Source organism: Delphinus delphis, chromosome 15, assembly GCF_949987515.2.
Source record: "Delphinus delphis chromosome 15, mDelDel1.2, whole genome shotgun sequence".
In the NCBI taxonomy this organism is placed as follows: Eukaryota; Metazoa; Chordata; class Mammalia; order Artiodactyla; family Delphinidae; genus Delphinus; species Delphinus delphis.
Genome location: NC_082697.1, coordinates 25,954,163 through 26,089,858, shown reverse-complemented (window position 1 = coordinate 26,089,858; position 135,696 = coordinate 25,954,163). Strand labels below are relative to the sequence as shown.

General features: G+C 45.8%; 4 protein-coding genes across 5 annotated transcripts; 2 read left to right on the top strand and 2 right to left on the bottom strand.

The window, feature by feature from the left end:
* Positions 1 to 18,353: 18,353 nt before the first annotated feature.
* Positions 18,354 to 20,064, bottom strand: LOC132438554 (putative testis-specific Y-encoded-like protein 3). The gene has a single exon (XM_060032784.1). The coding sequence runs from the start codon at positions 19,949 to 19,951 to the stop codon at positions 18,887 to 18,889; it is 1,065 nt and encodes a 354-aa protein (XP_059888767.1). The 5' UTR covers positions 19,952 to 20,064; the 3' UTR covers positions 18,354 to 18,886.
* Positions 20,065 to 25,998: 5,934 nt separating this feature from the next.
* Positions 25,999 to 36,153, bottom strand: PLAGL2 (PLAG1 like zinc finger 2). Its single transcript, XM_060032783.1, has 3 exons — positions 36,021 to 36,153; positions 30,425 to 30,797; positions 25,999 to 27,277 (listed from the first exon to the last, which is right to left on the bottom strand). Exons 2-3 carry the CDS (start codon positions 30,682 to 30,684, stop codon positions 26,047 to 26,049), a joined length of 1,491 nt encoding a protein of 496 aa, XP_059888766.1. The 5' UTR covers positions 30,685 to 30,797; positions 36,021 to 36,153; the 3' UTR covers positions 25,999 to 26,046.
* Positions 36,154 to 36,264: 111 nt separating this feature from the next.
* Positions 36,265 to 61,380, top strand: POFUT1 (protein O-fucosyltransferase 1). The gene is made up of 7 exons (XM_060031069.1): positions 36,265 to 36,454; positions 38,109 to 38,230; positions 41,658 to 41,840; positions 42,997 to 43,109; positions 52,383 to 52,575; positions 54,030 to 54,272; positions 57,062 to 61,380. The coding sequence occupies exons 1-7, from the start codon at positions 36,322 to 36,324 to the stop codon at positions 57,248 to 57,250; spliced, it is 1,176 nt and encodes a 391-aa protein (XP_059887052.1). The 5' UTR covers positions 36,265 to 36,321; the 3' UTR covers positions 57,251 to 61,380.
* Positions 61,381 to 85,810: 24,430 nt separating this feature from the next.
* On the top strand, positions 85,811 to 123,960 carry KIF3B (kinesin family member 3B). Of its 2 annotated transcripts, XM_060031067.1 has the most exons (11): positions 85,818 to 85,899; positions 86,798 to 86,943; positions 87,097 to 87,220; positions 106,558 to 108,027; positions 111,210 to 111,311; positions 111,527 to 111,649; positions 111,758 to 111,876; positions 116,153 to 116,266; positions 116,957 to 117,062; positions 119,377 to 119,555; positions 120,118 to 123,960. In XM_060031067.1, the coding sequence occupies exons 4-11, from the start codon at positions 106,624 to 106,626 to the stop codon at positions 120,212 to 120,214; spliced, it is 2,244 nt and encodes a 747-aa protein (XP_059887050.1). In that variant the 5' UTR covers positions 85,818 to 85,899; positions 86,798 to 86,943; positions 87,097 to 87,220; positions 106,558 to 106,623; the 3' UTR covers positions 120,215 to 123,960. The 2 variants fall into 2 exon arrangements, with proteins under 2 accessions (XP_059887051.1, XP_059887050.1); XM_060031068.1 differs by lacking the exons at positions 86,798 to 86,943; positions 87,097 to 87,220 and having other exon boundaries at positions 85,811 to 85,899.
* The last annotated feature ends 11,736 nt before the right edge of the window (positions 123,961 to 135,696 follow it).

Sequence of the window (135,696 nt, the reverse complement as noted above, 5' to 3'; positions counted from 1 at the left end):
CATACCCCAAGTGTACTGGATACTGTGAATTTCAGCCCACCAGAGTCACGTGGAATGGGTGATGAGGAAAGAACAGTTAACCACAGTAGGGTATGCACAGCAAACAAAAACAACATTTGCCTGTTAGACCCACCCACTCCAGCGCCAAACCTCAGTGAGAAAGGTGCTGGTTGCCATTCATGGGATACTTCCTGTGTTCCAGACACTGTTACAAACACTTTCCATGTGTTAGGCCATTTAATCTTGAATACGATCCTCTGAAGCATGTTCCATTATTTAATTTAAAAATTTAATTTCCGTTATTTAATTTTGAAAGAGTCCAATGATCAATTCGTTCTTTCCTCCCTTTTACGGAGGAGGTAACAGGCACCAGTAGTTCAGGTAGCCTGCTGTGGGGGGGTCCCATGGCAAGTGAGTGCTGGAGTAGTACTCAACTGAAGCAGCCAGACTCCAAGGCCTGTTCTTCCAACCACTACTATAGCTGCTTTTTTAAAAGAATGTGTATTAAAAAAAAAATGTATTTATGTTTATATTTTTAATGTAAATTATAATTGATAGAAACTACACCATTTGATATGTTCTGGGGTGTGTGTGTGTGTGTGTGTGTGTGTGTGTGTGTGTGTGTACAATTTATTTATTTTATGGCTGTGCCGTGTAGCATGTGGAATCTTAGTTCCCCAACCAGAGGTCAAACCCGCAACCCCTGCAGTGGAAGGGTGGAGTCTTAACCGCTGGACCACCAGGGAAGTCCCATGTTTTGACATATTTATATGTCATGAAACCATCACCACAATCAAGATAGTGAACATATTCATCGACCCAAGTTTCTTCATGTCCTTTGTAATCCTGGCCTCCAGCCTCTCACCATTCCTGTTTTCTGTCACTACAGATTAGTTTACCTTTCCTAGGGCTTTATATAAATGAAATCATATGTATGCTTTTTTTGTCTTTTTTCATTCAGCGTAACTATTTTGAGATTAATCCACATTGTTATGTATATCAGTAGTTCATTCCTCTATATTTCAGAGTATATGAAATCCCATTGTATGGCTATACCATAATTTGTTTATCTACTTATCTATTGACAGACATTTGTGTCTCAAGTTTTTGTCTATCACAAAGAAAATTGCTGTGGGCTTCCCTGGTGGCGCAGTGGTTGAGAGTCCGTCTGCCGATGCAGGGGACACGGGTTCGTGCCCCGGTCTGGGAAGATCCCACATGCCGCGGAGTGGCTGGGCCCGTGAGCCATGGCCGTTGAGCCTGCGCGTCCGGAGCCTGTGCTCCGCAACGGGAGACGCCACAACAGTGAGAGGCCCGCGTAACGCAAAAAAAAAAAAAATTGCTGTGGATAAGTGAAGCAGTGAAATGGCTGGATCTTATGATAGTGGGAACGTTTAAGCTAAACTGCCAAGCTGTTTTCCCAGGTGATTGTATCTATAATTTCACATTCCCATCAGCAGTATATAAGAGTTCCAGTTGCTCCACGTTCTGACATTTCCTGTGGTTAATCTTTTTAATTTCAGCCATTCTAACAGGTGCAAAATAATGTCTCACTGTGATTTCCATTTACATATCCCTAGTGACAACTTTTATTGAGCATCTTTTCATGGGCTTATCTGTCATCCATATATCTTCTTTGATGAAGTGTCTGTTCAAATCCTTTGCCCATTTTTTAATGAGTTGTTTGTTTTTTGAAATTAAGTTTTGAGAGTTCTTTATGGATTCTGCATACAAGTCCTTTGTCAGATATATGCTTTGCAAAGATTTTCTCCCAGTTTGTGGCTTGTGTTTTCCTTCTCTTAGTAGTGTCTTTTAAAGAGCAGAAATTTTTAATTTTGAAAAAGTCCAATTATCAATTCGTTCTTTCATGGATTGGGGTTAGGGTGTCATATCTAAGACATCTTTGCCTAACTCAAGGTTACAGTGATTTTTCTCCTATGTTTTCTTTAAGAAGTTTCATAGTTTTAGGTTTTGTGTTTAGATCTATGATCCTTTTTGAGGCAATTTTAGTATAGGTGAAACATATGGATCTAAGTTGTTTTTTGTTTTTTTTTTTTTTACCATTTCTTGAAAAGCTTATCTTTTCTCTTTGTGTCTTTGACAAAAATCAGTTGCCCACCTGTGTGTGGATTTATTTCTGGAATTTCCATTCTGTTCCATTGTTCTGTCCATTTTTATGCCAATGCCACACTTTTTATTACTGTAGCTTTATAATAATTCTTAGAATCAGGTGTTGTTAGCCCTCCAATTTTGTTCTTTTTCAGCATTTCGAGGCCCTTTGATTTCCATATGAATTTTTAAATCATCTTGTCAATTTCCACAAAAGCACCTGCTGTAATTTCTTTTTTAAAAAAATGATTTATTTATTTAGACTGCGCTGGGTCTTAGCTGCAGCTCACAGGATCTTTGTTTAGTTGCAGCATGCAGACTCTTAGCTGCAGCACACATGCAGGATCTAGTTCCCTGACCAGGGATCAAACCCGGACCCCCTGTATTGGGAGCTCGGAGTCTTACCCACTGGACCACCAGGGAAGTCCATGCTTGCTGTAATTTCAATTGAGATTCTGTTAAATCTATAGATCAATTTGGGAAGAATTGACATCTTAATGTTGAGTCTTCTGACCTGTGAACAACTTATATCTCTCTGTTTAATTTCTCTCAACCATATTTTGCAGTCGTCAATGTATAGGTCTTTCACAGCTTTTTGTCAGATTTATTCCTAAGTACTTCATACTTTTGATGCCATTAAAAATGGTGTTTTTTAATTTCCAAGTTTTTCATTGCTAGCAATAGAAATATAATTGTTTTGTTTTTGTTTTTTTTGGCTGCACTGGGTCTTTGTTGCTGCGCACGGGTTTCTCTAGTTGTGGCAAGCAGGGACTACTCTTTGTTGTGGTGCGCGGGCTTCTCATTATGGTGGCTTCTCTTGTGGAGCATGGGCTCTAGGCGCGCGGGCTCAGTAGTTGTGCCTCGCGGGCTCTAGAGCGCAGGCTCAGTAGTTGTGTCGCACGGGCTTAGTTGCTCTGCAGCATGTGGGATCTTCCCGGACCAGGGCTCAAACCCGTGTCCCCTGCATTGTCAGGCGGATTCTTAACCACTGTGCCAGCAGGGAAGCCCCACAACTGAGTTTTATATATTGATCTTATATCCTAAAACCTTGCTAAATTCACATATTAGTTCTAGTAGCTGTTTTTTTGGGGGGGGTTGTTTGTTTTGTTTTTTTTGTCTTTTGTATATTCCTTCAGAATTCTACATAGATGATCATGTTGTCTTGCACCGGCCACAGCCTCAAATACAGTGGTGAATGGTGCGAGTGGACATCTCTCTTTAATTTGCTCTCTTCTGGTTTCTTAAGGTGGAAGCTGAGGTCATTTATTTGAGGTCTTTTTTTTTTTTCTAAAATAGGTGTTCATAAATTTCTTCCTAAATACTGCTTTAGCAAGATCCCAGAAATACTGATATGTTGTGTGTTCATTGTCATTCAGTCCAAGATACTTTCTAATTTCCATTTGATTACTTGTTTGATTCATGGTTATTTAGAAGTATGTTATTTAGTGTCCAAATATTGGGGGATTTTTTTCAAGGATATTTCTATTATTGATTTCTAATTTAATTCTATTGTGGACAGAGACAATAATGGGCAGAGACTTTATATGACTTGAATTCTTTTGAATTTATTGAGACTTGTTTTATGGCCCCAAATATGGTCTGTCTTGGTAAATATTCCATGTACACTTGAAAAGAATGAGTATTCAGCTGTTTTTGAGTGGAGTGTTATAAAAATGTCAATTAGGTCAGGTTGGTTGATAGTGTTTTTCAAGTCTATGATGTGCTTGCCTATTTTCTGCCTGCTTGTTTTACCAGTGATTGAGAGAGGAGTATTGAAATCTCTAACTGTAATTGTAGATTTGTATATTTCTCCTTGCAGTTCTGTTTTTGCTATATGTATTTTGAAACTCTGTTAGGTTCATGTTGTTCTTTGGATGAATTTATCCCCAGAAATCTACTTTGGTATTAATACAGCCAATCCCACTTTCTTTTAACTAATGTTAGCACAGTATGTCTTTTTCCATTCTTTTACTTTTAGCCTATTTATATTTTTATATTTAAAGTGTGTTTCTTATAGGCAGCATATAGTTTGGTTTTGCTTTTTATCCAGCCTTACAATCTCTGCTTTTTAATTGGAGTGTTTAAATCGTTTACATTTAATATGATTCTTTCTTTCTTTCATCTTTTCTTTCTCTTTCTTTCTTGCTCGCTTACTTGCTTGCTGCGTTGGGTCTTTTTTGCTGCACACAGGCTTTCTCTAGTTGTGGCAAACAGGGGCTACTCTTTGTTGAGGTGCACGGGCTTCTCATTGCGATGGCTTCTCTTGTTGTGGAACACAGGCTCTAGGTGTGTGGGCTTCAGGAGTTGTGGCACACGGGCTCAGTAGTTGTGGAGCAACTGTGTAGAGCACAGGCTCAGGGTTGTGACACATGGGCTTCGTTGCTCTGCGGCATGTGGATTCTTCCCAGACTAGGGCTCGAACCTGTGTCCCCTCCACTGGCAGGCAGATTCTTAACCACTGCACCACCAGGGAAGTCCCTAATACGATTCTTGATTTGGCTAAGTTGAAGCCCTTCATCTTGCCATTTGTTTTCTATTTTCCCCATTTGTTGTATCCTTTTTCCCTCTTTTTCTGCCTTCTTTTGGACAAATTAAGTATGCTTTGCATTTTAATTTCCTTCATGGGCTTATTGACTGTAACTTTTTCTGGATATTTCAGTAATTACTTTAGGGTTTCTGGTGTATATCTTTAACTTGTCACGGTCTACCTTCAAGTGATATTATACCACTTCACATACAGTATAAGAACCATACAATAGTATACTTCCATTTCTCCATTACCAGCCTTTATATTTCGATTGTCACTCCTTTTTTACTTTTACATATGTTATAAACCCCACAATATACTGTTGCTATTTTTATTTAAACAGTTGTCTTTTTTTTTTAACAGTTGTCTTTTGAGAGCTTAAGTAATAAGAAAAAATCTTACATATGCACCCAGGTAGTTATTATTTCCAGTGGTCTTCATTCCTTTGTGTAGACACAAATTTCCATCTGCCTAAAAGACATCCTTTAATATCCTTTAATATTTCTTGTAGTGAGGATCTGCTGATGATGAATTCTTTCAGCTTTTTTTTTTTTTTCACCACATGGCATGCAGGACCTTAGTTCCCCAACCAAGGATCAAGCCTGTGCCCCCTGCAATGGAAGCATGGAGTCTTAACCACTAGACCCCCAGGGAAGTCCCCTTTCAGTTTTTGTATGTCCAAAATATTTCAGTTTTAGCTTTGTGATTGAAAGATATTTTTGCTGGTATAGAATTCTAGGTTGACAAATTTTTTTGTTTCCTAGTACTTTAAAGATGTTAGTCTACTCTCTTACTGCTTGCGTTGCTTCCAACAACAGAGCTGATATCCTTCTCTTTGTCCCCCGTATGTAACAAGTCTTTTCTCTATGACTGCTTTTACTATGTCAGTGGTTTTTGAGCTATTTGATTATGGATGCCTTGGTATAGTTTTCTTCATATTTCTTATGTTTAGGGTACATTGAGCTTCTTAGAACTGTGCGTTTATTGTTTTCAGTAAGATTGGAAAGTTTTTAGGTCACTGTTTCTTCAAATATTTTTTCTCCCCCCCAACTTTCCTCTGTGATTCTGATTACCCATAGGTTAGACTACTTGAAGTTGTTTCACCACTGATGTCCCATCCACTGATGCTCATTTCATTAATTCTTTTTTCTGTGTTTCACTTTGGATAGTTTCTATTACTGTTCCTTTAAATTCACTAATCTTGTACCATGTCTACTCTGCCACTAATCCAGTGGTTTTCATCTCAGACATCGTCTTTTTCACCTCTAGCAATTTGATTTAGGTCTTTTCTTTTTATATATTTCTACCTAACTTTTTATTGTGTAAAGTATACATAAAATTTACCACTTTAACTGTTTTAAAGTGTACAATTCAGAAGCATTAAGTAGACTCACAAATTGTGCAACATAATTTGTGCAACAAATGTGTGGTCACCAGCCATCTCCAGAACTTTTTCATCATCCCAAACTGAAACTCTGTTTATGCATTAAACACTGGCTCCCCGTTCTTTTCTCCCCCCAGCCCCTGGTAACCACTATTCTACTTTCTGCCTCTATGAACTTGACTACTCTGGTGGGATCAGGACATATTTGTCCTTTTGTGTCTGGCTTATTTTACTTACTATGTCTTCAAGGTTCATTCACATTGTAGCATCTGTCAGAATTTCACTCCTTTAAGGTTTAATATCCCATTGTATGTATATACTACATTTTGCTTATCCATTAACCCACCAGTGGACATTTGGGTTGTTTTTACCTTTGGGCTATTGTGGATAATGCTGTTGTAGACACTGGTGTACAAATATCTGTTCAAGTCCCTGCTTTCAGTTATTTTGGGTCTATACCTAGGAGTGGAATTGCTGGATCTTATGGTAATTTTATGTTTAATTTTTTTGAGAAGCCACCATCCTGTTATCCACAGTGGCTGTATCATTTACATTCCCACCAGCTATGCATGAAAATTTCAGTTTCTTTACATTCTCACCAATAGTTGTTATTTTCTGTTTTTTGAAAATACCCATCCTGGGACTTCCCTGGTAGTGCAGTGGTTAAGAGTCCGCCTGCCAATGCAGGGGACACGGGTTCGAGCCCTGGTCCGGGAAGATCCCACATGCCGCGGAGCAACTAAGCCCGTGCGCCACAACTACTGAGCCTGCGCTCTAGAGCCCGCGAGCCAGAACTACTGAGCCCGCATGCCACAACTACTGAAGCCCACGCACCTAGAGCCCATGCTCTGCAACAAGCCACCACGATGAGAAGTCCACGCACTGCAACAAAGAGTAGCCCCCACTTGCTGCAACTAGAGAAAGCCTGCGCACAGCAACGAAGACCCAATGCAACCAAAAATCAATAAATAAATTTGTTTTAAAAAAAGAAAATACCCATCAATCCTAGTGAATGTGAAGTGGTATCTTGTGTTTTTGATTTGCATTTACCTAATAATTAGTGATGTTGAGCATCTTTTCAGTGCTTATTGGCTATTTGTATATCTTCTTTGGAGAAATGTCTATTTAGGTCCTTACCCATTTTTTAAAATTTAAAAAAAAAAATTTATATATATATACACTACCAAACGTAAGGTAGATAGCTAGTGGGAAGCAGCCGCATAGCACAGGGAGATCAGCTTGGTGGTTTGTGACCGCCTGGAGGGGTGGGATAGGGAGGGTGGGAGGGAGGGAGACGCAAGAAGGAAGAGATATGGGAACATATGTATATGTATAACTGATTCACTTTGTTATAAAGCAGAAACTAACACACCATTGTAAAGCAATTATACTCCAATAAAGATGTAAAAAAAAATCTATTCCTAGGTATTTTATTATATTTGATGCAGTTGTAAATGGGATTGTTTTCTTAATTTCTCCTTGTGATTTTTTGCTATTAGTGTATAGACACACAGCAGATTTTTGTATTATTGTATTATTTGTATTGTGATTATATCCTGCAACTTTACTGAATTCATTGATTAGTTCTAACAGTTTTTTGTGGAATCTTTAGGGTTTTTTATGTAGAATATCATTTGATCTGCAAATAAAAAATTTTTTTATTATTTTAAAATATTTATTTATTTTGGCTGCACCAGGTCTAGTTGTGGCTTGTGTTAGGTTAGGGTTACTCTGAACCTGTGTCCCCTGGATTCGGCAGGTGGATTCTTAACCACTGCGCCAGGAGGGAAGCCTCTATCTGCTCATTTGAACATCTGTTTCAGTTGTGGGTTGGTTTTCATTGCTTATTTTCCTCATTGTGGATCATATTGCCTGCCACTTTATAGGCTTGACGGGCTTTGACTGAATGCCAGACGTTGTGAGTTTCACCTTGTTGGGGGCTGGATATTTTTGTAATCCTGTAAATCCTCTTGAGCTTCATTCTGGGACAGTTAAGTTACTTGGAAACAGTTTAATCCTTTTGGGTCTTACTCATAGATTGTTTAGGCAATTTCAGAGCAGTGCTTTTTCTAGGGCTAATTATTGGCCACTATCGAGGCAAGACCTTTCTGAGTATTCTTCTGTATATACCATGACATTCTCCCCAGTGCCATGGCTGGTGGGAATAGACACTATTCCCCACTCATGTGAGCACTAAGGACTATTCCCTTTCATTCTTCCTGTTGGTTCTTTACTTGGCCTCAGGTAGTTTCCTCGCACACTTGTGCTGATCAGTATGCTAATGAATACTTCAGGGGACCCTATGCAGAGCTCCAGGGGTTTCTCCTTGCACAGCTCTCTCTGGCTCTCTGTATTCTCTCTGAGAACTCTCTCTCTCTCTCTCTCTCTCTCTCTCTCTCTCACTCATCTCCCCTCCCCTTCTCTCCCCCTTTTTCTTTTTACCTTTTAATCCCCTTTACCCATTTCTCCCACCCCCTGCACCTCTGGCAACCACCAATCTGTTCTCTGTATCTATGAGTTTGTTTTTACTTGTTTTTCTTTTTTTAGATTCCACCTACAAGAGAGATCATATGGTATTTGTCTTTCTTTGACTTATTTCACTTAGCATAATGTCCTCAGTGTCCAACCATATTGTTGCAAATGGTGATTTCATTTTTTATGGCTGGATAATATTCCATTGTGTATATATACCACAATTTCTTCATCTCTTCATCCATCGATGGACACTTAGGTTGTTTCCGTATCTTGGCTATTGTAAATAATGCTGCAGGGAACATAGGGGTGCATCTTTTTGAGTTAGTGTTTTCATCTTCTTTAGATAAATACCCAGAAGTAGAACTGCTGGATCATATGGTAGTTCTATTTTTCATTTTTTGAGGAACATCCATATTGTTTTCCACAGTGGCCGCACCAATTTACGTTCCTACCAACAGTGCACAAAGTTTCCCTTTTCTCCACATCCTCACCAATATTTCTTGTCTTTTTGATAATAGCCATTCTAACAGGTGTGAAGTGATATCTCATTGTGGTTTTTGACTTGCATATTCCTGATGATTAATGATATTGAGCATCTTTTCATGTACCTGTTGGCCACCTGTTTGTCTTCTTTGGCAAAATGTCCGTTCAGATCTTTTGCCCATTTCTGAACCCTTGTTACATTGGTCTCCAGACTCTCGGCACCATCTCAGGGAGGGCACTCGGCTCTACTTCAGTCCCCCTCCTTATGCTGCAGCCTGAAAACTCTCTCAAGGAAGTGAGCTAGGCAGTCATAGAACTTACCTCACTTGTTTCCCATCTGTCTGGGATTACTGTCCTTTATTGATCAATGTCCAAAGCCTTGAAAACCACTGTTTCATATATGTAGTTTTTCTGGTAGTTGCAGGTGGGAGGATAAATCTTACCTGTTATTTCATCTTGGCTAAAAACAGAAGTCTCTGCTGCTCCCTTTTTTAACCTGTAAGATCACGGGGTCTCTGAAGGGCTGTGTGAGTCCTGTTACATGAAAGGGTCACTCATGGTAGCTGCTTAATCGGTTACTCCCTCCTCACCCATGGATGGTGAGTCTAAAGGGCCTAATTCCTGGCAATCTAAGCTTGGCAGTGACTTGGCTGCACCTAAGAATGCTCTAGGCCGAGAAACTGTGCGATTGAACGTGTGCTAGCCGAGAAGTCTGCGCCCTCTAACCCTGAGGGCCACTGCAGGGTGAAAGTGCTATCTAGGGCCCCACAGGAGAGCTGAATTATAACCGCAGCTCCTAGAGATGACAGTCTTAACCACCCCACTGGACGCTGTGGACAGACACCCAGTTTACCCCTGATGTTTGGTCCAAGCAAGTCACAGTACCATGTTCCCCCTCACCGATAACTGATTCAAGAGCAGACCTGTTACCCAGTTCTAGCCGATTAGATGCGGAACCCAGAAAGTCTAAAGTGGCTTCTGGGAAAGTTTTCTTCCATTTTAAGCAAGTCATGGGAAGACACAATCTGCCTTCTCTGGAGTTGCCATATCCCGAAGTTACCCTTGGAACTACTGCTACCATCTTGGTACCAACCCGAGAATGGAACCAACAGGAAGGATGGCAGATCAGAGAAGAAGGCCCAAGTCTTTGCAGACATCATTGAGCTGCTGATTCAAACAGCCCCAAAGCCCACCTGACCTCTGGATGTTCACGTAAGGGGAAAAAATTCTCTTGTTTAAGTCAATTAGAGTTTCTGTTAGATGCAACCAAAAGCATTGTCACTGAACTGGCCACCTGGAGGGCTGCAGGCTTATGGGGAGGGGGAGACACCTGAAGGGACTTTTTCCTCCCGCTAAAGAATTTCCAAGTTTTCCTTTAGGTGAGAAACTCGGGCTGAGAGCCATGAAAGGATGTGTCCAAGGCCACACAGTGGGGAATCAAGAGCATGCCGGCCTATCAGCCTTCCGGCTAGTGCCTGCTCCACCCCAGCCCCTGCCCTTGAGGTCGAGTCAGCTGTGATGGTGGGGCCTGTGAGGTGGGAGCCTCGAAGTTCACTGGCCCAAGTTAGCGTTTAGTTCTCCTGCTAAGCAAAGGCAAGCGGATATCAGACATACTTGCATCTCTGTGCTGAAATCATGTCCTTGGGAGAAAATATCAAAGTCCCCCAAGCTGTAATCAGGGCGGTTATAGGTAACAACTAATTGCTATAGTTTCTAGACAGATTCATTCTGATTGAAAAGAACTTGTCCAAAGTTCCTTCCCAGGACAACGGAACAGGGCAGACCTCTGAGAGCATAGGCTCGTGTCTGTCACACCAGAGCAGGAAGACCCTCCTCGCCCTGAACTCCTTCCTCCACCCTTGGAGCATGTGTAAGCCAGGCGGCCATATCTCTGTAGGAGGGACCAGGAATGGGCCCAGAGACATCACCTCAACTCCAGAGAGTGCCTGGAAAATGGCTGCCTTCGGGCCATACAGAGCTCCTATCGTTAGAGATCGTCTTCCCCTTGCCCACCTGTGAGAGCTTCCTGAACCTCGAGCGTGTGAAGCATTCATTCCTCAAAGAGTTCCTGAGCCCCCAGCTGTGCCAGGTGCTACTCTAGGTGAGGGGTATTCAGCAGTGAATAAGACAAAGTCCCCATGAGTGCAGAGGAAACGGCAGATCAATAAATCAATATGCAATCTAACGTAAGGGGTTGTCAGCGCTATAACAAAATCCAAATCAGAGAACCGGGAGGAGGACTGTCAGGGTGTTTTTCGGAAAGGGTGGTCAAAAACGGCCTCCCTCAGGAGGTGAAACTGTAACAGATGAGCTGAGAAACCTTAATGAATCAAGGAGTCGGACGTGCAGATATCAGGAGAAGAAGGTTCCAGGTGAGGGAAGCGCAAGCAAAGGTTTGAGCCAGGTTTGAAGACTAACAGGAGTTGGTGTCACTGGAAAGCGATCTGGAGGGAGAGGTGGAGGAGATGAGGTTGGAGAGGTGATAAGGTCAGATCTTGAGGGTCTTGCAGGCCACGAGGAGCACGTTGGCTTTCCCTCTTGTGTGCGATTGGAGCCGTTGGAGGGTTTGGAGCAGAGGAAAGACATGACCCGACGTAGGTTTAAAGAACCACTCTGGCTGCTGTATCCGTGTGATCTCCCTGTACACAGTAGGTGTTCACTAAACGTCAGGGGTTATTATCACTGTTTTCAGGCTCTTGAGCTCACTGAGAGCAGAAACCTGAATAGAGTCATCTTGCGCCCCCAACATCCGGTACGGAGGACGCTAAGATGCGTGGATAAACAAATGACTCAGGACCCGAATAAATGAGCAAGCAGGAGTGGGTTCCGAGGACGAGACTCAGGCCCCAGAAGAGCGCCAAGACCCACGGTTGCCAAGGCCCCCCACCGAGGCCAGTCACGGCATGAAGGAGGTGTGCTGTTGGCCACGCAGCAGGAAGATCAAGTGAGCACCTGTCTGGGTAAGCACCACTGTCAAAGGCCTAAGGACGTGTAGGATGCAGCTGGGCCCCAATTTGGGCTGCAGGAGCCAAAGTGCACCTGCCAAACACCAGGCGCAGGGCAGGCAAACCACATGGGGCACTGGCTTCCAGAATCGCCAGGCCGCCTCCACTTCAGGCTCGCCCTGAATCCCCTGGGAGCATCTGGGACAGCACAAAAGAGAACCCCAGAGGGTGCAGCCCAGCCAGGCACTGGTGTGCCAATTTTGGGTTCTCAGTCTACTTGGGAGGTGGCAGAGATTGTGGTGGGCTAGGGCAATCATGGAGGGCTTCCTGGAAGAGCTGCAGCCTGGATAGATGGACAAGATTCAAACTGAAGGTACTGGAGAGCGGGAGTTGCAGACACTGACCCCTGCCTTGCCTCCAGCTGCCCCATGAGCTCTCCCACCTCTGAACCACATCTGATAGCCCTCCCCACTATCTACAGGACAATGCTTTGGCTTTGCATTCAGAGGTCCTGTTTCCAGAAAATGGCCTGAACCTACCCATCTAGGCTTGCCTCTTCCAAGCGGCCACACGCAGGGCACATGTTGTGCCCTAAACACATCATGCATTTTCTATCCCAGCGCCTCTGGTCACACTGTTTGCTCTGTCAGGAATTTCCTTTTTCAGGCCCAATTTCTAAACTACCGCCCATTTTTCAAAGCCCAGCTCCAGTGTCCTGGCTTCAGAGAAGTCTCTACCCTCTGATCCCACATCATACACAGCTGGGAAGAGCTGTATGCCAAGCTGGACTTAGCTGGGTTCTGTCTCTTTGGGGTGACTGTTATGTACCAGTTAGGCCTCTTGTCCTGGTGTAATTATTAGTAGTGTCCCTTTCACTCCCAGATGTGTTCTAGCTAAGGACAAATTACATGGTCACCCTTCATTGTCCCCACACTTCTCTGCCCAACTGAAATCCTTTGGGCAGCAACCACGTTGGCAGGGCAGAGCACGATACTCTGACACATTTGGCTAAAGTCATTCATTTCACACAAGTAATTTTTGAGGTGCACGTGGGGCAAAGCAGCAGACTGAGAGGTCCCTGTCCTCCTGACACACGTTAGATGGGAGAGGAAAAGAAGAAAACGAAGATCACTTCAGAGTTACAAGTGCCATGGAGGCAATCAGGAAGAGAAGGGGAGAAGCAATGCCGAGGGGCAGAGAATGACTTTAGACAGGCTGGGCAGGAAGGGCCTCGGGAGAAGCGTTTGGGGCCAGAAAAGCAAGTACGAAACCCCTGAGGTTGGAATGTGCTTAGTGTGTTTAATGAGCAGCTTAGAGGCAAGCATGGGGGAAGCGAAGGAAGATCGAGGGGAGATGTTGGCAGGGACCAGAAAATGCTGGAATCTGTCAGCCACAATAAGGAATTAGGATTTTTTTTTCTGTCAATGGAGGGTTTTGGATGGGGGAGTAACATGATCTGAGGTTTTTTTTTCCCCCAGACCGAAAAGTTTTTATTTTTTCTTCAAGCAATAGAAGACAAAGTGCCATGAATCCTCTTCTGATTGGACAAAGCCACCTTATGACTGTTTCTCTGTCTAGAAGCAGTGATGTCAGTTACAGCGATGTCATTACAACACTGCCACTGGGACACAGGTCATCAAGACCATCAGAGTTACAGATTTCTTTTCGGAGGTTATCCTCACAGAATATGGTAACAATTTCTAGTCTTAAGTCCTACAAAACCACCTTATTCAAACTACTTCTAAGTTCAGGGTTATATTAACAGCCACAACAACTTAATAACAATCACGAATAGCCACATAGGTTTCCAAATGGTGTAGAAAAATTACACTGATATTCTTGGTAAATGTTCTCAGCTCAAAGCAACAAGCAGGACTGGACAGCTCAATTTCCCCAGTGGATGGAAATGCAGAAGGGGATGCATCGGGGCTGACTTAAAAGCAGCGAAATGAGGGACTTCCCTGGTGGCCCAGTGGTTAAGACTCCATGCTTCCACTGCAGGGGGCATGGGTTCGATCCCTGGTTGGAGAACTAAGATCCTGCATACCGCATGACCAAAACAAAACAAAACAAAACAAAAACAAACAAACAAAGCAGTGAAATGTAAAACAGAGCATAAACTTTCTACATACCCAAAGTCATACCTGGATTGAGGGAACCTCTAAAATTGTAGTGTTCTGTTATGCGTTCTTCTAATTTAAAGAGATGTCACCAGAAAACTACTAGAGCTAATCAATGAATTTGGTAAAGTTGCAGGATACAAAATTAATACACAGAAATCTCTTGCATTCCTGTACACTAACAATGAAAGGGCAGAAAGAGAAATTAAGGAAACAATCCCATTTACCACTGCAACAAAAAGAATAAAATACCTAGGAATAAACCTACCTAAGGAGGCAAAAGACCTGTATGCAGAGAACTATAAGACACTCTTGAAAGAAATCAAAGAAGACACAAACAGATGGAAAGATATACCATGTTCTTGGATTGGAAAAATCAATACTGTGAAAACGACTCTACTACCCAAAGCAAACTACAGATTCAGTGCAATCCCTATCAAATTACCAATGTCATCTTTCACAGAATTAGTACAAAGCCCAGAGACAGGGGCTCCCCTGGTGGTGCTGCAGTTAAGAATCTGCCTGCCAATGCAGGGGACACGGGTTCGAGCCCTGGTCTGGGAAGATCCCACATGCCACGGAGCAACTAAGCCCGTGTGCCACAACTACTGAGCCTGCACTCTAGAGCCCACGAGCCACAACTACTGAGCCCACGTGCCACAACTACTGAAGCCCACGCGCCTAGAGCCTGTGTTCCGCAACAAGAGAAGCCACCACAATGAGAAGCCCACGCACCGCAACAAAGACTAGCCCCCACTCACCGCAACTAAAAGAAAGCCCGCACACAGCAATGAGGACTCAATGCAGCCAAAACTAAAAATTAATTAATTAATTAAAAAAAAAGAAAGCCCAGAGATAAACCCACACACCTATGGTCACCTAATCTATGACAAAGGAAGCAAAAATATACAATGGAGAAAAGACAGCCTCTTCTGTCTTTATAAGTGGTGCTGGGAAAACTGGAGAGCTACATGTAAAAAAATGAAATTAGAACACTCCCTAACACCATACTCAAAAATAAACTCAAAATGGGTTAAAGACCTAAATGTAAGGCCAGACACTATCAAACTCTTAGAGGAAAACATAGGCAGAACACTCTTTGACATAAATCACAGCAACATCTTTTTTGAGCCACCTCCTAGAGTAATGAAAATTAAAACAAAAATAAACAAATGGGACCTAGTGAAACTTAAAAGCTTTTGCACAGCAAAGGAAACCAAAAACAAGACGAAAAGACAACCCTCAGAATGGGAGAAAATATTTGCAAACGAAGCAACTGACAAAGGATTAAACTCCAAAATATGCAAGTAGCTCAACATCAAAAAAGCAAACAACCCAATCAAAAAATGGGCAGAAGACCTAACAAACACATGAAAAGATGCTCAACATCACTAATTATTAGAGAAATGCAAATCAAAACTACAATGAGGTATCACCTCACACCGGTCAGAACAGCCATCATCAAAAAACCTACAAACAGGGCTTCGCTGGTGGCACAGTGGTTAAGAATCCACCTGCCAGTGCAGGGGACACAGGTTCCAGCCCTGGTCTGGGAAGATCCCACATGCCACAGAGCAACTAAGCCCATGCTCCGCAACAAGAGAAGCCACTGCAATGAGAAGCCCGCCCACCACAACAAAGAGTAGCCCCCGCTCGCTGCAACTAGAGAAAGCCTGCACATAGCAACGAAGACCCAATGCAGCCAAAAATTAATTAATTAACATTTATTTTAAAAAACCTACAAACAATAAATGCTGGAGAGGGTGTGGAGAAAAGGGAACCCTCATACACTGTTGGCAGGAATGTAAATTGATACAGCCACTATGGAGAACAGTATGGAGGTTCCTTAAAGAACTAAAAATAGAACTACTATATGACCCAACAATCCTACCACTGGGCATATACCCAGAGAAAACCATAATTCAGAAAAACACATGCATCCCAATATTCACTGAATATTTACAATAGCCAGGGCATGGAAGCAACCTAAATGTCTATCAACAGAGGAATGGATAAAGATGTGGTACATATATACAATGGAATATTACTCAGCCATAAAAAGGAATAAAAATGGATCATTTGTAGAGTCATGGATGGACCTAGAGAGTGTTATACAGAGTAAAGTAAGTCAGAAAGGGAAAAGCAAATATCGTATAATAACACATATATGTGGAATCTAGAAAAATGGTATAGATGATCTTATCTGCAAAGCAGAAATAGAGACACAGACGTAGAGAACAAACGTATGGATACCAAGGGGGAAAGGGGTGGGGTGGGAGGAATTGGGAGACTGGGATTGGCACATATACATTATTGATACTATGTATAAAATAGACAACTGATGGGGACATACAGTATAGCACAGGGAACTCTTACCTAATGCACTGTGGTAACCTAAATGGGAGGGAAGTCCAAAAGGGAGGGGATATCTGTATGTGTATGGCTGATTCATTTTGTTGTGCAGTGGAGGCTAACACAACATTGTAAAGCAACCATACTCCAATAAAAATTAATTAAAAAAAAATCTACACGCAGACGTAGAGAATGGACTTGAGGACACGGGGAGTGGGAATGGTAAGCTGGGACGAAGTGAGAGAGTGGCATGGACATACATATCCCACTAGATAGCTAGTGGGAAGCAGCTGCATAGCACAGGGAGATCAGCCTGGTGCTTTGTGACCACCTAGAGGGGTGGGATAGGGAGGGTGGGAGGGAGGCACAAGAGGGAGGGGATATGGGGATATACGTGTATGTATAGCTGATTCACTTTGTTATAAAGCAGAAACTAACACACCATTTGTAAAGCAATTATACTGCAATAAAGATGTTAAAAAAAACTACAAATTTCCTCAATAGGGTTGACCATCAAAATTTTTAGAAACTGGAATAATCAAATAAAAATAAATTTAAAAAAATTAAAGGAAAAAAGTATTAAAAAATTAAAAGATCAGTTGGTGAATCAAAAAAGTTAAGAAGATTCGGGGGCTCCCCTCCCTGCACCTTGCAGGCCCTCCTCCATCCCTGTCTTCCCAGCTGGCTCCAACTTCTCTTGCACGCCCCTGCCGAGAGCAGCCCCCCCTTTATTTTGTGTTAAGGTCTCCCCAGGTCCTCGGGAGCAGAAGAGAAGCCCTTCCATGGGAAGGGACCTGGGTATGGTCATTCCCCCAAAATGAGATGGAGACAGCCCAAAAAAACTGTCTTAGGGGGTCTCAGGAGTGGGGCACGGCTAAGCTCCTGTACTAACAGGATCCCATGAGGGTTTGGACCCGGCGAAAGGAGAAGAAAGTAGAGTTGGAGCTAAAGTTAGTCTCCAAGAACACAGCACGAAACAAAACAGTGTGCTATCCCTGCGGGCCCGGAGCTCCTGGTGTCTCTGCTCAGGGGCCCTGTGCTGTCCCCCGTTGCTGAGGGGGACAGGGCACTGGAGCAGAGGGGGCAAAGAGAGCTCCGCCAAGCTAGAGGACAACCCTCCCTCTCTGGAGACAATCGGAGAGGCAAATTCAACAAGAAAGCCTGTCTCCTCAGCTGTTTGTAAAAAACCTTGCTTCTTCAGTTATTTTGTTTCTGAGCTATCACTTTAAAGAAAATAAAAACAAACATGTGAGATCTCGGCAGGTGGAGAAAGGCCTCACGACCAGAAACACCCCCTCTCCAGCACCCCCAAGCTGGCCGCCTAAAAACAAGTGGAGACAGGGGAGTTGGGTTCTGTGTGAGTCCAGTGACTGGAGCTCAGGAAGGTAGGCTTCTGGAAGGGACTCCATTACTGCCCCTGCCTTAAGTGCATGCCCAGATATGCCAGCGTGGCAGAGTTCCTGGGGTTTGGGGAGCTCTTGTGCATTGGCAGGTGGCCCACCTGGGTTCACAGGCAGTTCTTGAGGTCCTTATAGACCTGCGAGCAGGCAACAAGGTCGCTGGCAACCTGGGTGAAACTCATGAGAAGGGCGATGACCAGACACAGGTAGGACACAGACCTTCAAAAGTCAGTAGCAGGTCGGGAGGTAGGACCAACACAGGGGTAAGAAGAGCAGTGTGATCACAAAGAATGCACTGCCCACTGCTTCATGTCCTTGACCTCACCCCATGCCCATTCTGCTAGATGCCCAACAGTCCATTAGCCTGGCCTGTGGTCCTGAGGTCCTGGAATGTCCAAGTCTGGCTGACCAAATGCACCCACTTCCTCTTGGGTGACAAGACTCAGCTTGCCACAGACAGGTGTGGGGTCAGCATAAGTATGAAGCCTGGCATGCTGTGGCCTTGAAGGAGTAGGCCTCAAAGAGGCACTGGTCCTCCTAGTGATGACCTGTGGGTGCCCTTGTAAAAAATGGGTGGTGGGGCTTCCCTGGTGGTGCAGTGGTTGAGAGTCCGCCTGTTGATGCAGGGGACGCGGGTTCGTGCCCCAGTCCAGGAAGATCCCACATGCTGCGGAGCGGCTGGGTCTGTGAGCCATGGCCACTGAGCCTGCGTGTCCGGAGCCTGTGTTCCGCAACGGGAGAGGCCACAACAGTGAGAGGCCCGCGTACCGCAAAAAAAAAAAAAAAATGGGTGGAAGGCCATGATCAAAGACAGGTCCAGGGCCATGAAGATGACGGTAGTACCTGTCCACAGCGCTGGGTGCTTGGGTAGACACTGTGGCATGTGACAGTCATGTGATGCATGGAGCCTACATGGAAACAGAAGAGCGTGGCCATGAAGGCCACAATCTCGGAGCTGAGTCCACTGAAGTCCAAAGGGGTCAGAGTACATGGAACAGAAAGCAGACAGCAGAGTGCCATGGCTGGCCTAAGCCCAGGTCCCCAGGAGGCAGAAAGGAGTCTTGTGTAGGGGCCAGGTCCCAGGGCAGGACTTAGCCAGACTGGAACCCATAGGGCCTAGGAGGGGCCTCTGTGGGCCACCTTGCTAGGCCTTGCCTGGCTCTGTGGGGCCTATCCCAGAGCAGGTAGTACTGCAGGGGGTTGGGCCACAGGTCCTCTTTAATAATCTGGGCAACCCTGTCGGCCTCCGGGAGGCTGTGCTTTGAGAACCAGCTGAAGAAGCTGTGGATGGTGTTCCGGTTCCTGTGTACCAGAGTTGGAGGTTCCTGGCCCCAGTGCCAGCAAATGCGACTTGCAATTGACACCACCCGGCCTAAGGATCTGCACTCATACTTCTTCACTATCACCTTGTTCCGGAAGTAGGGGTTGCTCCAAAAACTGAACTTGAACTTGCAGCCCGTCCTGGCGTGCCTGTGCTCCCTCACTTCCAAATTCATCAGGTAGCAGAGCATGTCTTCGCCTCGGGGGCTGATCATGGCTGACAGCTGCGGGTGGTTCAGGAAGGTGGTGACCCAGAAGCCAGGAATATTCTGGATGATGAAGCTCCTTCGGGCTAGGTGCAACCGGTGCATGCGCCCAAACCTGCGCTCCAGCCGCAGGTAGGCCCTGCCTGCCTGGGCACTCACGGCCTCCAGCTCCCACTGGATGGCTTCCAGCGGGTCCACAACTGGGCCACCACAGTTCAGGGGCCCCGGGCCTTGCTGCGCCTCCGCTCCCACCTCCAGCTTCTCCCCCCGCACCAGCTTCTCGGCCACCTCCATCTCCTCTCCCACAGGCTGCTTCCCCACCTCCCGTTCCGCCTCCTCCATGAAGATGGCGCCCTCCCCAGTCGTCACTTCCTCTGCCTTCCCGCCGGCTCCAGCCCGAGCCTCCCACCCTTCTGCGCCACAGGTTTCTGGGCCCCCGTCCCCGAAAAGGCCGTTTTCTGGGCTCAGGCCAGTGGCCGCGGAGGCCGCTTCCCGGCCCCCCGGGGAAGGTAGGATGGTCCCTGGGCGGGCTGCGGGGTCGGGATACCCGCGTCCCCCAGCCTCTTGGGCCCCAGACGCGGTGACCGGGCGCGCGGCGGTTTCCAGGCCCCCCGCACCCTCGTCCGCCATCACCTGCGGGAGCCTCTGGCCTGGAGGGGCTCGGGGCGCGCGGGCGATACTGCGGGTTCAGCGAGAGGGGCGGCTGGATGGCTGGCAGCGACCCCAGCGGGACCGCGGGTAGTAGGCAGGGAGGCCCGATTTTCTCCTACGGGGCTCGCCCCGCCCCTTGCGCCCCGACGCTTTTACGGATGTGATTCGCAAGGGTTCCCCGGCTGTCTTGGGACTAGGCGCCTGGTGGAGTGGCAGGGGGCTGCCCGGTGGGGATGCGACTGCGGGCGCCCAGACAGAACTGGGAGTCGGCGGTGGAAATGGGGTGAAGTGCAGGGGTGTACCAAGCAGCGAGCAGCTCTGAGCAGGCGCCCAGGATCAGGCCCAACCCCAGAGCCACCACGCCAGGCAATTACTGTTCCCCGCATCTGCAGTGGACAGGTGGGAGTCGGCTGATGCCCACACTCGACTGTGGCTTTGGGGCAGCTTTCACAGGATAAATTACTCAGGCATATGCAGAGGACCCAAGAGGTATCCTTTGCAGAGGCTGACTAGACTGAAACTTGCATAGTAATTGTCAGGCACACAGAGGTGCTCAAAATATTTGTGGGGAAAGGCAGAAACAAGGTCTGAGTAGAAGGATCTAAGGGCGAGGGAAGATCCCAAATGCTGCCAACCAGGAAGCAAGTGGGCCTCTGCCTGGTTTCCCTGAACGAGCTGGATCTTCCTGGGCTGACAGGCTGAAGGGTGGACATGGCGTCACCTCGTCCTAGGCCTAGGGGCTACCCCTTTCTCTGCTCCAGACATTTCACAAATGTGAACTCTAGTCTGAAGTGCAGGGTCTGTGCACAGATAGTAAGAGCCTGGATGGACCAGCCCCCGCAGCCCTGATCCTGCAAGTGCACCTGCACTCCTGTGATCTCAGCTCCCAAACTTGTGGCCCATGGAGGTCAATACACCCAATACCCCACCCGCTCACCTGGAAGTCCTTGCCACCTCCTCCAGAAGGCCTTCAGCTTCCTCCCATCCAATGGAAAAGATAGCTTTGAGCCCCCAGACCCACTCCTGGGTATGCATCCCCTAGAGGGCAAGGTGGATTCTCTTGGGGCCCTAGCAGGGATCCAACCCACTGGGGTGGACAGTTAGTCAAGTAAACAGAAGGCCAAAGAGATGAACAGCCAGCCCACTGCCTTTGTACATAAAGCACCTGTTACACACATTAACACTTAACGTCCCATAAATTCTTGGGCTGGTCTCTGCAGTGATTTGCACTGCTTGGCTATGAACACTGGCTCCAGACCCCAGAAAGGCAAGCTCAGTCTGAGCCCTGGACAGGAGGATCTCAGTACAAAGGATGGGGCCCGGAATAGTGATGACTATCTTCACTGGAGACTGGCCAAGCAACATCAGGTGAAGCCATAATGGCCTTTCAAGAGTCTGTCTGAACCAAATGGGTAGGCACGAGTGTGGTCAAGGTTAGGTCCTAGCTCTGTCACTTACCAGCTGTGCGCCTTGGGCAATGGATGACATTTTTTTCTTGGACAACCAGCATCCATTCCTCATCCTAACAGTACCCCAAATTTCCTTTGAGAAACTACTCCAACCCTTGTCTCAGCCTTGTCATCACTGGCCTATAGTGACTGGTTTTGGGATGGCACACAATGCCATCATGGCCAATGAGACAGGAGACGCTTACGTGAATAAAGGACTCCTCTCTCCCAGAAAGGGTCCCTCTCCATTTGTGGTCAGCACTGTGCGAAAATGACTGGAATTATGGCAGCATTCTTCTACATAAAGGGACAAACCATTTTGAAGGGCTGGAGGATGAAGTCACAACTGCACAAGATAGGGCAAACACAGGAATGCTAAGGCCAACCATGTTTGAGCTGCTGGATCAATATTAACCTCAAGACTGCACTTCATCTGGCATTTTCAGTGACATGAAATTTCACCATTTAAGCCAATTTGGTTTTTCTGACTCTTGCACCCAAAAATATTAAGTGGTGGCATGATGCCACTTACCTCAAAGATCTTTAATATCAAAGTGCAAAGTTTGTAGGTGCTAATGTGAAAGGTTGTTACTGTCTGCCCTATACTCATCATCCCCTTGGATGCTAAAGATGTCTGGATTCCAGTTCTTCTTCAAGCTCTCTCCTACCCCTTCCCAATCAAACAGGTTCACAACTTCCAAACACATCATTCAGAAGTTTTTAATAAACAACTTCATTATAAAAACTTTTTTTGAAAATGTAATTCTGCAAAACATTGAAAAATCTACTTTAACAAAGATAGGCCCTGTGCATTTTCTAATGGCACTTATATTTTACAATTAAAAACCTTGTTTTATATAAAGCCAAAAATACTCCAAGAGGTTATTCACTGTGTTTACAAAGTGCTAGAAGGTTTTGTCTTGTATTTTTCTCTCTTTAAATAATCTGGCGTTCCGAAAGAGTGGCTCCAAAGCCTTGACCACTGGGAAGGAGGGAGGGAGGTGTATGAGAAGTGGTGTTTCAGGAGTGCTAGTGCCAAACAGTAGGAGGTGGAGAGGTGCACTATGGGGAGAACCCGCTAAGGAAGGAAGCTCACACCGGAAGAAACTGAACTGGAATGCTTCTTCCAAACCCCTCCATAGAGGCACTAGATTATGATGGTGGATCCTTCTCCTGTCACACCAGTACACCCCTTTCCCTCGCCACAGACCCTACTCTCCAGTGGTGAGGTTACAGCCAATTCCTTCCACAGCAGGTTCAGAGTTCCAGGAGAGGCCAGGGTGGGGTCCCAGAGGAATCTGGACTTTTCTGGCCAACACCTGCCTAAGGCAAAGTTTCTTATTACATAAATATCCTTGTTAAAAAGCAAAATATTGATCCTGTACAATATAAACTGTTAAAAAAAATCGTGCTTAAAAACAGCTCCTAGATAAAGAGGAGGTGGAGAGAGGGTGGAGAAAACAGCTACCAAAAAGAAGGGGGGTGGGGACTTAAAGGGCTACTAGGGGAAAGTTTAGGGCAGTGAGAGAATTTCAACTTAGGACAATATCTACGAGCAAAAGAAGTAATCACACCTGCTTCCCAGATTTCCATTAACAAAATGCCATTGTAAAAGGGTGAGGGAAAAAACCTCATTGTTATTCCTTTCCCTACCTCTCACATCTCTAAGATGTGCACAGATCCTCTGAGCTGACACAACTGGGCATGCTATCCCCTGGCCCCCAGGACTGCACTCAACCCTGACCAGCTACTGTGCAGAGGGGGAGTTGCCTGCCACTGTTCAAGGCAGCTCATGCTGACAGAGGTTGGAGGTGGTGGGGGAAGGGAACATCACCCCTTTTCCTGGTCCCCGTTTGGTCTCTGCCAACATGCCGTGGCTCCTGTCCTGGGCAGAAACCCCTAGGCTCTCATGGCCTCAGTAAGGGTACTGAAGTGGGTTTGGTACTGAGTAGGATAAAGCTATTCTTATCCTTTGAACAACCAGGCCAATATGGACTGTTTTCTTTTTTTAAATTTTGGGGAGGTTTAAGAAATGGCTGGGTGTCTATGGTCCAAAAAAAAAAAAAAAGGTGAAGGCAAATGTTCCTCTGCACCAGCAAAGTTCACAGTGATAGGAAAATTCCTTGTGGGTGGGAAGGGCATTGAAGGAAGAAGAAAAGAGGAACAGGACGGAAGGAAGAAGTGAGGGGAGGAGGGGCAAGGCCCCAGTTACAAGGTTTTAAATAGTTGCTTTGCCTGTCCTATGAGTTTCCCAGCATCACTAATGGGGGAGAGTATTCAAGGAAGGGACAGGAAAGAGCAAAGAGGAGGCGACTCTTCTAACAGCCCAAGACTTTATATTCTGTGGCCAGAGGCCCATTTGCCTCTGTAAACGAAAGATGCAGGGAAGGTGGCAGGGAGGGGTGAGGGTTGCTGGGTCTAGTGATGAAGATCAGAGACGACAAGGAGAATGGCAGCAGAGTCCTGTTTGGATCCTCACATACCATTTCCTATACACGAGTCCCAATAACATGCACAGCATGCAGGAGGTGGCTGCGTACCAAGGGGACGCTTTTAAAAGTAAACCTTAATTAGTCCCTGGGACTCACTGAAACTAATTTTTAGAAGCAAATCACCTACTCTGATTCTAATCTTGCCAGACACCTTTATATCTGGTTTTGTCTTTTTTTTAAAAGGTATCCCAAACTAGCCTGCCTAAATTAAAACATGCTTATTCACTCCACATTGCTTCCAATCAAGGGCCAGGGAGCTACATTATAAGGCTTTCACCTCAAAGGAAGAGTACTGGCCTGGGCTGAAGCAGAAGCCTGGGTCTTGGACCTGCTCAGTTCCTGATGATAAACCAAAGTGATTTCTAGACAGAAGGGGGAGGGGGGGAGGACTGGGAAGAGGCTGAGGCAGTTCCTCGGTAGTTTGTCCTGAAACCCTAGTGGAGAAGCCAGTACGAGGCACCTGCTGAGAGAAGTGCCCAGAAACTGCTGGCTGCATCTGTAGGAGTTAACAGTAAAGAGGTAGGAGTGTGTTTCTGAATCAGAGTGGAAGTGTCTCAAGAGGGCCCCACACTGGTGGTCCCTGAGCTGCCTCCCTTCCACGAGTGGGAAGAGCGAAGCCCATGCAGAACTGAGATGAAGCAGGGATGGGGTTCAGCTGGGCAAGAGCTGTGCTATCTGTGGCAGGGAGCCCCACAAGTCAGAGGAGAAGAACTAATCATTTGTTGCAAGAAACTTGCTGAGTACTGGGGGCAAAAGTGAGAGGGGCCACAAAAGGAAGATGGAAGTTCTTTGATGGAGAGCAGAGAAGCCTAGGCACAGTGGGCCTGAGTCCACGGGACTGCAAAGTGGGAGAGAGGAGGAACACTGTAGAGAAGAAAAAAGTTTGGTATGGGAGGCAATGATGTACACCCAGAGATTAGGACTCAACTATCTGCCCAGTCCTAACTTTCTGAAAACTCTTCTTCCAACAATTCCACAACTTCCTGGAAAAGAGACAGGGGAGAGACAAATGAGGTCTCACCCTCTCCTTTGCTATCCACACCAGCCTAGAACCGGAGTCCCTCATTCCAAGACTAATGATAAAAGCTCATGACATTCAGGGTGGGGATTAGAGAATTGGGGCGGGAGGTGATGGAAGTGGGCATGCCTTTCATTTCTTCCCCTCTCCAGTTCAAAAGGAGGATGAGGGGGTCATGATGTACTTGGAGAAAAACAGAATTGCAGACCTGTGAGAAAACCGCTCCAATCTTCTTGCCTGTCTCCTGTGGACTCTGCCGACGAAGGCAGGAACAGACACAGTCATGGAAGATGGCAGAGACTGAAGCAGTCCAAAGTCAGTTTATTTCCCCACAGGGGAAAAATATGACCTCAAGTGAAGAGAAGTCAGTGAGACCCGACTCCGCCTTGTAAACAGGGCTCCAGTTAACACCAGGTACCAAATGGTTCCGGCTGGTGCCAACTGGAATGGACTGGTGGGAATGGATTCACGGTGTGTAAACAATGTTCACTGCAATCATTCTAAGGCTATACAGCTCAGCAAGGGAGGTGAAATGGTGTGTCTGAGGCGACTGTGTAAACGGTACCGTTGCTGGAAAACACTGAAAATGGAGGTGCTAGGACAGGAGGGATGGAGGTGATGGGAAGAACAGAGGCCCTCTCTCCTGCCTGTTGGTTGGAAGCAGGCAATGGACCCGCTGCAGCAGGGCCTGACCAACTGCTGTGGGGTCTGCAGGCTGGGACCAGAAGACGGGCTTCTTGGGCTATTTCTCTCGAGGTCATCCAAAGTAAAACCCTCTGTGTCTCCGAGACCTCTCCCTTCTCCAAAGAGAAGGAGGTTCTGATGCTTTGGAGAGGGAGAGGGCTAGGTGTGGCTCCCGATTCAGATTAAAAAAAAAAAAAGTAAAAATACCTGAAGTCCTATTGTATGAAATCTTTTCATGGGGTTGGGGCTCAAGGCTCCTCCTGGAACTGATCCTGGAGCCCAAGCCCCCAAACCAAGTGCTCCATACAGATACTGAAATTTTTCTTTTTGAACTCAGCTCTGAAAGCTCAGCTGCCTTCATGGGGGATGCATATGGGGTAGATACTGAGACTCCCTGACAGAGCCAAGACTGAGCTGAGGTCCTCCTTGGGGCTACTGGAATGCCTGGTGGAAACGAGGCAGGGTGGTGGTGCTCAGGCCAGAGGTGAAGACAGGAGGCAAGGAGTGCAGAGGCCCAAAGTTCAGCGGTCCCCCAGCTCCCGGGGAATCTTGAGGCTGAGCTTGCAAAGTGGTGAGCAGGGGCTGCGCCTCGGCCTGGGAGTAGCCCATGACCAGGCCTCCTGTGGCCCCGGGTGGGTTACATGGGGGCAGGTTGAGAGGAAGAAAGCCCAGTAAGTGGGAGAAGTCCACATTAGCAGCGCAGAGGGCCTCAGAGAGGTTGGCGGGGCTCTTGGTGAGCAGTGCTTCATCTAGGAGGGCCGCAGCTGCCGCCGGCTGAGGTGAGGCGGGCTGGGGTTCAGCGGATGAGAGAGACAGGCTTCCAGGAAGTTCCGCCAGAAAACTATCCACCTCCACTTTGGGCAATTTGTCGGGCAAGTATGAGGTAGATCCAAGCTGGTATTTTGGAGGAAGCTGAGCTGGGGAAGAGATAGGTGAGGACTCCAGAGGGTAGCTCATACCCATGGGCAGCGTGTTGTGCACCAGGGAGTGTGGCACGCCCGCACTGGGCATGGTAGGGATGTGGGCACCATACATGCCCATGGGCAACATGCCAGGGAAGGCCTTGGCCCCCATCACGTCCCGAGAGGCCATGCACAGCACAGGGCTCAGCTCTTCCTTCACATTGACTGTGGAGCTGCAGCTGAGTAGGCCTAACATGTCCACTGGCTCTGTCTTGATCTTGAGCAGCTCTTGCGAGTGACTCTTCTTGACATGACGTGTCAGGTGGTCTTTGCGGCCAAATCGCTGGGCACAGTACTGGCACAGGAAGTCTTTCCGGCCTGTGTGGACCACCAGGTGCCGCCGCACATCCTTACGAGTATAGAACCGCCGGTCACAGTGGTCACAGGGGTGCTTCTTCTCCTTGGTGCCACCTGCTACCCGGCGTGAGTGGGCCTTCAGGTGCTCTAGCAGGGCCTGGGTACTCTCGAAGGTCTGCAGGCACACCTTGCAGCTGAGGTCACCACTGCTGGCAGCATGCATGGCCAGGTGGCGCCGGTAGCCCAGCTTTGTATTGTAATTCTTACCACACTCAGAACAGTGGAGGGCCTCTTTGTTGGGGTCATGGGTCTGCAGGTGGTTCCGCAGATGATCCTTGCGGTGAAACATCTTATCACAGTACATGCACTGGTGGGGTTTCTGGGCTGAGTGAGTGGCCATGTGCCTGGAGATAGGGATGGAGGACAGAGGAGAAAGAAATGAGATCACAAGGGCTGGCTAGACAACTGAGTTGTCCACTAACAGGCAACCAGACACAAAAACTATGGTACAGCCATGCAATGGAATGGAATACCACGCCAACTGTATTCTATAGATATCCCTGACCACCTGCAAAATCATGTACTGCTATTCTTTGCAGCACTGATTTTAGTGGCAAAAAATCAGGAACAATCTAAATGTCCATCAATAGGGAATTGATTAAGTTATTCTATGTCCATAAAATGACTCAACTTTTTTTTTTTTTCTGGCCATGAGGCTTGTGGGATCTTCGTTCCCCAATCAGGGATCGAACCTGGGTCCTCAGCAGTGAAAGCACAGAGTCCTAACCACTGGACCACCAGAGAATTCCCAACTCAACTTTTTAAAATAATGGCAGCTTTATACATACCACAGGTAACAAGCTCCTAGATACACTTAAGTCAAAAAAACCCATGAGACAGAAGAGTGCCTATGGAATGGTACTATACATATGAAAAGAGGGAAGATATATGTATGTTTGCTTGTATGAGCTTAAAATATTTCTGGAAGGCTACACAAGAAACTGACAACACTGGCTACCTATGGGGAGAAGAAATGGGCAGCTTTTATGGGTGTGATGGAGAATTTTCATTATATACCTTTTGAATTTTGAATGCATTTCCTTTGCAAAAAAAGCGTATTTATAAAAATTTAAATGACACAATAAAGGGAAAATGAAATGTATCTAAACTTCCTGATCTGGAACAATATCCGAAGATATAGGGAGCCAAGTCAAAAAAGGAAGTTCAGTATAGTGTGTGTAATACAATCCCCTGTGAAAATAAAGAAGGAAGGGAATACACGTTTGAATGTCTCAACAAGGACATACAAGCAACTGCCTTTGGGGAGGAGAACAGTGGCTTTGAGTGTGACAATTCATTTTTCACTGCATGTCCATTGGTACCATTTAAATTGTTTGCCACACAAAGCAGCAACATTTAATTTTAGCATATGTGCTGCCAAAGCGAGCACAGCAGCAACATTTAAAAACTTTTTTTTAGTGATCTGGCACCTCAGTGTCCCTTGGTTTGCTCCTGCTCCTTTCTGTCTGGAAAGCAGCTCAGAATCCAGGAACTGCAATCCAGAGCTCCACAGTACATTCAGAATCAACTCAGCAAGACTTTGAAGTCCCATGGTTTGCAAGCCCTGTGTGAGATGTGTGATTAACGTTGTTCTCCCTAAGAGGCTGAAGCACAGGGCAGCCCCACCCACCAGTCAGTAAGTGGCAGAGGCTGCATTTAAACACAGACCTTCTTGAGACCCAGGTTCACTTAGGTATGCCACTGCTGTCTCTAGCACAGCACCCAGTGATTCTTATCAATCGTACCCATTACCCTCATGCTATGTGTGAATGCTCACACCTATGAGGGTTACTATTAACCTCCTGTGACACAACTGGCATGAAAATGTATGAGAGGGAGATGCTGAGTGATCCACAGTCTATTTCCCTCATTTTGAAGGTGAGGAAACAAAGGCCCAGAGAGGTTTAGTAATTCACCTAAAATACAGTGACTAAGGGTGGAGTCAAGGCTCCTGTCTCCTGGCCCAGGACCTTTCCTGTAGCCTCCCACTGACACTCAGACTGTCACTAAGGAAGTCTAAGAGGACAGCCCCAACTGGAATTCACCTAAGACAGAGGAGCACACAGAATCAAAGCATTCCTGAGGACAACAGAACTGTCATGAGGGCAATCCTGGCCACACGCTACCCTGTTACCTGTTTTAGTTCCTTCCTATCAACTGTTTTCCAGACAAGGAACTGAGGCTTTCTGTGGTCATCTTGTCCTTGTATTTACTCATTTACTGTCTGTCCCTGCTACTAGACAGTAAACTCAAGGAGGGCCAGCACCCCCATCTGTCTGGCTCACTATTCTGTCCGTATCACTGAACACTGTGCCTGGTATGTGGCAGGAGATCAATAAATAATAGTCAAGAGATGAATGACTGTGCATCAGGGAAGTCTACATTATTGGTAAAGGGCATGTTCATGGTCCTCTGACGGAAAGGCAAGGATAAAATCAAAATTATGTCCAAGCGGGCCCCCCTCCCTTCAAAGCTGCTCTGTCATTATCTGCTTTACACCAGGGCTTTCACATTCCATTTCACTTTAAGTAGGGGTTCTTGGGCTTAGAAGTTTCAGGAAATCTTCCAACCCAGAGGACACCAGGGACTCTACAGAGACATAAGTAATCATCTGAGTGGCATGCTAGTTCAGTAGAAGAGGCACTGCAGGACCTAAGAAGCTATAGACCTTGGGTAAGTTACTTCTCCACTCTGAGCCTGCACTTTAAAATTTACAGATTGGACCTGAGGGTCTCCTTTTCCTTCTTAACTTCTAAAACTGATTCCTAATTTGGGGCTAATATTCTGACCATTACCCGACACAGGTGGGGAAAGTAGCACAGGCGTACCTCAGAGATATTGCAGGTTTGGTTCCAGACCACTGCGATAAAGTGAACATCACAATAATAGGAGTCACATGAATTTTTTGGTTTCCTAGTGCATATAAAAGTTATGTTTACACTATACTGTGGTCTATTAAGTGTGCAATAGCATTATGTCTAAAAAACCAATGTATATACTTAATTAAAAAATACTTTATTGCTAAAAAATGCTAGCTATCATCTGAGCCTTCAGCAAACTATAATCTTTTTTTGTGAGAATTACCAAAACATGACACAGAGACATGAAGTGAGCAAATGCTGTTGGAAAACTGGTCCAACTTTCTTGACTGAGAGTTGCCACAAACCTTCAATTTGTAAAAATCGCAGTATCTGAGAAGTACAATAAAGTGAAGTGCAATACAATGAGGTATACCTGTATTGAAAAAAAAATTCTATCTAGTTTGTTCGTGGCTACCTGATATTGTACCCATCAGATTCTAGTGTTTGAATAAAAAATACCACCATTATTTTTCAGTGAGTGACCTCAAACGGCTGACGTTCAGGGTACACTTATGGGACAAATTAACCTCTACTCTTCTGCCACAGATGAAGTCCCACACTCAGTGGAGTCTCTCTGGCTTTATCCTCTGGAAACCTCAGGGCAGGAAGAAGTATGGGAGTATCACCTACCTATACAGCTTGTACTTGGAGGCAAACGCCTTGCCACAGTGCAGCTGAGGGCAGCTATACGGTCTCTGCTCTGGATGGGGGAGGCTCTGAGGCCTCAGCTTCTCCCCATTTGAGAAGGGTGTCCCCGAGATTTCACATTGGCACTTCACTTGACTCTCCGCCTCCCGGCCCCGAGGCCTGGGAACTAGTTTCCAGCCCACTTCCTCCTCCTGCTTTGCATCTTGAATCCAGGGGGGTACGCTGGTGAAAAATGTGGTCATGGCAAGGCTAATGGCGAAGGGCCATGTTATTGAGAAAGCCTCCCCATCAGCTCCACAGGGCTCTGTGCTCTGTCACAGCCTCCAACGCAGCCTTCAGAAAACAATCTCTTCACCTGAAACATCAGAACACCTGGTGTTAGGGAGCCCAATACCATGAAAACATGGGCTCTGGAGGCAGAGAGATCCCCGTTCCATCCCAGCCCTTCCACTTAGAAGCCATGTGACTTTCAGCCAATTACTTACTTCCCTGAGCTGTTCCCTCATTTACAAAATGGGCTTAATAATCTCCTACATCATAAGGATCTTTTGAGGATTAAATGAGATAATAAATACAAAGCATTCAGCAGAAGGCTGGGCACCTAGTGCTTAGTGGTAACTATTATTACAAGTACCACCTAGGCTAATAGGAAAACAGGATAATCAGAGGAAGTAAAAGCCCTAAACTCCAGACTTTCCCTTCTAGCTTCACTTTTACATCCTTTCCACTAAATTTAGAAATAGCAGCACCTCCTCCTCCTCTTCACCCTACCTCCTCCTCACTTTCTACAATTCTCCTCATAGAGGTGCTAAGGAGCAATAAAATGCCCAAAAGGCATCAGAGGAGAAAGAAGAAGCCATTACTTAGGAAATTTACACCCTGGAGAGTCAGCCCCTGCGCCAGATGTGTTCCTTAGCAGATGTGTTTCTTAGCAGCATATCAACATCAAGAGGTTCTGTCTGAGGAAGGCAACAGCAAACTCAGCATTTCCACTAAACCAGTACTGGTCCTGTCCCGCCCTCAACCACCACTCTGGGTCTCTTGGTCTCAGGGCCCAAACCATACTTCTTTAGCAAAGTCCGCTGAACACGCAAGGTGTTGAGTGGTGCTGAGGGTCCCAAAGACCCTCATAGAACACGTGCATGTCTCCATTATGAGCAAGTAACACATTTGCATTAGAACTTAGACGCCATCACCAAACTCTGATTCTTTGAGAGTTCAGATCACATCTCTTTCATCTCCACACACCTAGCACCTAGAAAAGGACTTTCAACTTTCTTTTAGATGAGTAAATCAGTCATTGAATGCAAGTGGATTCTTATTGGTTAACATGCTCAGGAAGTTCTGGTTTAAACTGAGTTCCAAAGTGGCGAGCCAATATCTTGAAGTCTGATGCTTTCTACTGGGTTGTGGAGTGGGGCGGGGGAGCAAAGGTGACACAACTTCTTTCCTGACTCAACTCAGAGGAAGAGAGAAAGGGCATTACCATACTGATTCTCAAAAGGGGGACAACAGAGCCACATTCACACTCACAAGCTCATCACACGAGATTACCAACCCCAATGCAACTTGCTATAACAGGGGGATTTCCTTTGAAGAGGTCATGCCAAAATTTGGTCATGAGGCTTTTCCATGTGAAGGGAGCAAAAGGGGTATCTGGGGATTGTCCATGAGAATCTGGGGAGGGCTCCAATTGCACAAACTAGCTGTGGGCCAAAGAATGCTTGCTCAGCTCATTAGCACCTGCTGCTTACAGTGACCATTCAACCAACAGGCTGGCCGTGAACGAGATGATGGGATCAGCGGGTTTATGCCCGAGAGAGCTTTGCTCATCATTAACATAAGCTACGTCCTGTTCAGGAACCATTCCTCTTGTTGAAGAAACACTGCAATGTAATATGATAAACATCTCCCTATCACGAGTGGAGATTTGCCTAGAAAGATCTGCACAAAGGTGGCTGCATTTTGCGTGAGTCACGTGTTAGCACTAAAAACTAGTCCCACTTGAGCCTTCGAGTCATCATGGCATATTTGCCTGCTTCACGATAAACCTCAAAGGCCTCTGATGTCTGGCTTTCATCGTTTAAGTCCCCTCCTTCTTCCAAAGGGTGGAATTACCTGTTTATAATACCAGTGATTACTAGGCAGCTTGGAATTGGGTAGTGAGCGAGCACGAATTTGAACATCTAGTTTGAAGGGAATTTCCCCCACCTTCAAAGTCAAATTCTGCCCCACCCCCCGTCAATATGTGAAATCATGCACCTCAGCCTCTGGAAAGTTGGGAATGGCAGCCAGAGGGAAGCAAGTCACATCACTTTGGCTGATGTGAGAGAGGAGCCTAGCTTTGGAAATTCCACGCAAACTCAGAAAGAGAACAGTATGTCCCCCACCTCCCACACGTCCACCTCATCTGTTCTCCCGAACAAGCACAAACAAGACACAGCAGTTTAGTATGCTGCTGCTGGAAGAGTAATGGGCTTCTAGGAAAGAGGCTGATGGTGGCTAAGAAGAGCTCTCAAGGTTGTACTGATAGAATCAAAGAAGGAAGGCAGCAGCCATGTGCTTGCCTTGATTTGCACTTAATGGGGCTATGGCTTTAGTGTTACCTTAGGAACCCTTCTGGAAATCTAGTTTTTCTCCCTCTGTCCCTTGTCTGCAAAATCCTTTCATCCAGGAAGATTCCTGGGCCTCTCCCACATTATCCGAAGGCCTATTCCTTCAGACATCTTCCTCTGCAAAACTGAAAAAATTCTGCTTCTCTTTCAAAGCTGCTCTTCTGGTCTCATACTCTAACCTTAACAACTACAGAAGCTGACAGAACCTGTTCCCATAAAACAAACACAATCAATCCCTCCCAGTTACTGGTGTAACTCGGTATATTTTCATCCTAAGATTCCTTCTGGAGTCTGATATGAAGAGGGAGGTATTGTGGAAAGAACCTTGGACTTGCTATCAGAAGACTGCCACTTACTGGCTGTGAAACCATGGGCAGGTTACGTAGTTTCTCTGAACCTCAGTTTCCTCAATTTCTAAAATAGACATTTGTTCTCCTTACCTATAAAATCCTCATGGAAGATTCAGTGAAACTCTTGAAATGTCTGACATAAAACGTGTAAATACAAACAGTGCTGTCTCTGAGGTCTAAACTGTGTCTCCCTCTTTTCCGCACGGGGCCTGAATAGTACTACTTTTTTTTCCTCCCTAGATGAGTCTTCTCAGGCCTCAGAGTGAGTTTCCTTCCCTTCCCAACATCTCCCCAGAATGCAGCCTTCCCCTTTTCCCTCACAATTAACCCTCAGCACATCCCCCGGAGCCAGTCCCCCTTACTTTATCTTCCTCCAGCACCATATCCTGGGCCAGAGTTCCCTCACTGTAGGAATCTCCTCTGTTATTAAGGCCCCATACCCCAAATACAAATGCTTGCTAAAAACTCTGTATGGCCCTCTTTGGAAGCCTTTAAAAGAGACAAATCGCTTCCTCGTCTGTCTGTTCTCTGTTGTGTGCCACGATGCCTGCTGCCCTCTGATGAAACTATAGTTTTTATGGTGTTACATCATCTCTATAGAGACTGCGTTCTTTCTCCATTATTAGCCTGTTTCCTCATCTGTAAAACTAAAAATACTTACCTCACAGGCTTGTTGTAAGGATTATTTTAGTCAGGTATGCAAAGGACTCAGCACAGGGCTTGGCTTGCTCTAAGTACCCAACAAAAGGCAGCTATTATCTTTGCCTTTGTATAGAGTTGCATGTTCCCACCTTCTGCTGCCACAGTTGAATTCTCTCAAACCTCCCCCCAAAACTGCTGAGAAATAGCGCCCCTGCACCAAGGAAAGGGTTAATCTGTAAGTGTTCTTAACTAGAGAGACCCACAGAGGATTAACAGCTCCACTTCAGTGACTACCCTAAAATAGCTTTTATCCCTGCTGCCCAAGAGCTACTTGGGGATCTGAAGAACTCAATTCAACACCTGCCGAGGAGGAAACACACCCAGGAACTTTCCTTGCAGTGGACACAATCTTCCCTTAAGCAGAACCCAAAATAGCAACTGGGAAATTATAAATAGACTTAGAGATAAAAAACAGGTCCTGACCTGGGCATCAGAAACAAATCCAAAAGACACACTGACTGACTGGAGAACAGTGAGAAGGAAAGGGGGAAATGGGTATAGCTGCCCCCCGCCACCAAAACACACACACAAACACACATACACTCCAGAGTGGGGGGGAGAATTAAATTACAGGGAGGCTGGAGCGTCTCAATGACTTGCATCATTCCAGGAGACATCAAACAGGATTAACAGGGGCTGCTAGTTCTTCTATCGGTGTAGATGGACCCTTTTTGGAGTCCTTTTGATTCATGATTTCCTGATTCCCGCTGCCTCCCACTCCTAAGGAGGCCTTGAGCAAATGGCTGCAATTCACAACAGCCCCATCTTCACCAAGAGGAAACCTGATTAGACACCCCCCCCCCCAATCCCGTGGCCTCACCTTGGGCGGTAGGGTTAGCAACCCCAGGCGAGACTCTTTCAGAGTCCCAGGCAGACAGGTGGGAAAACACACAGGCCAGGTCACAGGAACACTTGCTGGTGAAAGTACCAACTCCCCACACCCGACGTCCCCTTATCTTGCACCTTACAAGTCCCTTTCCCCCACCGAGATGGGGCCAGGACAGGATTTGCAGGGGATAGCCTGTCTTCTGGTTCGTTTCTAGACCACCATACTGCATGGGGGGAAAGGTTAAACGCCCCTGGGCTGGGAGGGCTGGGGGTAGACGGCTGCCGGACCAGGGACAGAAATTCAGGAAGAAGTCTGGAGGTCTCAGGAATGGAAGGGAGGGAGGAGCAAGTTATCTCGATCCCTAAGAGACCCCCACTCCACCCTCCGCAAAGAAAGAGAGACGGTGGGGGGTGGGGGATGGATTACATGGGATGGAGGGTTAAAGGGGCTGAAGATAAAAGCGAATTCCCTGAATTTCAAGAGTCTCAAAATGGTACCGGGTGGAAACTGTCTAGAGTTTGGGAGTACGATCGCCGAGGAGGGAACTATAGGTAGAAATTATTTGGGTTCCCCAGAACCAAATAATTGGGGGAAGCCTCAAAAGGGGTTATGTGGTTCTGGGAAATGAAACAGAGGAGAAAGAGCGAACTATTTGGAGCAGGAAAGGGGGTTATGTGGGTCCGGGTAGGCGTGTCTGAGAGGAGAGAGCAGGTGCAGCTTATCTGCGTCCCCCAGACCCGGGTCCCTGGTAAGGTCAGCAGCGCGTTATCTGGGTTTCCAGGGAGCCTGCGGGGTCGGAGTGGGGACCCCCCCCCCAGGGTTGAGGCTCCAGGTCTCGGAAGGGAGGGGGCCAGCGGGGTTTCTTCAGACCCAGGTATCGGGTCCGGGGAAAGTTTTCGTCACCCTGGGGCCTATCTGGGCCAGGCTGGCGCAGAGGGGGCCTCGGGTCGGGGGTGTGGGCGACCGTGCTGAGGGGCCAGAAATGAGGGGCGCTGCCACTCCGGGCGCCGGGCGCGCGGGTGCAGCGAGACTGCCTCCCGCCCCGCTCCCCGCCGTCCCCCGGGGCCCTCGCCCACACTCACCGCGCTCCGGGCCCCGCGCTGCGGGCCGGGCCGCGCTCGGGCTCCGCCAGGCCCGCTCAGGCCCCGGTAGTGGCGGCGGTCGGGCCATTGTGCGGTGCATTCTGGGAGCCGCACGAGCGGGCGTTCTGCCCGTGGAGGGGGCGGTGCCGCGGGCTCTCTATGGTCCCGCCTGCCCGCCGGCTAGAGCGGCCGGAGCGGCGCGCGGGCGGCGCGCGGGGGCTGACGGGAGCGGGGCGGACGCTCGCCCCCTTCCTTCCCTCCCCGCCTCCGAGCCGCGGAGCGCCCTGGCTCTGGGGCCAATATGGGAGCTGCCGCGTGGGCATCGTCGCCCCTGCCGCCGCGTGTGTCTCTCCTGCTGCTGCTTCTGCCGTTCCCGGGGCTGCCCGTGGGCTCCTGGGACCCTGCGGGTTACCTGCTCTACTGCCCATGCATGGGTAAGGCCTCCCGAGCCTTCTGTCCAAATGGGGAAACTGAGGCCCAGAGAGGAGAAGCAATTTCTCTGAGGCGCCCAGAGACGCCTTGACAGGTCCAGGAAAGGACCCCAGCGCGGGGCAGGGCCTGCTCCTCACCTTTCTGCCCCAGTTGCAAGGGCACCGAAGGGACCTCTGTGTCCAACCTTCCGTTTGGCAGATGAGAAAACTGAGGCCGGGAGAGGTTACGATGTGTCTTGCGCAAGGCCTAAGCCAGCCCCGAGTCCAGTAAATGGAGTTAGTGGGGCAGGACTTGATGGCACTGACCCAACGCTGGCTCTGGGCGATTCTTTCATTCATTCAACACGTATTTATAGGGCACCTACTGTGTGCCCAGCCCTGTTCTCTGCTCCAGGGATACGGTGGTGATAAGACAGAAAGCTCCAGGCCCTTGTAGAGCCTTCATTTTAGTTGGGAAAGACAGACCATAAAAGATAAATATAAAAAATAAGTAACTGCATAATATTTATGGATGAGTGCTATGGGAAAATAAAATAGAGCAGGGTAAGGGAGAATCTAAAAGCTGGCTTAGGAGTGCAATTTAAATGGGAGTGGTGGATCGTCACTGTTAAAGTTATTTCTTCTTAAAATCCTTCACACTCCTAACCATGATGATGTTGCCCTCTGCGCATCATCTCCACCACACCCTTCTCCCCAGACCCTCCAGCTGCAGGCACAGTTACCCTTTTCTGTTCCTTACACATACTCAGGTCCTGCAGCCTGTGCTAGTCCCTCTGCCGGGGAACACCCTCCCCTTGCCTTGTGCCAGACCAACTCCTTCCCATCCTCAGGCCACAGCTTAAATGTCACCAGAAAAGACTTCACTGACCTCAACCCAAATAATCTCCTCTTCATTGTTCTCCATCACCAAACTTTTTTCACTTCATTTTTGAACTTATCAAAATTTATCACTGTATATTTGTTTATATGTTTACTGTCCCCCTACCTGGCCTGTGAATGCCTTGAAGGCAGAGACCTTGTCCTTCTTGCTCACTCCTGTGTCCCAGCACCTAGCAGAGAGCCTGACACGTTGTGGCCTCTCAACGGTCTTTGTGGAATGAATGAATGGATGCCATGCTGGGGATAACAGAAAGAGTCAGACAGGGACCTTGCACCTGGGGCATTCACAGGCTGAGGAAACAGCCAAAGGCCGGGAAATGGGAAAGGACATTCTAGGAAGAGTGAAGAACCGCAAGTAACTCATATCCAAGGTGGGAGGCAGAGGAGGGGAACTGAATATGGCAGAGGGGTAGTGAAAGGATCCCAGTGAGTGAGGCATTGGAGTTACCCCTTCACATGCAGATGGGAGGAAATAGAAGTAGAAGGTCACTCCTGGCTGATGGAACAGCAAGAGCAAAGGCATGGGGTGGGGATGGGAAGTGTAGAGCATGTTTGGGAAACAGCAAAGAACCTGGAGTGGCTGAGGCAGAAGAGGCAGGGCCTGAAGGGCCTTGACTGTCAGACCCAGGAGTCCAGACGTGATCCCATGCTGCCAGCTCCCCTGGCTCTCCTTGGTGTCCTGGCTCTCCACACTCCTGGCTCTGCATCCTTTCTGAGCCTTGCATGCCCCAAGCCCTCGACGCCATAGTCCTCACTTCACCTGCAATATACCATCCAGGGCGCTTTGGGAACCAGGCTGATCATTTCTTGGGCTCCCTGGCATTTGCAAAGCTGTTGAACCGCACCCTGGCTGTACCTCCTTGGATTGAGTACCAGCATCACAAGCCTCCTTTCACCAATGTGAGTACCTCCTGCTGTTGACCCTTGTCCACCTTTCCCTAATCCTGCTCACCTCTGCTTGACCCCAAGTCTTTCTGTAGGCTTTACCTCCCACCCCTCTGAGTTTGCCCTACCTCCCCCCACCCCGCCCCCCTGTCTTCCCTGGCTAACTGGCTAACATTTATCCAGCACCTGTTGTCTGCCAGGCACTGTTTCTGAGCACTGCATCAGGATTAGCTCTTTTCCTTCTCATCACATCCCTATGAGGAAATGGGTTTAGAGAGGTTAGGTAACTACCCACGCTCACACAGCTTGTGAGTAGTAGACTGGAATTCAAGCCCATGTCTCTCTGACTCCTGAGCCTGTGACCTGAACCTCCAGACTCCATTTCCAGCCTTGTTTGGTCCCACCCATTGGTCAGAGGTGATGGTTGCTATTATCAGTTCTGAAGGAGAAACAGAGGCACAAGTTGGTTAATAACATGTCCAGGGCCACAAACCGGAGCAGTCTGGCTCCGGCACTGCCTCTCACCTCATCAAGGGGTCCCTTAGTATGGGAAGCCCAGCATCATGTAATTTCTTGCATGTTCTTTATGTCTTCCACCAGTCCTGTATCTGTCATTGTTCACAATGTAACTCCAGGGGCCTGGCAGTAGGAACTAAATTAATATTTAGTGAATTGACTTTGAAAGTTTTTAATAAACTTCAAAAAATTATGTTTAGTATGTACAAAACACTGTACTTTATTCTTACATCCTAAACCGTAGGTTTTATTTTTTCCTGCACATGCCTGTATTTAGAAAGTTTAAAAGCCAGAGTACCTGAGATCATAGCCTGGCTTGGCCACTTACTAGCCGTATCGCCTGGGCAGGGTACGTGACCTCTTTGTGCCTCAGTTTCCTCATCTTTAAAACAGGCTGGTAATAGTTGTTGCTACCTCCCTCAGTGAGTTAGTGATTGTGGAATGCCTCCCTCTTAGAATCAGCTGAAGCCATCAATTGAAAGTGCTTAGGATGCAGGGAGTCCTTAGTAACCGGGAGCTGTTGATGCTCTGACTTTTTGTACTCACTGTTATAGTTTAGACCTGGCCCGTTGGTCTCCCTCTGGTTTGCTTGCCTTCTCTCACCTTGCCTTCTCAGCTAGGAGTCTTTCAGAGTTTCCACTTCTTGCTTTCTATGGGTTACTCAACCTACCCCAGTTGGGCTCCCCTTCCCCACTGAGACTGTTCCCACAGAGGCCACTAAGGACCTCAGAATTGCCAAATCCAGGAGTCATTTCTCAGTCTTTATCTTAACTGACCTCCCGGTGGCACCTGGCCCCATGTGCCTCTCTCCTTCTTGAACTTCCTACTCCCCTGGCTTCCAAGACACAGCCTGTTCCTGCTTCAGCCCAACCTATCCACATTTTCCTCTTTGTGCTGCATCAGGGGCTCCTCTCTCCCCACCCACTGTTTAAATGTTGGTGGGTCTCCTCTTTCTGTTTGCTTATTAGCTGTGTGACTTAAGATGAGTTACCTAGATTCTGTCCACCTGGGTTTCTTCATAAATAAACTGGAGATGGTTGTATTCCTACCTCTTACAATTAGATGAATAAGTCCATGAAACATCATGAGTACAGCACCTGGCACTAACCCAGCACTCAGTAAATATTAGTTGCTTTTATTACCATTATTTGCTTTGCTATAAGTTTCTGTTGACTCTTGGGCTTTCACTTTTCTCCACGTACCTCCCAAATTTACCTATGGCCCAGACTCTCCTCTGACCACAGGCCTTGTGTTTCTAACTCCTCCGCCTTTGGGTCTATTTGGATGACCCACAGATAATCTGAAGTTCACAAAGCCAGAACTTTCCCCTCAAACCTGTGTAACCACCTATATTTCCAGCCTTAGTTTATGTCACCTCCATTCACCTGGGCCAGGAACCTAGAAGTCATCCTAAATGCTTCCCTTTACTCTGTACTTCACCTCCCTTTACATTTTTTAACCTGTCCATGCTTCCCCATCTCTCGGACTTTTGGAGATGCTCAAAAATACATGTTGAAACAAAACAAAGCACACAAAACAAAACAAAAATACATGTTGAATGAATACTTGAACAAGTAAAAGGACCATTGCAGTAGCCTCCTAATTCCTCTCCTTCCTCTTATCTTACCATCAGTACATTCTTTCTTCTGCCGCCAGAGTGATCTTTCAAGGAAGCAGATCTCACATTATTTCTGCTTAAAATCCTTCAGCAAGACCTTGTTGCTAATAATTAAGGTTCTCGAAGTCTGTTCATTGGAACATCAATGGCTCGTGCAGGAATGGTGCAGTGGTTAAGTCAGTTTGGGAAATTGTGTTCTCAATTCCTCATTCCCCCCAAATTTGGAGATTCAAAATGCATGTTAGCATATTAAAGGCCCTGAGAAGTTCTGTCATAAAGAAACCTGCTTAACATAGCATTTCCCAGGCCTGTTTATTTCTGGAGCCTTTTTATTGCAGAACCCTTTACCCACCTGAACTAGTGGAACATGCTTGGGAACTCTGACCTATAGGATAAAGTCTAAATTTTATTTCATGGTGTTCTAAGAAATTTTCTTAAGTCTAGAAAAATACAGAGATTACTATAATCACCGTCCATGTATCTACCACTAGAAATGATAATCATTAATATTTTCTCATCTTTGCTTCATGTTTTCTTTTTGTTAATAAAAGAAATAAAAGTTTATAGATAAAGTCGTTAAAAGGTTGTGTGTCTTGGCTCGAGGTAACTTCTAGTCCCTCCCCCCAGAGGCAACCACTATCATGGATTTAGTGTCTTGGTATGACTCCTTCCAAGTTTTTTCCTGTACTACTTCCATTGTGGCACTGAGCATCCTTTTATCCATCTCTTGGTACGAAGGGCAGGATTCTCTAAGGCAAATACCTAGAGGTAGAGGGCACCTTTAAAATCCTATTAGATGCTTGTAAGGGGTTACACTCCAAAGTAGTTGTTCCAAAATGTATACTTCTACTATCAGCCGTATCTTTTCCAGTAATTAGAGTAAAGCTTTTAAATTTTTGCTGGTCTCACAGGTAAGAAGTGGTGTCTTGTTGTCATTGTAATTTTCTTTCTCCTAATTCTTGTGAGCTTGCACATCTTTTGAGTGTGTTGGCTATTTGGGTTCCCTTTGCTGTGAGTTGCTCACTCCTATCCTTTGCCCATGTTTTCTCTTGCATCATTTGTCTTTTTTCTTATAAATCAGCAGGCATTTTTGAATATGAGGTGTATTACTGTTTGTTCTTTAGTTTGCAGATGTCTTCTCCCAGCCTCCGTTCTAACTGTGGTATCTTTTATCAAAAGTTGTTCATTGACATGTAGTCCAAGCTGTCTGGGTCTTAGAGTATATGGTTTTAATGAATGTCTTTGAAACAGCCACTAGGATACTGAGGAGGGGCCCTCGCCCCCTCCTTTTCCCCACTTTTCCTGTAGCTCCATGTGTCCTACCAGAAGTACTTCAAGCTGGAGCCCCTCCAGGCCTACCATCGGGTCATCAGCCTGGAGGACTTCATGGAGAAGCTGGCACCTACTCACTGGCCCCCTGAGAAGCGGGTGGCATACTGCTTTGAGGTGGCAGCCCAGCGAAGCCCTGATAAGAAGACATGCCCCATGAAGGTGGGTCCTGTGGGTCTGGGGGACCCTTTCTGCCTGTTCCAGGTCCTCTAGGCCCCTGAGACACTGCGATAGCAGTGTGTGGGAGAAGGCACCAGAAGGGCCTAGAATAGAAAGATGGAGATTTAAGTCCCATTTCTGGCATTTGTCAGCAGTGTCACTTTGGGCAGAGGACGTTGCTTCCTCTGAGCCTTTACTTCTGCCTACAAAGTAAAGACACCAGTTCCTGCTGTGTCTTGCTCATAAAGTATCAGTGAGGGCCAGGTGTAAGAGTGCTTGTAAACTGTAAAGTGCCACATCAGTAATAATCACTAATACTCACATAGCACTTACTACACACCAGTACCATGTTAAGAGCTTTCCACATATTATCCCACTTAATCCTTAAACTGTTCCATGAGCAAAGTACTATTAATACCCCATTTTATAGAGAGGACACCGAATGCAACAAAGAGAGGTTTAATATTTTGCCCCAAATCATAATAGCAAATAAGTTGTGGTAATATGGCTCCATTGTCCACCCTCCTAACTTGTATACTTTCTTGCCTCTCAGCACATAAATGAAAAGCTGTTATATTTATCAGTAGAAGTTTGTAAATTTCTGGCACTTTTGGAATAAGACAGTCCCCAACATGTGTTTCAGCGCTTATGCTACAGTCTGAGGAGGGTGGTTGGAGGAGCTGTGAGATTTGAGAAGGGAGACCTTGCTTACAGCCCCAACATTGCCCTCACTTGCTCTGTGAGCTTGAGCAAGTGTCTTGTCTGGGTCCTGGTTTCCATCTTGAAAATAAGGGCATTGGATTAGCCGGGTCTTGAAGGTCTCTTGGAGCTCGTAGTCCATGGTCCTAAATCCAAGGTTGACTTGCTCCCCAGACCCCCACCAGTGCTGCAGGGTCAGCGGCATATGGCACACGAGCAGGAAAGACTCCTTCAGATATTGTGGTGAACGTTGCCTGCTGAAAACCAGACTGGAGGCCGAGCTGCCCTCCTCAGCACCCAGCCCAGAAATTACGACGTGATATTCCTACTGGCCCATCCTGTGAGAGTATTTCAGCCTGAGTCAAATCACCCAGGGTTCCCCCATCCACAGTCCCTTGGCCCCATCCCCAACTGGCCTTCCCTCCTGCTCAGTAAGCCTTTTCCCACTCTCTTTCTCTAGGAAGGAAACCCCTTTGGCCCATTTTGGGATCAGTTTCATGTGAGTTTCAACAGGTCTGAGCTTTTTGCAGGCATTTCCTTCAGCGCCTCCTACAAAGATCAGTGGATCCAGAGGTATGTGGAGGGGGCAGCATTGCTGGGATTAGGGGAGAGGTGGGGGGCCCACGGGCATTCAGCACCTTCCTGGCCCTCTTCCCCTCTACCACACCCTGATGTATGAGACCAAAGGTGCGGCTGTTCTGTCTGTTGAACTTGGGATCCTATGTGATCTGTTCCCATCTCAACGCCTGACACGGTGGGACGTTGACCTGCCACAAGGTTGAGCAAGAGTTTATCAGCCAATAAAGGATGTCATAAAAAGAATATTGTGCAGTCACATGAGTCTCGATTTCCTCCTCTAGGCGTGAGAATCACTCCCCTGTTACCTTCCTCTTCACAAGGTGAAAATTGGAAGCTGCTTCTAGAGAAAAACAGCTTCAGGTGCAGACGGAGAAATGATGTCATCCTGATAGTAATTGGATGTGCTTTATTAATTGTGCTCCAGTAAGCCCTATTAAAGAACAAAAACTAGGTTAGCAGGGCATAGGCACAGGCTGTGAAATATTTATAGAGCAGCCGTCACGTATGAGACGTAGTGCTCAAAGGCCAGAGGTGATGCATAAAAATGAGGAAGACCCGGTCTCAGCCTTCAGCGGGCTACAGTCTAGATATAATGATGACACTAACATAGTACATTTGCCCCTGATGCTGTAGTGTGGCAAGAAAGAGCGTGGGCTTAGATGTCAGACCTGGGTTAGAAACCGTGAGGGGCTTATGAATTCTTGTGAGGTCCCAGCACTTGGCATTTAGTTAGCCAAAGATGGACTGATGCAGAGGAACGAGCACAGGCTCAGGATAAGACAGCCCTGAGCGCTGACCCAGCCCTGCCTCTTTCTCAGATGCCCCTGAGTGAGCCACTCCAGCTGTCTGGCCTGAGGTTCCTCCTTGGTTTAATGGAAGGAGCACTATGGTATCTGCCTCCAAGTGTGTAAATCACATGGCACGTAGTAGAGGGCCAGTCACTGTTACCTGTTACTATTATTCACATGCTTTATTTTATTTAAGTCTTTGAGAAATTTCATGAAATGGGTACTATGATCAATTTCCATTTGACAGGTGAAGAAACTGAGCTCAGTAAGGCTAAATAACTTGCCCAAGGTAATGCAGCTATTGACTGGGCAGCAGGGGTCTGTGTGTAAGGCTTTCATAGGTAATAAGAACTAATATTTATTTAGTGCTTACTTGTGCCAGTTGCTGTTCTAAATCTTCACTACCTAAGTCTTCTAAGGTAATAGCTCATTTAATGCTTCCATGAGTCTGGGGGACAAGTGTTACTGTCGTCTCTGCTTTACAGGTAAGGAAATTGAGACAGAGAGAAGTGAAGTCACTTGCCTAAGGTCATGCAGCTTGAAGTGGCAGAGCTGGGGTTTGAATCCAGGCAGCCTGACTCCAGAGCACCCATTCTTCATCACTGTGGAGAAAAGAGCTGTGCCTTTAATAGCTGCCAGTTCCTATGTGGGACTTGCCTTCAGAGCTAGTTCATGAGCTACTGAGGATACTCAGTCCTGGCAGAGTCTAATCCCCCTCATTGTTGATCCCAGATAGGGAATTGTTGATTCCCATTTGATCACCTGCTTGGTTCTCCCCATTCAACTCTGAATGACCCAGAGCTATTGCCAGACGGCAGACCTGTCCTCAAAGGATGGAGATTTGCCTCTAAAATGCCAGGGGGAAAAAAAAACCATGACACCAGCTCTAAAAGCAGCTCTAAGAGCAAATTCCAAAAAGCACACAGTCCTGGTTGGAAGAGAAGGGACAGGGTTGCATGGATGCATCAGTCGGACAATGTTGCTGAAACACTTGTTCATGGCCGCGTGGTCTTGCTTCAGATCATTGAGTTGTAGGAATTGTGTAAGGGCTTGGGGAAGCTTGTGCCTCACAAGCAAATTTTTGGGAAAGGAAGACTAGTGGGGAAGATGAGGTCCCTGGAGGCAGTTGGAGAGAGCTAGGACCACCTGGGCAGCTGCCTTCCTTCCACACACATGTAAGAAGCACCGCCTGAGTGTCAAGCACTGGTGTGGATGCTGGGGAGACAGGCAAGAAGAAAGCAGATAAGGCCCCTGCCCTGATGGAGCTGATTCTAACAGGGGAGACAGTGAATACATTTTTACGTAAGATAGTCCCAGAAGACATAGTGCTGTGAGGGACATAAGCAGGTGATGTGTGATTGACAGGCAAAGACCTTGTCTTTGTCAGCTTGGACTGCTATAACAAAATACCACAGACTAGGGGGCTTAAACAACAGACATTTATTTCTCATGCTTTTGGAGGCTGGGATGTCCGAGATCACGGTACCAGCGTGGTCAGGTTCTAGTAAGGACTCCTTGACTTGCAGTTGCTGCCTCTTACTGTATCCTCACATGTTGGAGAGAGAGCAAGCTCTCTGGTCTCTTATAAGGGCACTAATCTCATCACGAGGGCTCTACCCTCATGACCGTCTAAATGTAACTGCCCCCAAAAGGCCCACTTCCTAATACTATCACATTGGGAGTTGGGGCTTCAACATATGAATTGGTGGCGGGGCGGGGGCGGGGGCACAAACATTTAGTCCATAACAGATCTGAAGGATGGGGAGCCAGCCATGCCAAGAGCTGGAGGGAAAGGTAGTTCTTCATGGTGGGAACATTGCAAGCTCTGAGGCAGGACAAGCTTGATGTGGTCAAGGGGCAGAAAGGCCAGAGTGGCTGGTGTGGAGCATTTCAGGAGGAGAAGGGTAGGGTGTTCCCATCGTCCATTACAGTGTAATAAACCACTCTAACACTCAGTAGCTCAACAACAATTGAGAATGATTGCTCAGAGTTCTGTGGGTCGACTGGGCTTAGCAGGGCAGGTCTTTGGTTTGGTTTTTGTTTTTCCATTTTCTTTATGGAATCCCAACTGTACAAAGTTCCAATCCATGTTAAACATCTAATTTCTTAAGATGAATACTCTTTGGAATACCCACCACATTTGGTGTTTTTTGTTTTTTTTTTAATAAGAAAATTAAACTTACTCATACTCCCATCACCCCTCCAAAAAAGTATTAGAATTTTGATATGTATACTTCCACCCTCCAAAATGGGTGTATTTTTATGTACATATACAATGTATACCTATACATATTAACTTAAAATGAAATTATTACATATAGTTTGTAATTGAGTAACTATCTTTTCTGAGGAGTAATTGATATTTATCAGGTTAGTAAATAAATATCATTGGCAAGATCCGTTCTAAACATGTAAAAACATGAGATTTCAAAAAGTGGTTAACTGGTGTTTATATGTGTATTCCACTCCATGCCAATGGAGTGTATTGGGTAGGGTATGTGTGTGGGATGTCCATTCATCTGTTGATGGACACTTGGGTTAGCTGGGCACTTCTTGCTTGTGGTCTCACATGGCTACAGTCAGCTGTCGGCTGGGACTGGAGTCATCTGAAGGCTCAACTGGGCTGCATGTCCAAGAGGGCTCACTCATGGCTGGCAGGTGGTGCTGGCTGTCGTCTGGGAGCTCACCTGAGGCAGTCGGCTGGCATGTATACTCTTGACCTCTCCGTGTGGCTTGGATTTCGGGCAACGTGGCAGCTGGATTCTGAGAGGGTGCATCCAGGGAGTGCGTGCTCCAAGAGACAGAAGGTGGAAGCTGCTGGCCCCCTAAAGCCTGGGCCTGGCATCCAGGACACTGTTACCTCTGCCAAGTGCTATTGGGAGGGGACATAGAGCCCACCCAATGGGAGGAGACTTGAATTAACCTGCCACATAGAACAGGAGATTGGAGAAGTGGGCAGGGGTCAGACTGTGCAGGGCTTTGTAGGCCCTGGTGAAGCAGTCTGATAAGAATCCTGTGAGTGTTTGCAGGGGTGAGTTTTGAGAGTTTAAGTATTTTAAACATTTTCTTAAATAGTGGACACTCTCTTGCTGTAGACAATTGTCCTTTGGGGGCAGGGGCGTGGGTGTAGGGAGAATGGCATTAGAAAGGGTCAGCCGCTTCCCTGGCTCACTGTGTAGCTGCAGATTGCCTCCCTTCTCTGGCCACAGTGCTCTATCTACAAAATGAAGGGATTGAGCAAGATCGGTCACTTTCAAACTGTTCTTTGAGTTTTAGAGTTCTGGAGAAGCGCTGTGTGCTGTGGGGGCAGCAACGGGGGCCAAGTGGGAACTGCTTGGTTCCCCTCCCCCACTGCCTTCAACCAGTAACCCTCTTGTATATCAGCTAGAAGTGCTGGTGGCCACAGGTCCGGGTGCACCAGGTTTAACTTAGCTACATGTAACAGAAAACCCCAAATAACAGCAGACTAGCAAGATAAAAGTTCATTGTTTTCTTAAGTAAAAGGACTGGGCTGTGCAACTCAGGGCTGCATGGCAGCTCCCTTGTGTCTAGGAATTAGGCTCCCATCTCTGCTCAGCCATCCCAGTACTGGCTTTTTTTTTTTTTTTTTTTTTTTTTTTGGCTACACTGCACGGCATGCGGGATCTTAGTTCCCCAACCAGGGATCGAACCCCTGCCCCCTGCAGTGGAAGCGTGGAATCCTAACCACTGGACCACCAAGGAATTCCCCCAGTACTGGCTTTTATCCTTAGTGTCACCTCATGGGCCAAGATGACTCATGAAGCCCCAGGTAGCTGGAAGGACAAAAGGGGCAGAAGAAGGGCACATCCTCACCTTTTTAAGGAGCCTTCCTTATAGCTTGCTTACACCAGCTCATTGGCCAGTACTTAGACATGTGGCCATACGTAGCTACAAGAAGTACTGAGAAATGTCTTTTTTGGGGCTTCTGTGTGTCCAGCTGAAAACTGGCTTCTAGGAAAAGAGGATAAGAGTTATTTCTCCCCACTAAGTGATTTCCCGCTGAGGATCTTTCCAGCTCTGCTGGTTCTGAGTCTGTGAATACCCTGATGGAGATTTAATTGAACAGACATTTATTATTTATTGCACATTTACTGTTGGAAGGCTATGAACCATTCTCTTGGTATGAAGGCAACAGGTGTTTGAGCACGTGGCTTATCGTTCTCCCAGGCTGCAGCCTCCTTGGGAGGACATAAACAGGTGACATGTAATTGGCAGGGCGGAGACCTGCAGGATGAGAAGAAGCCAGGCATGCAAAGAGCTGCAGGGAAAGGTAGTTCTTCATGTCAGGGATATTGAGAACTAGACTCTGCCTCTTTCATGTCCCTGCACCCTCTGCACTCAGCATAGTATCCATCCACTGGTGTATCCTGGGCTCACATGTGGGTGCTGTGCATGGAGAAACCCCAGCTTGGTAGGGGGATCTCAGTAGTGTCAGTGTGGTGGTGAAGAACCCCAGAGGTTCACTGCACCCAGCAGCAGGAAAGTGTGCCTTCTTCAGCTGAACAGTGACCAGGCTAAGGGCCTGACTTAGGGTCAACCATCAGGGATGCGAACAGATGGACCTGGTCAAGCTTTCTTCCCAAACAAGACCCTTATTCCCCACTTTCTTTCCAAACAACACTCTCCTCCCTCATTGGGAGCAAATGAGCACGTCAGTCTTGGCCTCTTCCTGCTTGTCACGTCAGAGCTGACGTTGCATTGGGACAGCTATATGTGCTGATCCAGATCCATGTGGAGGGGCTGCATATTCCAGATTTGGAATTCACCAAAGGTCAACAGCAGGTACTTTCTAAGAGGTCAAGGAGGGAACAGATCCTGATTTTATCCTAATGTTCCAGCCCCCTGGGAGATCACAGCTTTGCTTTCCATTTGAAACCCTTTAAGGTGGCCTATGAAAGTCGCTTAGCTGAGGTCCTAGCCCATAGTAGGTACTCAGTTACTATTCACTTCTTCCTCTGACCCCTGACATCCTGATCTGGTCTTTCTGGTGAGATCCCTGAATTCTCATTCATTCACTGACATATTTATTGTACCTACTATGTGTTGAGGCCTGTGTCTAGGCTGGGAATCAGAAGAATAAGCCACAGACTCGGCTTTTGAGGTGCTTATTGACTGGGTGGGGGAGCTGGGAGTGAGGTATAGTAGTTAAGAGCAAAGGTTCTGGAGGAGATTGCCTGGATTCAAATCCCTGCTCCACCAGTTCCTAGCTGTGTGACCAGGAGCATGCTACTTAACCTTTCTGTGTCTCAATTTCCTCATCTGTGAAGTGAGACTAACGGTAGTACTTACCTCACGGGGCTCTTAAGAGGATCGAGTGAGTTAATGTACACAAAGTAATTGGAACATTGCCTGTCACATGTATGTACATGTAAAGTCTGACAAGACGATTAGATAGAGCCAAGCTGTCCATGAACACTTGCTGTGGCTTAGCTGGCACAGGCCTTGCACCAGTGTGTGTGGGAATCATGGTGAACAAGAGTGCTTGGGGCCTACCCTCGTGGCAGTGGACAGGGAAGGTGGTTATTGAGCACATCAGTGTGCAGAAGGCAGCAAAGGAGAAGTGGTACAGAGCCCTCTCCTAGGAGCTGAGGCTTGGGAGCGGCAACTGGTCTTGGAACTTTGGAAGGTGTTTGTGGAGCGAGGTGTTTGGTTGGGTGTGAAGAAAGAGTGGCATGTCCATTGCAGCACTGTTGTATGGGGAAAGATCGGAAACAGCCTCACTGACCAGCAGGGGGGGACTAGGTAGGTAAACTGCAGTTTATTCATGCAAATGGAAACCTTCAAGAGACACTAACACGATCACGTGACCCACACCATCAACATGGCCAAATCTCTAAAACAGAGTTGACTTTTTAAAAATAAATTTATTTTATTTTTTATTTTTGGCTGCATTGGATCTTCGTTGCTGCGCGCAGGCTTTCTCTGGTTGTGGCAGGTGGGGGCTACTCTTCGTCGTGGTGAGCAGGCTTCTCACTGCAGTGGCTTCTCTTTGTTGCGGAGCACGGGGTCTAGGCATGCAATCTTCAGTAGTTGTGGCACACAGGCTCAGTAGTTGTGGCTCGCGGGCTCGAGAGTGCAGGCTCAGTAGTTGTGGTGCACGGGCTTAGTTGCTCTGCGGCATGTGGAATCTTCCCAGACCAGGGATCGAAACTCTGTCGGCGGATTCTTAACCACTGCGCTACCAGGGAAGTCCCTGAGTTGAATTTTTTAAAAGTTGAAATAGGTTACGTGCAATATGATGATGATGATGGTGGTGAAGGTGAGAGAATTTTCTGAGAGTTTTCTACGTGCCAAGCACTGTTCTAAATGCTGTGCTTATATTAATCCATTTGATCTCAACAGCCCTATGAAGTGGGAACTATTATCAGCTCTATTATACAGATAAGGAAACTGAGGCACAGAATGGTTAAGTCACCTGCCCTAGTTAGTAAGTGGCATAGTCAACATTAGAGCACGGTCATCTGGCTCGACCATCCATGCTTTTACCATTGCACTGTGTAAAGAGCACACAGAATAATACCCTTTAATATAAATAGTAAGGTGTAATCATGCATGAAACCACAGTATCTTCTGGAAAGAGGAGGAAGTGGAAAAGAGATCATAGGATAGAGCTTTTACTCAGGTGTATATTTTTTAAAATCTGAAACAAAGTAAAGTGTTAATATTTGCTAATTTGGGTCACAGCTCTGTGGACTGTTAAATTATTTTCAGTATTATCCTGTATGCTCTGAAATTTTTAATAAATTTTGATTGAAATTTTTATTGAGATAACTGTAGGTTCACAAGCACTTGTAAGAATTAATACAGAGAGATCCCATGTACCCTTTACCCAGTTTCCCCCAATGTTAACATTTTGCGAAGCTATAGCACAGTATCACAACCAGGATGTTGACATTGGTACAGTCCATCCATCTTATTCAAATTTCCCCAGTGTTACTTGTACTCACTTCTGTGTGTGTGTATACTTAGTTCTGTTCAATTTTATCACGTGTGTATGTTCGTGTATCCATCACCACAGTTAAGATATCAAACAGTTCTAACATCACAAAGGTCCTTGTGTGGCCAGTTTATAACCACACCCACCTCCCTAAACACACACACACACACACCCTAGCCCCTGGCAACCACTAATCCCATCTCCATTTCTTTTTTCTCAACTTTGTCATTTCACAAATGTTATATAAACGAAATCATACAGTATGTGACCTTTTGAGGCAGACTTTTTTCACTCAGCATAATTCCCTTGAGATCCATCCCAGTTGTTCCCTGTATCAGTAGCTGGTTCCTTCTTACTGCAATAGTGCTCTGTGGTGTAGATGTACTGCAGTTTGTTTAACCAGTCACTTGTTAAACGACGTCTGAGTTGTTTCCAGTTTTTTACTATTATGAAGAAAGCTACTGTGAACATTCGCATACCGGTTCATGTGTGAATATAGGTTTCCATTTCTCTGGGTTAAATGCCCAAGAGTACATTGGTGGGTCATATCGTCATTGCACGTCTAGTTTTATAAGAAGCTGCCAAACTTTTCCCGAGTGCCTGTACCTATTTCATAATTTTAGGAAAAGGATTTTGGCTGGCAGAGGGAAGGCATACCAGGTAGAGGGGAGAAGTCTGCAGAGATCTGTACTTTGAAAGTGCATTGCAAGCTTATGGAAGAGCGGGGCATTTCATGTTGCTGGAATATAGTCTGGGCTTAGCTAATGAGGGAACACAGGTTTGCTCCTCACTCTATTCAGTCAACAGATCTTTACTGAGCTCTTCCATGTACTGTTCTAGGCACGCGGAGATACTGACTTCAGAAGCCTGAGTCCAGCAGACTTTTCTGGACTCAGGGGTAAAATAATTACAAGGTGCATTGTGAACAAGGGGGAGGGAGAGCTTTCGGCAGGGTATGTGGGGGGCATCTACAGACCTCTAGTGTTTTCCATGAGAGCAGGGACCATGCCTGTCTCATTCTCCCCTGGCCCCCAGCACATAGTAGGCAATCCATAGATAATGTGTTAAATGTTGAGTGAATGGTCTCATCCAGTGTACACATTCCCTGGGAGTGTGACCTGTCAGCAGTTGCACTTCCCAATCCCACTGTGTGGGTAAAATGGCAAAGACTCAGTCTAGACACCCCAACCTGGAGTGAATTACCGCACTACAGATTGGAAGCCAGCATGACATACAAAAGGTTGGAGTGCTCTGCTGTAAATTTTTAATTGTTAAACAATCAAAGAGAGTTGTAAATTCCATGTGGCGGGACAGTATTGCATACTGTGCCTCTTGCCGCTGCCAAGGTCTCTTATCAGCCCGTTGGGGTTTCACAACCTCTTGTGCTTCTTGCATGTTGCAGGGGCCCCTCCGCAGGGTCTCTGGGGCATGGTGCAACGCCGTCTTTTCTCCCATGGGGGTGGCGGCTGGACTCGCTGTGCGCTCTCTGTCTGACTTCTTCTCCTTCTGTCTCATGCCTAGATTTTCTCCAGAGGAACATCCAGTGCTTGCCCTGCCAGGGGCCCCGGCCCAGTTCCCTGTCTTGGAGGAGCATAGGCCGCTCCAAAAGTACATGGTGTGGTCAGATGAGATGGTGAGGACAGGGGAGGCCCAGATCCGTGCCCACCTCATCCGACCCTATGTGGGCATCCACCTGCGCATTGGCTCCGACTGGGTAACTTCCCCCTTCCTCTCATGGCTGGGATGGACACATCTCTGAGCAGGGCCCATGCCTATGGGGGTTGGACACTGAACCCACTGCACCACGTCCTAGCCAGGGTAGAGAGGTCTCACTTGGCCAAGTTCACGGGACTGTGCCCCACGATCCCACTGCAGACACGTCAGAAATGTAGCTCCAGAGCACTTGCTTGACAGTTTTCATTTTAACAGTTGCCATTTTTATCCTCATTTCACAGATGGATAAACTGAGGTATCAAGCTAGGCTCTGGGTCAGACAGCAAGCCAGAAAGAGCCCCATAGCCCACAGTCCTCTGTCCCAGTTCAGTGTTTAGCCAGTAGACTCCTTGTTGAAAAACAAGCTCTGGAGGTTGGGTGGGGCTCCCAAGAAATGAAGATGTCATCCTCCAAGTTTAGCAGCTGCTGAAATGTGCAGAAAGCTCATCAGGTCATCCTCCCTGTGAAAATAACTGGAGTAATGTAGACAATCTCCTTAGTTTACAGAAGAAGATATATATGTATGTGTGTGAGAAATACTCATCGTTGAAAACTTGAAAAATACTGAAAAGTATAGAAAGTAGATCACAATTCATTCAGTGTCACTTGAGGAAGCAATCACACATTTACCCACTAGATTCCCTTCCTGCCCCCCTTCCTGCCCCCTTCCACAAAGTAAAGGAGCCAGGCCCAGAGTATTTTGTGAGTGGTTTCAGATAGTTCCCATTTATGCTTCCCTAGAACATAAGAAGATATAAGATGCTTTCTTTTTTTATAAAGCTAGCATAATGCTAATACCAAACTCAGATAAGGTCAACTCTGGAAAGTACAGCCCATTCTCATAAAGAGCATAGATATATTACCAAGTAAAATCCAGTAGCACATTGAAGAACATACAACACAAACAAGTAAAATTCATCCCAGGAATGCAGGGAAATTCACTATATTAACACCCAAAGAAGAAAAATCATATAATCATCTCAATGGAGGCCAAGAAAGCACCTGATAAAAAGTCAACAGTCATTTATGATTTAAAAAAGAAGAAAAACAGCTCTTAACCAACCAGGAATACAAGGGACCCACCTTACCTTGATAAAGGCTATCTCTCCGAAACCCACAGCAAACACGTACTTCTTGGGAGCTATCAGAAGTGTTCCCACTGAAGTCAGAAATCAGACAAGGCTGCCCATCGTCACCACCACAGTTCAGAATTCTGCTGGAAGTCCCAGATAGTGCAGTTATACGAAGAAAAAAAAATTGTGAAAAGCCAATATCCCACTACCCAGAAATAACCACCGTTAACTGTTTTGAAGCATTTCCCTCTTCCCTCAATGCTTTAAAAAAAAAAAATAGTTGCGCTCCTCCTGTATTGCCTGCCTTTTTCCCCTTCCCGGCTCTTGCTTCTGGGGTTGCGGGCGGTGGCTGTCTTTAGCTCTGTCCCCACCCACCCCACAGAAGAATGCGTGCGCCATGCTGAAGGACGGGACCGCCGGCGCCCACTTCATGGCCTCCCCGCAGTGCGTGGGCTACAGCCGCCACACCGCCGCCCCGCTCACCATGACCATGTGCCTCCCCGACCTGAAGGAAATCAGGCGCACCCTGAAGCTCTGGGTGACGGCGCTGAACGCCCAGTCGGTCTACATTGCCACTGACTCTGAGAGTTATGTACCCGAGATCCAGCAGCTCTTCAAAGGGAAGGTACACATGGGGCGTGGGCCTGGTGGGAGGGCAGCAGGAAGGGAATCAGAGGAAGCACCAGGGTGGTCTGCCCGCTCCCACCTCATGCTTCACGTCCTCCCACCACCAGGCTTTTACTTGAACATCAGGTTCCCTTCCAGTTCCTACCCTTCTTTAAACCCCAGCTCAGACACCTCCGCAGGTGCTCCGCAGATTTCCCTCCACTCCTGTCGCTAATGGATCCCTACTGGGAGCTGTCACAGCACTTTATCACATCTCCTGAGACACCTTCTAGACTGAGACTAGTGTAGAAACAGGTCTTATTTCTTCCCAGTTGCGACTCCTTGAAGGCAGGATCCAAGGTGGACTCACTGTTCTACTCCTCAGGGTGTAGCCTGTTGCTTTGACCTCCTCCAGGGCTGAGACCCCGCCTTGCCATTTCAGTGTCTAGGACAGTGCCTGACACGTGGTAGACACTTGGTAAATGTTTGGTGAATAAGGCCATAAAGAGTGGGCCCTTGGAAGGGGTCCAGTGCAGCAGAAGGATTATGAGCATGGACTCTGGAGCCAGAGGACTTGGGCTCTACTCACTGTGCAGCCTCACACAAGTTACTCTACCTCTCTGTGCTTCTGTTTCCTCGTCAATAAAATGGGACTGAGAGTCGTGCCTACATCTCATAGTGTAATTGTGAAGATCAAATAAAAAGAAATGAAAACAGGTCCAGTAAAAAGTAAGTGCTGAATAAAGTTAGCTGTCATTGATAGTAGAAGTAGGTGGTTGATGAATACAAGGAAGGCTCTTTTGTGCTTAGTAAATGATTAAAGAGGTGGTGAATAGTAGGTGTTCAGTATATGAGTAAATAATAGAACAGGCTTGTTACCGTATGAGTGAAGAATAGATAATAAGTAGGTATCGATAAAATGACGGAGTTAATAGTGAACATTCAATAAGACTTTTGAGTGAATGAAGGCCCTAAATGCTTGTGCAGACCTTAAAAGACAGACATCCGCTTTCTAGCAGTGGGTGCCCTTGGCTTATGTCGAGGGGCTCCCTTTCTCTCTTTTACCGGCTTGTAGAGGAAGTGCCGAGTCAGAGCATTCTGGTCCCCACCCACCCGCTTTATAGAAGAATATCAGAGCTGGGAGACCTTGGAGTGCCTCTAACCCAAGCCCTGCGTTTTATAACTGAGAAAACCAAAGTCCCATAAAGGAATAGAATTTACCCAGGAGGTCTCGGGGCTCATTTTAGTGGGCATGACACAGAGCGGGTAAGTTTCAGGGCGTGGGTGGAATTGTTCAGGGGATTTTGGCCATGGTTAAGCTGCTATTATTTTTATGCTGCCATCCAAATAGCAAGATGATGATTTTTGTTACATCAGAAATCTCTGTGTGACAGCAAAGCACTTTCAGCCCCAACTCTGCCCACACCCCCATTTGGAGAGTCCCAGGGAGTTTTTTTGTGAGTTTCTAGAGTTGGTATGTTTGTTATACCTTGAGCTTCTTGCCATTTTCTATTTCCTGTTCCTGTGCCACTGTTTTTGCCCTTCTCCACCACTCTGCCCCCTTCTCCATGGGCTCAGCCCACCCTTCCTCTTGAACTAAGCCTTGCTCATCTGTTAAGCTGGGCCAGTGCTGAGCCGGTGATACTGATAAATAAGATGTGGTGCTGCCTTCCAGGGCTCACAGTCTAAACTCAGGAAAAGAGATTTGCAAAGAATTATAAGATACGCCACAAGAGAGGGCCAGGCTTGGGTGTGGAGGCTCATTCACTCACTTGTCCAGTCAACAGATGCATACTGAGGCAGACCCCAGCCAGCAGCGACAAGCAAACTGACGCAGCCCCAGCCCCAGTCAGGTGCAGGAAACAAACGTTAACCAGAGAATCACTAAGGAGTGAAAGCTACAAACTGAGATGTGTACTACAAAGTAAAAGAACGTGGTTCTGTGAGAGTGTAGAGCAGAGGAGCCTGGACTAGATGGGGGAGCCAGGGAGGGCTTCCCCGAGGAGGTGTGACTTGAGCTGCAGGGTGAGAGTTAAGTAGAAGTTAACCGAGCAAAGAGACAAGCACTCCAGACAGAAGAGCATGTGCAAAGGTCCTGAGGTGGAAGGGAGACTGGTGTAGTGGCTGGAGCCCAAGGTGGAGAGGCAGCTGAACAGGCCTTATAGGCCACATTCAAGATTTGTCATCTTCATCTGAAGAGCAGTAGGACATCAGTTAAGGGTGCTCAGCTTGGGGTAGAGGGAGGAGTAGGCGGGTAGGGGAATCTGAAAAAGTTTCCTTTGGCTACTTTCATTTGGTGAATAGACCTGGAGGAGAAAAGATTATGGTGACTGGCCAGGGAGTAGTAATCCATCAAGAGAAGGGTTCACCTTTGGGGAATATCTCGGGGATAGATTGGACAGGACTTAAGTCTTGGAGGCATCCAGGCAGCAGAACCAAGTGGGTGGGGTGCGCTTTGGTCAGATCATGGTTTGGTGGGAGAAGCCAAGCCCCTCAGGTGACCTTGAGCTGAACCTTGAGAGTATGGTCAGGACCGTGATGGGTGGGAAAAGGCGTTCCCGACAGAGGGAACCAACAAGCAAAGGCAGAGTGTGAATGAGTGGTGTGTCTGCAGCTGAGGGGCTAAGGCAGCTGCTGGGCAGCACTTCCCTCAGGTGCCCCGACCCTGCATTTTAATCCTCTGTACGCTTCCTTGTCTGTCTGTGACTTCAGCACAGGGAAGGAAGGTGGCAGGTGGCTGCAGGCCTTGGCTGAGCTGGCCACTTAGGCCTGCACCCTGGCTAAAACATCCTGCCCTTCCTCCTGCAGGTGAACGTGGTGAGTCTGAAGCCTGAGGTGGCCCAGATCGACCTGTACATCCTCGGCCAAGCTGACCACTTTATTGGCAACTGTGTCTCCTCCTTCACTGCCTTCGTGAAGCGGGAGCGGGACCTCCAGGGGAGGCAGTCCTCCTTCTTCGGCATGGACAGTCCCCCTCAGCTGCGGGATGAGTTCTGATCCTACCTGGAGCATACCGCCTGTCTGAGTTGTTCCCTCCAGCCAGGCCTGGCAGCCAGAGGTGCTCCCAGGATTGATCCCCAAGGATCAGAGAACAGAAAAAAGTACCAGGGACTTCCTGGAGGAGTAGGAAAACAGTCCATCTCCCAGGGCACGGGACTTCCAAGCTTCTAGTAGCCAGACCATCTCCCTTTCTCATGTGCTCCCTGCTGCTTCTCCTGGGAATTTCTCACACCAGCAAAGCAGTCCAACATCTGTCTTTTGGTCTGCCCTGCTCTGAGCAGCCTGGGATGCTGAACTGTATTAGGAGAGATTTTTTTTATATATATAGAGAGAGATTTTTATAGTTTTGATACAAGGTCATGACTCCCCTAGAACTCCCTCATTTTAAAAAATCAGTGAAGTTCATTAACATAGGTACCTGAAGTGACCTTAACAGAATGTGGATAAGGCCAGGGGTGGGTGGGTGTATTGACCGCTTTTCCAGATGACCCCCAAAGTGGCCCTCAGACTCATCCCCACTGCCTGGCCAGAGCCATTTGTCAGCCCCCCTTTCCTAGGCCATTGCCAGGGTTTGGGGCACAAACACTCTTCTCCATTGTACACACTATGCAAATAGAAGTTATCAATCACAGTGCTGTCAGTACCCCGAAGACGGCTAAGTGCTGCTCCCACAGCACATTCCCGGCAAGGAGCACCTGCCGTCAAGCCAGACCATCATGGTATTGCCCTCAAAGTCTCTTGGTAGTTGGTGGCCTGCCACAAACCTGGCACCGTCAGGGTTTCATAACACCTCACCAGGGCCAGGACTTGCTGGCCTGGCAGGATCCTTCTGAAGTCTCCTCTTCTGATCTCATGTCCCAAGGGGCCTGGTTGTAGAATTTTGCCATTAAGCTGCTATCCAAGGCCTGTCCTCCCAGCCTTCCTCCTGCAGCTGGAGCCCTCAGACTATATTCTCACAAGGGAGTGTTCACTAAGCCTCTGACCAGATCAAAGATGCTCAGTTCCCAGGAGCCATTGGATTCCCAGGTTTTTTTGCCTATCTCATCCAGTATAATCTCAGCCAAGCCCATGAGGCTTAAGGTGTTAACAGTCATAAGTTTCTCTGTCTCTCAGATGCTGTAGCTGTAAAAATCCATGACTCCTGAGAGTCTGATTTTTTGGCCTTGTGGTTCTAAAATTCACGTCTAACACCTGCCGATCACTTCCCCGCCATCTGGCCTCCCTCAGAAGGCCACAGTCAGTCCTGGTAAGGTAGAGGAGATTGATGAAAGCCAGGCCCAGAGCTCCATGCAGCGGTGCCCCTTGGGTAACCTTTGGGAAGGATGCTTTGTTTTCATGGCAGACTGAATCAGAGGCTGCAGGGCAACAAGGATCTCAAACACCAAAGGTGGCATTCGCTGCTTAGAGCTGCCGCCCAACTCTTAGCGGGAGAAACTGTACAGAAAGGACATTTGAATTTTCCCTCCGGGGGCAATGTTTTAAATCCTGGGTGGACTCTGAGAGATGGTTTATCTGTTCAGACTTGTTCACGAGCCTCACTGTGGGACAAGGGAACCCCTGCCTCCATCCGGCGGCTGGGGGCTTGTGGCTTTCTGCCTGATGTCATTTGCTGCCCCACACTAGGCACACGCCTTAGAGTCTGGGGCTCTAATGGGCCGGCCAAATCCTCGTGTCTCTGGAGGTGAGGGTGCTGGAGTTGCAGTCAGATTCAGTGTTGTCTTGTAGGCGAGTACTTTATTCCTTTGACCCAGTTTCCTCACCTATAAAGTGGTGATAAAACTGATGGGGTTGTTGAACAGCCCCAATCACATAAAGCATGTATAAGAGCCCGTTGTAAACGTGAAACAGACAAAGGCAAATACATGGCTGTTGATAATTTGACTGCCTCTCGTTGCATGCCTCCTTTGCGCCAGGCACTGTGCTTGCTAAGTGCTTTGTGGACATTCTCTGGTTTAGCCCCCACCTCAGCCCTGGGAAGTAGGAACTTCTGGGCAGGGCAGAATTTTTTTTTTTTAATTATTTTTGGCTGCGTTGGGTCTTCATTGCTGCGTGTGGGTTTTCTCTAGTTGCGGCGAGCGGGGGCTACTCTTCGTTGCGGTGTAAAGGCTACTAATTTCGGTGGCTTCTCTTGTTGAAGAGCACAGGCTCTAGGTGCGCAGGCTTCAGTAGTTGCAGCACGGGCTCAGTAGTTGCAGCGAGTGGGCTCTAGGGTGCGCGGGCTTCAATAGTTGTGGCGCATGGGCTTAGTTGCTTTGCGGCATGTGGGATCTTCCCGGACCAGGGATAGAACCCGCGTCCCCTGCATTGGCAGGCGGATTCTTAACCACTGAGCCACCAGGGAAGTCCCACAGGGCAAAATTAATGCTCAGAAAATTCTCAGTTTCCCCATGACCACACAGCCAGTAGTGGTCAGCCCGGATTTGACCTCCAGAAGTCAGTGCTGTTAGCCAGCACGCTCTGCTCCTCCAGTTCACAGGATACACTTTATGCTGTATGCTGTGGAGGCCTCGGATGGAGAAATGGTCAGCCACCTTTATCCCCACTGGGCCGCAGCCGTGGGTCTGCCACTGCCAGGAGCTTTCAGGGAGGGGGGATCACCCAAGAAACAGAAAGCCCGCATGAAGCTTACAGTTCTCTTGGGTGGTTGCTTAATTCAACATGCTTTCATTCAGCAGGTGTTTATTGACCCACTGTGTGCCACGCTCTGTGCTAGGTCCTAGGGATTCAGCAGAGGATCAGACATAAAGTCTTTGTACTCAAGGACTTTGCATTCTAATAAAGTAGAAGACATAATAAGCAAATGTACTGTGGGAGGTGTTAATTAAGTGCTTTAAAGAAAAATAAAGGGCGTGGTGGGTGCAGATGGGGAGTAGTTCTGGTTTAGATGAGCTCAGGAAGGCCTCTCTGAAGAGCTACTGTGGAGGGCGGAGGGGTGCACTCATCCAGAGATCTGGAGGCAGCGCTTTCCCGGCAGAGGAAACGGCATGTGCAAAGGTCCTGAAGCTGGAATGAGCGTTTGAAAACTAGCAAGGAGGTCAGTGTGGCTGGAGTGGCAGAAGCGAGGCAGGGAAAAGAGTAGATGAGAGCAGGTGACGTGACCCATCCTACGGCCTGGAGGGCAGTGTAAGGTCAAGACTTGGCTTTTATTTGGAGAGAGATGGGAAGCCTTGTTGGGTCTGAACAGATGAGGGTCATGATCTGATTTACTTTTTTTTTTTTTTTGACGTTTTGGTTATTTTTTTTTCTTTTGGCTGCATTGGGTCTTCGTTGCTGCACGCGGGCTTTCTCTAGTTGCGGCGAGCAGGAGCTGCTCTTCATTGCAGTGCACGGGCTTCTCGTTGCGGAGCACAGGCTCTCGGCACGCGGGCTTCAGTAGTTGTGGCGCCAGGGCTCAGTAGTTGTGGCACGCAGGCTCAGTAGTTGTGGCACATGGGCTTAGTTGCTACGCGGCATGTGGGATCTTCCCCAAGCAGGGCTCGAACCTGTGTTCCCTGCCTTGTCAGGCGGATTGTTAACCACCTCGCCACCAGGGAAACCCTGATTTACATTTTTGAAGGGCCTCTCTGGCTGCCACGTGGAGAAGATATGGGAAGGAGGAAGGGTAGCAGCAGGGAGACCAATGTGGGGCTGTCACAAGGATGCAGGCGAGAGAGACAATGGGGCTTAGGCAAAGGTTATTGTCTTGGAGGTGGTGGGAAGTGGTCAGATTCTGCATGTATAAAATCATTTAAAAATTTCAGTCTTTTTTAAAGATACAAGTCTTTGCATAGTTTTAATCATGCAGTATTTACAATTTAATGTCCTGGTTTTCACTTAATAGTATATCATGTTTTCCATGTTGGTACATGGCCTGAATAAATGTTTTTAATGATATAAAATTCCATTGAGGGGTGTCCCATAGCTTATTGTTGTCCTATTATGAGAACTTAGTATGTTCCCAATTTTTCACTGCTATTATTTGAAAAATATTTTTATTTGTAAGTCTTTTTCTATATCTAAAATTTTCATTAAGATAAATTCCCAGAAGTGGATTTGTTAGATCAAGACTTAAAAATAAAAACTTTCTTTTGGAAAAAATTCAAATATACATAAAAATTGTGAGTAATAAAATGAACTCTCAGTTTCAACAATCCTCAACGTTTCACCAGCCTTGTTTCATTTACTGTCTCATTCCCAAGTCCACGTGCTGGAGACTTTTCAAGAAAATCTGAATGTTTCAAAGGAAGAGCCTATAGGGTTTGCTGACACACTGAAGTGGGGTTAGGAGAGAAGAGGGAAGTCCAGAATGCTCTGAGGTTTAGGGCCGAAGCAACGGGGAGGAGGAGCTGTCCCTGATTTGCAGAGTGACCTTGATGCGGGTCACTCACCTCTCCACCTCACCTGTGAGTTCCAGGTGTTAATAATGGTGGTCTCTGGAGGCTCCTTGGAGTGCTGGTTGATATATCAGATTCCGGGCACCCACCCAGGTCTGAGGAATCAATGCCTGGTGTGCAGTGCCCAAGAATCTGCATCTTAAGCACCTACAAGTGATTGTGATGCCCAGTAGCCCAAGACCTACTTATATTGTGGTCCTTGGACCAGCAACATCGACATCATCTGGGGCAACTTGCTAGAAATGCAGGCTCCTAGGCCCCACCCCAGACCTGCTGAATCAGAATCTCTGCGGATGCAGCCCAGGAATCTTTTAACAAGCTCTCCAGCAGCTAAAGTTTGAGCACCACTGATAACAAAGTTGTGGGGATGGCGCACTGTGGTCAGCCAGCAAGCACTTATGGAGGGCCTTCACTGAGGTGCCTCTCTGGCACTCCTCGAAGTTTCCACCAAGTGTGGTCAGCGGCGTGGCTGTGCAAGGTGCCCAGTAGTGCTCAGTTTGTGTTGTAACATTGACTTTTTTCTCTTTTTTGTGCACTGGGGGAAATATACAGCTAGATAGTCAAGCCCTTCAGTTAATGGGGCCAAACTTACATAAGTAAAATGATGGGAATTACATTTTTTAAAAATTAAGTAACTACCAGTAGAGGTGGGTTGTGGATGAGGCAGAAATGGAGAAACTGGTGTTCAAAGGAACCAAAGCTGGGAAAATGCTGTCCTTATAGATCCTCCAAAAGTATGGAAGGGAGTGGACAGGAAGGGGGCAAGGAAGGTGAGACGGGATAGAGGACGGAAGAAAGCTGAGCTCTCATGTCCACATTCTGTTCACTTCAAGGAAGCTTAATGGTAATAATAGCAATAATAATAATCTTTCCCTGGCCTGAAAGTAAAGATCCCTTGCTTCAATTTTCTCTTTATCCTTAGTGAGGTTGACAGAAAAAACCCATAGCCTGAAGGCAAATCCTGCTCTCTGGATTATGTTGTCAGGAGTAATTCAAATTCTTACTTGAAACCTGGTTTATTTCAGGATTGGGAACTTTCCCTTGAAATAACATCTTTTTTTTTTTTTTTTTTTTTTTTTTTTGCGGTACACGGGCCTCTCACTGTTGTGGCCTCTCCTGCTGTGGAGCACAGGCTCCGGACGCGCAGGCTCAGCGGCCATGGCTCACGGGCCCAGCCGCTCTGCGGCATGTGGGATCCTCCCAGACCGGGGCATGAACCCGTGTCCCCTGCATCGGCAGGTGGACTCTCAACCACTGCGCCACCAGGGAAGCCCCTGAAATAACATCTTTAAGGATGAGAAGGTTTGGTTTGTTTTTACAGCTAATCCTTTATGGATCATCAGCCCAGAATGCCAAGCCCAATCAGGTAAAGAGCGGGAAGGAAAGGAACAAAAGGCGTTTCCCAGAAACTACCTCCTTCTCCACAAGCAGTGACTCAGCAGAAGTGGGGACTGATGCCCACCCAAGGGGCAGAAGGAAGCCTGGGAGGACACCCCATCCCTCTTTGAAGATCCACGTCTAAAAAAAACTGGTTGGGACTTCCTTGGTGGTGCAGTGGTTAAGAATCCGCCTGCCAATGCAGGGAACGTGGGTTCGAGCCCTGGTCCGGGAAGATCCCACATGCCGCGGAGCAACTAAGCCCGTGCCCCACAACTACTGAGCCTGTGCTCTAGAGCCCGCGAGCCACAACGACTGAGCCCACGTGCCACAACTACTGAAGCCAGCGCGCCTAGAACCCGTGCTGCTCAACAAGAGAAGCCACCGCAATAAGCCCACGCACCGCAACAAAGAGTAGCCCCTGCTCGCCGCAGCTAGAGAAAGCCTGTGCACACGAAGACCCAACGCAGCCAAAAATAAATAAATTTGTTAAAACAAAACAAAACTGGTGACGCATCCATTCTCTGCAGCGTGGGGGCTATTTCCCCTCTTAACAGTGTACAAGATGGTTTAGGAGGCCCAGCGCACTAGCAGAAGGAGAGAATTGTCTTTTCAGCGTTTTCTCAGTCCTGCTAGCAATGCCGAAGAGAAAGTCTCAGTTTGGTCCCAGCAGGTCATTAAGTCCTCTGCCACCTGCCAATCCATCCTGGTAAGAGAGAGAGCAGACCTGGAGTCAGAGTTAGCTATCTAGAATTTAGTAACACTTTTGCTTTCACTATATTTATTTTTTGGATATTTTGTATGTTTTCAATTACAGACGTGATTTAAAGTTTCCTTTTAAGTAATTGATTTAGGTTACAAAAAGTGATTTGATTTAGAGAAAATATTAAGTAAATGATATGGTGTGAATGATGAAGATGAAGTTTAGGAGACCCTCACTCAGCCTTATCTTTATGCCAGGCCCCGCAGACCCTCAGAATAAGACCCATGGGGCTGTCGGGGGAGGGGTATTTAACCTTTGTGAGACATTTAAGTTTGATGTTTTCGGCCATCAGGAACAAAGCCACAATGAAAAACATGGAACAGGTGCCATTTCCCATATGTGCAAATACATCAGTAGGATAGGTTTCTGACAGTGGCATTGGTGAGTCAAAAGGGTGTGTACATTTGTCACTTTGATGGGCATGGCCACACTGCCCTCCAAAGAGCTTGTGCCAATTCACCCTCCCTGGCATAATGCCTGTTCCCTACACTGTCTGGTTTCACTGGTTTTTCATGTGGCTTAGGGAGAAGCCACTTATCTTGGGTCTAGACACTTTAATTTCTGTCCTGGTGCTGCATTGTGCTGGCTCTACACAGTCGAGGAGATTTGGGTTTGAATCCCAACTCAGCCACTAACTGATGTGTGACTCAATCAAGTTATTAGCCTATCTGAGCCTCAGTTTTTGCATCTGTCAAATGGAAATAATGTCTTCAGTTGAGTCTATCTTACTTTAAAGTCAGGTCCTAAAGTATAAAGACAAAATTTACTCTCTTTGTGCCCTAATTTGTTAAACCCGTATGTGGTATATCTTCATCCTGCTTTGTAGGGTCATTGTGAGAATTTAAGGAACGACTGTTGCCATAGTACCTGGCACATCATGGATGCTTGATGATAACAGTGTTATTATTTCATGAAATTGCAAAAGCATCTTTCTGAGGCTCAGTTTCTTCACCCAGGAACAGCTGGCATGGGGCTGCCAGAGAGATTCCAAAGTGCATGAAAATGTTTTGCAACTATTACGAGGGCCCCAGATACAGGGGTTAAGCTTTACTGGGGCTACAGGAGCCCTGCCAGGCGCCACCTGCTGTAAACTTCCTTTACGTGTCTCCTTGGCATTTCAGTGCTGTGTTAGCTCACAGTGAGACCATCTTTTCCCAGCCATTGCCAGTAAGCGAACAGGAGCGGAGCACTCAGCCCACTTGGGAGATGGGCTGGCGGGAAAGAACCGCTCCTGCCTCTGGGGGATTAAGCTTCTGAGGAGTAGGCCAGTTGTATACAAGGGGAGGGTACAGAGAACTGTTTCTTTGTGGCAGGAAAGTCCCCAGCCCTCTCTGAACTCTTGTTTCCACTTCAACTAGAAAATGAGGACTTTGGATTGGGTAATTCTATAGAAAAGGCACTAGGTTTGGTGTCCCAAGACTTGGGTGCACAGCCTACCCTAACATTAATCTAGTGTGTAATCACTGGGACTCAGTGTCTTCATCTGTAAAATGGGAATACAAGTTAAACCATTGAACCATTATGAATTGAGTCCCTCCTGTCATGGAGCTTGCTTTCTAGTGGGGAGAAACAGCTAAGGAAAAAATACATAAAGTGTGAGGAGATGATGAAGACCATGAAGGAGAATGAAATAGGATAAAGGGAAGGAGAGTGGCTGAGGTGGTCAGAGAAGGCCTCTGTGTCCAGGTGGCATTTGAGCGGAAACCCTCAGGAGGTGAGTGAGTGTGTGGATACCTGGGAAGAGCATTCCAGGCAGAAGGAACAGCAAATGCAGAAGGCCTGGAGTGGGGGTAAGCCTGGCATGTTTGAGGGACAGGGAGGAGGGGAAGAGGGTGAGGTGTGAGGGGGGCACGGGCCAGATCAGAGTGGACCTCACTTCTGGTTTTTATGTGAGTGAGGTGAGAAGCCACTGGGAGATCTTGAGCAGGGGAGCGACATGATCTGAACTATATCTCGGGATTGTAGTTACCTGGTGCTATATAACAAGTAATCCAAAACGTAGTCTCTCTTTTTTTTAAATAAATTTATTTACTTATTAATTTATTTAGTTTTTGGCTGCATTGGGTCTTCACTGCTGCACGCAGGTTTTCTCTAGTTGCTGAGAGTGGGGGCTACTCTTTGTTGCGGTACACTGGCTTCTCATTGTGGTGGCTTCTCTTGTTGCGGAGCGTGGGCTCTAGGTGCACGGGCTTCAGTAGTTGTGACACACGGGCTTCAGTAGTTGTGGCTCGCGGGCTCTACAGTGCAGGCTCAGTAGTTGTGGCGCACGGGCTTAGTTGCTCTGCGACATGTGGGATCTTTTGGGACCAGGGTTCGAACCCATGTCCCGTGCATTGGCAGGCGGATTCTTAACCACTGCGCCACCAGGGAAGCCCCCAAAATGTAGTCTCTTAAAGCAACAATAATCAATAATCATATATTCTCTCTCACAGCTTCTGTGTGGGTCAGCAATTTGGGAGCAACTTGGCTGAGCCGTTCTGGTCTCTCATGAGGTTGCAGTGAGTATTGGCCAGGGCTGCACTCACCTGAAGGCTTGACTGTGGCTGGAGGCTCCATCTCCAAGGTGACCCACTTGTGTTGCTGGCGAGTTGGGGTTGGCTGTTGATGGGATGCCTCAGCTCCTTTCCACAGGCTTGTTTGGGTGTCCTCACAGCATTGTTGCTGCCTTCCCTCAGAGTGAGTGACTCAAGAGACCAAGACAGAAGCTGCAGTGTCTTTTATGACCCAGCTTCAGAAGTCATACACTGTCACTTCTGCCATTTTTATTTGTCCCACCCGCCAGCCCTATTCAATGTGAGAGGGGACTACACAAGGGCATAAATACAAGGCAGTGAGGATCTCTGTGAGCCAGCTTGAGACTGACTACCACAAGTTGTATTTTGTTTTATTTTAATTAGCATACGGTAAAATGTACTTCTTTTTGGTGTATAGTTCTACGAATTTTAACACGTGTAGATTTGCATAACCACCACCACAAACAGGATGCAGAACAGTTCCATCACCTTTCAAAAAACCCTCCTGTTTCCCTTTGTAGTGACACGCTCTTCCCACCCTTAACCTGTGGTAACCACTGATGTATCACTATAGTTTTGTCTTTGAGAATGTCATAAAAGGAACCGTACAGTAGTACATCAACCTCTGAAACTGGCTTCTTTCACTCAGAATAATGCCGCTGAGACTCATCTAGGTTGCTGCAAGTATTAATAGCTCATTTCTTTGTATTGCTGAGCTGCATTGCTCTGTATGGCTATACCACAGTTTGTTTATTGATTTATCCATTGAAGAGGTTATTTCCAATTGGGAAGTGTGGATTATGAATAGAGCTGCTATAAACACTCATGCACTGTACTCTTTCTCCCATCCTTCTGCTACTCTGATGACCTTTTGATATTGTACCACAGGTCTCATGGACCCTGTTTATTTTTTTTCTGTTGTTCAGATTGGGTAATTTCAATTGCTCTGCCTTCAAGTCCACAGATTTTTTTTTTCCTGTGCCATCTCCATTCTGCTGTTTAGCCCGTCCATTGAGTCTTTAATTTCAGTTTTTGTACGTTTCAGTTCTAAAATATCCATTGGAGATTGTCTATTATGAAAAAGCTAGAGAAAGCCCAGCGTCTTCATCCTTACTACATGGAGTATTTTTTTAAGATTGTGGTAAAGCATACATAAGATTTACCACTTTAACCACGTTTAAGTATAGTTCAGGGGCGTTAAGTATACTCACATTGTCGTGCAACCATCACCCCTTACCCGTCTCCAGAACTTTTTCTTCCTTCCAAACTAAAACCATACCCATTAAATACTCCCCGTTCTCTCCTTGGATTATTTTTGTAACAGCTGCTTTAAGGTCTTTTTCAGATCATTCCAGCATCTTGGTGTTGGCATCTTTTCATTGACTTTTCCCATGTGAGTTGAGACTTTCCTGCTTTTTTGTCTTGCAGGTACATTGTCCTGGACATTTTGAATAGGATGTTACGAGCAATGGGTCTCACTAAAATCCCATGGAGATATCGATATGTTTGTCTTAGAAGGCAATTGGCACAGTGGGTTCGGCTCCACCTGCCTTCTGTGGGTTTAGTTCCAGTGTCAATCCTGTTTTCAAACCCTCAGCGGTGCTATGTGTATCTGCTCTGTTTGCATGCCGCTCATGGGCCAGTCTGGAGCTCAGGAAGCGGCCTCTCATGATTCAGTTCTCAAAGTCTGTGGTACGCTGTTTAGTTTAGATCCACTGATATGCAGCTAGCAGGTGAGCCCAGAAGCCCATTGATAACGTTACAGGGCCACTTTCCCAAACTCCTCCCTCAGTGCTGTCTCCCTGGGACTCTCTGGCTCCCTGGGGCTTTATTTACGTGGCCCTGATGTGCATTTCCAACAACTGAAAATCAGTAGGGGTTCATCCCAACATCTCAGGACACAGCTCTTCCAGTTAGAGAGGAAGTTTCACTTTCCTCATAGTTTCAGGCTCCTGGAGGCACCTGCCACCATCTCCACCGCCATGGATGGCCTGGGGACTAGGACACAAGAAAACGGAGAAAAGAAAGGAAATAGGAATTCCCCCCCACCCCCCCGCCAGTCTTTCTGAGTGTTAGGAGACCTCTTTCCTGTTTCTGGAGCTAGAACTAGAGGGTTTCTCCTGACACTCTGTCATGCTGATGTCCACTTCTAGGTTTGGAACTGCATTGAGAGAGCCCAAAGAATACAGAGGGGAAACAAAAGTGTAAACTCACTGCCAGTTTGGTGGTACTTTGATTGCTGGTCTTCCCCAATCTGCCTGCTACTGCTGACTTTTCTGAGCCCTCAAGAGCTGCTCAGTATCTTCTGTCCAGGGTTTGGAGCTGCATTCAGCAGCAGAGGCAGGGTGGAGACTGTTTCTCCAACTCACTGGAAGTAAGCACTACCTCAGGTTTTGCACCCATCCTCCTGGCTGTCAAGTGGACCATGGACTGACGGGGGTGGGGGTGGGGGCCAGGTTGGAAGCAAGGAGGCGTGTGAGGATGTTTGGGGAAGCTTCACAGAGATGGTCCCTGGGTTGAGTCTCAAAGATACGTGGCTGTTTTCAGAAGGGTGGGTTGGGGGCAGAGCATTCAGGGCAGAGGGATGAGCATGGGCGATATCTTGGGAGCAGACTGGGCTGTCTGGGGTGAGGATGCCAGGCTGGGGCAAGATGAAGGGTGGGTCCCCTCAGCAAGAAGGCCAGGGACTAGGCTAAGACTACATGTTGGGAAGTGAGTGGTTGATTTCTGATTTCTATGGGTTGAAGAACAAGGCCAGGTAATGTTTTCCACTGGTGTGCAAGGAGGGGAATCCCCCACCCCCAGACCTGAGATAGGATGTGGGGACGCTCGTGGGAGACTGAGGCCTTGGCAGGGAAAGGTGGCATCAAGGCTGAAAAGGCCCAGTTCCTGTGGAGAAAGAAGGGCATGATTTTACAGCTGCTGAAAGGGAGTGCCATATTGCTGCAGCCTTTCTTGGGTCAAATGATCTATAAGAGGAGCCAGGAAGATATCTGCTTCTGTATCCCAGATAATAAATCTAATGCTTCCCAAGGGCTTTCTATAAGCTAGCTGGGGGATTTGGGAGAGGATAGGGGACCAGGTGTTTAGAGGTAGGAGTGACAAAGAGCTTTTGCTATATTCTCTTTCTTATTTTTAAAAATTTCAAACCTCTTGTACTAGTTATCTGTTTGTGTGAAAAAATGACCCTAAAACTCAGCAGCTGAAAAACAACAAATATTTATTACTTCACCCAGTTTCTGAGCGTCAGGAATCTGGAATCAGCTTAGCTGAGTGGTTCTGGCTCAGGGTCTCTCATGAAGTTATAGTCAAGATGTCAACCTGGGCTGTAGTCAGCTGAAGTCTCGACTAGGGCTGAAGGGTCTCCTTCCAAGATGGTGCACTCACATGGCTATTGGCAGGAGGCCTCAGTTCCCCGGTGACTATTGGCAGGAAGTCTCAATTATTCCCCACGTAGGCATTTCCATAGGGCTGCTCCTGATGTGACAGCTGTTTTCCCCAGATCCAAGAGATCAAGATGGAAGCTTCAGTGCCTTTTAAAAACTAACCTCAGGGCTTCCCTGGTGGCGCAGTGGTTGAGAGTCCACCTGCCGATGCAGGGGACGCGGGTTCGTGCCCCAGTCCGGGAAGATCCCACATGCCGCGGAGCGGCTGGGCCCGTGAGCCATGGCCGCTGGGCCTGCGCGTCCGGAGCCTGTGCTCCGCGACGGGAGAGGCCACAGCAGTGAGAGGCCCGCGTACCGCAAAAAAAAAAAAAAAAAAACTAACCTCAGAAGTGGCACACCAACATTTCTGCCATATCCTATTCTAACCCTATTCTAACCATACAAGCCATTGTTGGTTCAGGGCGGGAAGGGACTACACGAGGATTTGAATACAGTGAGTGTCATTGAGAGCCATCTTACATGCTGCCTACCACAGTATGTGAATAGATCACCAATTCAAATTCTTTTGTAAATTTAAAGAGATCACTGAGATATATTATTAATAGAAAAAAAGCAAGTTGCCTTTTCATATAATTGCACTTAATAAAGAAACAAAATGTACATATTCGTATCTCATATATATATATGTAAATGTATAGAAAAAGGTCTGGAAGGATACATTTGATGCTGTTAAAAGTGTTATCTCTGGGAAGGGAGATGGAATGAAATGTTGTGAAAGGGAACTTACCATTTTTACACTATAGTTTACTTTATAGTTTGAATCATTTGTTGGGTTTGCTGTTCCAATTTTCTGTTGCTATGTAGCAAAGCACCCCAAATTTAGTGTTGTAAAATAATAATCCTTTTATTTTGCTCACAGATTCTATGGGTTGGGAATGTGGACAGGGCATAGCAGAATTGGTTTGTCTCTGCTCCAAGGAGTCTAAGGGCCTAAGTTGGGGGACGAAAACAGCTGGGAGTGACTACATTTGTGGTGCCTGGGCTTGGATGGCTGGGATGTTGGCTTCAGGTAGGGCCACTGACTGGAACACCTACAAATGGGCCCTCGCTGTGGCTTGGTCTTTCTCATAGCATGGAAGCTGTGTCGCAGGAGGAATATCTCTTGGAGAGAGGATATTCCAAGAGAACCAGGCAAAGCTGCATGTCTTTTTATGACCCAGTCTCAGAAGTCACCGAGCATCACTTTGCCACACTGTATTGTTTAAATCATCCACAAGCCTACTCAGATTCAAGGAAAGAGGACATAGATTCTCCCTCTTGATGGGAGGAACGTTAAGGAAACTGAAGTAATTTTTTTAAACTGCCACAATTAGTTATATGATTTTAAAATCTGTTTTAGAGCTTCCCTGGTGGTGCAGTGGTTAAGAATCTGCCTGCCAATGCAGGGGACACGGGTTCGAGCCCTGGTCCGGGAAGATCCCACATGCTGCGGAGCAACTAAGCCCGTGTGCCACAACTACTGATCCTGTGCTCTAGAGCTCACGAGCCACAACTACTGAGCCCAAGTGCCACAACTACTGAAGCCTGTGTGTCTAGAGCGCATGCTTCGCAACAAGAGAAGCCACCGCAGTGAGAAGCCCGCATGCCGCAGCAAAGAGTAGCCCGCGCTCGCCATAACTAGAGAAAGCCCACACACAGCAACGAAGACCCAATGCAGCCAAAAATGAAATAAATAAATAAAAAATTTTTAAATCTATTTTAAATAGAGAATGGAGAATAAAACATTGAGGATGCCTTTCCTGAGATAGTGGGTTGGGACCTCCTAGGCACATGCTCACAGCTGCTGCATCCCAGACTCCTAGGTCCTTATCTCCTTGAGCCCAAACATCTCAGTGAAACTGAGATAACTTGCTGTTACAACTTTTAATCCTTTCTTTTTCCTTTTTTTTCTTTTCAGTATCTGGAACCAAGCCCTTTATGTAAATATTTATGTCTGGATTTGTTTGTTCCCCATGCCTTGTTCCAAAAAGGATCTGAGGAAGCTTACTAGAATTGATATAGCGTAATCATATGATTAAAATATATAAATAGATCAAGAAACCAAGGTGAAGGGAAGGAAAGTTTGAAACAGTAAGTTGAGACCAAGGGGGAAGTTAGTTCTTAACAATATATGCTGCAAAGTCTTAAGTAAATATTTGGCATTGCAGGGCTGGAGGAGATTATATACATTATCTGATCTAGTTCTCCAACTACCTCTTGAAATCCCTTTCCAACACCCATACCGAACAGCCAGCTGGCCTCAGTTTGCACATCTCCAGTGATGGGAAGCTCATTACATTGCAAGGAAATTACAGCTATCAGAGAGTGTGGACCCAGGAGTATAAACTCACATGCTTCCAAGGGCCAGGCAGGCAATGAAAATAAATGAGGTAGGTCTGCAGGTGACTGGCGAGTATATGGCAAAGTGGAATGCACACATCCTGATTAAGGGGGACAGTTGCTACTCCTCCCAGCCAATTATTGCCATGTGGGAACCCAGGCCAAGTGTGGCCAAGTCTTTGTATATTTCTTTTTTTTTTTTCCAGTACGCGGGCCGCTCACTGTTGTGGCCTCTCCCATTGCAGAGCACAGGCTCCGGACGCGCAGGCTCAGTGGCCATGGCTCACGGGCCCAGCCGCTCAGCGGCATGTGGGATCTTCCCGGACCGGGGCACGAACCCATGTCCCCTGCATCGGCAGGTGGACTCTCAACCACTGCGCCACCAGGGGAGCCCAGTCTTTGTATATTTCTTTCTTCTTATTTTTTTTTTTTTGCCGCCCTGCATGTCTTGTGGGATCTTAGTTCCCCGACCGGGGATTGAACCTGAGCCATGGCAGTGAGAACGTGGAGTGCTAACCACTGGACCGCCAGGGAATTCCCTGGATATTTCAAGAGAAGCTGAAGATCCCAACTGATATGAGAAATCTCCTAGTCTTTAAATGTCGGCAGTTAATTCTCTATTTTTTAAAACATGGAGCAGGCCAGATAAAATGCAACTACAGGCAGATGCTCCCACAGTTCACCAGTTTGTGGGCCCAGAGACACCAAAGTCATGGGCTTTGAAACTGGATTACAACAGACTGACTCTGGCTCTGCCGCTTACTGGGTAATGGTTTGAAGCCTCAGTTCTCACCTGTAAAATGGAGATAATAATAGTTCCCACCTCTTAAAGACATAGATGTGTGAAGAGAAAGATAAACTGTAAAGTATTTACCACAGTGCCTGGCATAAGGAAACACCCAATAAATGCAGAGCTATAAATAAATAAAGAATTTATAAATAATAAATAATAAATATTTATAAATAAATATGCAGTGCTAAATAAATGCAATAAATAACTAAACTATTATGAGGGCCTCTCTCAGGCTTCCATGCACTGTTCGCAGCTCTGCCTATGAAGGTAATTTTTTGTTTGTTTGTTTTATAAATTTATTTATTTATTTTATTTATTTGGCTGCATTAGGTCTTCGTTGCTGCACGCAGGCTTTCTCTGGTTGCGGCGAGCAGGGGCTACTCTTTGTTGCAGTGCATGGGCTTCTCACTGCTGTGGCTTCTCTTGTTGCAGAGCACAGGCTCTAGGCTCACGGACTTCAGTAGTTATAGCATGCAGGCTCAGTAGTTGCGGCTCACAGGCTCGAGAGCGCAGGCTCAGTAGCTGTGGCGCGCAGGCTTAGTTGCTCCGCAGCATGTGGGAACTTCCCGGACCAGGGCTCGAACCCGTGTCCCTTGCATTGGCAGGTGGATTCTTAACCACTGCACCACCAGGGAAGTCCCTATGAAGGTAATTTTTGATAAGGGTGGTTGAGGTAACTTCCAAGGTTTTCAAGGGGGACTTTGGTTTTAATTGTTAGATGCGCAGTTCACATTTTCCTCTTAGGTGCCAGCACATACAGCAATTTCCTTCGTGCCAGCTTGAGACAAAACCCAGCTGAAAGAGGAAGTTTGCAGGATCCTATTTTGGAGCGGGGGCGGGGATGATGAACAGATATGAAGAGAGATCTGTCATGTGTGCATGGGAAGAGGGGTCCAGGGGAGAGGGCATTACAGGGGAGAAGGACCTCTGGAAGAAAGGTACAGAGAGGCCAGTGGGTTTATGCAACCTAGCCAGAGAAACATGGGAAATACGGCCAACAATGAGGTTGTCCGTGTTGGTGGGAGGAGCCTCGGAGCTATGTGCCTGGGGGAAGGGGAGCCATTGGAGAGTTACGGGCAGGGCAGATCTGCAGATGTAGGAACAGGGATAACCGAAAATCATCACTGTTTGCTAGTCAGTGATGTGCTGAATGTGCTTTCCTAGGCCTCATCTCAAATCAGCATGAGCCTGTGTCTCCTCTCCACAAATCTGGGAGTTGCGGGGGAGGGGGAAAATAGGCTATTTTTCAATCTTGCTGCCGTAGGGACATCCCCAATATTTGCAGAGAACTTGAGAGAAGTGCAGGGATGAGCTGGGGCCACCTGGCTGTAGGCAGAGGAAAGAGTGTGGGCTCTGCGTTCATGGGACAAAAATGTAACCTTGGCCAGTTTTCCTACCTGTAAGGTGGGGATGATAATAGTACCTTCATAATAGGGGACTGTAAGGATTGATGTACCTGACTCAATGCTCCATAAATGTCCTTTCAGCTGTCCCGTGCCCTTCCCCTTGGTCTCCTTACCTTAGGCCACCACCTTGTACCTGTGGATTATCTGTCTCCCTCCTTAACCTATGTGCTCCCTCTCTTTTCATCCCCTGATCCCACTTTCCTTACCGGTCAAGAATGTGCCTTTGAATTTTTTTACTTCTGACTCTCCTCGGGAAAAGCCAGAAGATCACATGTAGCTGATAAATGGCAGAGTTGGGTCTTGCATTCAGGTCTGACTGACTCTCAGGTTCCTGAACTTTGATATCACACCATGCTCCTTGGGCTCGATACTCACTGGCTGTGAGCAATCAAGTGTCTTGTTCAAGGCCTCATGACCATCAATGGCAGAGCTGAGATCCAAACCCAGATCTGCCTGGCTCCAAACCTGGTGATTCCCCCTTACCCCCACTCCGCAATCCTCATATGGAGTCTTCAGTTGCCCTTTAGAATAATCACCCTGCTTCTCCCATAGCGCCATTAAGTAATGAAGCATTTCACTACAGCACTCCATTATCAACTCTCCCACAGGAATTCTATAAGGTCATACAGCAGGAGTCACACCCAATTTGTAGATGAAGAAACTGAGGCTCAGAGAGGGAAAGCAAGTTATCCAAGGTCACACAGAATTGGTATAGCCAAGATTCCCCCTGCTTCCAGAATCCTAGCTCAGTGCAGATGCTACATCTTAGCCATTCTCAGGTGTCTTGTTGCTCCTAAAGTGATGCCCTGCCCGCAATCATTTCAGTAAATGATTTTCTAATGGATTGCCCACCCCTGTGTCGGATGCTATCTTTGTGCAGAGCCTGAATCTGGTTGTTCCCAGGGCACCAGAGATAGCCTTGCTGCTCAGGGGAGGGAAAGGGAAGTGATAGACCTTCACGACCATACTAGTGGTGGCCACCCGAGGAACTGTAATCACCAGGGCCAGGATGGTGGGTTGCCAATGATATCCTTTAAGACCACAACAGCTACTTAGTTTGTTTATTTTTTAAGACTTTTTTTTTTAGAGCAGGCTTTTAGGTTCACAGCAAAGTTGTCTCCTGTCCCCATCAACATCCCTCACCAGAGTGGTACATTTGTTACAACTGATGAACTACATGGACACATCATTATTGCCCAAAGCCCATAGTTTACAGTAGGGTTCTCTCTTGTACATTCTATGGTTTTGGACAATGTATAATGACATATATCTGCCATTATAGTGTCATAATAGAGTATGTTCACTTCTTTAAAAATACTCTGTGCTCTACGTATTCATCCCTCCCCACTAACCTCTGGCAGCCACTGATCTTTTTACTGTCTCCATACTTTTGCCTTTTCCAGAATGTCACATAGTTAGAATCATACATTATGTAGCCTTTTCAGATTGGCTTCTTTCACCTAGTAATACACATTTAAGTTTCCTCCATGTCTTTTCATGGCTTGATAGCGCACTTCATTTTCCTTTTTAAAAAAATATTTATTTAGGGACTTCCCTGGTGGTGCAGTGGTTAAGAATCTGCCTGCCAATGCAGGGGACATGAGTTTGAGCCCTGGTCCGGGAAGATCTCACATGCCGCGGAGCAACTAAGCCCATGCACCACAACTACTGAGCCTGCGCTCTAGAGCCCATGAGCCACAACTACTGAGCCCATGCAACACAACTACTGAAACCCACGCACCTAGAACCCATGCTCCGCAACAAGAGAAGCCACCGCAATGAGAAGCCCGCACATTGCAACAAAGAGTAGCCCCTGCTCGCCGCAACTAGAGAAAGCCCGCGCACAGAAACGAAGACCCAATGCAGCCAAAAATAAATAAATAAATTTATTTATTAAAAAAAAAAATATATATATATTTACTTATTTGGCTGCATGGGGTCTTAGTTGAAGCAGGCAGGATCGTTTGTTGCAGTGCACAGGCTTAGTAGCTGCGGCGTGCGGGCTCTCTAATTGTGGCATGCAGGCTCCAGAGTGCACGGGCTTACTTGCTCCATGGCATGTGGGATCTTAGTTCTCTGACCAGGGATCGAACTTGCATCCCCTGCATTGGTAGGCGGATTCTTAACCATTGGACCACCAGGGAAGTCCCGAGCATTTCTTTTTAGCACTGAATAATATTCCACTGTCTGGATATTCCACAATTTATTCATTCACCTACTGAAGGACATTTTGGTGGCTTCCAAGTTTGGGCAATTATTAATAAAGCTGCTTTAAACATCCGTGTGCAGGTGTTTGTGTGGACATAATTTTTCGGCTCCTTTGGATAAATACCAAGGAGCATGATTGCTGGATCATATGGTAAGAGTATGTTTAGTTTTGTAAAAAATTGCCAAACTGTCTTCCAAAGTGGCTGCACCATTCATTTTGCATTCCCACCAGCAATGAGTGAGAGCTCCCACTGCTTCCTGTCTTCACCAGCACTTGGTGTTGTCAGTGTTCTGGATTTTGGCCATTCTAATAAGTGTGTAATGGCAGCTACTTAGTTTTCACAATAAATATAATTCCTGCTTACTACATAAAATTTAGAAAATATGAAAAGGTGTTAAAAAGAAAATAAGAATCAACTATAATGCCAATACCCAAAGGTAATGACCATTGTAAATATTTGATGGGTATCCCTCCAGCTTTTTCTATGCCTACACACACACACACACACACACACACACACACACACACACACACACACACATACACGTATTTCTAAACCAAATGTGTGATCAGACAGAGTTGCATACCTGTAGCAGATACTGTTGGTCTTCTGCTCAATACACACACCCTTCTCCCTTGTTCACAGAACTTCAGTTTTGTTTTATTTTTTTTAAAGGCTCTGGTTTTTTTTTTTAATTTATTTTTGGCTGCACTGGGTCTCCGCTGCTGCACCCAGGCTTTCTCTAGTTGAGGCGAGCAGGGGCCACTCCCTGAAGCAGTGCACTGGCCTCTCATTGCGGTGGCCTCCCCTGTTGCGGAGCGCTGGCTCCAGAGCATAGGCTCAGCAGCTGTGGTGCAGCGACTCAACTGTTCCGTGGCATGTGGGATCTTCCCGGACCAGGGCTCGAACCCACGTCCCCTGCATTGGCAGGCAGACTCCCAACCACTGCGCCACCAGGGAAGCCCCAGTTTTGTTTTTAGGTAGTGATGGAGTTGCCTTAATCTCAGAGAAGGTTCAGCCTGTCCAGGGAGAGGAATCATGACTGCTCTGGGCCACTCATGCTCATCTTATCCCCCTTCTAGCTTGTATTGCTGCACTGTCTAATTTGGTTACCATTGCCCACATGTGGCTTTTAAAATTCAAATTAATTTATTTAATTTTTAAAATAAAATCTAACATGTAGTTCCTCAGCTGCACTAGCCACGTTTCAAGTCCTCAAAAGCCACACGTGACTGTGGCTACAGTATTGGACAGCACAGACATAGAACATTTCCATCACTGCAGAAAGTTTTATTGGACACAGCTGGAAGTGTGTGCTTGGCCCACTCCTGGCCAGGAAACATGGGTGGTGAGTTTGCTGCCTCACCCCGCCTGGATGGAAAGACAGAGTCTCACTGGGATGAAGCCTCTGCCCCTGCTTCTTCTCACGCAAGATGCTGGCGTAAGCGTGTGATGCCTGGAGCAGCCATCTTGCAACAAGATGACAAGTGCAAGGACAAGAAAACAACTTGCGTGGAAGGGTGGAGTAGGATGAAAAGAGCCAAAGGCCACTATTTTCTTCTTTTTTAAAAAAACTGTGGTTAAAACATACATAACATAAAATTTACCATCTTAACCCTTTTAAATATACAGTTCAGTAGTGTTAAGTACATTCATGTTATCATGCAGCCAGTCTCCAGAACTCTTCATCTTGCGAAACTGAAACTCTGTGCCCATTAAACAACTCCCCATTCTCCCCTCTCACCAGCCCCTGACAACCACCATTCTATGATTTTTGACTACGTTGTGTAAGTGGAATCATACAGTACTTATCTTTTTGCACTGGCTTACTTCACTTAGCATAATGTTCTCAAGGTTCATCCGTGTTGTAGCATGTATCAGAATTTCCTTCCTTTTTAAGGCTAAATAATATTCCATTGTATGTTTTTTTAAAATTTATTTATTTACTATTTTTGGCTGTGTTGGGTCTTTGTTGCCGCGTGTGGGCTTTCTCTAGTTGTGGTGAGCGGGGGCTACTCTTCCTTGCGTTATGTGGGCTTCTTATTGTGGTGGCTTCTCTTGTTGCGGAGCACGGGCTCTAGGCGTGGGCATCAGTGGTTGTGGCACGTGGGCTCATTAGTTGCGGCGGATGGGCTTAGTCGCTCCGCGGCACGTGGGATCTTCCTGGACCAGAGCTCAACCCCGTGTCTCCTGTATTGGCAGGAGGACTCCCAACCACTGCGCCACCAGGGAAGCCCCTCTATTGTATGTTTATACTGTATTTTGTTTATCCATTCATTCATCCATGGACACCTGGGGTGCTTCCACCTCTTGACTATGGTGAATAATGCTGCTATGTACGTGGGTGTACAAATACCTCTTTGCGACCCTGCTTTCAGTTCTTTTGGGTAAGTATCCAAAAGTGAAATTGCTGGATCATATGTTAATTCTATTTTTAATTTTTTGAGGAACCCAATACGGTTTTCCAGAAAGGCTGCACAATTTTACATTTCCACCAACAATGAATAAGGATTCTATTTCTCCACATCTTGACCAACACTTGTTGTATTCTTTAATTGTGGTCTTGATTTGCATTTCACTAATGATTAGTGACATTGAGCATCTTTTCATGTGTCTGTTGGTCATTCGTATACCTTCTTTGAGGAAATGTCTATTCAAGTCCTTTGCCCAATTAAAAAAATTTTTTATTATTTTTTTTATTATCTATTTTTTACTGTGTTGGGTGTTCATTGCTGCGTGCAGGCTTTCTCTAGGTGTGGTGAGCAGGGGCTACTCTTCGTTTCGGTGCACGGGCTTCTCATTGCAGTGGCTTCTCTTGTTGCAGAGCACAGGCTGTAGGCACACGGACTTCAGTAGTTGCGGCACGTGGGCTCAGTAGTTGCGGTGCATGGGCTCCAGAGCGAAGGCTCAGTAGTAGAGTGCACGGGCTTAGTTGCTCCATGGCAGTGGGATCTTCCCAGACCAGGGATTGAACCCGTGTCCCCTGCATTGGCAGGCGGATTCTTAACCACTGTGCCACCAGGGAAGTCCCTGCCCAATTTTTAATTGGGTTATTTGTCTTTTATTGTTGAGTTGTAGGAGTTCTTTATATGTTCTGGACATTAACCCCTTATCAGATATATGGCTTGCAAATATTTTCTGTAAGTTTTCTTTTTCATTCTGTTGATTGCCTTGATGACCACCATGGAGCATTAAAAGTTTTCCTAATGTATATAGATATTCTACTTTTCCCCTCATTATATTTTCTGGAGCATTCCCACATATCATTCGATGCTCTTCAAAAAACATTTTCAATGGCAACATAATATTCCCTCTTATTGACATATCTTAGTTTATCTATCCATTCCCCTAATGTTGGATATAATAGTCCCCAGCTGTAAGTGAAGCTGGGATGAACTTCTTTAGGAGCATCTCTCATTATTTTCTCGGAATTGATTTCTAGAGGTGGTATGGGCTGACTCAAATGGCTCTTAGTCATCATGTTAATTCTCCTTACAATTTGTGCCAATTTCATCCCATCAGCAGTGGGATAAAGTGCTCTTCTCTCCTTTCTTGCCAACACTTAGTATTATGCTTTAAAAATCTGCCAATTTGGGGCTTCCCTGGTGGCGCAGTGGTTGAGAGTCCGCCTGCCGATGCAGGGGACACGGGTTCGTACCCCGGTCCGGGAAGATCCCGCATGCCGCAGAGCGGCTGGGCCCGTGAGCCATGGCCGCTGAGCCTGCGCGTCCGGAGCCTGTGCTCCGCAACGGGAGACGCCACAACAGTGAGAGGCCCGCGTACCGCAAAAAAAAAAAAAAAAAAAATCTGCCAATTTGAAAGGTGAATGGTGATAATATATGTTTTTAAATACATGTGTTGTGTGCTGCTATGTGCCAGCCACTGTGCTAAACACAGAGGACAGATACAAGACAAAACTCCATCCTGGGACGTCGATTCTAGTACTGGTTCTGTCATCAGGCTTCTACGACCTCCTTCTGGCTCTGAGATTTTAATCATCATTGTTGGTTCTTCACCCCCCACCATTTACTGTGCTTTACAGTTGGGAAAGCAGTTTCCCACCCATCCTCTGGGGGAATTCTCGTAGCAACCCTGCAGGAGGCAAGTAGGGAAATGAGGTCCAGAAAAGTGAACTCGGTTCACTGAGGTTGTCCAGCCAGTTCAGTACCTGAGGAGGAAGCAATTAGCAGCCAGCATGTCTGTCTTTCTTCAGAAAACATCAAGATGTGAATTTAGAAGGCACTAGCTTGGTTCTCAGCCCTTAGAGCCTCTCTCGGATCCCAGCATCTCATCCATACTGAACCTGGGCACTCAGCCAAGCAAGGACCATCAAGTGTGTCTCAGGTGCTTGGCCTCAGTCCAAACCCAGTAACTCGTTTCTTCCTGAAACGGGCTCTGGGATGCCACCTCCTTGCATTGTAATAAATCATTCCCTTTGCAGTCTCTCTGTTTGTTTTTTCCACTGAGGTATACTTGACATAACATTATATGAATTTCAGATGTGCAATGTAATGATTCTCTATTTATATATATTACAAAATGATCACCACAATAAGTCCAGTTAACATCTGCCACCATGTATAGTTACAAAATTGTTTTTCTTGTGATGAGTACTTTCAAGATCCACTCTCCTGGCCACTTTCTAATATGCAACACAGAATTAGTAACTATAGTCGCCATGCTCTACATTACATCACCATGACTTATTCATTTTATAATTAGAAATTTGTACCTTTTAACTCCCTTCACCCATTTCATCCACCTCCCCACCCCCTGCCTCAGGCAGCCACCAATCCTTTCTCTATATCCAGAGCTTGGTTCTTGTTTTGTTTTGCTGTTTGTTTGTTTGTTTTAGAATCCACATATAAGTGAGGTTATATGGTATTTGTCTTTTTCTGTCTGACTCATTTCACTTACCTTTGCTGTCTTTTTACACGACCCCTTTCCAAGGCTCTTCCCCAATAGGTATTAAATTTCCAAGACCAAACTCTCCTAAACAGTATGACTCTTTACACTGCAACTATTGTTTTCCTGGAGGACACCATGGTCCTCACCCAGTAAAAGAGGGAAAGAGATTCACCATTATTGGAGCACCTACTAAGTGCCAACCACTGTCCCACTCTATATCTCCATTAATCCTCACCATAAACCTGAGCAGTAGCATTAATAGCCCCATTTCGCTGATGAGGAAACTGAGTCCCAGAGAGATAATGTGACTTGCACTGGGTCACTCAGCTATCTGGTGAGGGACGGAGCTGGGATGCAAACCCAAAATCATCTGGACCCCACAGTCATGCTTGTCATTTTTCACATCCCAGAGCTGTGCTGTCCAATATAGTAGCCACTAGCCACTCGTGGCCATGTAAACTTAAATGAATTCAAATTGAATAAATAAAATTCAATTCCTTGGTAGTACCAGCCACATCTCAAGTACTCAATAGCCATACATGGCTGATGGCTACTGTATTGGACACCATCAAATATAGAGTATTTCCATCACTGTGGAAAGATCTGTTGGATAGCGCTGCTCTAGAATGTCAGAGAAGAAAGGAAATTTGGCGATTTTACTCTTGCATGGGGAGCCAGCCATCTGCTGTTTGTCAACCCTGTAGGGAGTCCATCGGAAGTTATCTTCCCTGGGTGAGATCAAAATAAAATTATCCATGGGTTTCTGGGCTGCGTTTTGTCTTTCTCCTGGTTTGGGAGGAGACTGCAAGCTGGCTCCGCTCTGTCCCACCCATGGTAGGTGCCGGCAGATTCCTTTCCTCACTCCCCTTCTGCCCCAAACCCCCAGGTATCCAGTGCTCTCCTCTGTCACGGGGGACTCGTGATGCTCCTGGCCATTAAAATGGATGCCTTCACAGGATAAATCAGATGGGGACTGAGCAAAATTTCACGACACAGTGGGCTTCATTCCAGCTGGGTGGCCACTGGGTGACATGGTTGCTGCTGAGGAGAGGTGTCCTCACTGAGTGACAATGAGGAGAAGGAGGATGGACGGAGCTCCTTGGCAAAGGGATGTCTGGTTATAATAGGATTTTTTTCTTGCCTAACAACAGAACCCCTTTTTCTTACATTCAAGGAATTCTCACTTTGTAAATGAAGGCAGGGTCTTCTCCCACCATAGAAGCCAAAAAGCCAGATGTTTGCCTTTATAGCTTCCACTGCAGGTATGAGATGGACATATGAGTCAGACTTGACCAATCAAAGCTTGGGTTACAAAGAAGCTGGGACTGCAGGGAATCCTCATGGGGAGGGTGGGTGAGAATGATGCTGAGACAGTGCTCAAGGCCAGATGTCTGCGGTGAAAACTGGGCATCCGATGTCCTCACCAGACTAGCTCAGTAGTATGTGGTCTCACATGACCTGGCCTTGTCATTCCTGGACACTTCTAGAAATTTCCTGATGATTTTTGAACTTCTCATTTAATAAATTGTTTCTGCTATCATCAGCCAGGGTTGGTTACTGTTGCTTATAATGAAGCGACACAGTGGCGCTCACGGGAATTAGATCAGATCGTTTCTAGGCTGGAGTTTGCTCTGGGGGAAGGGGTCTCTGCTGTGGTTCACATGATCTCTCCATATCAGGACCCCTTGTCCCAGCCCCACTGGCCTCTTTCCCCACTGTTGCATTCTCACCATATCTCTTCTCACTCAAATGAGCAAATCTCCAGAATTGGAGGTTGGAAGCCCTGCTCTGACTTGTCAAGACTTCCTCCATGTCCTGAGTCCCCTCTTCAGGATTTTGGAACTCAGAAAGTCCTTTCCCTATCTTTCTCCTGAAACAACTCTTCCTTGAGAAATAAATGCTTCAATGTCTAAGTTGGGTGGAAAATGGAAAAATACTGGTAATATATCAAAGTGTTACCCTCCCATACTAGGATGACCAGCCATCCTGGTTTGCCCAGCTAAGGTTTTCTTGGGAGATGGGACTTCTGACTGATTCGAAAATAGGGAAAGTTCTCTGCAAACAAGGATGATTTGATCGCCCTACACTTCTACTAAATCTACACTACTACTACTAATCTACACAGTTTTATACAGCTTACTAAGGACAGAATCAAGTCCAGACTCTCATCAACAGTGCCTTATAAAAGTTTCTTTCTTCCTGATAAGTGAAAAAAATGTCAACGTTATTTCAATTTTCATTTCCTTTAATATGAGTGAGTAGAGCATCTTTTCATATGTTTAAAAGCCATGTTTTCTATACCCTTTATCTGAACTAGCTGTTTATACCCCTTTATGTACCTGTTTTTAATAAAGACATCTAGTTAAACATGGTGTATTGATTGGCCTGGAATACATGACATGTATTTATTTTTTTCTCCTTGAATCCTGCTCATATGACAGTAAGAAATAAAAAATGTATCAGCCCATAATGTGGATAGAACAGGAGGGAGACATTAGCAGTGCAGAGATTTCAGCAAACTTTTGGCAGACAGAGACAGAAGGGGAAGTACTAACTGACTTAACAGGAGGAGGAAGTTTTGACCAGTGTCTGCAGAGAGGAATACTGATGACTGAAAGGTGAGCCCAGAATCTTTCCATAGAAGAAATGGATGCTAAGGTTGAGGAAATCTCCCAGAGAGTAGAACAAAAAAGCTGAAAAGAGGGAAAATAAGAGAAAAACAATGAGAAAATTAGAAGCTCAGTCCATTAAATACAACTTCTAAGAGAAGTTCAAGACAGAAAGATTTGTTGATCATTTAGAAAAAAAAAATAATAGCTGCAAAGAAAACTAAGGAAAATGGAAAAAAAATCGAGGTAATTATCAATCTCAAAAAATACCAAAAGGTGTGGAAGAAATAAACATAAACACACACTGTTTGGTTCAGTAGAAACAAAATTTGTAGTTATTATAGGGTAAACATGATTCATTGATTTAACTATATTGAATAATGCTGGGTAGGGAAGTAGGGTGGGTTAACAGGTGAAGGGAAGTAAATGAGGACCCAAGGGGTGATTCAAAGTCAGGTATCTTAGTTGGGGCCAGCTAACTGCTATAACAAAAAGCCTCCTCGTCTCAATAGCAGAGTCCAATAAAAGTTTATTTTCTTGTCCAGTTTGGGACAGCTGTCCTCTAAGGGTGTCTCATTGATCCAGATTCCTTCCATCTTGCAACTCAGCCATCTCCTAGGGTCTTGGAGTCCTTCACTTTAAGGCAAAGTCCTTTAAAGTCCTTCACATTAAAGCAGATACAGTATGAACAATTATATGAGAAGTTTTAATGGGCTAGGCCTGAGCACGGCACATATTCACATTGAATTGGCCAGAACTTGGTCTGAACCACAGGTTAAGCCTGGGAAGTGTAGTCTAGTTGTGTGTTCAGGAGCCAGAAAAAAAATGTGGGGTAGTAAGTAGCAATATCTACCACACTAGGCAAAAGTAGGGGCTGGGGGGTGGGGAGGAGCATCCCAGGGATTCATTCATTCAACACATATTTATTGAGCACCTACTATGGACCAAGAGTGGCAGATGTAACCATGAATAAAGGGATCCTGCTCTCAGGAGCTTCTGCATAGTGGGTAACAGCAGGTCAAGTTCTTGGGGGGAGCGGGTATGGAACCTGGCCTTCCAGGCCAATGGGGGTGGAACAGAGTTTTATTGATTTTGTAGAAAGTAGTAAGGGCTTTGGGTTTGACTTTAAAAGCAGTGGGAGTCCATTAAATGGTGTTAAGCAGAATGTGACACGATCTGTTTTATGTTTTAAAATGATCATTTTGGCCACCTTGTGGAAAATTGATTGACAGGTCAGGGCTGGACAAAAGAGTAGAAGCAGAGCACAGAGAAGGCAGGCAGGCTAGAGGTGAGGGGAGCTCTGCCTGGCCTGATGTGGTGGCCCTGGGGATGAAGAAAGGTGGATAGGAGAAATATTTGAGGAGTACTCTAAGGGACATGGTGACCGATTGGGTGTGGGGGCCGGGTGGGGGGAGTGAAAGAGAGGGAAGGGACAGAAATGATTCCTAAATTTTTGGTTGAGTGACCGAGTGGGCCCTAAATGGGAGCTATCTCAGCAATTTGAGATGTGAAGGCGCTTTAGGAAAGGTCAAATGGCGCAACCAAGCCAGTGCGTTCCATTTTACAGATGGTGAACCCGAGGCACGAGATACTAGCAGGTGGTTGTCAGGCCATGTCGCGCTCGTCTCATACCCCCTTAGATGGGTGAAAGGACCGAAGGCTGCTGGATACCTACTAAGCGCCAATACCTGGCCCGGCCCTTCCCCGCCTGGCTCGCCCGGCTCTCCAGGTCCGCCGCTCGTGTCCCAATAAAGTTATTGAAATTGACACCGGTTGCTAAGGAAGTAGGTCGCCGAGCCGGGTTGCTAAGGAAGTGAGCGGCCTCGGTCTCTCCCCATCCGGGGCAGCGGGGAATGGCTGAGCCCACGGTTCGCAGCCGCTCCTGCCGCCGCTGCCGCCGCCGCCGCCCGCGTTCGGCTCGGGCTGCAGGTGAGTCGGCGACGTTGCGAACGACCGCCGGGCAGGGCCGATCCTTCCGCCGCCTGGGATCTTCCCGAAGGCCCGGGGCAGCACCACCGACTGGCTTTGCTGCTCCGGGAGCGGGAGCATCTTCTGCCCTGCCTCCTGGGCATCTTCAGGCAGTCCGGGCGACCTCGCCCCTCCTCCCCCGGGCAGGGGTGCGGCCCGACCCCCAGACCCGGCCGCGAGGGGTCGGAGTCTGGGACCCAGCTCGGGAGGGAGGCGGGGAAGCGAAAGCTTGGGGTCCAAACCTCGACGCTGCCCCTGGCTCGCTGTGTGACCTTGGACAAGTCCCTTCCCCTCTTGGCCTCAGTTGACCTTTTTGCACAATGGGGTCCTATCACTTGCTGCTCAGAGTGTTTAAGATTATGAGAGGTGTATGTTGAAAGTGCCCTAAATGGGGAGGAGAAGGACCGAGAGTCCAACTTTAAGTCCGAGTGTCTGAATTTGAGACTTTGCATCTACACTTAGTAACTGTGTGGCCTTGGGCAAGTTAATCTCCTTGAGCCTTCTTTTCTTTATCTGTAAAATGCGTTAATGAACCAGTGTGGGAATCCAGTAAGATGGGTATGTCAAGTAGCTTGGCACATAGTAAGTGCTCAGCAAGCTATTATGAGGCATGAAGGGTGGTTTGGGTAAGGCTTCCTGGAGGAGTTGACTTTGAGACAGGTAGGATTTAGGTGTGTAGTTCACCAGCTCATTGGATATTCCTCCCCCTGTTGACATCCCCCCCACCCTCAGTTTTACTTCTCCATTCTGCCCAGAGAAAGGGAGGTGGTGTGGACTTCTGCAAAGTAGTCCTGGTGGGGGAAACCCTGGGGTCAAGTCCTTGTAGTTGTTTGAGGTTATGGTTTTATTTTCTACTTAGGCCTTGTTGACCCTTCCAGAAGACAAAGAGTTATCTTTATGTCTTTTGAGAAGTGCTTGAAACAGTAATAGCTATTTACAAGTCTGGTTGGCCCTTGAACAACACAGGTTTGAACTGTGTGGATGTGGATTTTTTTTTCAAGGAAGGTATGTACTTCACCTTTATGTATAATGGACTTGAGCATCCGTGGATTTTGGTATCCAAGGGGGCTCCTGGAATCCCCTACAAATACTGAGGGTCAACTGTATATGATTAAGGAGCACTTTTCAGGTATATTATCTCATTTAATCTTCACATAGACTTTGCCAGGTAGGTGGTGATGTCATCCCCATTTCGAAGATGAGGAAACTGAGGCTAAGAAAAGTGAATGACTTGCCTAAGAATTTTATACCTATTAAGTGATGGAGCTGGACACATTTCCAGGTAAATCCTGTATTTTCTTCCCTGTACCCTGATATCTCTGATTTCTCAGCAGTAGCTGTTACAAAGCCACAAGGGTCTTCTTTTGTTCCTTCTGACTGCTTTGGCTAGAGGCTTTTCTTCCACTGGCAAGGAAACAAGATCTTACATAAAGCTTCATTTAAATAGATACCATCCAAAGTGGGGACCTCAAAACAAAGTTGGAATGTTTACAAGGGGCTTTTCTGTCCCCATGCCCCCTCCTCTTTAAAGTGAGAGGAGTAGGCTGGCTGGTAGGCCCTTTTGGTGCTATTGTACAATTCTGATTGCATGCTGGTGGTTTAAAAGCATGGAATCAGGCTGCCTGGGTTCAAATCTTGACTCTGCCACTTCCAAGCTGCATGCCACTGAGTAATTTTACTTCACCTCTTTGTGCTATAGTTTCATCATTTGTAAAAGGGAGATAATAATAGTATCCACTATATATAGCTGTTATGAGGATTTATTTGCACCGAATACATGTAAAGTGCCTGGCATGTTTGGTAAACATTATTGTTATTTGGGCTTAACATAGCACCTGTATTATACTTTATATTCTATTTATGATTGGTGAATGAATAAATTAAAGCATGTGCTGACGATACCAGGTCTGTCAACCTCACAGGGTCATTGCATGCATGAAATAGTAGCTGTCATAGTATTATATAAATGTCATAAATGTCAGTATTACAGAGTTGCCCCAGGAACCTGTAATCCCATGCCAGAATGGGTTGCAAAGAAAAATGAAAGCCGATGATAGGATACCAGGTTTGGTAGTCTGACCCATAGTTCAGTAAATGTTTACTAAGTCCCTTTATGCCAAGCACAGTGGGGCATGTGGAGATCAGCCCCAACTCCACATTCTTCAAGGACCTCAGAGCTTAATTTGCATATTACTAGCTTTTTTTTTTTTTTTTTTTTTGCGGTACGCGGACCTCTCACTGCTGTGGCCTCTCCCATTGCGGGGCACAGGCTCCGGACGCGCAGGCCCAGCGGCCATGACTCACGGGCCCAGCCGCTCTGCGGCATGTGGGATCTTCCCGGACCGGGACACGAACCCATGTCCCCTGCATCGGCAGGCGGACTCCCAACCACCGCGCCACCAGGGAAGCCCTATTACTAGCATTTGAAATGAATTTGATGTCTTTAAATGAATCCATATCTTGTGTTTGCCCTCCTCAGAGTAAAGCATCTCTTGTGTCCTCATGCTTCTGTTGGGTGCCTGGGCTAGAAGCCTTGGCTTGCTCTCTAAGTCCTTTCATCCACTGATTTATGGGTCCCTAAGAAAGAGCATTCTCTTATGCTGGCTAATAATACAGTGCTCTCTTTATGGTGTCTTAATGGTTTACAAAAATGCTTAAGGGCTTCCCTGGTGGCGCAGTGGTTGAGAGTCCGCCTGCCGATGCAGGGGACGCGGGTTCGTGCCCCGGTCCGGGAAGATCCCACATGCCGCGGAGCGGCTGGGCCTGTGAGCCATGGCCGCTGAGCCTGCGCGCCCGGAGCCTGTGCTCCGCAACGGGAGAGGCCACAACAGTGAGAGGCCCACGTAACGCAAAAAAAAAAAGATGCTTAAACGTGTCTTCACTCACTTAGTCTATCGGTAACCCTGCAAGGAAGGGAAGGTGCAGATTGAGATTCCCATTTTACAGTCAAGAGACCTGAGGTAAGAGAGGCCAGGCTGCTGGTAGGTGGCCCATTTCACACTGACCTCCAGGCGTTCTGACTCCAAGTTCAGTGCTTTTACCTCTACTGCCTCAGTTTCATTCATTCAGCATTTGCTGAACACCTGATATGTGTCAGGCCCAGTTCTAGCCTAGGGATGTGATGGTAGAGAGGTAGGTGAGGTCCTTGCTCTCGTGCAGCTTCCATTCTAGTGGCAGCGGCGGAAAAATAGACCAATAAATGAACAAGGTCACTTGGATGGAAATAAGTACTGTGCAAACAATAAAACAGTGATGTGATGGAGAGTGACTTCCCCATGGGGATGCTGCCAATTAATTGGGTGGTCTGAGAAGGCCACTCTGAGGGGGTGACATTTTTGCTGAGACTTGCTGCCAGAAAGGGGCCAAACATTTGAGAATATGGCAGAAGGAACAGCAAAAGTAAAGGCTCTCAGGTGGGAATAAGCTTAGCAAGTTCTGGGAACTGAAAGAAGGCTCAGAGCAGCTGGAGTAGGTGGGTTGGGGTGCGGGGAGGGGAGAATGGTGAGATGGCCAAGTGGGGGCTGGGCTGGGGGTGAGGCCTCAAGTCATCTAGGGCCTGTGAACTAGAGTGAGGAGGTGGGACTTTATTCCAAAAGCAATGGGAAGGCTTTGAAGGCTTTAAGAAGGGGAGTGATGTGATCTGTTTTTTGTTTTTTAAAAACATCACTTTGGCCCCTGTGGCCAGTGAATTTTAAGGGGTGTAAGAATGGCAGGCAGGAGGGTAGTTAGGAGGCCAGGTGAGAGGTGATGGCGGCTTTCTAGGGTGGTGACGGTGGAGATGGTACAAGAGGATGGATTGGGGATGTGTCATGGAGGTGAAGCCAGCAGGATGGTGGTTGAGGGGAAGGGCTAGAGGAATCAGAGGCGTCTCTGGGGTTTGGCCTGATCAATTAGGTAGATGCTGACGGTGCCACCTGCCTCTAAAATGATGAGAGAACTTTTTGGTAAGGTGCCCTGTGTGGAAGAATTAGCTCTGGTTCCCTGTGAACCCTTGGAGGAGAGGCACAGGTGTAAACATCATACTTACAGCCTCTGGGGAGGAGATCCCTGCTTATACTGCAGGAAGATAGCCAGGTACATCTTTTTGAAGCCTCCACCTTGGACATCCGGAAGCCCTGCTTTTCTCGAAGTCTGGCTCTTTGCCAGCTAGTGGAGTGGCAGGTGTGGGCTCTGCCAGGGCAGTGCCCATCTGTCTCATGCTGTTGGCATTGCTGTCCTGACTTGAGATCTTGGCTGATGAAAGCTGGGAGGAGGCTGGCCGTCTCTGCGAGAGAGAATGCAATCACTCTTGAAACTTAGTGCCTCAAATGGCCACACTCTCCCTGCCAAAGTGGTTCTTTCTTGGCCATCGAATGACATTTCTAAAGTTTCAGAGCTTTTGATTTGGGAACCCCTGGAGAAGCTGTTGTGTTCTTGCTAGAATTCTAGCAAGGGAATTCGAGCCTTCTTTTAACGTATGCTAATAATTGCCCCTGTAAATTTAGGTTTCACAATGTTGTAAATTCAACATTGCGAATAACAAGACTGATAATCCTACCACCTCTGCTTGTGTAGCTTTGTTTGCAGTTTAGAATGCTCTTTCCTGTGCATTCTTGTGTACTAATGTTCAGTCAGTTGAGATCACATGGCATATGTATTATCCCCAGTTTACAGATGAAGCATTGAGCTACTGAGGGGTCATTCATTTTGGTCAGTAATATGAAGCACCCGATAGCTGCTGGGTTCGGTAGATCCTTGCCACTCAAAGTGTGTTCTGCATGACTGAGGCACCCATGTGCCCTGAGAGCTTGTTAGAAATGCAGAGTCTACGTCTAAATATAATAAGCCAGTCTGCATTTTACCAAGACCCCCGGGTGTTTCCTGAGTACATTAAAGCTTGAGATGTACTCCTTTGTTAATAAGTAGCAAAACTAGGACTTGCCAAAGATAGTGATAATAAAAGTACAGGCTTACCTTTTTTTTACTGTGGTTCACAAGTACTGCATTTTTTTTACAATTTGAAGGTTTATGGCAACTCTGCGTTGTCAGATGATGCATTTTTTAGCAATAAAGTATTTTTTAATTAGTGTACATTAATTAATGTACATTGTTTCTTTAGACATAATACTCTTGCACACTCAGTAGACTACAGTATAGTGTAAACATTACTTATATATGCGCTGGGAAACCAAAAAATTTGTGTGACCTGCTTTATTGCAAGATTTGCTTTATTATGGTGGTCTGGCACCAAACCTGCAGTATCTCCGAGGTCTACCTGTAATAGAAATAGCTAACATTTATTGAGCCAGGCGCTGTTTTCAGCACTTTACACATGTCGTCTCATTTAGTCCTCACAGCAACGCTGTAACATGAGGACTGTTATGAATCCCATTTTCCGGAAGAGGAAAGTAGAGGCACAGAAAAGTCAAATAACTTACCCAGGTCTGATTCCAAGTCCATTGCTTTTCCTACCACTCACTTGTTCATCTGTTTTTCAGGTGGGCAGTACATCCCTGACATCTTGTCAAAAGCCTTTCTTTCTCTTCTGTATCTGGGTAAATTAACTTTAAAGGCTGATGAAGAAAACTGACTTCATAGAATGTTTGAAGAAATCAGGGGAAAAACCCTTGAGGTATTTTAACATAACCATGGGTGTCAGTTACTTCACTGATAGGCAACAAATAGATAATCTGATTTGTGAGATAGGCTACCTCTCATCCTTCTTAGCTCTAACTCAGGGCTGAAACATGAAGCAGGTAGGAACTGAGAGCTTGTATTCTGAGTCATTCGGCCCTGAACTGTTTCTTGATTCTGGTGATAACATCTGCACCCGTGAGGAGAGGGTGGCTAAAGCCCTATGCCACTGCTGACTAATTGCAAAAGATTCCGTTTTTTTTTTTCTTTTCTTAATGTTTTTATTGAAGGATAAGATACAGGCAGAAAAATTAGATGATTGTAACTGTATAGTTTGTTGAATTTTCATAAAATGAACTCACCCATGATACCACCACCCAGATCAAGATATAGAACATTACCAGCACTCCAGAAGCCTTCCTTACCTCCCTCCAGAAGGGTGACCACTACCCTATCTTCTGTCACCAAAGAATATTTTTACCCATTTTTTAATCTGTAAAAGATTCAATTTTGTCAAGCCTCAGTTTTCCCTGTCTGCCATGTGGGCTCATTATTTTCCCTTCAACATCCCTTAGCTCTGCAGTCTTAGAAAGATTTCTTGGTCAAGGCCTGTGCCACCACAGGAAATTCTGGTGTGGAAAAGCAGTGGGATCTGGGTGGAGACATGAATTTTAATAGCAATTCTGCCACTTGCTATGTGACCCAAGGCAAGTAACTCAGCCTCTCTGGCCCTCAGTGTCTGTATAGGCAAAATAAGGACGTGGGATAATCTTCCAAGGCTCTTGCAGCGCTGCCTGAAAGACAGCTTTGAGTTGGGTAATATTTTCCTCTTCCTTGGTGACTTCATGCAGGGCTTTCTCCCAGCCTTCCAGGGTGGGGCTTTTAGAGCTGTTTCTTGGCAGTCAGAGATCATTGCAATCAGCTCATCTTATCAGCATCACACATCTGCATTGCAGCTTGGGATGTTCTTGTTTAAGGCTTCAGTTAATCTTGGTGACACGTTGTGTCTCCTCACTTTGTCACACTGATAGCAGACACTGAGCTCTTCACACACAGGCAGATCTATCTTTTTAGTATGCTGATTTATTTAAATCATAGTTTGCATTAGAGAGCACCAGTGATAATTGTGGTGGGTGTGGTTTTATTTTTAAGTTTTTGGCAAGATATTTGCAGCAGTTGCATTTTGTCATATTTGAACATAGTGTATAAATGGAAGTGAGTCCAAGTGAAATAGAGATTGTAATAGACTACTGGGAGCTGAGACTGGACATGCTGTTACCCACTCTTGGGTCCTTAACATCCCTTTCAGCAGTGGTTTCAGGAAGGGCTTGCTTTGGGGCTTTTGTGTGTGACATAAATTACACAGAAACTAAAGCTCATAGTACTGTCTCCAGCAGCTTAGGGGACTGCAGTAACGATTACTTTATAACACATTTCAGTAACCTAAGCAAAGAAATCTAGCTAGTAAATCATAAAAGATTCCATCCAGGTAAGACAAAATGTCAGCTCAAGTTACTTAAGATAACAGCAAGAAGATAGTTCTTGGTGGAAATAGTTACTGGTTTTGCACGGTCTGCAATAGCAGGTCAGATTCTAGCCTAAGAAATATATAGTATTTTTCCCTCCTTACTTCTTCAATTGCCATCATTTTTTAATAGAATTTTTTTTAAATTATAAAAATAATTTCCATTGAGGAAAACCCTGAAAAGATTAAATAAGATTCACTCAGAAATAACTACTGTTAAAACATCTTACTGTCCAAAGGAAAATATATTCCTAAATGTATTTTATCTCATGAATGTGCAGTTCTTACCTGTTTGCCCAGTCATTGTCATTTAGGCAGGTTTCAATACTTAAATGCTATGAATAATGCTACAGAGAACATCTTGAAGATTATCTTTGCATAAACTTTTTTTTTTCTTTGCATAAACTTTTGTCTACATTTCTGATGATTTCTTTAAACTAGATCCTTTCATTGTTAAAAAATTTTAATTATAAAGGCAGCCTCCTTAAATAATGTTTTTAACAAGGTAGTGTCTAAATACAGTTGAAAAGGCAGACATTAGTGCAGTTTGGTGGAGAGGGATTACCTGTGCAAAGGGTATCCTGACTCAGTTTCAGCTTACTTGTTTGTCCACTTGCACAGCTATCTTTTTAGGTAGTTGCTCTCAAAGTGTATCTCCCATTTTGCATTTGGAAATGTTCACGTAACATTTCATAACCATTTTCCCATGTTTAGTAATTATGAGCTAGTAAACTTTCCCTAGCATTGGGCATTGACGTTATTTCTGGCTTTTTATAATCACATATAGTGCTGTAGTGAATATCTTTGCTTCCCTCTCAGCCTCATAAGAGAACAATTCTAAATAAATTAGTTTGCGGAAAGTTAGAACTTTAAAAAGTTGAAAAGGAGAAATGTACATTTTCCTTCTTAAAATTTGATTAGGACCCTAAAAATATCTTCAAAAAAAAAAGCTTTATTGAGGTATAATTCACAAGCCATAAGGTATCTTTTCATAGTTCTTGTCGCCTTCTTTGCTGCTGCTTCTTAATCTGTTTTTCTTTTTGATACAGAATTCCCTATGAGTAGGACCCAGAACCTGAGCCTTTAACATTTAAACCCTTCATTCTATGAACAGACTGTTGGCTGGTGACATTAATCAGGAATATTGTATGTACATGATCAGTTTTGTGCACTGAATGAGCTGTGAGAGCATGTCATTATGGAATTGGACAGTGAACCATGACAGTTGTGGTGGACTTTAGGCAGGGGATTTTTTTTAATGTATTTAACTCGTTACATTACTGAAACAAATTCTGTGATTTATGGGACATTCTGCTTGATCAACTTTGGGAACTGTTTACGATAAAGGTAGCATATGTGGGCAGCTTCTCCAACATTCATGTACACACCAATCACCAGGGATCTTGATAACGGGACTCTGATTTGGGGACATGGATGGCCTTAGATTCCGGAGCTAAACCAGGTGGAACAGAAGATTTTAGTTGACACTCAGACACAACATCCTAAATTATGTTGAACGACACGGTGAGAGTTATTCCCTTTGAAACTCTTTTGGTTCTTTTGACTATGTCAAGGAGAGTATTTGTTTGGTTCCAGTCTTTCTTAACACGTGCTAAACTGGCTTTCTTAGTTTCTTTTTTTTTTTAATACATCTTTATTGGAGTATAATTGCTTCGCAATACTGTGTTAGTTTCTGTTAGACAACAAAGTGAATCAGCCATATGCATACATATTTCCCCATATCCACTCCCTCTTGAGCCTTCCTCCCACCCTCCCTATCTCACCCTTCTACTGGCTTTCTAACCAAGAGAGATCAGGCCTCTGGCCCTAGGTAAGCTACAGTATCTAGTTCGAATTTAGTAACATGGTTGTTTGTCTTCATTTTCAGTTACCTTCTATTTACAACAAGTGATACTGGTTTTCCATTCATGGTAGTCATACGAAGTTTCTGTTAAAAAGAAATTTGGGAGTTCCCTGGTGGCCTAGTTGTTAGGATTCTGGGCTTTCACTGTTGTGGCCTGGCTTCAGTCCCTGGTCAGGGAACTGAGATCCTGCAAGCCGTGCAGCATGGCCAAAAAAATAAATTAAAAAAAAAAAGTGTTAAAGTAGATTTAAAGCAAAATCTTAACTAAATAATGGTACAGGTGGTGTGTGGATATGGCAGAAATTGTGAAGAGACAATCAGATGACTGACATTTAGGACACGCTGGTGTGGAAAAACGCCATGAACTTTGGAGCCCGGTAGCCCTGGTTTCTGCTTACTTTGCTGCTGATTAACTCAGTCTGCCATGTTGCTTCTCTCTCCAAGTCTCAGGTTTTTTTCTCCTGTAAATTGGGTCAGGGCAGAAGCACCTCTTGTGGGCCAGGCCTTGTCATGCTTGTCCTCCTCTAATCCTCACACAGCCCCAAGGAGCAGGGCATTTGTGGTAGTCCCATTTTGCAGAGGAGGATATAGGCTTAGCTGGTTGAAGGAACTTGCCTGGACTCCCAGAGCTGGGAATGGTTGGGCTGGGTTTCATTCCCAGGTGTGTCTGAATCTCTTTTTTGTTATTCCAGGCCACCTCCCTCTTTTAAATGTAGAATTTGCTGTGGCTCTCTACCCAGCTGCAGGGCAGTCTGATTAAAAGGACAAGTCATTGAGTACACCTGTGATCTCACGATAGCTGAGAGGTGCTAGTAGCCCAGATGTCTGTGGACAGATCAATGGATAAAGATAATGTGGTATATACACACAATAGGTTGTTATTTAGCCTTATAAAAAAAAGAGATCTTGTCACATGCTACACAACATGGATGAACCCTGAGGTAGAATGGTGGTTTCCAGGGGTTGGGGAGACAGGGAAATGGGAAGTTGCCATTTGATAGGTATGGAGTTTCAGTTTAGCAAGATGAAAAAGTTCTAGAGATCTGTCACACAACAATGTGAATATCGTTGTCATTACTGAACTGTACACTTAAAAACAGTTAAGAGGGTACATTTTATATTATGTGGGGTTTTTTTAACCACAATTAAAATTTTCTTAAAAGTTAAAAGGCATTGGTCAGAGGGCAATCTTTTTTTTTTTCCCCCCCATCTTGGAAACTTTCAAGCATACATAAAAATGGAATAGTGTAATGAACCATGGACCCATTACCCAGCTCCAGCAGTTAGCAGCACATGGCCGTTCTGTCTCACTTATAACCTCTTACTCATCCCACCCCACCTCACCTCTGATTATTTTGGTCCCAGTCAGCATATAGCTTTATATGCTAGTGGGAAGCAGCCGCATAGCACAGGGAGATCAGCTCGGTGCTTCATGACCACCTAGAGGGGTGGGACAGAGAGGGTGGGAGGGAGATGCAAGAGGGAGGGGATATGGGGATATATGTATACACATAGCAGATTCACTTTGTTATATAGCAGAAACTAATACAACAATGTAAAGCAATTATACTCCAATAAAGATGTTAAAAAAAAAACTTTATACGAAAATGCTTTTGTGTGTGTCTCTAAGAGTAAGAACCTTCTTTAAAAAATACCATTTCCACACCTAAAAATGTAACAATAATTCCTTAACATTCCTTAATGTTCAAATTTCCTTGATGGTCTCATACATTTTTAACAATCGGTGTGTTTGAATCAAGATCCAAAAAAGGGCCCTACTCAAGGGCCAAATGTTGTATTTGGTTGATTAAGTCTCTGACATCAGAGTGTAAATGTTTAGCAGAGAAACAGTTTCATTTCTTTCCTGGATCAGTACATGGAATGAGAAGTTCCTGACAGGCAGGCTCTTCCAGCTTCATAGCTTCGTGGTGGTTCAGAGCACGAGCCCCGGACATTGGGGTTGTGTGGGCAGTCGGTGCACTGTTGGTGGGAGGATAAATGGTACAGCCTGGGAAGTGGGTAGGATGGTGCCCTCTGTCAAAAAGGAACATGTGTAGTGTTTACACATCCAGGAATAACTCCTACGAAGGACCCTCGTGTGTAGCTAAAGGTATATGTTTAGGATATTCACTGCAGCATTGTTTGCACTAGCAAAGACCAGAAACTATCAGAGGTTCCCTCAGCAGGGGGCTAATCAAATACGTTATAAGAGAACCGTACCATGGCATTTAGGCAGCTACTTAAAAGGTGGGGATGGGGGTGGGGGTGGGGGGGCCCCAAGATCTACAAAGTAAGATAGAGAATGGTGATACTATACTTAAACTTGAGTTTAAAAACAAAAAACAAGGTAGGGAAGCAATATAGATACGTTAATGCTTGCATATGCTTCGAGTATCTCCCCAGGGGTAGGGGGAAGATTTACCTGTTCACTGTATGTACAACTTGAATTGTTTTAATCTATTCATATATTAATACACATGTGTATACGCATGTGCGTGTGTTTGTGTGTTTAAAATAAGTTTAAATTAGGGTCTTTTAATAAGACAAACCTGGTTTTGAATTCTGACTGTTCCATTTAATTGCTGTGTGACCTTGAGCCAGTTAATTTCTCTGAGCCTCCCATCCTTATTTTTAAAATAAGGCTAATACTATTCCTCATAAGGTGATTTTGAGGATTAGAAGAGGAATATACATTAAGTTCCTAATGTACTATGAGCTGGGACTATTGAATACAGCAAAGCCCCAGACCCACATTGATTTTGAATTAGCGTCCTCTAGACTTGAATATATATTATATATTTTTTTAAATAAATTTATTTATTTTTTAAATTTATTTTTGGCTGGGTTTGGTCTTCATTGCGGCGCACGGGCTTTTCCTAGTTGCGGCGAGTGGGGGCTACTCTCCCTTGCGATGCGCTGGCTTCTCATTGTGGTGGCTTCTCTTGTTGCAGAGCTCCGGCTCTAGGTGCGTGGGCTTCAGTAGTTGTGGCACCTGGGCTCAGTAGTTGTGGCTCTTGGGCTCAGTAGTTGTGGCTCAAGCTCTGGAGTGCAGGCTCAGTAGCTGTGGCGCACGGGCTTAGTTGCTCCGCAGCATGTGGGATCTTCCTGGATCAGGGCTCGAACCTGTGTCCCCTGCATTGGCAGGCAGATTCTTAACCACTGAGCCACCAGGGATCCCTGAATATATTTTTTATGAATGTATGTTATGAATGTTTCACAAAATAGGATTTCTTTGCCTCTTTTTCCCCCTTATCAGTTAAATGCTTTCTTTGTTAGCCTGTTGGGGTCATCAAGTGACAGGGAGTGCTTGGCGCCAATTTGAATTCAGAGCAGGCGTTTAGTTGTTCATGTTTCTTATCCGTGACCTTTCTAGGTTTCTTTCCAGATAAGTAGCCTGTCTTCCTAAGATGTGTAAGCTGAAACCAAGTTACTAGACTTTTTTCCCCAAAGAAAAAATAGCTTTATTGCCATCCCCCTGCTTGATTGTAAGAAACAAAATACATGCACCTGCGAAGAAGGCCAAAGAAAGCAAAAACAATCACTTGCAAGCTCACCCCCCAGAGATCAATATTGTTTGCCTTTCTTGAGTGTTTATTAAACATCTTGCACTAGGCTAACCATTTAACATTTATTAGCTTACTTAATAATCCTTAGAACAGTTCTTTATGGTAGGTGTTGTTATTAACCCCATTTTGTAGAAGAAACTATGACTTAATGTAACTTTCTCAAGATTTTATAGCTAAGTGGCAGAGCAGAAATTCAAATGCTGACGCGTTGAATACTAAAGTTCATGCTTTGAATCATGACTTTACACTGTCTCATTCACAACTTTCTCTGCACTTGTGCATGTACACATGTAAACATAAATCACATCATAGTAAGTCTTCTGTTTGGTAGCCTGCTTTTTTAATATAAATTTATTTTATTTTATTTTATTTATTTTTGGCTGCGTTGGGTCTTCGTTGCCGCGCGAGGGCTTTCTCTAGTTGCAGCGAGCAGGGGCTACTCTTTGTTGTGGTGTGCAGGCTTCTCACTGCAGTGGCTTCTCTTGTTGCAAAGCACAGGCTCTGGGCAGGCAGGCTTCAGTAGTTGGGTCATGCGGGCTCAGTAGTTGTGGCTTGAAGGCTCTAGAGCGCAGGCTCAGTAGTTGTGGCACATGGGCTTAGTTGCTTCGTGGCATGTGGGATCTTCCCAGACCAGGGATTGAACCCTGCATTGGCAGGCAGATTCTTAACCACTGCACCACCAGAGAAGTCCCTGGTAGCCGCTTTTTTTCACTCAACAAAATGTCATGAACATCTTCCCATGTGTAAATACTTAGAAGTATATTGCCATTCTTTTTTTTTAATAAGTATTTATTTCATTTATTTTATTTTTGGCTGCGTTGGGTCTTCGTTGTTGCGTGCGGGCTTTCTCTACTTGCAGTGAGCGGGGGCTACTCGTCGTTGCGGTGCGTGGGCTTCTCATCGTGGTGGCTTCTTTTGTTGCAGAGCACAGGCTCTAGGCGCACGGGCTTAGCTGCTCCGCGGCATGTGGGATCTAGCGGCTCCGCGGCATGTGGGATCTTCCTGAACCAGGGCTCGAACCCATGTCCCCTGCATTGGCAGGCGGATTCTTAACCACTGTGCCACCAGGGAAGCCCTATATTGCCATTCTTAATGACTGCATAATTTCCCATTGTAGAGATGTGTCATAATCTAACCAATCCCTTATCAATGAGTATTTAAGTGGTTAGAGATGCTGCTGAGATAAGCATAAAGGTGTAAGTACATCTTCCACATGTATTCAGTTATTCACTGAAGGCCTTTAAATAGTTCCAAGAAATGGAGTTGCTCTTTCAAGGGAGTATTACATTTTGAGTATTGCGTGTCAGTGTTTTGATATTGACTGCTCAGATGCCCTCAAATAATATGTGCCAGTTTAAGATTCTGTGGCTCTCATATGTACCGTAAGAGACAGTTTGAAAGTGTTTAGACCGTTCACACAACTGTTTGGCTTACAAAAAACAGATGACCTGTGTTTATAAACAGTGCCTGTTATTACACTATATTACACTAAAATAAATACATTTTATTTATTTTTTGATGTGGACCATTTTTAAAGTGTTTATTGAATTTGTTACAGTATTGCTTCTGTTTTATGTTTTGGTTTTTTGGCTGAGAGGCATGTAGGATCTTAGCTCCCCAGCCAGGGATCGAACCCACACCCCCTACATTGGAAGGCGAAGTCTAAACCACTGGACCCCCAGGGAAGTCCCCAGAATATATTTTATTAGTCTGTTATTTTGACATCTTTGCTCTGAATGCCTTTTATGGCTGAGGCTATGTGACATGCTACATTGACATTAGGAAGTTAAGGATTTCCATTGCTGTAGACCTCATAGAAGCTCTTTTATGAAGCTTTACCATGAAGTTAAGACAAATAGTTTTACAACTAGGACCCTTTGTTCATCAGTTAAAACATTTTATTACATTATATTCATGGTGGATAGATGAAAAGAGAAAAATGAGTTTTAACACCTGGATGTAGTTAATTTTACAGATTTTTTCCATCTTTTTTCTCCCCTAATTTGATTTTTCTGACTAGGTAATATATTTACATGATTCAAGAGGTATAAAAGGATTATACACTGCAAAGCCTCCCTTATACTCTTGGCCTTCAGCCACCCAGCTCTTTTCCCTACAGGCAGCCAGTGTTGTTATCTGGCTCTTGCATATCCCTTCAGATATATTTTATGTAAATAGAAGCAAATATAGGACTAGTCCCTCAACACACATTCCATGTCCTTTTAAAAGTTCTCCAGACAGTGATGTTATTTTTTCAACGGGAGATGAATAATCTTGTTCTGAAAATTGTGTAATTCACATTTTGATAGCTGACCGTCATGGGAACCAAAGACCCAGAGTTGGAATTGCTCTCTTGGTGTTGGTTCAGGGTTTGCAGACAAGGAGTCCTGATACTTCAAAACAATTAGCAACAGTTGAGAAAGAACGTAGTGTTGATGGTGATGAGTTGGATACGGAGTAGAAACAGCTGCTTCCCCTAGAGAAACCTGCCTGGGGACTTGGTTTGGGCTGGTTAATAGGGAGTCACTTTTATCTTCTTGCCTGAGTGTGCTGCTTTCCTGATGGCCCCTGTGATCCGTAGTTTGGGCTGCCTTTCAGACACTCTGAGTCCTTGAGCTCTAGGCCAGGCAGTTGGCAGGTGGTTGCTCGGTCAGATCTTAGAGGACGTTGCATTGGAGTGCAGTGATTAAAGATGCATTAGTATGTGCTTTGTGTGACCACACATTGCTCCTCCTTGCAGGGATGTTTCTGGTGAATTGCCAGACCTTTATTTTTTCCCATTTGAAGATACCACATGCTTGTTACAGAAAATTTGAAAAATACAGAAATGTCGAAGGAGCAGGGGAAATCACCTATATGTAGTCCCATCACACAAAGTGGACCACTATTAATGTTTTGATGTGTATCTTATTTTTATACAATTGTGATTGCATGCATTCAATTTTGTAAACTGCTTTTTCATTTATTCTAAGCATATTCCATGTCATTACAGAGCCTTGGTAAATGTCATTTTAAAAGATGGACTAGGACTTCCCTGGTGGTCCAGTGGTTAAGACTCCACGCTCCCAATGCAGGGGGCCCGGGTTTGATCCCTGGTCAGGGAACTAGATCCCACATGCATGCCGCAACAAAGATCCCTCGTGCCACAACTAAGACCCAGCACATCCAAATAAATAAATAAATATTGAAAAGAAAAAAAAAGAGATGGACTAACATGGCAGGCCTTTCTCAATTAGATCATGTATACATGAATTTGGTCATGGTAGGGATGCCTACAGGAGCCAGGCAGGCAGTATAAATGAGCAGAGCATGCTGGGTGTGAGACAGTAGGGAGTGTGGGCTGGGGAGGATTGGGTGGCCAGGCCCATTAGAGGGGCAGCCGTCACTCAGTTCCCATTGCTGCCACTTGGGGCCTGGGCTGTCAGATATTCCCATTATTCCAGAGAAGCAGAAAATCTGGTTTTTCTGTTTCAATGTGAAATTGCTGGTTTTCTTTTTTCTTTTCTTTTTTGAGAAATCTTAAACATTCAGAGAAAAATATAGGAAACAGAATTGATAATTATTAACATTTTCTCTTATTTGCTTCAAGTCTCATTCCCTGTTTCTTTTTTTAGGAGAAATGATAAAATATTACAGATAAAATTGAAAAATTCTTCACATTTCTTGTCCCATTCTTAACATTTCACCCTGCCCAACTTGGACAGCCACTATCATAAATTGTTGTAAATCCTTCTACCCATTTGGGGGAATACTTACGTATACATTAATGCAAATCCATGAGCACCATATTGTTTTCTAAGTTTTTAGTCATAATCATCACTCTGCAGCTTGCTTTTCCACTCAACCTATTTATTTATCCATGTAAATATATATAACTCTAATTCAGGGTTGGCACACTTTTTTTGTGAAAGATCAGGTGGTAAATATTTTATGTTCTGTGGGCCATACTGTCTGCTGCAGCTACTCAGCTGTGCTATTTTTTTTTTTTTTTTTTTTTGCGGTACGCGTGCCTCTCACTGTTGCGGCCTCTCCCGTTGCGGAGCACAGGCTCCGGACGCGCAGGCTCAGCGGCCATGGCTCACGGGCCCAGCCGCTCCATGGCATGTGGGATCTTCCCGGACCAGGGCACGAACCCGTGTCCCCTGCATCAGCAGGTGGACTCTCAACCACTGCGCCACCAGGGGAGCCCTCAGCTGTGCTATTTTATAGCTAAAGCAGCCATAGATGATATGTAAACAAAGGGGTATGGTTGTGTTCCAATAAAACTTTATTTACTAAAACAGGCTATGGACTGGATTTGGCCTGTGTGCTGTCATTTGCTGACCCCTGCTCTAATTTATTACTTTGAACTGCTGAATAGTATACTATCTGTAATGTGAGTATACCATATTTTATTTTTCAGTTCCTCTATAAATGGATGGTTGTTTCCAGTTTTCTATTATTTTAACAGTGCTGCAGGAAGCACCCTTGTCTGTGTTTCCTTGTGCACAGGTGCAAAGGTTTTTCACCAGGACATACACAAATATAGACGTGGAATTGCTGGGGTTTTGTTTTTTGTTTTTAACAACACCGCTCTCTTTTTTTAAATTTATTTATTTATTTTTGGCTGCATTGCATCTTCGTTGCTGCATGCGGGCTTTCTCTAGTTGGGGCAGAGGGGGCAGGTAGAATGTGATCAGTCTGTGACCTCTGTTCTAGAATCTCTATAGGAAGCCAGTAGTTACTAAGCATCCAGTCTGCACCTGGTTCTAGAATTTGAGGTGGACTCCATGACAGCTAGCAAGGGTGAGAGAGCGTGAATCCAATCATGTAAGTTTCTTTTTTTAATAAAATTATTTATTTATTTTTGGCTGTGTTGGGTCTTTGTTGCTGCACGCAGGCCTTCTCCAGTTGCAGCAAGTGGGGGCTACTCTTCACTGCAGTGCGTGGACTTGTTGCGGTGGCCTCTCCCGTTGTGGAGTAGGGGCTCTAGGTGCGTGGGCTCAGTAGTTGTGGCTCGCGGGCTCTAGGTGTGTGGGCTCAGTAGTTGTGGCGCACGGGCTTAGTTGCTCCGTGGCATGTTGCTTCCCGGACCAGGGCTCAAACCTGTGTCCACTGCATTGGCAGGTGGATTCTTAACCACTGCGCCACCAGGGAAGTCCTCAAAGATTCTGGAAGAGAGTGGCTGCCATGAGAAATGTGCAACTGATTTCCTCAGCGGACAAAAGAGATGAAGTTAGGGGAAGACTCAATTTTTCTCGTGTAGTAGCCATTCAAATAGTGGTTGTTAACATCGAGATGACAAGTTCTAGCAGAAAAAGTATTCAGGACAAAAATGCTGAACTGCTGACCTGTGGTTCCTTCTTTCCTGGCAATGTTGTGAGTTCCTTTAAAGATTTATCACTGTAATTAGACTGACCAGAAGAAGGAGAAGGAAGGTAATAAAGTAAAGAAAGAGAATCAGAGCATCCTTCCAAGAAAACCTTCTCCTTTGAGGAGGACCCACAGCGAGATTTTAAGCCCTGGTGGCAGGAAATTAAATTAGTCCATCTTCCTGAAATAATATGTCAGTAGTACATGACTAGCTCAGCCGAGCTCTGTGAGTTCAGAAAAGAAATGGTGTTCTGTGTTCCAAATCAAGGAGATTTAATTAAGGGGACTCAGGCTTTGGGAATTACTTCTTTTTAAAAGATTTTTAAGATTATTGTAGGTCATTGTCATTCCTTTGTTTTTATTGTTTTGGAGAGCTTAAAAATATATGCAGCTGTAACAGAAGCATCTGAACATCAAGATCTGCAAGAAAACCTGCCGCAGGCTTTTTTTATTAAACAGGCTTGGAGCCACAGTGTTTTGATAGGTAAAAGCTGGACAGCTCGGCCTCTTCCCGGGTATGTAATGTAAAAGAATTGATCCTCTCCAGTGACCCGTTCCCCACCCACCCCTTTCTGTTTTTTAATGCATAAAATTAGGGCTCACTAGTAATCTCTGGAATGACCCTTTGACAAGGGTTTCGGATGAAACTGTATTAGTTAATTTTAATCCAGCTTTATATTAGTTCACAAAGCACTTCCACCTTTGTAAGTGGCTTTTAGTCTCACAAGCATCCAAAACGAAGAATTACCCCTGTTTTACAGGTTTTACAGAAAATGGGTGACGAGAGGGTAAGAGGTCTTCTGGTTCTGCATTCTAGACATTATTCTATTAATATAACAACTAGAAGAAGTATGAAAAGTAACTTTTCATGTTTCCATGCGCTTAGCAGCAGAACAATGTTTTTATGAAAGACCAACGGAGGAATATATTGACTCTGTATTTATTAACTTGCAGCATATATACCTAGAGCGGCCCAGCCCTGCTTCACATTTTCCCACCTTTTGTTGGCAAAGAATAGGTCATTCTCACAACTAAAAAGGATCCTGTTATTACTGTTCAAGTAGCTACTAAAATTACAAATGCGTATATCCTGTGATCCAGCAATTGCGCTTCTAGAAATTTATCCTTACAGATAGATTTTCCCACACATGAAAGGATGTGGTCCTAGGTTTTTCACAGTAACATATCAGAAACAGCTTAAGTGCTAGGGTAGGGGTTAAATAAATAATGGTGCTTCCATACAGAGGGATAGTTTGCTGCTGTCATAAAGAATAAGGCAGCTCTGCATTTACTGAGGGGAACAAACTCCAAGATAGGTTGTCTAATGAAAAAAAGCAAGATGCAGGACACTGCATATTACTGTGTATAACATACTACACTTGTGTAAAAAGGGAGAGGGTAAGTATGTATTAATACATATTTGCTTGTTATGCATAAACTAGTTCAGGAGGATAAAAATCTAATAACACTCACCTTGTAAGCAGGGAACTGGGTGGCTGGAGAACAGGTAAAGGAGAGAGACCTGTCACCAAAGGGCCTTTTGAGTCAAGAACCATGTGAATTACCTGTTGTTTAAAAACTCTTGCACTGAGGTTTTCGGGAGTTTAAGGTCCTCATACATACCGCTTTGCTCTGATCTGCTTGCTCCGTACCCCTTCCCAAAGGACCCATTTAATCATACTTGCTTCTGCTGCCTGAGTTTTTCAGCACCAAATGAAGTTCTGTTTTTGGTTTTATTTAAAAATTTCTTAACATCTATTTTCGTATTTGCATTCAAATTGTATTAAATTTATTGATGGGATAAGTGCTTTCTTTGTAATGTATTACCCCACATCCTTGTTTATTTGAATACATTTTGCACAAGCCATAGTTGATGATTTTAGAATGGAAAAGTATTATCAGTACAAGATAGGAAATTCAAACAGTACAAACAATTGTATTGTGAAAAGTCATTTTCCTCTCTCTAGACCTCTGAGTGTCATCGGGGGCCCATAGTTCCCCTGCTGAGGCTGCCACTGTTACCACTTTTACATGTATACTTACATTGTAGCATGCATATGTAAATTGTACTATACACGTTGTTCCTCATCTGCGTTTTTCACTTAACAACATATCTTCTTTTAGGATTACGTTTAGGTTAGCACATTCTCTTTAGTAACTGCCCAGGATTCCAGGATTTGTATATATTAAATATATTAAATTTATTTAATCAGTCCCCTCTTGATGGGGATTGGGGTTGCCTGAAATCTGTTGCTACCACAGATGATGCCACAACACAGATATCCTTCTATCTGTAGGATAAATTCTTAGAAATACAGCTGCTAGATCAAAAGGGACGTGCATTTTGAATTTAGATAGATAGTTCTGAATGGCTCTGTGCAGAGGCTGTAGTAGTTCCACAGCACGTAAGATTACCCAGGCTTTTATAAAGTTTCCAGCTGCCTCAGCCTGTAGTATAAGATAAACTATCAGTTGAAGGGAGGACAAGCTAGTTAACACTATAGGTGGACTAGTGCTTTCATTTTTCCCACTGCAGCTGGTTAAGATCCCATGAGGAAATATCCAATGTAGTGGAGTTATTAAGTGCAGCTGTCGGAAGGTTGGCAAGATGGAGGGGACCTGGGTGTGTCATGTGCTTTTCAGCAGCCCCCAGTGACAGCTGTACTGTCCTTGCTTACTCTGTTTTGTTTTTCCTATAGGACCCTAGCATTGTGAGACTCATTTTGGATTCATAGCCCTTAAGATCGACCCGGTCAGAGCTCATCATGTCAAAGTTGAAAAGCTCAGAGTCAGTCCGGGTGGTGGTTCGCTGTCGGCCCATGAATGTCAAGGAAAAGGCTGCTTCGTACGACAAGGTGGTGGATGTGGACGTGAAGCTGGGGCAGGTGTCGGTGAAGAACCCCAAGGGAGTGGCCCATGAAATGCCCAAGACCTTCACCTTTGATGCCGTCTACGACTGGAACGCCAAGCAGTTTGAGCTCTACGACGAGACGTTCCGACCACTGGTGGACTCCGTCCTGCAGGGTTTCAATGGGACGATTTTTGCTTATGGACAGACTGGGACTGGGAAAACCTACACGATGGAAGGAGTCCGGGGTGACCCTGAAAAAAGAGGGGTCATCCCTAACTCTTTTGATCACATCTTCACCCATATCTCTCGATCCCAGAATCAACAGTACCTGGTCAGGGCTTCTTACTTAGAGATCTACCAGGAGGAGATCCGAGATCTCCTCTCAAAGGATCAGACCAAAAGGCTCGAGCTCAAGGAGAGGCCGGACACTGGAGTGTACGTGAAAGACCTGTCTTCCTTTGTCACCAAGAGTGTGAAGGAAATAGAGCACGTGATGAATGTGGGGAACCAGAACCGTTCTGTCGGTGCTACCAACATGAACGAGCACAGTTCCCGTTCGCATGCAATTTTTGTCATCACCATCGAGTGCAGTGAGGTGGGCCTCGATGGCGAAAACCATATCCGGGTAGGGAAATTGAACCTTGTAGATCTTGCTGGCAGTGAACGGCAGGCCAAGACCGGTGCACAAGGGGAGAGATTGAAGGAAGCTACCAAGATCAACCTGTCCCTTTCAGCCTTGGGTAACGTCATCTCTGCCCTGGTGGACGGCAAAAGCACTCACATTCCATATCGGGACTCAAAGCTTACCAGGCTCCTCCAAGATTCTCTCGGTGGCAATGCTAAAACTGTGATGGTGGCCAACGTGGGGCCTGCCTCGTACAACGTAGAAGAGACTCTAACCACTCTGAGATACGCCAACCGTGCCAAGAACATTAAGAACAAGCCAAGGGTCAATGAGGACCCTAAGGATGCCCTCCTTCGAGAATTCCAGGAAGAGATTGCTCGGCTCAAGGCCCAGCTAGAAAAACGGTCCATTGGCAGAAGGAAGAGGCGAGAGAAGCGGAGGGAAGGTGGGGGCGGGGGTGGGGGTGGGGAAGAGGAGGAGGAGGAGGGAGAAGAGGGTGAGGACGAAGGGGATGATAAGGATGATTACTGGCGGGAACAGCAAGAAAAACTGGAGATCGAGAAGCGGGCCATTGTAGAGGACCACAGCTTGGTTGCAGAGGAGAAGATGAGGCTGCTGAAGGAGAAGGAGAAAAAGATGGAGGATCTGCGGCGGGAAAAGGATGCTGCCGAGATGCTGGGCGCCAAAATCAAGGTACTGTACCCTGCCTTAGGCGTGGTCTTTTTTCTTTCAAACCTTCTTGTTTTATCAAAAAAAATGATATGAAGGATGGTGTCTCTTTAGGGTTTGTGATACCCAGTGTCCGAGGAACATTTGTTGAATTGAATTGGATGAAGAAAAACAATTTTTCTTTGACAGCAATAAGACTAACACCCATGTACCCCCTCCCCCGCCCCGGCCCAGTATGAGAAGCAGAACAGCATCCGTAGCTTTACAAGCTCTTTGTGTCCCCGCCCGCTCAGAGGTAACTGTTATCTTGGTTTTGGTGTTTATTCTTTCCTTGCTTGTCTTTATAGTTTTCCCAAATGTGTATATATATCTCTACATAAAAGATAGTTTTAGTTTCACATACTTTTTATCTTTTATATAAATGGAATCCCACTACTGTGCTCTACTTTTATTTGCTAAATGTTATGTTAATGAGAGTTATCCATATTGATGCCTGGAGCTGTGATTCATTCCTTATAGTTGTTCTGAGAATTCCGTGGTATTCCATTCTCCTGATAGTGTGGGTTGTTTCTGTTTCTTTCTTTCTTTTTTTTTTTTTTGCCCTGAATTCCTTGTACTTGGCTCCAGGAGAACATGTGTGCGCGAGAGTTTCTTGCCTGACACCAGCAGGTCCTAGGGTGTGTGTAGCTTCAACTTCGCTAGACAGTGACATGTCACTTTCTAACGTGGCCCTGTGAATTGAAGCTTCTACCAGAAGGGTATGAGTCCTGGTTGTTCCTCATCCTTACCAACACTTGTGATTCGCAGACTTGACTTTTTGTATATCTGGTAGATATACACTGGTCTCTCCTTGTGGTTTTCATATGCTGTGTCTCTGATTAAGCAAGATACAGAACAGTTCCGTCACCACCCCCCGCCCAGAGGCTCCCTTGCCGTCAACCACTGTGTGGCAGTGGCTGAATTGTATTCTAGAGCGGGGAGGCGCGCCTTGTGAGTGTCCTTGAGTGTTCTTTCTGTCCACAGTGTACAATTCCATCAGGTGCCTGGATTCTGGGCTGCCACAGGGCTTTAATGGCAGAAGAGAGTGCAGAGCTAGCTCTGGAAATCTGAGGATGACCGCTGCCTGACCACAACCCAGAATTCCTTTGAAGTTCTATCTTATGGAATTTGTGCAAACTTCAATTTCTACTCTAAAATGTATCTATGTTTATTAATTTAAAAATGACAAGTGATCTCTTTCTTGCTTCCCCTTCCCCGACCATATGAAGCTGTACTTTATCTGTGGCATCAAAGTAGCCCTTTCACAGAGCTGGGTCCTATTTTACTTCAGAGGCAGGGGTCCTTTCCAAGACTTTCAAGACCTGGTGTGAAAATGGAGTCACATACAACACAATTAGGAGGTAACTGTGTTCCAGGGAGGGGCTTACTATGGGATTCCATTATGTTACTTCACCCCTCCTCACTCCTGCACTTGTGTAACTGGGTGTACCCATGTTTGATTTCCATGCTTTTTTTTTTTTTTTGCGGTACGCGGGCCTCTCACTGCTGTGGCCCCTCCCGCTGCGGAGCACAGGCTCCGGCCGCGCAGGCCCAGCGGCCATGGCCCACGGGCCCAGCTGCCCCGCGGCATGCGGGATCCTCCCGGACTGGGGCACAAACCTGCGTCCCCTGCATCGGCAGGCGGACTCCCAACCACTGCGCCACCAGGGAAGCCCCTCCGTGCTGGTTTTTAAGATCACATCTGTTATTCAAGCCCAGGAACCACCTAGACCCTCTAAACAACCTGGGATATTTGGGCAGCTCTCAGAAGCCTAGTGTGGCAAGACTCAGCATCACCTCAAGGTCACTGTACCTCTTATAAGTTTTATTTATGGGAGAATGACATTACATCTGTCTTTCTCCATCCCTGGATGCTGTAAGATCACAGGACAAAAGAATTTTAGAGGCGGAAGGGTGTGTGTGGTGAGGGGAGGGTTAGTAATCAGTCCAGCCCCTTTGTTTTGAGAGAAGAGGAAAATTTCAAGCGCTCCCTGAAACATGGCGGCAGGGGTATAAGTTTCTTAAAAGCAAGGTTGTGGGGTTTTTGGATTCCATGCTTTTCAGGTGCAAATCCTTCCCCTGGCTTCAGTCACCATCTAAATGCTGAAGGCTTGCAGTCTGTATAGCCAGCCCAGAGCTGTCTCCTGATATCCCAGCCCGATGGCCTCTGCCTACTGGACATTTCCACGGAGATGCCCGCGGCCACCCAGAGCCCGCTCCTGCCTGCCTTTTCTCAGTCTAGCCAGACTCCGAAGGGTTATCATTGCTAGCTGCTGCCCCTCTCCCGTAAGCCTCTGAATGCTGCCTCTCTCGGACCCATCCACTTTGCTCTCCCCAACCACTACTGCCCTAGCCCAGGCCTGGACCCTTAAAACTGCCTCCTGTCTGCTCTCCTTCCACCCAGCCTGCCCTTTTCCAGTTATTCTTCCTGTCGCAGGGGACTTTTGTTTCTAAAACACAAGTGTGATTTTGTACCCTAACGCTCAAAGGACACGTCAGTGGTTCCTGCGGTTCTCAGGGTCAAGCTTAGTCTCCCTTAACAGGGCTTGGAGGTTTTTGAATTGACCCCTGATTGCTTTGCCAACTTCATGTATCACCACTCCCTACCCTACCCTCTGAAAAAAATTTTTTTTCTTAGCTAATTCCTTGAGACAGGAAGCTTTCCCTGACTCCCTCCAAAAGCCAGAATTCTCTGCCTCCAGTGTGCCTCTCCCCTTATTACTCGGTCTTTTCCTCCTGATGGGATCCGACTCCATAGGGTAAGAGGCCGCTTGCTTGTCTGTGGCCCTCAGTGGACTCTCAGCTTTGTGATTGGTATTTACAGCTGCATCCTCAGTACCTAGCACATAGGAGGTGCTTCATAGGTTCTTAGTGGGGTCAAATACTCTGTACAAACAAACCCAAACAGTGTTTTTTAAAAAGAAAGCTGCAATTCATGTATGTCTGGGGAAGCTGTATCTTCAGTGTTTCCAAGATAAAGCCCCCAGTGAAGCGGCCTCAGCCCCACCCGTGATGGGAAGGGTACAGCTGAGCACACTGTATTTTCCCCCAGAGTTCATCCCCTTGGGCTCAGTCCTGAGCTCTTTAGCTTTCATGGGCTTCCCTGTGAGGAGCTGTGTTCTGAGGGAGACCACTCATCAGATGGATTCTACTTTTTCCTCACAAAGGCCATGGAGAGTAAGCTGCTTGTTGGAGGAAAAAATATAGTAGATCATACAAACGAACAGCAGAAAATCCTGGAGCAGAAACGGCAGGAGATTGCAGAGCAGGTAACTTTTCATGCCTTTTTGGAGAGAACGGGGTGGGGTGAGGTTGTGTTAATGCGACAGAGCGAATATCTCTTGTATTAGACTCCTCAAAGGGAACGGAACTGAAGTGTGTCAGCCCCTTCCTGGCGGGAGACCCTGATCTGGAGCCCCCAGCCCCATATTCTTGTATAGACCTTGTCTCTAGGCACACTGATCAATTTTGTGATGTTACTCAGAAACGTCGAGAAAGAGAAATCCAGCAACAGATGGAAAGCCGCGACGAGGAGACCTTGGAACTGAAAGAGACGTACAGCTCATTGCAGCAAGAGGTGGACATCAAGACCAAGAAGCTCAAAAAGGTATGAAAGGAACGAGGCCAGGCAGAGGTGCCTTGAGGCTTGGGGCAGAGGGAGAACTCTGTTGTCTAGAGGGCTGCCCCTCTCACCTGCCTCTCCTGTCGGTTCCAGCTCTTCTCCAAGCTTCAGGCAGTGAAGGCAGAGATCCATGACCTCCAAGAAGAGCACATCAAGGAGCGGCAGGAGCTGGAACAGACACAGAATGAGCTCACCCGGGAGCTGAAACTCAAGTAAGGTCTGGGCCTTCCAGGGCTCCCCTAGCACTTGCTGGGTTTGCTGTGTGTTCAGTCAGAAACACACCCCTGAGGACAGGGCCCTACTTCTCTCCACCCCATCTCCTGCCACCTTGTCTGTCTTCTGTTTATTCCAAACAAAGTTATTTTCTGTCTCTGGGTCCCATCTGTTAACTGAGATGATCTCCAAGTTCCTTTCCACTCTACCTTCCTGCCTTTAAAGAAGGCTTCTATCTATTGATAAAAGGGAATCTTTTCTTAACTAGAATTTTCTGAGTGGTATAATGAACAGCCAAATACCCATCACCCAGATTCCACGATAAACAATCTTTTGTCTTCTATCTTTCATAAAAATATTTTAAAGCAAATCTTACCTCATGTTATCTCGTTCCTATATACCTACATACATGACCACAGTGCTTTTCTTTAAAAAAGCTTTATTGAGATATAATTCACATACCATACAATTCACCTGTTTAAAGTATACAAGTCATTTGTTTTTCCGGCCGTGCCGCGTGGCTCGCAGTATCTCAGTTTCCTGACTAGGGATTGAACCTGGGCCCCGGCACTGAAAGCCCGAAATCCTACCCACTGAGCCACCAGGGAACTCCCCTACAAGTCATTAAAAAAAAATACATTTACAGGGTTGTAAAGTCATCACCACAATCTAATTTTAGAATATCTGTGTGTGCCCCCCGCCCCCACCCAAAGAAACCCTGTACCAATTATCAGTCACTCCTCATTACCGCGTACCCCAGCCTAATAACTACTGGTCTACTTTCTGTCTCCATAAATTTGCCTATTCTCCACCTTTCATATAAATGGAATTATACAATATGTGGTCTTTTGTGACTGGTTTCTTTCAATTAACATGCTCTCAGGGGTCAATCCATGTTGTAGCATGTTAGCACTTCATTCTTTTTAATGGCTGAACAATATGGTATTGTATGGATATTCCACATTTTTTCCATTCATTAGTTGATGGACATTTGGGTTGTTCCTACCTTTCAGTTATAATGAATAATGCTGCTGTGAACATGTGTGTACAAGTTTTATTGTGGACTTAGGTTTGCAATTCTCTTAGGTTATCCAAGAGTCTTACAGTTTTAGGTCTTACCTTTAGGTCTGCGATCCATTTTGAGTTAATTTCTTGTAAAGTCTGAGGTATGGTTCCAAATGCATTCTTTTGTATGTGGCTGTCCAGTTGTTCCAGCACCATTTGTTGCAAAGGCTCTTCTTTCATTGTCTTTGCACCCGTGTTGAAAATCAGTTGACCATAAATGTAAGGGTTTATTTCTGAATTCTCAGTATTGTTCGATTGAGCTGTATGTCTGTCCTTACGCCAGTACCACACTGTCTTGATTACTGTAACTTTGTAGTAAGTTTTGAAATGAGGAAATGTGAGTCTTCCAACTTTGTTGTTCTTTTTCAAGATTCTTTGTGGCTATTCAGGGTCCCTTACATTTCCATATAAACTTTAAGATTGGCTTTCCAATTTCTGCAAAAAAAAAAAAGCCAGCTGGGGTTTTGATAGGGACTGTGTTGACTGTATAGATCAATTTGGAGAGTATTGTCATCTTAACAGTATTAAGTATTCTGATCCATGAACATGGGATGTCTTTACATTTATGTAAATCTTCTTTAATTTCTGTCAAGAATGTTTATAGTTTTCAGTGCAGTCTTCGCACCTCTTTTGTTAGATTTATACCTAAGTATTTTATTTTTATGATGCTATTGTATATGGAATTGTTTTCTTAATTTTATTTTCAGAATGTTTATTGCTAGTGTAGTGTAGAAGAAATAAAATAGATTTTTGCGTACGTAATGATATTTTTCCACCTAACAAAATTAACATTGTTTCTCTTGTACCCTGTCCCTATTCAGATTTTCTTGGTTTATTAATATTAAGATCTACATAAGAACCACATATTGCATTTGGTTATTATGTCTCTTAAGCTTATTTTAATCTGGAGCAATCCTTTTTCCTGTTAAAAACTTTTTTTCATAGTTGACTTGATGAAAAGGCTAGGGCAGGTAGCCTGTAGAAACATCCCACGCCCTGGATTTGTCAGTCTGCCTCTTCACAGTGCCGTTTAACTTGTGGCTCTATCTCCCTTACTTCTCTGTAACTGGAAGTGAGCGCTCAACCTTGGATGCGTACCAAAATCACCTGAGGAGTTTTCAAAAATAGTGATGCTTGGGCCCCTGCTAAGAGATTCTAATTTCATTGGTCTAGGGCAGTGGTCCTTAAACTTTCAGCAGGCACCAGATCATCCGAAGGGCTTGTTAAATGCAGATTGCTGGGCCCCACACCCAGAGAATCTGATTCAGTATGTCTGGGTGGGGCCTGAGCATTTGCATTCACAAGTACCAGCTGTTGCTCCTGCTGGTTTGGTGAACACACTTTGAGAACCGTTGATCTCTCATGAGGTTCGGCTAAAATACTGTAACTGCTGTTGATGTGCAGCCTGCCTTGAGAACCACTGAGCTAATGGTTTCAGCCAGCAATGATCTTTGTTTGGCTGCATTATTTCATTAGGGGTTTTGCAAAATGATGTTTTTTTTATATCGGTCCTTCCACCACATTTGCTCGAAGTTTTCTTTAAAGAGGAACTTTCCAGGTGACTTCCCTGGTGGTCCAGTGGTTAAGACTACACGTTTCCACTCCAGAGGACACAGATTCAATCCCTGGTCAGGGCACTAAGATCCTACGTACCACGAGGCATGGTCAAAAAAAAAAAAAGAGGAACTTTTCAAAGAGATTCTTTTAATGTTTAAGTTTTGAATTTAGAAAGGAGCCCTTAATATTAAATGTATGTGTCAGTCCTCTTTCTAGGCATGTACACCTAGAAAAAAGGTCAGAACAAAATATGCCAAAATAATAAGAGTATCTCTGGGTGGTGAAATTGTGTGTAATTGTATTTCTTACATTTTCTAATGTATAAATAGGACCTTTAAAGTCAGAAAGAAAAAAATATATATATATGTTATAAAAAATAGTTTCTTAAATATCAAATAAAGAGAAAATTTCTTCTCTCCAAAATATTTTTTTCTTTAAGGAAGCCATTTTCATTGCTATGTCTCTTATTAATATCTTTTTTAAAAATTATTATTATTATTATATATATTTTTGGCTGTGTTGGGTGTTTGTTGCTGCTCTCGGGCTTTCTCTAATTGCGGGGAGCGGGGCCTAGTCTTCGGTGTGGTGTGTGAGCTTCTCATTGCGGTGGCTTCTCTCATTGCGGAGCATGGGCTCTAGGTGCGTGGGCTTCAGTAGTTGTGGCGCACGGGCTCAGTAGTTGTGGCGCACGGGCTCAGTAGTTGTGGCTTGCAGGCTCTAGAGCATAGGCTCAGTAGTTGTGGCTCACGGGCTTAGTTGCTCTGCAGCATGTGGGATCTTCCCGGACCAGGGCTTGAACCTGTATCGCCTGCATTGGCAGTCAGATTCTTAACCACTGAGCCACCAGATAAGTCCCTCTAATTAATATCTTTTGAATAAACAGTGAGTCAGCCTGTTTCTCATAGCACCCTACACCTCTGTGGTGTTTGTTTTGTGTCTCTCCCACGTTAACACCCCTTTGGCATTGTTCTGTCCTGAGGTTTTGAAAGAGTGAACACAGAGAGGGGGCAGGAGATCGTCATCACCATGGAGAGACACAACCCAGTGGGTTCCAGTTTCATTGTTTGCCATGTTCCCTGGGTGCTTCTTAGGCAGAGACTCTTCTCAGGAATGGTCTTCATTCTCAGGGGTCTAAGGGACTGAAATCCATCTCGTTCTGCTCTTTGTTCTGGTGATTAGAATGTGGAGTTCTCCACCTTGGGCAACAGTGCATAGGATTGGAGGAAGGCAGTTTAATTTCTAATCTGTTTTCAGCATTTTGGACGTTAACGAGCTGGCTTAGCAGTACCAGTGGCCCTCCCCAAATACTTCACTTAGCACGTGTTCACTCCAGCGTAGCCCAGGCATTGCCTTCCTCTTTAGTCCTTTCACCTCCTCAAGCTGCTACTCCTTGGGCGTAAGTGACCTTTCCATATTCCTAGGACAGACCTGTCAGCATACCAAAGAGTGTTTGTCTATCTCAGGCAGAACCAAGTGTCATTCATGTCTGTAAACCAGCTCTTTGTATGATGCTAGGCCCATAGTACCTGCTCAGTAAATGTTTGCTGAGTGACTTGACCCTTACCTATTACTTACTTCACGTGGGACCAGATAGCCAACACCCCATTCGTATTCTTTCTCCATCTATTCACCCATGTATGTGTGCTCTTACAGGCATCTTATTATAGAAAACTTCATCCCTCTGGAAGAAAAAAGTAAAATTATGAATAGATCCTTCTTTGATGAAGAGGAAGATCATTGGAAATTACATCCTATAACCAGACTGGAGTAAGTCACAAATGACTTCAAGTAGACTTTAAGGTGGGGAGGAGGGAAAGAATGTTGATAAGCTGGGCTCGGCCAGAGAGGTATGGTAAGAACACAGTTTGATCCATTTAAACTTGGAACCAATTGCAGGTCTTTGTGGCTGCCATAAGTCCATGAGGTAAAAGTTTGGTGATGAGTATGGTGTTAGGAATTGGGAGACTTTATCACAGTGAACTAATGACCTTTCCCAAGTTCCTGCTTTTCAGCTCCCCCAGCTGTCAAGTGAAACTGCTGGGCCAAGGGAGGGGCGGTACATAGGTGTTCTCTTACGTGTCAGTCTGGCAATGTGGAGAAGGATTCTCAGTCTGCATCTGGATTCCACTGGAAGATGGGAGATGTCTGCTAAGGCTGCGGGGGTGGAGAGTGTCTACAGCTAGGCTTCGTGCCCGCTGTCTAAGAACTGGAGGATGACTCAGGGCCCTTCCAGCTTAAGAGATGCGTGATGCTCACATTTGAATCAGAAAGCCACCCCAGCAGAAAATATAAGCAGCTCCTGCCCCGTTTACATGTCAGCCTTCAGTCCAGGGAGTTTCTTGCTTCAGGTTCTAGCTAAAGAAGGCTCAGTTTTCTGAGTGCTCGTTCCACAGTACCGATCCTGGGACTGTGGAACACACTCCAGCCAGGGCTTTGACCACCACAGTCCATTTCCAGGAATCAACAGATGATGAAGCGGCCAGTGTCAGCTGTGGGATACAAGAGACCATTGAGCCAGCACGCAAGAATGTCCATGATGATTCGTCCAGAGGCTCGATATAGGGTGAGAAGATTGTACTCGCGTTTCTCTCTCCTCTGTCTTAGAAGAGATTAGATTTATGTAAACCCTTAGGCACCAGTCTGCAAAGTCACAGTTTGTATCCTCTTTCCAGAGGGATCTGAGGACAGTAATATTAATAATAACAATTATAACAAATAATAGATAAATATAATTAATAAATAACAAACGATAATAAATAAAAAGGTAAAAGAGAATGAGATTTAGCAAATCAGGAGGGAAGGAGGAGAGTCCAAACATACTGTCCACGTAGCCAATAATGAGCTTTAGAATGGCCTTGCGGGCAGATGGGAAGGAAAGTAGACGTCTAGTAACAGGAGATGGAAATGCGTTAAAGAGCTGACGGTCCTTCCGTTTAACATAATGTGTGTGAGTCAAGTAGTTATTTGAAGTGACATAATTGATGACTATTTAATGACTCAAACGTATTTTACAATAAAAATACCGTACAGGCTTCTATTGATAAGCACTTGCTGTGTGCCAGGCACTGTACTCGGCACTTTGCTGCTTTCTCTAATTGAGCCCTCTCACCTTCTCTGTTCGGTCAGTCCTGTGGCTTAAAGGTCAGGTAGCTGGTAAGTGGATGAATCAGGAGACACATGTGTTTTTAAGTTATAGAGCAATTGGTACTGGAAGTGTATATATGAATTGAAAAATCTGGTGCAAAGTAGATCAGAATGTGAACTGGTTGTCGCTGGTTAATGGAAGTGAACTCATTTTAAATTTTCTTCTTTTTGCTTATCTGTATTTTCTAACTGTCAGTGGGGAACTGGTATGACTTTTATTTATTTATCTATTTAGGCCACACTCTGTGGCTTATGGGATCTTAGTTCCCCCACCAGGGATCGAACCTGGACCACAGCAATGAAAGCACCAAGTCCTAACCACTGGACCACCAGGGAATTCCCTGTATTACGTTTATAATGAAAGATTTTCACTTAAAAAATTTTAAATGTTTTTGAATCTCCCTTAGCAGCCAGAGCAGAACAGATTAGGATTAGTTAGCTCCTCAGGCACTGTTCTTCCTGGCATTGAGTTATTTTACGTAAAGAAAGCAAAAGCAAAAAAGATGTATTAGGTGAGGCTTTATGTAGTGGAGGATGAGTGATGTGTCACACAGAATCCTCAGAAACTTTTTTCTAGCAGTTTCAGAGAGTGCCGGTTATTTCATGTCTTAAGCCAAAAACATGATTTTAAAGCCTGCAAGTCAAATATGTGGGTTTCCAGGTGGCTTACCTTGATCTAAAGGTAGAATTTAAAGCAGTGGCTCCCAGATGATTTTTAGCAATGGACCGGCTCCATTAAGAGAAATGTTATGCAGTATCTCAACATGTAAAATTGATCAGTGGAGCCACGCTATTCTTTCCCCTACCTTCTCCCAGCTGGGGCCCCTCGTGCCCCCTCTGGGGCCCTGGGGCTTGAACTCCACTGCGTGGGAGGAGCTAGAGGGGAAGATGTGGAACCATGGGTGTTCTTCCCTCTTCACACTCAACTTGGTATTTAGGAGCTAGGTAAAGGCCCACTGCGGGATATCAAGTGAGGGAATCTATCTCCAAGGCCAGTTATGAGGCAGGGCCCAGTCTGATTTTTAAAATGTGGTAATAAGCACATATACTGCCACACACACACCCTCCACATATATACACCATACCTGCCTCCTTCCCTCTGCAACCAAAAAGTTCATCAAAGCTGCCGTAGGTGGGGAGATTATTGGTGACTACTATTTTCTCCTGTGTATCTTTTTGTATTTTCACATTGTCTACAATAAATGGGTTTTACTTAATTTATTCTTTTCCCCTGATTATTCCCCTTAGGATAGAATACATGTTCATTGGTTTTGTTTTTTGTTTTTTTAAAAAGAAAAAAAGGAAAGTAAGGCTTCCCTGGTGGCACAGTGGTTGGGAGTCCGCCTGCCAATGCAGGGGACACAGGTTCGTGCCCTGGTTCGGGAGGATCCCACATGCCGCGGAGCAGCTAGGCCTGTGAGCCATGGCCGCTGAGCCTGCGCGTCTGGAGCCTGTGCTCAGCAACGGGAGAGGCCACAACAGTGAGAGGCCCACGTACCGCAAAAAAAAAAAAAAAAAAAAAAAGGAAAATAAAGAGCATAGAGAAGAAAATAAAAATCATCTGTAACTGCAACCAGGAAGAAAGTTATAAAACTACATCACTTCTTCCGGGCGGGCCCTTGGTAGGCTTTGAGTAGCATGCAATTTGAGGTTCTGTTCTTGGGTTTAGATTGCTTGAACTCCCTTTGTGTGACTGGAGGCCATCCTAGCTGGTCTTGGCTCTGCTTCTGCAGGCAGAAAACATCGTGCTGTTGGAGCTGGACATGCCCAGCCGGACCACCAGAGACTACGAGGGGCCCGCCATTGCCCCCAAAGTCCAGGCCGCGTTGGATGCAGCTCTGCAGGATGAAGATGAGATACAGGTGGACGCATCATCCTTTGAAAGCACTGCAAATAAGAAACCCAAGGCCAGGTGAGTGGCTTTTGGTGACCTCTGTTTGAACAGAACATGTTTGAACAAGGACAAATGAGGGGAGAGTGTGGCAAAAGTGCTTGTTTATCGTGGAAGTAAGTGGCAGAGCCCGAGTTAACCTAGGTCTATCTGAATCCACAACCCAGGCTCTGAGCCTCAGTTTAAATGACCAAGGATTTAATTTGGTGCTAAATTAGAAATTCTATCTTGTTAAATTCTGGATTTGAAATTTAAGGAAAATAATTGAGTGAAAAACCAAAAAAGGAGTGAATTCTACCTGCAAACTTAGTATTTTTTACCAATTTGGAGAAGACAGTCAAAATATGATTTTAATGGAATAACAATTGCTGAGAATCAGAGGCCCTTCCCTGAGATCTCACTCCTCCGTTGGCAGGTTGTTGTGGCCATTGAAGAGGGGCAGGCTGTACCAGTCTGGTAGTTTTACAGTTGAAAGTCCACTGAGGCAAGGCCACCCTGAGATGTAATGACATTTGATGGGAAAGGAATCTGATCTGTGTCAGAGACGGGATGTGTAATGTACGTATGTGCTTGACTTTTGCAGACCTAAAAGTGGAAGGAAGTCGGGATCCTCCTCCTCTTCCTCAGGAACCCCCGCATCTCAGCTTTATCCACAGTCTCGGGGGCTGGTTCCAAAGTAAACCCACTTCCTCCTCTCCCAGAGTATAAACAGCGTTTGCCTTCTGAGAGAAGAGACAAGCAAAAACCCGCAGAGAGGACTCGAGCCCAAACTCAGAACCATTCCGCTGGGGAGGAGCGATGGCCTCTTTGCAGATTAACCAACTTAATCTGGTTGAAACATGCTGGTCATAATCTGGCACTCAGCTCCTCTGGGAACCGTCCTTTAATTAGCATCTCAGAAATGCATGGGTAAGGTAAAGCGCGATAGCCGAAGTGGAAAGCAAGAGAATGACCAGAGACCTTGCTTCCCTTCTCCCTTTCCTCCTTCTCCTCTCCCTTCCCTTGCCCTCCCACCCTCTCCCCTCTCCTTTCTAGCCTGTTCTTTACACTGGGCTCCCTTCTTGTTGAACAATAGGGCAGAATCAGGAGTCACCTTAGCAGGACCAAGTCTTTGGAGGCTCAGGATAAAATGATACTGAGGTTGGAAAGCGAAAGCCCTAGAACTTGAACAGGTGCTTGTTTTTGTAGGTAGAAATGAGAAATCTCATTTGGAGCCAAGCCTCCGAGGGGCACGGTCCATGCCCCTCAGTAAGAAGTGGATCTCCCTCTGGGATCTGCTGAAGGAGCAGATGTTTTTCGAGGAAGCTACCGACTTCTGCTCCAGAAGGATTCAATGTCAGAGGCAATAGAAATAACATTCCCTTTGCCTCCTTGGAGAGTTTAGGGAAACAGCTTCTTGAAAACCTCAAAACCATGACCATCTTGTCAAAGACATAAATCTGTAAGTTGATGCCATGTCCATACACCGTGTCACTTTACTCTTCATTTGTCACCATTTTCCCCATGCACGCGTGCTCTGAGCATCCCTGCCTGGGCCCATCCTCTGCCTCCAGAGCATGCTCTGCAGTGGGCCTGATGTGTGGGAGAAGGGAGGCTGGCTCTGCCTTCTCTGATGGGACGAGAGCTGGGGGGACGAGACACATAGTGGCACTTTTGCATCCCCCGTTTTGTTCCATATTTGCATAGAGAGCATTGGGGTGACCAGGCAGGTCAAGAGTCAAGAGGCTTGGTGCATTGGCAAGGGAAGGCATAACAGATGGAAGCAGAGGAATCCTGCCTGCCTTCAGCGGAAAACTCACCTAATCCTAGAACTGTGGCTCTTCTCAGGCAGAGCCAAAGGTGGTGGCGAGGTGTGGCTGTGCGATCGCATAGGCTCAGAGGAGAGAGTTAGGAATTTCCGTTTACATATACTAGTTTGGTTTGTAAGTTTTAGTTCTTTGTATTATTGAAATTCAAAGCTTCATTTTACGTTGGTCATTAGGTGAATGTTACTCATTTCCCCCTAAGAGAAGCTCATAAGTGTGCGCGGGTGTGCAAGCACAAGCTTCCAGTGTGTCTGCGTGTGTTTGTAAGAGAGAGAGAGAGATCAAGAACTTGCCCGACTTTAGAAATACGCTACCGTGCAGTTGTTGCCTTTGTCTGTATTAAAGGCCCGTTGAATGATTAATCCAGGCTGGAAGCTCCCACGTTGGTGTCTGAGTCCACGAGCCAAGCCTGAGGGGACAATATGCGTCCCCAGTCGGCCACACCGCGCACCTTGCTGGCACGGTGCCTCGGGAAGGTGGCGACTCAGGTGGGCCTTGAGTTATACTTTAACTCAGCTGCTCAGTTCCCAGGGCACATTTCTGGATCAGAACCCGTGGGAAAGAGGAGGTACCAAGTGCAATGTCTTAGTGCTCTACAAATGGAGCTCTGTCGTCTGACAGCTTGTCTCCTTTTTATAACCATTCTTTCTGAACCCAGGGCCCTTTTCAGCAATTCCCAGAGCATAATGGAGGCATCCCTCATCTTTCTCGGGATCAAACTCGGCTTCTTTATTATTTACTAAGAATTTACCTGTTTGAACAGAAACCAGATAATGAGGTGGGTAGCCTCAGATGGTGACCTGCCGGTTACACCTCTCTCTTGCACCACATTTCCTCGAAGCTAGTCTGAATTCTCTAGGCTGAACATATCCATTTGGCAAATCTGAGAATTGAAAATTGCAGATAACACTGTAGCTGAATACTGATGTCTCGAGGTGGCTATTCTGACCACAGGTGATTGGGTGACCATAGAACTTTTCTAAGAAGGCAAAAGAAGAAAGCCAAGTTGACAGGCAGGATTATGAAAACAGGCTTGCCTTGTACTTGGCTGTGTTCATCTGGTGGTCTGTGAAACAAAGTAGAAGAACCCCTGGGTGGAGGTGAAGCCGTCCCGTCCCAGAGCAGTCTCCGGTGCTTTCCTTCTCTCAAAATGGATCCGAGAAGTGTTCGAATAGAGTAGACAGTAGAATGTCTTGCTGCCACCGGAAAGCTGCTGCTTTGGGCTCTGAATTGAGCCTAATGTGTAGACCTACCAAGTCGACTGAGGGACCTGGTTCTCATGTCTGTAGTCATGCTAGAATGTTCCAAGCCGTCTGAGGGCCTTCAAGTCAGCAGCAGCTAATGAAGTCTGGCAGCAAGTCTAACAGGAGCTAAGCAGCTCATCTGAGAGAAGGAGTTTGAGACGGAGTGTGCAGCCCCCCTCAGTGAGGCCCCCTTTTGCTCTGATTGGTAGGAATGTATCTGGCTTCAGATTTCAAATCCCATGTCTCCCAGGCCCCTGGATTCAGAACCCAAGGCCACAAATCATAGGCATGAAGCACTTTCTTAAGACTCCGCCCTAATATTGGATTGTCCTCCGTCGAATGCCTGCATGCTGCTTGAATCTCACCACCCGCACCTCCACGACCAAGGGCGTAAGAGAGTCCTGCAGCTCAGACGTGGGCCGTGCCCCGCTTCTGTCTGACTCTTGTAAGTCCTCCTTCACTGAATGTAGAATCGTTGCCAGGTTTCTGAGAAGCGTCGATTCCCTGTTAACGTGGGATATCAGTTCTGCCTCGCATTTCCCACTTGAGGTCGAGGCTCACTGCAAACAACGCCTTGGGCCGTCTCAGCGCTATCAGTGGACGAAAAGGGGGCTATTAATATTCTCTGAAAGCCATAATCGGAATGCTCAGAGGGACCTGGATAAGAAGAGTGGGCCTGGCTATTGTCTGTCATGCAGGGTTTTGTCTTGTACTGTTCAGAAACCTGCCCCCCTTCTCCCCACCCTTGTTTCTTGAATGAAGTGCTTTTGAGGTTATTTATGAAGGGAGTGATCCTGGGGCAGGCAGGAGGCAGTGGGCTTTATGGCTCTTTGGAGTTACTATCGATCTTGACCTTCTCTTTGGCTACCTTTAGACAAAGAATATGCCAATACTTGGGGCTCTAATTTTACAACTCATATTTATTTGTATCATCTCTTTGTCTAGGAATGTAAAAGTGATTCTAAACTAAGATGTGTAATAAAAATCAATCAGATTTATTGTACTTACAAAAAGGTGTCCTCATAAATGACTAACGTTTTTGAAAATGACTTGCCTGTGGCTGACACACTGACAATTTCTCTAAACATTTGAATTTTTCTAGTGAAAGGAGGGTGGGAATGGAAAATGAAGATTGAGTTGGAATGTTGGCATTTTAAAAATATAGCAATAAGGTAAAGGGACATGAAATGAAGAAAGAGTGACAAGTGCTTCTCGTGTTTTTCCATGAAGGTTCCTGAGACAGGCAGGAAATTTCTTTTAATTTCTGTGTTTTGTTTCTTATGTTTCTTTAAATTTATTACATATTATACTTTAAAATATGTATCTTTTTTTAACACAGAAATATTTCATGTTATTTACCATCAAGAAAAAAAATACCAGAAATGGGTCACTTGTTGGTCTCACGGTTTCTCATATGCTCAGGCCTGCTGGCGTGTCCCCTTGGGGGTCATGTACCCTGTCTGTGGAGTGGGGACTCAGCAGAAGGAGCTCAGACCGTGGACTCCGAGCTGGGCTTGAATCCTGGTTGTGCCTCTGCTTACTAGTTGTGTGACTATGAGGAATTTAGTTTACCTCTCTGAACCTTGGCGTCCTTGTCTGTAAAATAGGGCCAATAATCCCCGCCTGGCAGGGCCATTGTGGAGGATTAGCATTACATTTAAAGCAACAAGTACTCAAGTATGTGGATGAGAGCAGACATTTGAAAATGTGGTTATTAGGAATTCCCTGGTGGTCCAGTGAATAGGACTTCATGCTTTCACTGCCGTGGTCCGGGTTCAATCCCTGGTCGGGGAACTAAGAGCCCACAAGCCACGCAGTATGGCCAAAAAATAATAAAATATGGTTATTGCTGTGACAGGACCCTGTGTTCAGAAGACACCATGAACAATTTGTATCCTAAGAAACTAGAAGCTAGTACTGGGCATATTATGTTTAGAAAACCCTAGGCCTCTGTAGAAAAGCTGCTCATCACTTACAAATACATATTGAGTACCTACTATGTGCCATGCTGTTCTGGGCACTGGATATAGAGATGTGAGCAACATGGTCCCTGCCTGCATGGAGCTTGTGCTTTAATGGGGAGGGAGGCAGGGTAAATGGTAACCTAATGCACACAAAAGTAGAATTACAAATCATGACAAATGCCGTAAAGTGATATTATAAGACATTATGAGAGAGTAACAGGGGCCTAATTTGGATTGGGCGAGTAAAGAAGGGAAGGGCTTTCTGGAGAAATGGCATAAAGTGAGATTTAGAGGACAAGGAGTTATCTGGACAAGAAAGTAAGGAAGGGAATTTGTTTAAAGAGGGAACAGGGCTTCCCTGGTGGCGCAGTGGTTGAGAATCTGCCTGCCAATGCAGGGGATGCGGGTTCGAGCCCTGGTCTGGGAAGATCCCGCATGCCGCGGAGCAACTAAGCCCGTGCGCCACAACTACTGAGCCTGCGCGTCTGGAGCCTGTGCTCCGCAACAAGAGAAGGCCGCGACAGTGAGAGGCCCGCGCACCGCGATGAAGCGTGGTCCCCGCTCGCCGCAACTAGAGGAAGCCCTCTCACAGAAACGAAGACCCAACACAGCCAAAAATAAATAAATTTATTTAAAAAAAAAAAAAAAAGAGGGAACAGCGTTTGTGAAGGCCTCATGTAACAGACAAGTAGAATTTCACAGGAAGTTATCTGCAGTCCTTTTTTACCCTCACTAGGGGGAAGCATGGAGAACTACTATAGAATAGAATTTAGTAGAGGACTTTAAAAATATATATACCAACAAGAAATGTGAAGAGCACAGAGAAGACGGTGGCCTATAAGCAAATGATTCTTAACTCTTCATAAGATGGCCTCAAACTATGTGTAATGTCCCTATAGCCCCCTTTCTTTCCAAAATGAGTTAGCTTAGCTTAGCTTGTATAATTATTGGTTGAGAACAGATCAAAACTCATTAGCCAGAAAGCAAGGGTTCAGAGTGTGATTTGAAGAATTCTGAGTGTGTTCTTGAAAGTGGCAGAAATCTGGGTGGGTCAGGGGCTATATATCAGGGGAGGTACAGGGCAACTGGGAAATTCCTGCTGACTCACCAAGTTGTCTTCTCATCTTCCGGGTTGTTTAAAAAAAAAAAAAATCAAGAAACTACTCAAACCTTCTGTGATGTAGTAAGAAATATATAGGGTCTTTATCCCCCCAAAACTTTACAACTCTCGAAATTTCCTGAGTGATAAGAGTATCTTTTGGTATTCCTAACAAGCCCCTTTCAACCATACCTGAGCTTATGCTAATAAAATGACCCATGGATAACTTCAGGATGGAGGCTGGTTGCCAGAGGAACGGATCATGTGATTAGTGTCGGAACTTTCCTGATCTCCCTCCTGATCTCCAGGGAGGGGAGAGGAACTGTAGGTTGAGTTAATCACCAATAGTCAATAATTCAGTCAATCGTGCCTACCTAATGGAACCTCCATAAAAGCCCCTAAATGATGGGGGTTTGGAGCGCTTCCAGGTTGGCGAACGCACGAAGGTGCTGGGAGGATGGCATGCCCGAAAAGGGCAGGGAGGCTCCGCGCTCTTCCCCCAACCTTGCACTATGCATTTCTTCCATTTGGGTGTTCCTGAGTTGCATCCTTTATAGTAAACCGGTAATAGTAGCTACAGTGCTTTCCTGAGTTCCGTGAGCCATTCATTCTAGTAATTATTTAACCTGAGGACAGGACTGTGGAAACCCTCAACAGTTATAGCTGGTTGGTCAGAGGTACAAGTGGCAACCTGGGACTTTGGACTAGCATCTGAAGTGGGGGCAGTCTTGTGGGACCAAGTCCTGAAATACTGAGAGTTAGTGTCAGTACTGAATTGAATTGTAGGACACCCACTTGGTGTCTGGAGAATCAGAGACTTAATTATCGGGTGGAGGGAAAAAACGCATACATTTCATCATCAGCAGTACTGTGAATAAAAACAGTTGACCTTGGAAACTGTTTTGAACTTCACACTGGTATTTTGTCTCGGGGCGCGTGATTTTGGCAGGTCCTTTTGTACTAGAGTTGCCATCTGATTGAATTTTACCCTGAGAATCTGGTCTCCAAGGACTATGCGGTGGTCACATCTGCCAACTGGGTTGTCGGTGGCATTTATCAAGGATGTAACTGTAGCTCTCACAGCTGCTCCTGTTTCATCCTCTGTTTCTATCAGCAGCCTGTGGTAAACCGTCCCCGGTGCTTCGGTTAGGCGAGCTGACTGGGGACTGGCTTTTGGGGCGGGGCAACGGGCAGAGAGAGAAGTGGCTCACCCGCATGGCTGGGGACAGTGCCGCCCACAGGAACTCGTTGAATGCTCGTTGAGTGCCAGGTGTCTTGCTCTGCACTGGAGACCGAGAGGAGTGAAATGCTCTCCAGCCCTTCTGAGGCGGGGAGAGACAGAAACACCGAAGGACGGGGATTCAGAGTGGTTAGGACCTCCGAGAAGGCCAGCCTCCTCTCCTCCCGCTGCGCTCCCGAGCCTCCTTTTGGTTCTGGGTTATGCCAAGCGCTTTCATGCCGTGACACCTTCACATGTGCTGTGCCCTCTCTCTGGAAATTTCTCTCCACTCTTTGCTTGGCTCACTCGTACTCATTGATCAGGTACCAGTTTAATGTCATCTCTTCCAAGAAGCCTTCCCCAACCACGCATTCTGGTTTCCCCCCATCTCCACCTGGCTGTGTGGTGTCTCTCACTAAATAAACCGTGCTTCCTTCTTAGCCCTTTCCCCAACTTGCGATGAATGTATTTCTTTACGTTGGTCTCCCCCAGTTAGACAATAAGTTCCCTGAGGGCATGTCCTGTTGTCTTCTTAGGTTTGACACTTAGATGGATCAGCTAGTTGGGTCGGTGCTGACACCCACAGCTCAGGACAGAGTGTTTTCTGTCAGAGGAAGCAGTGATAGGACAGGAGAGGTGGAGGAAGGCTTCACAGAGGAGGCCGCATTTGAGCGGTGCTCCTGAATATTGGGTAGGGTTTCACTCGCCTGAGAGGAGGGAAGGACATGCCAGACGAAGGCAGCGGCATGAACGAGACACGGGGCTCATGCTGGGGAACCCGAGGCCTGGAGTGCTGGGAGTGGAGAGTGAGAAGAGGTTCAACTCCAAGGCACAGCCTGTAGCTAGAGGGGCAGCCCTCGGAGGCTTTTGGGGGTGTTTATCGGGGGCGGGGGTGACGCCCAGCCCTATTTATTGCACTCCAGCATTTTCTCCTTAAGCCAGCCTCTCATGCTACTATTTCTCTCTGAGATAACAGGAAGCAGTTTCACTAAGTGCTGCTTTAAGTTTGCCTGCTGTTCACACAGGTTTTCTGGGCTCGGTTGGCAAATTCCATTCTGCAAGGAGCTTTCCCTGGCACAGCTCAGAACCCAAGGCATTCCAAGGGTTGACTGTGGCTTGGTTCCCTAGGAATGGGGCTGAGGCATTTTTCAGGGTAGCAGAATGAAAGTGGTTCCTTTGCTACGTTTAGGAACAGAGAAATTAAACTTCTGCCACTGGTTTTGAAATTTATCTTCTTTGGCCAGTGAACAAAAGATTTACATAATGCTGTTCAAACTCTGTGCCACATGTCATGGGCTACATATGGCTCAGGGCTTCCGGAGCTCCCATTCTGGTAGGGAGGTATCGTCATTCACAAATATGTGCAATTCGAAGTGATCAGTGGCTCAGATCCGGTGCTCAGAGCGTGCTTGGGGGCGGGGGGCGCAGATTTCCGTGAGGGGTGTGTTCAATGCAGGGATCCGTCGTCTTTGCTTGGTTGTCCTGGGGCAGTGAGGAGAGCCAGGGCTTTAGCACCAGATTCCTGTCTTCATTTTTTTGAGTACCTACTATGTTGTGGGCCTCGCTCTGGTCCTCGGGGTCCAGGATGAAGCTACTGCTCCCAGGGCTGGCACATTCTAGTGGGGGAGACAGATGGGTAACAAAAAAGAATGGACTGTCAGGTGGTCAGAGGTGCCCTGAAGGACAGCAAGGCAGGGCAGGGGTTAGAGAGTGAAGAGCTGGGGGTGGTGGCTGGGTTAGGTTGGGAGGTTGGGAGGTCGGCCGGGGCTTCTCTGTGGTGGTGACAGGTTCTATTCGAGCAGAGGCCTGAGTGAAACTGGGGAGCAAGCGTGTAGGTATCTGGTACTGGGAGGAAGAGTATTGCAGGGAAATGGAACCACAGTGTAGAGGCCTGGCGGTGGGGCTGTGTTTGGGGACAGCAAAGTGTGGCTAGTAGGCAGTGTGGTTCGACAGGTGGTGGGGGACCAAGGCTGAATTGTAAGTGAATTTTATTTTTAGACCATTGGAGGCTTTTAAGCAAAAGAGGTGGAGAGTAAGAGAGGGAAATCCGACAGGAATGGTTAAAAGGATTCCTCTGGCTGCTCTGTGAGAACAGAGCAGAGGGAACAAGGGGAGAGGAAGGAGGCCGCCTGGAAGGGGAGTGGTGGTTGGGAGGAGAGGTGGTGGCTTGGACCAGGCAGTGGGAGCGGCGGAGAGAAGTGGTAAGATGCCTTAAGATGCATGCTGATTGCTGATAACTGTATGTGAGAGGTGAGAGAAAAAGAAGAGGCAACAGTAGCTCCAAAGTTTTTGGTCTGAAGCTGGTGAAAATTCCACCTCTGCCACTTCCTTCCATGTGCCCCCCAGCCCGCTTTTAAGATAAAAGGCTTTATTAAGATATAATTCACCTGCCACACAATTTGCCCATTAAAGTGTATAATTTATTGCTTTTTAGTATATTCACCTAGCTGTGCAATCATCGCCACCACCAATTTTAAAACATTTTCGTCACCCCCAAAAGTACCCATTGACTGCCACTCCCCATTTCCTCCCAACCCCACAGCCCTAGGCAACCCACTAATGTACTCTCTATCTCATCTGCCTGGTGCTTTTAGGGTCTGGGAACTCCCCGTTTCCTCATCTGTAACTTCACAGGGTGATTATGAGGTTGGAAAGAGAACGTGCAAAGAATACAGGAGAGCATGCCTAACAGGCCAGGCCGAGTGGCCTTGGCCTTAGTAAGTGCTCCGGAAATCCCAGCCCTCCCCCACTGCTCTGACTCCTGCTTTGCCATCTTACGAAGGCAGCGTGGGCAGTGGTGAAACGCGTGGGCACTGGACCCAGACTGCTGGATTGTGAATTCTGAACTCACCATTGACTAGTTGTATGATTATTGCAAAGTTTTTTTTAACCTCCCTGGGGCTTCAGATTCCTCAACTACCAGAAAGGCATCATAGCAAGTACTTCCTAAGTTGCTCTGAGTCAAAATGTGTGAAGCACTGGGAACAGTGCCTGGCCTGTAGCAAGTACTCAGTGAGTGGGCAGTGTTGCTCAATGAGTGGTTGTCATTATTAGTCAAGTAAGGAGCAGGCAGGTGGCGGCTCCCAACGTCAAGGCCGGAAATGGACATTTCTGAATCCAGGCTGTTGCAGAGGTAATGGAGAGAGAGAGAGAGAGAGAGAGAGAGAGACCACGGATGTACTTTTAGTCTTGTCCTTTTGTTGGATCTCTACCTTTGGAAAAGTCACTTGTCCCCTCTAAGCCTCAGGTTGCTCATCTGTAAAGTGGGGATGAAAAGTCCTCCTTACCTTGTGGAGCTCTGTGGAGGATTCAGTAATGTATTCAGCAGTAAGTACTGTTTTGAACACAACAGGAAAAAATCCCTGCTCCCCTAGAGCTTGTGTGGAGCTAGTGGAGAGAGACAAAGTAAATATTAATCATAAAGACAATAATAATCATAATAAATAGGATACATGAATAAGAAAGCAGATGTGTAAAGCACCTGGTGCCTGGCATGTGGCGAGCATTCTGTCAACAGTAGCTGTTATGATTATTATATGAAAGCACTTTGTAAAGCTGGACAGCACTGCATGGAGGTGGGTCTCCAGGTGACTTTGTGAGCATGTTGCCTTCATCTAAGCCTACCCTCATCTCCGCTCAATTAAATTTCACTCAGCCTCCAAGGCCCCTTTCGAGTTGCCTGGTTGAAATCTTTGTCTCTCATGGTAGAGTTTTCTTTTTCCTCCCTTCAGCTGGCACTTACTGAATGCCACTTTGGGCCAGTCCTGCTGCTGGATGCTGGGGCTTCTATGTTGAAAAACCCAGGAGGGGTGTGGTCAGGAGTGTGAATGGAGGGAGCCCAGGGCACTCTGGGCTAGACTGTGTAGGAGCCTGGCTGCCTTGGTTTTAGTCTGTCCAGGGAGACCCCAAGGCTTCTGAGCTGAGTGATAAAATTAGCAGATAAACTAAGACTTCACGACATTCTTGTTTAAATACTGCATGGTAAAAGAAAACATTTGCATTATGGTCAAATACATAATCTCTATTTAAGCACTATAATCTATCCAAAGAGTTACAAGATGGAGATGCAAGGACATGTAGAAGAGCAAAGACCTCGGGGCAAACAATGTCTCAAGGTGAAGACAGTATTCTACCAGATCAGCAGGAAATGTGGCAAAACGGAGCAGGGAGGTTTTGGAGCTAGATAAACCTGGGTTAGCACTTATTGCCCGAAGCAAGCTATTGCACCTTGGTAGGAGGGTTAATACCCACCCCGCTGCTCTCAAGAGTTGCTGGAAGGATGAAAGAAAACATCCATCAAGGATCCGTCACTTCATAGGCATACAATAAGAGGCATATATTATTAAATATTAATAGCACTATTAATTATTAGTAACAGTGCAGCATTATGGAAAGAGCTCTTGTGTCAGCCAGACCTGTGTGCAAATCCTGATACTTCCATTGCAAGTTGCTTAACCTTTCTGAGCCTTGGATTGTGTCCCTTCCTGTAAAATGAATGAATAATACCTTCCTTGTAGGGTTGATATATGTTGATATATGATAAATGTGATAATATGAATTTCCTAGGTTGTATAATAAGTGTTAAATGCTATTTCAAAATCAAAATATAGCAAGCTTTATTCAATATTCTGATTATAAAAATTATATATTCTGATGGTAAAACATTCAAACAATACAAAAACACTTAAAGGAGTAATTACAAATCACTGGAAATTCTATTTCTTATAGCTGATAGCCAGTTTTTTAGATATCTCTTTATGCAAACTCTTTTAGTTCGACCTTCATAATATATATGGGTCCATAGTACACACCTGTCCTGTTTTCACTCAATAATATGTTATGGACATATGTCCAGTTAATAAATATGGATTTATATTATTATTCTAAATGGCTTCCTAGGGGGCTTCCCTGGTGGCGCAGTGGTTGGGAGTCCGTCTGCTGATGCAGGGGACGCAGGTTCGTGCCCCGGTCCGGGAAGATCCCACATGCCGCGGAGCAACTGGGCCCGTGAGCCGTGGCCGCTGAGCCTGCGCGTCCGGAGCCTGTGCTCCGCGGCGGGGGAGGCCACAACAGTGAGAGGCCTGCGTGCCGCAGAAAGGAAAGGAAGGAAAAAATAAATAATAAATAAATAAATGGCTTCCTAGTAATCTATTGTATGGAATACCAGAATTTATTTAACGCTACAGATAGTCATTGAAGTCATTTTCAGATTATTTTGTTTTATACAATACTGTATAAAGCAACCTTATATATAGATCATTGTTCACTTGTTTAATTTCCTTCCTAGGATAAATCACTATAAATGAATTACTAGATCAAAGGGTTTTACCATTATAATTTTGTCCCATATTGGTAAACTGCCTCCCAAAATGCCTATATGAATTTGCACTCCCACCGGCAGTGCATAAATTATGCCCATTTCCCTATATCCTTGTTAACACTAGGTTCTGCCAATCTTTTTAACCTTTGCCAGTCTGAAAAATTTCAATTCTCTTGAAAAATGGTATCTCAATTTTGTTTCTATCTGTAGTTCCAGTATTACTAATGAGGTGGAAAATATTTTCAAGTATTTATTTCCGTTTGTGATCCTTCTTTTGTTAATTGCCTTTTTAGGCCATTGTTATTTGACTATTTTTCTAATTCAGGTGTTTCCTATTGACTTTTAAAAACTCTGTTTATTAGGAAGCTTTTAAAAAATATATTTATTTATTTGGTTGCACCATACCAGTTGCAGCAGGCAGGCTCCTTAGTTGCAGCTCACCGGCTCCTTAGTTGTGGCACGCGTGTGGGATCTAGTTTCCTGGTCAGGGATCGAACCCAGGCCCCCTGCACTGGGAGCGTGGAGTCTTAACCACTGTGCCACCAGGGAAGTCCCTGTTTATTAGGAATTTTAACTCTTTGTCATGTATGTGACAGATATCTTCCTCCACTTCATTGGTTGTCTTTAACCTTGTGTGTGGTATTTTATTGCCACATATGAAGTTTTAAGTTTATAAAGTCAAATCTTGACTTGATTTTACTGGACGGATTTTTTAAAAACTTTTATAACATACTTAGAAAGTCTTCCGGTTCCAGGATTATTAAAACATTCCCTTGTTTTTTTCTTCCAATGCTTTTATTGTTTCTTTTATCACATGTACATCTTTGATCTAAGAGGTGGAATTTAGACTTAGGGAGGGAGATGGAGCTCCAACTTAATTTTTCTCCAAATGGCTACCCAGTGGTCCCGTTCCGTTTATTGACTTCCGTCTTTTCTCCACCAATATGAAATGTTACCTTTATTGTACACTGTAATTCCTTATACACTTGGCTCTATTTCTGTACTCTGTTCAGTTTAATAGGTCTGTCAGTTCCTTTGTCAAAACTGTACTGTTTTAGTTGGTGTAGCTACCTAATGCATTTTAGTATCTGGTAGAACAAGTCCCAACTCATTCATCTTCAAACTTCTTTTGGCAGTATGGCGGAGTGGTTAAATTCGCAGAGTTTGGGTTCGTTCAGCCAGCCTGAGCTTTAATCCCAGGTCAGCCACCTGCTAGCTGTGTAATCTTGGGCAAGTTATTTTTTTCTCTCTGAACCTCTGCTTCCTCATCTGTTTAAAGTTAATAGTAACCGTATCTACCTTACAGTGTTTTTGTGAAGATGAGATGAAATGATGCATAGGAAGTCCTTGGGCCAGAGTCTGGCACATGGCAAGTTGTCAGTAAATGTTCAGTCTTTTTGTTATGAAAACGATGCATCTATTTTTCCAGTTGAATTTTAGGATCACTTTGACAATAAAATCTCACTGGGATCTTGATTGGGATGCCATTTACTGGATAGGCTAATTTTGAGATAATGAATATCCACGTTATAGGGTCTTCCAGCCTGAGGCAAGCTGTGCTCTTCATTGGTCCAAGACTTTATGCTCCTTGGTGGAGTTTATAGTTTTCTTTATATAAGATGTGTGATTTTATATTAACTTTATTTCCAGATGGTGTAAGTTTTGTTGTTGTTGTGAATGTGACTTTCTTAGTACATAAGAAAGTTATTCATTTTTTTAAATTGAGATATAATTGACACATAACATTATATTAGTTTAGGGTGTACAACATATTGATTCTGTATTTGTGTATATTGTAAAATGATCACCACAATAAGTCTAGTTAACATCTAGCACCATATGGAGTTGTACATTTTTTTTCTTGTGATGAGAACTTGTAAGATCTACTCTCTTAGCAACTTTCAAATATACAATACAGTAATATTAACTATAGTCACCACGCCGTACATTACATCCCCAGAACTTATTTTATAACTGGAAGTTTGTACCTTTGACCACCTTTACCCATCTTGTCCACACCCCCGCCTCTGGCAACCACCAGTCTGTTCTCTGTATCTACTCATTAATTTTTTTTTTTTTTTTTTCGGTACGCGGGCCTCTCGCTGTTGTGGCCTCTCCCGTTGCGGAGCACAGGCTGTGGAAGCGCAGGCTCAGCGGCCATGGCTCACGGGCCCAGCAGCTCCACGGCATGTGGGATCTTCCTGGACAGGGGCACGAACCCGTGTCCCCTGCATCGGCAGGCGGACTCTCAACTGCTGCGCCACCAAGGAAGCCCTATAATTGTTGATTTGGGAAATAATTTCTCCTCTACATAGTGTCAGCTTTGAGATATCCCCTTCCCTCAGCTCCAGGAGCACCCCAGGTTTCTATCACTAGGGCACCTCCCATATTGACATGCCATCACTTGAAATCCATCTATATGATGCAGGAACTGTGTCTAATTGGACCGTTAGTCCCCAGGGCTCAGCACAGGGCTTGTATCAGTACTAACTTATCATTGCCAATTAAAGAAGGTGCCCCATGCTGTACTACTGTTTTCTGGGATAGAAGAGTCTCTCTTCTAGGACAGAGGGCAGGATGGTAAATAGGCCCACAGTCCCTGACCTTATCTGGCTGACAGTCTAATTGGGGAGCAGACATTGAGGAAGTCATTATTAATGTCAAGAGTGAATTATATTTTTCCTCATTACATTTTGAAGGAAGCTTTGGATGCTATGGGAGTGTAAAGGACTTAGTGAGTATAGGGCAGCAGAAGGCCTTGCCGAAGAAATATTCAAGGAGGAGTCTGGGGCGACTGCACCCGTCTTGCTCCCCCTCCACTGCAGACCAGTGTTAGCACCCAGTCCTGCTTGAACGTATCCATTCAGCAAACAAAGAGCATCTGCTCTGTGTCAGGCTCTGTGCTGTTGGGTCTGGGATCACAGAGTTGGGTGAGAGCCAGTATCTGAGCTCAAATCAGAGTTCTGTTGATTCCTGGTAGTTACAGGAGGCAATCAAAACTCCTCAGCCTGGAGATCTACCTCCTGTCCCTCCCTTATGCCCCTACTAGGCCCCAGCCCACCTTTCTGCCCTTGGGTCCTCCTGCCCCACTGGACTGCTGACCCCTCCCCAACTGAACACACTTGTACTTTCATGCACACGTGGAGGCTGTCATCCCCTTCCCCCATCATACTCACTGTCACTTCTACCTAGAACTCCCCTGAGCCACTCCTCTTTCCTCTGGGCCTTCAAGAACCAGGGAATCACCAGCTCTGTGAAGTCTGCCTTCCCAGCGTTTGTTACTTCATCCTTGTCCAAAATTGATGGTGGGTCTTAAGAATGTGTATAGTTATTTGTTTCCACGTCTGTGATCCCATTAGACCAGGGCGCCCTCAGGGTCAGTGACCTTGACTTTGTCTCTTTGGTGGGAACTAGGACGCAGTGGATAACTTAGGAACTGCAATTAAAATAGGGTAAAGAAATGCAACTTCTGTAATTGAAGGGGAAGGATACAGAAGTTAGAGAAGCGATG

Coding starts and splice junctions, on each gene's coding strand:
- POFUT1 (XM_060031069.1), top strand. CDS start 36,322: ATGGGAGCTGCCGCGTGGGCATCGTCGCCCCTGCCGCCGCGTGTGTCT. Junction 41,841..42,996: donor AGAAGACATGCCCCATGAAG/GTGGGTCCTGTG, acceptor CTCTTTCTCTAG/GAAGGAAACCCCTTTGGCCC. Junction 43,110..52,382: donor AAAGATCAGTGGATCCAGAG/GTATGTGGAGGG, acceptor TCTCATGCCTAG/ATTTTCTCCAGAGGAACATC.
- LOC132438554 (XM_060032784.1), bottom strand. CDS start 19,951: ATGGCGGACGAGGGTGCGGGGGGCCTGGAAACCGCCGCGCGCCCGGTC.
- PLAGL2 (XM_060032783.1), bottom strand. CDS start 30,684: ATGACCACATTTTTCACCAGCGTACCCCCCTGGATTCAAGATGCAAAG. Junction 27,278..30,424: donor TCCAAGTACAAGCTGTATAG/GTAGGTGATACT, acceptor CCCTATCTCCAG/GCACATGGCCACTCACTCAG.
- KIF3B (XM_060031068.1), top strand. CDS start 106,624: ATGTCAAAGTTGAAAAGCTCAGAGTCAGTCCGGGTGGTGGTTCGCTGT. Junction 111,877..116,152: donor ACCCGGGAGCTGAAACTCAA/GTAAGGTCTGGG, acceptor GTGCTCTTACAG/GCATCTTATTATAGAAAACT. Junction 117,063..119,376: donor GTCCAGAGGCTCGATATAGG/GTGAGAAGATTG, acceptor CTGCTTCTGCAG/GCAGAAAACATCGTGCTGTT.